Raw genomic sequence first — 144,179 nt, forward strand, 5'->3', positions numbered from 1 at the left:
CTAAGACTTTTCTCTCAATCACTTGCTGCTCAAAAAGTTGTGTTCTCAGCTGAGACTTGAGGGGTATTTATAGGCCTCAAGAGGATTCAAATTTGGGCTCCAAAAAATTTGAATTCTCTTATGTTCCCGATGCTGGCGGTGCCACCGCCCAACGCTCGGGTGCTGGTCGGTGCAACCGCCCAGCCCAGGAGGTGTCACCGCCCAGCTCTCGGGTGCTGGGCGGTGCTACCGCCGAGCCAGGCGGTGCCACCGCCTGGCTCTCCGATTCACTGGTTTGGCTTAATTTTAGCCCAAACCAAATCTGACTTTGGGCCCAGTTGGCCCCTAACCAGGATATAGGATTATCTCTTAATCCTAATCCTAATTACAAGTGAACTACATAACAAAAAAAATATCCTAAGCAAGTTTTCAACCGCGAACGTCGAGTCTTGTTCCGGCGAGCTTTCCGACGAACTTCTTCCGACGGACTCCCTGCAAGCTCCCGATCTTGTGATGACTTTAACGAGTAGCCGAGCCTTCTCGATGATCTCCGTGAACCTCCGACGATCTCTTCGGCGAACTTTCAAAAATTCCGATAGGTTCCCGATTTCTTCTCGGTTGGTTCCGGCAGCATCTCCGACGATTCTTCGGACTCTTAAACGTCCATCGATCTTGACTCCGGTATTCTTGCTTTGTGTTTTCTGGTTATCGTAGTTATTCCTGCACACTTAACTCAATAATATGGATTAGATCAATTAACCCATCAATTGATTTTATCATCAAAATCCGAGATTCAATAGAGTCCACATACATCACAATGTATGAGTTCCAACAGTTCAGTGGCTCTCTCTCCAGTTCCACTAAATGGAGAGTTGGTCAGTTTTCCACGAAGGCAAGGCTTGCAAGTGGCATATGACTTATAGTCGAATGGATCTAGATATCCATCATTTAGCAACTTTTGAATCTTTCCCTCATGGATGTGACCTAGCCTACAATGCCACAGGTATGCACTATTCACCTCATCTCGTTTCCTCTTAGACACATTTACATTCATGATATATGGAGTAGTATCTAGCATAAACAAACCATTATGCAATGTTCCTTTCGTGATGATCTCATCATCTAATAATATTGAACAACCATTGTTCTTAAAAACTAATTTATATCCACTGACTATCAAACATGAAATGAAGATAATGTTTTTGATAATAGAAGGAACAAAATAACATGCATCTAATGCAATAAAAGCTCCACCAGGCATATGTAGGGCGACCTCACCAACAGCTACTTTAGCGACTTTTGCTCCATTGCCCATCTTAAGGTCCATCTCGCCTCTCTCTAGTCTCTTAGGCCTTGCCAGAACCTGCAACGAATTGTATATATGATAACACTACCGGTATCCAATACCTATGTGTTATCATAAGAGTCTGACAAATGGAGACTGATCATGAATATACCTGAAGCTTCTCTAATCTTTTGTTCCGCCCTCTCTGCAAGGTACTCTTTATAGTTCCTCTTCCAATGCCCATCTTTGCCATAGTGGAAGCACTAGCCTTTGTCCTTTGTTGGGTCTTTCTTAGCAACTTTTGCTTTACCTGGTCTGCCCTTGCCCTTTCCCTTCTTAAGGGACTTTTTTACTTTCCTTTTCTTACTGATCTCACTAGTGTAGAGAACTGGCTTCTCTTTCTTAATAGTACTCTCTACCTCCCTCAACATATTGAGGAGCTCTGGGAGAGTTACCTCAAACTTGTTCATATTAAAATTCATTATGAACTGTGAAAAAGAATCTGGTAGGGACTAAAGCACAATATCCACACACAAGTTATCCTCTAGGACCATTCCTAGACCTGTGAGTTTCTTCATCCACTCAATCATCTTTAGGACATGGTTCTGAACCGGTGCCCCCTCAGTCATCCTAGCACGGAAGAGACTCTTGGATATCTTATATCACTGAGTCCTTCCCTGTTCCTCAAACAATTTACAGACATATAGGAGAATAGATCTGGCATCCATCTTTTCATGTTGTCTCTGTAACTCAGGAGTCATAGAGCCTAACATATAGCACTGAGCAAGAGTAGAGTCATCAATGTACTTCATGTAGCGAGCGATCTCATCCTCACTTGCCCCTTCCTCGGGCGTAGGCATTAATGTATCAAGAACGTACGTAATTTTCTTCGCCATGAGAATAATTCTCAAGTTGTAGAGCCAATCTGAATAATTTGGCCCAGTGAGGCATTTGACATCAAGGATGTCACGTAAGGGATTTAAAAGCGATATTTTTTGAAAATAAAGATGCAGCAAAAATGAATAACATGTAGATTTTGTAAGAAATAAACTATCAAGATATGAACTTCTATCTTAATATGATCCCACTATTTTACTAATGAGTCACGCGACACTCTCAGCACGTGAAACGGAAGTCTTTGGCAGACTTCTAGTGGGGATCAAGATCCAATCAGCGTCTTAGTGTAACCTCGAGGGACTCAACCAATCACACTAAGCCCAAAAGGTAGGCAAATCTTGTCAATCAACTCCTTGTGATTCCCATCCTGTTCGGCCTCCGAATCACTATGGTCTCGAGGGACTCGACCAACCATGATGTTCGGTTAAGTCAACACCTTCATTACAAGATGAGTCTGATTTGATGATATACCCTTGAGGGACTCGACCAAGCATACCATGTCCTCAGGTTACTGCTGACATCTCTATGTCATAAGTAAGATAACGAGTCGTGATATAGGTGAGCCTCGAGGGACTCGACCAACTCAACCTACACCGAGAATCGGTTCCTACCTATAACGATGGAAGGCCACATGGGTCAATCTAATTACCTCATGTTTACCGACTTAATATTATAAAGAGAGAGGTTTGTATGATTTGGTCTCCTAATATGACATGTCACATATATACATATTTAATAAATATCTACATCGCATGCAAAAAAAAAAAAAAAATATATATATATATATATATATATACATATCTAGTATGTGTATAAGCAATCACACCAAATGATCATGGACTGCAACCTAATATGATCAGACCCGAGCCAGTAGGCCTGATCACTCACATCAAGATCTATGTGAGCAACGGTGCATCTTTATACCCTGTGATCGTCCATCTCATCCTCGTCGGTTCCGTCGACATCTCGATGCATCTCCATGCATCACAATCGTCTGTCTCGTGGGTCCCGCTATCGCATCCATGCTCTCGCTACGCCTTCTCATATGATACTTAATCATAGGCACGTGGACCCAACAATAAATGAGAAATATAATGGAGGCTCGCAGATCCCAATAATAATAACAACAAGTACACACATCACACGGTCCATGATCATCCGTCCACACATCATACATCACATTTATAAATAATCATCATCATGTAGGACTACTAGATAATGATAAAAATAATAATCAACTAAACCTTTTAATTAATTAATATTTTTTAAAATCGGGGACATATAGGGAATTTTTGAATTCCTAGGGGTATTTTCATAATTTGGACAAAAGATAAACTGGAATTTCTCAAATTCACAGGGGTAAAACTATCTTTTTGCCCAAGTATGCCCTAATGACATACTCCCCTTTGCTACTGCCGTCGCCGCCCCTGCAGTTGGGCGCCCCCGTGGGTTGGTGCCCTTGCGGGTGGCGCTGCCCCCGCGAGCGTTGTGCCCGCGGGTGCAGTGCCCCACCAAGCGGCCACCCCTATAGGGGGGTTTGACCGCAAGAGCAGTGACCGCAGGCACCGTTGCCCTGCGGCGCCTCAGCCCGCGGGCACTACGACCGCAAGCGCCTTAGCCCGTGGGTCCAGCACCCGCAGGCGTCGCCCTTGTACGCGGGCACAATGCTCGCACGCAAGTGGCCGCCTTGCCTGTAGCCCTGCCTGCCAGCGTTGCTGCAGGCAGCAACCGCGGGTGGGGCACCCGTGGGTTGCAAGCCTGCTGCAAGCAGGCCGTCGGCCGGCTACTGTAGACGCAGCCCCTGTGCTGCCTACTTGCGGTTGCGCCACACGCACGCAGATCGAGGGCAGCAACTATTGATGTCCTTTCTCACTTGTGTGTCAACGATTTTGACCTCAAAAGTTTCTTCAAAATACAACACACGTAGTTCAAAACCAATCTATTGCACGAACAACCTGGCTCTAATACCACTATTGGGAAATCTGGGGGCGACATCACATGCACAATGGAAGAACAAGAAAACAAAATCTTCTATTCCCAAATAGATGTTCGTCGTCGTGCAAAGATTGGTGCGCAAAATCCGTGAAACTTAAAACTGTGTATAGAGTAGATTGTGTTACCTAGGGAGATCGTATATCCCTATTTTCTTGCAGATCTTTAGGAGAGGGTGAAGGAGGTCAAGCGTCCTCCTCTCTAGTGGTGATCCACACAGCAGGGCTGCGACGATGCTCCTCGTAACTCTAGGCCTGCTCTGAGGTGGAGAGGGGAAGGAGAATAGGAGACTCTGAATCCCTCCTATTTATAGAGGTCCCCTGTCAAAACCTAATGGATCCTCCTCTAGTGGGTATTGGATCTGCATCCAATTACCCAAGCCTTTTAGATTAGTGGATCTCTATCCAATAATCTCTCATGGGCTCTTATTGGATCTCATCCATGGGATCCAATAATTCAGGGGCTTATTGGATACCCAATAAGATAGAGACTCCAGCGGATATCTTATATCCGAACCTCTACTCATCGTAATGCCTACCATATTATGTGTGTGACCCTCTAAGCCCAATATTGAGCTAGCCGTGAGTCATATCTATTAGAACTCCTTCAAACTTAATGAATCATTATCTTTATAATAATTCACTCGACTCATCGACTACAGACGTACTAGGCCACTACGCCGTAGTCCCAAACGATACAGGGGAATCCAATCCATTGGACTTGTCTGTCCTCAGTTACCATGTACCTATAGTTCCTCATCCATTTAATATCCCAGAGATCGTATATCAAGCATGGTGCTGTCAAACCCATACGGTTTCTACTCGAGTCTCGCTCTAATCGGATTCTCCCGGAGAACTCTTTCTCTCTCAACCCGAATGACCCTGGCTAGGGATTTGTTTGAGCAAGAACATATGGGATATTCCTCTTATGACGACAAGAGTGGATGATCCTCTATCAACACTCAATAACCCTTGTAAGGTCGACTGCCACTCCCAATGACTAGTTGTACTAAATCTGGGACATCCAAACCTATAAGTCTGGTATCAAAGAGTGGAGCACTCATACAAGACATCCTTGGTGTCTCAAGTCTAAGGACCAGATGCACCACTAGGATTATGGAATTGTTGTCTAACAATAAGGCATCATCAACCATCTAACATTCCATAAGCGGATCAATCAGTGAACTCATTCTCTAATGAGAGCACCTGTACTGTATCCCTAGTGTCCCCACACATGCAACTATGAGACCAGCTGCATCAATCACATGGATGAGTATACAGCACACCAGTCTGTCTTGTTATCACGATGTCCCTCTCGAGTAACCTATGACCGGGATTATTTATGATCTGTGTTTAAAGGTGAATCGATCTTATTATCGTGATCTCATCACGATCTGATTCCCATTGCACAGATCCAAGGACATCACTATATATATATATATATATATATATATATGCAATAGTTAATATAAAGTGATAAATGTCAAAATATAATAAGCAAAAAAGATTTCGTGTAAGTCACACGTGTCAAGTTACACGTGTCATCACTCACGTGATTGGCTTGTTGGGCATCTATGACTAGCAGTTTACAGTTTAGATCATGCATCGGCAACAATCACACATGTAGAAATCAATGGAGCGATAGATCTAGTAACTAAGGCTTGAATAGCTTAGAGGATGAGATGATATTGACATAGTCATAGTTTGTGACCCGGATTTGGTACAGGACTGGGTTCTCCGGGGATGTTGATCAAAGCTGAAGGACAACTGAAGGAGCCATCAACGTAGCCGAGCAAGTCATATCCAAATAAGAGATTAGAAAATTATGCCCGCTAGGATGCATAATTGTCACCCTTTGATAACTTGAAAGGGATTAGCATAGCAGCATTGATGGAGATAAGCCCTGTAGGAGAAGTGCTAAGAGTCCCTACAGAAACGGTAATAGGAATTTCGAAAGAGGAAAATGAAGACATCCCAGACACTTTGTTTTGATTTTTTTTTTTTTTACTTAAGCATAATCTTTATAGAAGATAAAGGTGTAAAGATATAGGAGGGAGGGAGGAGGAGAATAGCATATCGCTTTTGCTGCAGAGGAAACTGTTGGGGGGCAGCGTTGGTGGTGCACCAGGAAGCTGCAACGATGCGTTGCAAAAGAGGCTGCAGCGAAGCTACAGCGATGCGTTGTAGAGGAGCTGCAGCGATACGATGCAGAGGAGCTGCAACGATGCGCTGTAGAGGAGGCTAGGAAGCTGTAGCGATGTGCTGCTGCAGCGATGCGCTGGAAATCTACAGCGATTAGCTTAAGAAATCTGCAGTGATTAGGATCGATCGCAGCCTGATGAAGATGATGCTACCGCCGTGGTAGGTGCGAGGACGCCGGCGGACAACCCGAGCCTAGGGCTGGTGCAGTATCGGTGAAGAAGAAGGCCGCATGGAGGAGAAGAGGGAACCACTACCGAGGGCAAGCAGCCGACCGTACCAAACAGACCCTCGTTGTCGTGGCCGTACCTGATGGCGATGTCGGGTGTGGTCATAGTAGTGGCTAGGGCAATAGCGACGGCGTCACGCGCCATACAATGAAGGAGAGAGGAGTCCAGCGGGGAAGCGAGTCCGACAGGAAAGAGTCCATCGAGAATGACAGGCTTCGATGGCCACAAAGCCTCGCTCGTCTCATCGCTCTGATACCATGTTGAAAGAGGATAGAGAGGATAGAGGATATAAGTTATGAAAGAAGTTTGATTGTATTCATATGTCCCTCAACATAGTAGAGAGATTTCCTCGTATAGTTTGAAAAAATCTTATCTACTGTCAGGTTGATGCTTAAGAGAGAAAAAAAAAAAAAACTATTATAAGAAAGAGGAGGGGATCGTCCTGAGAAGGAGGGGACCGATATGAGAAGTATCCAAATGCAACTTTGAGCCAAAATCCATCTACCGAGTGTGACATCTGAGTAGTCCAAATAATAAATTTATTTGCAGCGTATGGAAGCCAGTTGTATATAGGGGAGCCTTGTTAAAAGATCAAAAATTTATAAGGGGCCTAATTTAGCCGCAAGTGTAGCCTTTTTGGGCCCAAAATATGAACCTGATCAGATCAGAGAGACAATTGAGGCCGGCAGCCCAAATCTTGATGATGCAGCATGTGAGAAACGTGCCTCTTTGTTTGTTCAAGAAACATGAGATTTGGTCCACACATTAAGTTGGTGTAACTAATAATCTATTTTTTATCTTTTGTGTTTTCTCATTTTGAATCGCAGCCGTCGCCCTATTTTAAACAAAAGGAAATCTGAAATGCTAATTTGATCACATGAATCTGACGGTTGAGATCAAAAGGCTAACTGAGTAACGGATGGGAAGAGCGGCCACTGTCAACTCCTTGTCAGTGTTTTCACGCAAGGTTGCTCCGAGATGAGGAACAGATCCATGGAAGGCGCTGAGATTGCTGGGGAAGAGATGGGTACTTCTTGAGATGGCTATAAATGAGACATCACCTATGTGATGATCGTAGAGTAAAAGGGCGATCAAAATGCAAAGTGCTCCGCTGCTGTTCTCAGCCGCTAAAAGGTTCGTAATCTGTGAGCCATGTCCATGTGCTACGTTCGATCGAGTGCCGTCTTCCTCTCTCTTCCATGCATGTAGTTGTGTATTGTGGGTTGCAGGCTAGAAGGCAAGGTGGCCTTGATCACCGGCGCAGCTAGCGGCATCGGCGAGGCCACCGCCAAGCTCTTCGCCCGCCACGGCGCCAGGATCGTGATCGCTGACGTCCAAGACGACAAAGGCCACGCTCTCTACAGCGCCCTCGGCCCTTCCGTTGCCTCTTACGTCCACTGCGACGTCACCAACGAGTCCGACGTCCAGCAGGCCGTTGACGCCACCGTCTCCCACCACGGCAAGCTCGACGTCATGTTCAACAACGCCGGCATCATCGGCGAGCCGTGCCTGCGGCTCCTCGAGTCGGAGAAATCAGATTTCGAGCACGTGGTGGCCACCAATCTGGTAGGGAGCTACCTGGGGACGAAGCACGCGGCGCGGGCGATGCTGCCCGCACGCCGGGGCAGCATCGTGATCACCGCGAGCGTGGCGTCGGTGATCGCGAGCATAACGCCGGTGGCATACACCTGCTCCAAGCACGCCGTGCTGGGGCTCATGAAGAGCGCGGCGCTGGAGCTGGGCCAGTTCGGGATACGCGTCAACTGCGTGTCGCCCTACGCGCTGCCCACGCCGCTGGCGATGAAGGCGTTCGGCATGGGGGAGGAGGAGCTTTCGGACAACATGGAGGAGCACGCTACGCTCAAGGGGGTGAGGCTCAAGGCGGAGGACGTGGCGGAGGCGGTGGTGTACCTGGCCAGCGACGAGTCCCGATACGTGAATGGGCTCAACCTTCTTGTGGACGGGGGGTTCTCAACCGGAAACCCCTCACATGGCTTGTTTCGCTACTCCATTCCCGAGAACAAGTGAAGCCATGTGATTTCGTACTCCGTTCCCTCACACAGTAGCCATCTGTTATCGAAGCCATGTGATTTCCTGTTCTATTTTATGAATTATCTCAAAATTTTTAATATATATTATTGTCTGGATAGAAGCATATGGACAGATCTATATTTAAAAATTATTTATCTTTTAAATTTATGTTTTATCTCATGAATGATTGTTACATTTGGTCTTGATTAATTTCCTTGTTAGAATGACAAAAATTTCCTATTCTTCTGCAACCACATTATTCTGATAGTGCTTGGCGTGATCTTCTGATGCTATATATATATATATATAGAGAGAGAGAGAGAGAGAGAGAGAGAGAGAGACTGACTGAAGTCTTATACCATTGGAAAAAAAATAATTTATAGTGTAAAAATCATAAAACCTAATACATACCTTTCGAATTGGTCAACGACGATGTGTATCGGTGCCGGAATACCCAATAATTTGGTGCTAGATTCATCTCGTGATGATTGAAGAATAAGTTATGATAGACCCATATCATGTACAAAGAAAAGATAATAAGAAAAATAAAAAATTATTCAGAGGAATAAGAGAATTTAATTTTTTTTAAAAAAATAAATATTAATAAAATTATTCAGATGAACACAAGATTAATATGATTTAGCCAAAAATAAAATAAAATCATTTATACGATCAATTATAGAATTTTTTAATTATCTTTATTAAGACAAATCTTTTTATACATAACCTCAAAAGAAATTTAGAAGCACCTAAGGTTTTTATCGCATCTTATTCTTCTTCCATCAAAACTTGAGATAACGAGATATTTTCTTCCTAAGTAGTAAGATTTATTCTCCTATAATATTATCTCTAAAAATATCAATATATATAATTATAATTAATTCTTTCAATGTTAATTATATTAGTTAAGAAAATCAATGCCACCGTAGCGACCGAATATTTTTAGATCAGAGGGTAGGTGATCAATAGTGAAACATAATCATTACATGTGAAACTGAGAGAAAGACGAGACATCCTACAGTAGCCTACATGATTGATGGTACCCCTGTTTTTGATAAGAATGTGACAACTAACGCACATCATAAAAATGGAAAACGTGAAGTAAATTAACTCAATGTTGACAAGACAGACAAAATCTTATTTTTAATAATTAATAAGACTCAGACTTAATATTCTAATAATTAATAAGGAGTCTGAAACATAGATATATGTTATATCCCATCAAATGTCTTATTAGTCACACATCGATCGTAGATATTGATTTGATACTATTTTGGACACATATTTATCACAACACGTCGGCCAAGACTCTCTTGTCCCATTCAGACTAACTACAAAAACTACTCCCATAATAGAAAAATTTTGACACAATCAATCTCAGCAATATTGTATCAGAGCCAAGATTCGAAAAAAAAAAACAAAAAACAAAATTAAAAAATGAGATAAATGTTGGCCAAAGTCATGTGAATAAAAAAAGTCAAACCGCAGTGTGACTGGGGGAGACAATTGAGTTGACTGAGAGCCATCATCATTAATTAACAATATTTCAAAGATAGATATGTTAAAATTAAATTTAGAGAGAAATGTAAAATAATTAATCATGTAATTTTGCCCTAACGGTCAATGAAAATTTCCTTTTTTCTAAATTTTGCAACAGCAAAAAAAAAAAAAAAATCTATCGACTGATGTGATGACACAACCATTCCCAACTTGACCGAGATGAATAACATATACTTCATTAGTTCATTTTAATTTTTGAAAACTATTATTTCATGTCTTCACATAATTTATCAATAGTATTTTATTGTTTTTTCATCTCGTTTTATATATAAGCAAATGATGCCTGTCTTATCTCTCTCATGTCATTGGTTAGAAGTAAGAGTCTTAAGTAGGAGTCATATTAGGAGTTAGGGTTTAGAAGCCCTATAAATAGCCATGTATTCCTTCTCTTTTCTTAAGCAATAGATGAATCTTTTCTGCAGCCTTTGAGCAGCGACTTGGAGGGAGGAACCCCTATAGAGTTCCAAGGAGGCCGATCTCCTAAAGAGATCAACCTCAAGTTTAGAATCTGCAAGGGTTCTAACACCTGGTATCAGAGCAGCGTTCTTGACATCTCGCTGCCCTTCCACTGCCATCCATCAGCCCTCCACAACCGCCCAAAGCAATTCCCACAATTGCTTGAAAGATCATCGCCAAATTCCACCATCATCTCCACCACCACGGATCATCCTTTGATCTCCCCGTGAATTACAAACTGAAGGCAGCCATAACGACGACGTTGGTGCTAGCACTACCAGATTTCAACCGACCCTTCATCATTAAGGCCGATGCATCTGGAGACAGAATGGGAGACGTTCTCATGCAATATGGTCGACCACTCACATACATTAGCAAGACATTGTCTCCCCCCTATCAAAATATGTTAACATATGATAAGGAGATGCTCGCCATTGTGCACGCAGCAACGAGGTGGAGATCGTACTTAATCAGGCGATACTTTCAAATCAAGACCGACCATAAAAGCCTAAAATATCTCTTGGAGCAGAAGATATCTTCCCCCGAGCAAAAAAAATGGGTAACAAAACTTCTTGGATTTGATTATGAAATATCTTACAAAAGGTGGAAAGAGAATGTTGTTGCAGATGCGCTTTCGCAGCTACCTGAGCAAGCTAAATTTTCGGTCGTTTTACTTCCAACCAGTGACTTCCTTGAGGATATTAAGATGGAATGGTAGGAAGATTCGGAGACCAGTAAGATACAAAAAAAATTAGAGGAAGCACCAAGCTCCGTGGCTCATTACAATCGGGACTCAAAAGAATTATGCTATAAGGGACTCATTGTGCTTGTGACAAATTCTACTTGCATCTTCAAGAGCAGATTTTGGACAAAGTTATTCCATATGCAGGATACTAAATTGAAAAAGAGTACGACATATCACCTACAAACCAACAGCCAGACGAAAATTTTAAATAGGTACTTGGAGAGAACCCAAAGCCACCCACCAAATATGACTACCCAAAGAGAACTCCAGACCCAGCCAAGTGCCATTATTGATCGACGGATCGTGACTCAACGACGACGACCCACTAATGAAGTGCTAATACAATGGGCGAACCTACCAATAGAAGATGCCACTTGGGAGAACTATGATGACTTGAAGATCAAATTATCAGAATTCACGAATCATCAGCCTCGAGGACAAGGCTGATTTGAAAAGGGCAGGTCTGTTAGGACTTTAGCTTGGAGAGTCCTAATTGAGAGGGACATTCATGTAAAACTGTTAGGACTCTAGCTATGAGAGTCCTAATTGAGAGGGACATTCAGTTAGGACTCTAGCTAGGAGAGTCCTAATTGAGAGGGGCATTCATGTAGGAGGTTTTTTCTTAGAGAAGAATTAGGAGTTATAAGGGAATAGGAGTCTTAAGTGGGAGTCCTATTAGGAGTTGGTTAGAAGTAAGAGTCTTAAGTAGGAGTCCTATTAGGAGTTAGGGTTTAGAAGCCCTATAAATAGCCATGTATTCCTTCTCTTTTCTTAAGCAATAGATGAATCTTTTCTGCAGCCTTTGAGCAGCAACTTGGAGGGAGGAACCCCTATAGAGTTCCAAGGAGGCCGATCCCCTAAAGAGATCAACCTCAAGTTTAGAATCTACAAGGGTTCTAACAATCTGGTCCTTAGACTTGAGACACTAAGGATGTTATGTATTAGTACTTTATTCTTTGATACTGGACTTATAGGTCTGGAGGTTCCAGATCTAGCAAAACCGGTCATTAGGAGTGGTAACCAACCTTACGAGAATCTTTAAGTGTCAATAGAGGATCATCCACTTTCGGTGTCATGAGAGGAATATCCCATGTGTTCTTGCTCAAATAAATCCCTGGCCAGGGTCATTCGGATTGAGAGAGAAAGAGTTCTCCGGGAGAATCCGATTAGCGCGAGACTCAAGTAGAAACCATATGGGTCTGACAGCACCATGCCTAGTATACGGTCTCTAGGATATTATATGGATGAGGGACTATAGGTACATGATAAATGAGGACAGACAGGTCCAATGGATTGGATTCCCCTGTATCGTCTAGGGACGGCGACGTAGTGGGCCAATACGTCCGTAGTCGATGAGTTGAGTGAATTATTATGAAGAAAATAATTCATTGAGTCAGAAGAAGTTCTGACAAGTATGACTCACGGCCAACTCGATATTAGGCCTAGAGGGTCACACACATATGGTAGGAATACGATGGGTAGAGGTTCGGATATGAGATATCTGTTGAAGCCCCTATCTTATTAGATATCCAATAAGCCCCTGAATTATTGGATCCTATGGATGAGATCCAATAAGAGCCCATGAGAGATTGTTGGATAGAGATCCACTAATCTAAGAGGCTTGGGTAGTTGGATGGAGATCTAATACCCAATAGGGCAGGATCCATTAAGGTTAAGTTGACTAGACACCTCTATAAATAGGAGGAAATCAGTGGTTCATAAGCTAGAGTCTTTTTGGTTTGCCTCTCCTATTCTCCTCCCCTTCTCCTCCTCAGAGCAGGCCTGGAGTTTTTAGGAGTATCGTCGCAGCCCTGCTATGTGGATCACCGCTAGAGAGGAGGGCACTTAACCTCCTTCACCCTCTCCTAGAGATCTATAGAAGAGTGACCTTGCTCTGATACCAATTGTTAGAATCAAGGGCGGCACTAAGAGGGGGGGGGGGAGGGCGGTAAATTAGTATAGTGAAAAAAATTATCGGTTTTATAAAATATTCATTTGTTGAAAACCAATCTCAAAAAGTGCTTGACTTTAGAGTAAATGAACTACCAATTAACTTAGAAAGTAATGATAGTAATGACAAGCATAATGGAAATGAGTACACTAGAATTTATAGTAGTTCGGTCGTTGTGACCTATATCCACTTCTAATTCCTCCTCCGTCGAGGTCACCGGCGTCCACTAATGGTCTTCCTTCAATAGGCAAAGACCAACCACCTCTTTAAAGTGCTTTCTCCTTTTTATGGGTTTAGGAGATAACCCTTACCAACCTCACACTTCTCTTGAATGATCACAATACTAGAAGGGGAGAAGGAGAATTCTTTGCACTTTTACAACACTTTCACACCCCAAGACTTCAATATTTTGTTTACAATTTCATGCATTTTCATTTAGAAAAGGACGGAGTATTTATAGGCCTCAATGGCTTCAGAATTAGAGCTAAAAAGTGTCACATCCCCGAATTTTGAGGTACTGGTGATACCATCGCCATTATTGGGCGGTACTATTGCCTGCAGACTAACATTGGATAGTACCACCGTATAGTTTAAGCGGTACCACAGCTTGACAGAGCTCGAAGACCGAGCTCTAGTGGTACCACTGCCTAATAAGGTAGTACCTCAGCCTAACAGCATTAACTACTGACGATACCATCACCTAGAGCACCTGGGAGACTAAGTCCTAGGCGGTGCCACCACTGGCCTATTAGGAATGAGTCAGCACTAAGAGGGGGGGGGGGGGGGTTGTGAATTAGTACAGCGGATAAAAACGTCGTTTTTGTAAAATCTTTGTTCATAAAAAACCGATCTCGGAAAGTGTTTCACTTTAAAGCGTTTATAAGAATGTAATGAGCAAATAAAGTAAGTAAATCGGTTTACAATATGAGAATTAAAAGCAGAACAAGAATGTAAACCGATTTATAGTGGTTCGGTCGTCGTGACCTACATCCACTCCATTGATTCTTCTTCCGTCGAGGCCACCGGCATCCACTAATGATCTTCTTTCAATGGGCGAAGATCGACTATCCTTTTATAACCCTCTTCTCCTTTTCACAGGTTTAGGAGACAATCTTTAGGAGTTCACACAAGATTACAGTAGTGTTTTCTTTCTTTTTGACTCTCTATTCTTGTGTATGTTAACCAGGGATGAGAGGGGTATTTATAGGCCCCAAGTTGATTCAAACTTGGAGCCTAAAATGTCTCATCCCGGGTTTCCCGGGTATGGGTGGTATCACCACCTATGTTGGGCGGTACCACCGCCTACAACACTAACACTGGGCGATACCACCGCCTAGTCTAGCGGTACCATTGCTTGACAGTCAGTCTCTCAGAGACTGTGTCTAGGTAGTACTACTACCCAGACTGGCGGTACCACCGCCTGACATTGACACTGGGCGGTACGACCACCTAGTTTGACTATACCACCGCCTAACATAGTCTCGGAGACAGTACCACCTGTTGGTTCACTGTTTGGGCCTTTCACTTAGACCAACATAGTCCATACATGGGCCCAACTGGCCCATAATTTGGTTGGCCCAAATCCAACCCAATTATGTGCTAACTACGAATATTAAGACATTTACTAAGCTAAATAAGTCTGTAAGTCTAGGTTTCTTCTAGCGAGCTTCCAACGATCTTCCGGCGAACTTCCGACGATCTCTCGGCAATGTTCCAGCGGACTCCCGGCAAGCTCCTAGACTTCATGATAATCTTCTTAGCGAGTTCTAACAAGATTCTTTGGCAAGCTCCTGGACTTCTCAATCTATTCCGACAGAACATCCGACAAACATCCGGACTTCCGATGAACACTCGAACTCCCAACGAAATCTCGTTCTTGACTCCGGGACTTCATTTTGCTTTATGCCTTGCTATCACAGTTAATCCTGCACACTTAAAACCCACTTTGATCTCGAAAATTATTATAAAACTAATCAAGTGTTGTCTGGCATGTCATTGGTTTATCGATGCTTCATCCGATTATTCGGCGCATCGTCCTCTCTTGCAGCCTATTGCCCAATCGGCCAGTTGACCTTTGCATCTCCGATTTTCTTGACGCAATATCTACTCTTATTGGCCTGATACCTGAACCCATGGCCCGAAGCCTTCTATCGATGCGTCGACCGATCCTTCGGTGCGACGTCCAATCTTCTGACATGTTTTCTCTAGTCCAACATGATTCTTCTTGCTTTAATTATCTCTCCCTGGTCAAAGCTTCCTGTGTCACACAGATCAAATCATAAACACGATCAATTGGTTTCATCATCAAAATCTGAGATTCAACAATCTCCCCCTTTTTGTTGATGACAATCATTTGATGACGGAGTTAACTTTTAACTCCCTCTATCAATATGCCATATTGATAGAACTCTTGGATTCAAAAATCCAAGCAACATGTCATAATAAAATCATGCATAACATCATACTTCTCCCCCTTTGTCATCAATAAAAATGAGAAGTTCAACTATCAAGTGTTTAGACATATAAGTTTAAATCATTGCATAATCTCTAATTTTATCATCATGCAAGTTTTATGACATACAACTAGCAAATTTGTTCATCATCTTACAACATGCATAATCACCAAATCATCATTAATTTTAAAGATGTGCAAGATTATAAATTTTGTAAGTTTGCATTTTTGCTTCTTAAAATATGCAAGATAGCACTTCTTGGTGATGTTCAAGATAGCAAGTTCTACATCATGTAAGCTAGTGAATTTTACACATGAAAGTTGGCAAAGTTTTACATCTTTTGAGATAAGCAAGTTTTTTGCTTCTCTTTATGATGTGCAAACTAACAACTTTTCTCCTCCTTTGTCATTGTCAAAAAGAAGGGAAGAATACAATTTTATAATTCTTTTTCCTTTACATTAATTTCTAAATCATGACAAAGATAAAGTATCATTCTTAATTGCAATATCGTATCATTTCATAAAATGATAATTGTTGACTTTCACATCATAAAAAATCATAGTATTGCATGCATCATTCCAAATCAGAAATATTTTAAATCATGATGGTATCAAAATGTTAAATTACATTACATCCTACCATGCAAGATCATAACTTCTCATTTGTATATATCAACATAATATCATGAGTATTGCATGATTTCATATCATCACATGAAGGATAACAAGAAAATTTTGGTGATACGATATACAAATCATGAGGACAAATTGTGAATATCAAGAGGCATATTATGATTATTTTGGATAACTCAAATAGCGAAAAGAAAGAATCATAGTAGACTATCTTGATTTATAAAAAGAATTTTCAAGTTATAATTCCGAGAAATCAAGAGAAACCATGATTCATTTTAATAAATCTCCTTTTAAATAAATAACGAAAAGAATTCTTAGGAGATCATGATATAGATAAAATTCATTTAATCTTGTAGGAGAACAAGATCTCAATTCATGCATATAAAATCTCTCAATTTATTATGAATCATAAAAATTGTAATTCCGAAAATTCATGATTCATTTAGATAGTAGATAATAAAAAGAAACATCGAGGATAAGTCTCTTTTTTTAGTGAATAGCAAAAAGAAACAAGGAGAAAATGATCTTAATTCATAGAAAGATTTCAAGTATCAAATATCAAGAAATCAAGATCATGAATTGAATTATTTTTCTCTTTAGTAAATGGCAAAGAGAAACATAAGATATCAAATAAGAGATCTTGATTCATAAAAGATTTCATGTTATAAATCTTGAAGAATCAAGATAAAGCTCATTCAAATTCAAATCATCAAATCATCAAAATTGTTTTCAATAGATTCAAAAAGAAACATAGATAGATTCGTTAATCTCTCGTGTTTTTTGAAAAAAATCAATAAAGTAGAAAAAAATTTAAGGAGAAAGCTTTCCTCTTTTTAGTTGTTTCAATTCATGTGATTTATTTTAGAAGTAAGCCTTTTTCATTTATGCCAAATAAAAACATGCATCAACGTTTAAAACCGAAAAACAAATTTCATCATCAGGTCCAAAAACATGACACATGAAACATATGGCTTCTTTAAATAAGAGATTTGATTTATCATTTGAAGTCCAATAACAATACATTTTCTTTTTTATGTGTTTTATTTTATGTGATTGATTTCATTTAAATATGCTCAAGTTTTTCATATGAAAACCATCCATCTTGTTCAAAATCGAAAAAGCAACTTTCATTGTGACAAAGATCAATAAGCCATGAATAACAAAAATCATCATGCATAATTTTGAAAATATAAAACTATTAAACATGATTTCAAATCATCATTATGTATCATTAAATCATCAAGTATGATTTCATTAATCATAAAATATTTTTAAATGAAATCAAAAAGTAATACGAAAATCATTAAGATACACATTAATGCTTCTTAAAAACATACATAGGATTTATCTTAAGCATTCAATTTAAGTCTAATATCTTGTTCCTTTATCATAAAGCATGTAATTTTAATGATCATTTTCAAAATTACTAGAAGGATATCCATGATTCCTAAATTTGTTATTTTTATCATGCAATTTTTAAAAAATAATTTATATATAATTTTTCTAAACTAATTTAAGAATAACTCATGAAATGCATCATATAATTTCGAAATAAAGCAAAGGGGTTTTGGTTACCTCATCGTCAAAAGTCGTTAAGGCATAGTTTGCCACCTCGCCTTCATCGGTTTGCTCCTCATCATCGGATGAGCTCGATTCATCCCAAAGTGCTTCCCTCTTCTTGTGTTCATAGCAAGTAGTTACATTTTTTTTAAGTTTATTTTTATTCTTTAATTCTTGTTTCATGAACTTTTTAAATTTCGTAGTGAGGAGATCAAGTTCACTATCACTTGAGCTTTTGCTCAAGTGGTTTTTAATTGTTCTAAGTGTCAAATCCTTCCTATTCTTTGGAAGATTGTTCTCAAGTTCATCATATTCAATATATGCCATAAAGCTCATTTCATATGTCATTAAAGACCCAAAAAGTTCTTCGAGTGAAAAATGGTTCAAGTTCTTTGATTCTTATATTGCCATTATTTTTTAATCCCAATTTTTAGAAAGTGATCGTAAAACTTTATTAATAAGTTCAAAATTGAAAAACATTTGCCAAGTTCTTTAAAACCATTGACGACATCCGTAAAATGGGTGTGCATGTCAATAATAGTTTCGCTAAGCTTTATTCAAAATAGTTCAAAATCATACATTAAAAGATTAACTTTAGACTATTTAACTCTATTTGTGCCTTCGTGCGTGATTTCAAGAGTGCGCCAAATATCGAAAATTGTTTCGTAAGTAGAAATCCGATTGAATTCATTTTTGTCTAAGGTGCAAAATAAGACATTCATAGCCTTTGCATTTAAAGAGAAAGTCTTCTTCTCCAACTTATTCCAATCGTTCATTAGAAGAGAATACTTTTGAAAACCAAATTCGACTATATTCTATAAATCGAGATTCAACGAAAGCAAGAAAACTCTCATTCAAGTTTTCCAATATGTGTAGTCCATCCCAATAAACATGGGAGGATGAATGAGAGAGTGGCCCTCTTGAAAGCCGAAAAGAGCCATTTCTCTTGGGTATTAAACCAAATGAGAAATAACGAGGCTCTGATACCAACTATTAGGAATGAGTCAGCACTAAGAGTGGGGGGAGTGAATTAGTGTAGCGGATAAAAACATCAGTTTTGTAAAATCTTCGTTTGTCGAAAACCGATCTCGGAAAGTGATTAACTTTAAAGTGTTTGCAAGAATATAATGAGCAAATAAAGTAAGTAAATTAGTTTGCAATATAAGAATTAAAATCAGAACAAGAATGCAAACCAATTTATAGTGGTTCGGTCATCGTGACCTACATCCACTCCACTGATTCCTCTTCCGTCGAGGCTACCGGCATCCACTAACGATCTTCTTTCAACGAGCGAAAATCAACTACCCTTTTACAACCCTCTTCTCCTTTTCATGGGTTTAGGAGACAATCTTTACACCCCTTTCACTCTTCTCTAAAACTATACTAATACTTAGAGCTTTTAGAGAAGTTCACACAAGATTACAATAGCGTTTTCTTTCTTTTTCACTCTCTATTCTTGTGTATATTAACCAGGGATGAGAGGGGTATTTATAGGCCTTAAGTTGATTCAAACTTGGAGCCTAAAAATATCTCATCCCAAGTATCCCGGGTATGGGCGGTACCACCGCCTATGTTGGACGCTACCACTACCTGTAGCACTGACACTATGCGGTACTACCACCCAATCTAGCGGTACCACCACCTGACAGTCTCTCAGAGACTATGTCTAGGTCGTACCACTGCCCAGTCTGACGGTACCACCGCCTGACATAGTCTCAGAGACTGTGCCACGACGGTGCCACCTGTTGGGTCACTGTTTGTGCCTTTCACTTGGCCCAACATAGTCCATACATGGGCCCAACTGGCTCCTAATTGGGTTGGCCCAATTCCAACCTAATTATGTACTAACTGTGAATATTAAGACATTTACTAAGCTAAATAAGTATATAAGTCTAGGTTTCTTCCAGCGAGCTTCCGACGATCTTTCGGCGAACTTCCGATTGTCTCTCGGTAATGTTCCAGCGGACTTCCGGCAAGCTCTTGGACTTTATGACGATCTTCTTGGTAATTTTCGATGAGATTCTTTGGCAAGCTCTTGGACTTCTCAGCTAATTCTGATAGAACTTCCAACGAATATTCGGACTTCCGACGAACTCTCAAACTCCTAACGAAATCTCGTTCTTGACTCCGGGACTTCATTTTGTTTTATGTCTTGCTATCATAGTTAATCTTGCACACTTAAAACCCACTTCGATCTAAACAATTATTATAAAGCTAATCAAGTGTTGTCGGGTATGTCATTGGTTTATTGATGCTTCATCCGATTATTCGGCGCATTGTCCTCTCTTGCGGTCTATTGCCTAATCAATCAATTGACCTCCCCAATTCTGATTTCCTTGGTGCAATATCTGCTCTTCTTGGCCCGATGCCTGAACCCATGGCCCAAATCCTTCTGTCGATACGTCGACCGATCCTTCGATGCAACATCTAATCTTCTAACATGTTTTCTCTAGCCCTACATAATTCTTCCTGCTTTAATTATCTCTCCCTGATCAAAGCTTCTTATGTCACTCAAAACATAGATCAATTCATAAACACTATCAATTGGTTTCATCATCAAAATCTGAGATTCAATATGGCCGTGACTTTAGGTGCTGAATGGGCAATTCAATTGGCCCAATTCAGCCCTGTTAAGGGCCCAATTGGCCCCTAACTAAGTTAGTGGGATTATCTCCCAATCCTAACTCAACTTATGGTCTAACTATGATAATTAAGATATTTAAACAAGTAATATCTGTCTGGTATGTCAATTGTTCTCTCGATGAACTTCCAGCGAACTTCTCGGCAAACTTCCAGCGAACTCCCGACGAACTCTCAGTGAACTCCCGACGAACTCTCAACGAACTCCCGATGAACTCTCGACAAACTTCTGATGAACTCTCAGTGAGCTCCCGATGAACTCTTGGCGAGGTTCCGACAAACTTCCGGCACATCATCCAAATCTTCGACGTATCGTCCGATATTTGACTCTGGCCCAACAGATGCTTTATGCCTTACCGCTATCATAGTTAATCCTACACACTTATCTCAACATATAGATTAGATCAAATAATTTACCAATTAATTTCATCATCAAAATTCAAGATTCAACACTAAGAAGGGGGGGGGGGGTGAATTAGTGCTTATGATAAAAATTTCGTCGATTCGGAAAACTTCAATGATTTTGAAAAACTTGATTCGATGAAAGCCATATTGGAAATGATATCGAAAGTGTATTTCACTTGAAGTAAATATAATGAGCAATTAAAACAGAGAATAATAGTAATGAAGAGCAAAAGAATAGTGCACACCAAATTTATAGTGGTTCGGTCGTCGTGATCTACATCCACTCCCGATTCTTCCTCCATTGAGGCCATCGGTGTCCACTAACGGTCTTCCTTCAATGGGCGAACACCAACTACCCTCTTACAACTCTTTTTCCTTTTTATAGGTTTAGGAGACAACCTTTTACAAGCCCTACACATCTCTCAGATTGATCACAAAGCTAAAGAAGGAGGTGGGCACTTAGCACTTTTTCAACACTTATACAACCAAAATCTTAAGACTTTTGTTCACACTTTTCGTACTCTTTCATGTAGGAAAGAGTAGGGTATTTATAGGCTCCAATGGCTTTAAAAATGGAGCCAAAAAGTGTCTTATCCAGGATTTCTAGGTTATTAGCGGTACTACCATCTGCAAACTGACACTAGGCGGTACCACCACCCAGTCTGGGTGGTACAACTACCTGATAGAGCCTCGTAAACTGGGCTCCAATGGTACCACCACCTAACAGGGTGGTACCACCACTTGACTGCATTAACTGCCGACGGTACCACCACTTGGCAGCATTAACTGCCAACGGTACCATCACTTGATGTGGCTCCAAGTAGTTGAATGGGCCATCCAACCAGCCCAATTCAGCCCTGTTTCGGGCATAGTTCGCCCCTAATTGAGTTAGTAGGATTTTTCCTCAAACTAACTCAAATTAAAGTTCTAACTATGATATTTAAGGCTAAAACAATTATGATACAAGGAATTTAAATTGTTCGGCACATCAATTATTCAATTGAACTCTCAGTGAACTTCTGGCGAACTCCTGGCGATCTTCTGACGAGCTTTCGGTGAACTTCCGACAATCTTCCAATGAGCTTTCGGCGAACTCCCGATGAACTTTCGGTGAGCTTTTAGTGAACTCCCGGCGAGCTTTCACTACATCGTTTGATCCTTCGGTGTATCCCCTGATTCATCTAGCCCGATGCCCAATCATTGACTCTGACCCAACTTTGATTCTTCTTTAATCATTTTGCCTTTCTCACGATCGTAGTTAGTCCTGCATCACTTATCTCAACACATTGATGAGATTATTAATTCACTAATCGATTTCATCATCAAAATCCAAGATTCAATAGACGGGAGTAACAAGGAGTTGTGTCCCTTGAGGTTACGTTGAGACGCCGATTGGATCCCGATCCCCACTAGAGATCCGTCGAAGATCTCCGATTCACATATCGGAGGAAGTTATGTGTTTCGTGAGAAAATAGTGGGAGCATAATAAGATAGAAGACCATATCTTAGTTGTTTACCGTTTGTAAAGTTTGAATGTTATTTATTTCTACTACATGATTATTTTCAGAAAATATCGCTTTCAAATCCCTTATGTGGCATACTTAATGTCAACCGTCTCATTGGTCCAAACTACACGGATTGGCTCTGCAACCTGAGAATCATTCTCATATCCGTAAACTGTTTGAGGAACAGGGAAGGACTCAGCGATATGAGATATCCAAGAGCCTCTTTCGCACTAGGATGACTGAGGAGACATCGATTTAGAACCATGTCTGAAGGATGATTAAGTGGATAGAGAAACTCACAGGTCTATGAATGGTTCTAAAGGATAACCTATGTGTGGATCTTATGCTTCAGTCCCTACCATATTCCTTTTCACGGTTCATAATGAATTTTAATATAAATAAGCTTGAGGTGACTTTCCTTGAGCTCCTTAATATATTGAGGGAGGTAGAGAGCACTATCAAAAAAGAGAAGCCAGTTCTTTATACTAGTGAGACCAAAAATAAAATAAAGGTAGAAAAGTCCCTTAAGAAGGGTAAGGGCAAGGGCAAACCGGGTAAAGCAAAGATTGCTAAGAAAGAACCGACAAAGAACAAAGGCCAGTACTTCCACTGTGGCAAAGATGGGCACTAGAAGAGGAACTGTAAAGAGTACCTTGCAGAGAGGGTGAAACAAAAGCTTGGAGAAGCTTCAGGTACATTTATGATCAGTCTCCATTTGTCAAACTCTTTTGATAACACATGGGTATCGAAAACCAGTAGTGCTTATCACATCTGTAATTTGTTGCAGGTTCTGACAAAACCTAGGAGATTGGCGAGAGGCGAGATGGACCTCAAGATGGAAAGTGGAACAAAAGTTGCTACAGTAGCTATTGGTGAGGTTACCCTACATTTGCCTAGTGGAGCTATTATTGCATTGGATACATGTTATTTTGTTCCTTCTATTATCAAAAATATTATTTTCATTTCATGTTTGATAGTTAGTGGATATAAATTAGTTTTTTAGAATAATTGTTGTTCAATAATATTAGATGATGAGATCATCACGAGAGGAACATTGCATAATGGTTTGTTTATACTAGACACTACTCCACATATCATGAATGTAAGTGTGTCCAAGAGGAAACGAGATGAGGTGAACAATGCATACCTATGGCATTGTAGGCTAGGTCACATCCATGAGGGAAGGATTCAAAAGTTGCTAAATAATGGATATCTAGATCCATTCGACTATGAGTCATATGCAACTTGCGAGCCTTGTTTTTGTAGAAAACTGACCAACTCTCCATTTAGTGGAACTAGAGAGAGGGCCATTGAGCTGTTGGAACTCATACATAGTGATGTATGCAATCCCATATCAATTCATATCATAAGTGGTTACTCCTACTTCATTACCTTTACTGATGATCTCTCGGACATGTGTACTTAATGAAGGTCCGAGGCCTTAAGAAATTCAAAAATATAAGAATGAAGTAGAGAATTAGATTGAAAAGAGTATTAAGATTCTTTGATCAGATCGAGGAGGTGAGTACTTGAGTACAGAGTTCACCTAGTTCCTCAAAAGACCATAGGATTCTATCCCAATGGACACCTCCTTATACACTTCAACTCAATAGTGTATTTGAAAAGATGAATCATATAATGTTATATATGGTGCGGTCTATGATGAGCTTCACCGAACTACCCGTCTTATTTTGGGGATACGCCATAGAGACCGCAGCTTACCTTCTGAACAAAGTTCCAACTAAGTCGGTAGTATCTATATCATATGAGATATGGAAAGGGAAGAAGCCTCATCTTAAGATTGTTAAGATTTGGGATTGCCCTGCCCACATTAAATGATATAACCCCGATAAGCTGTAATCTAGGATGGAGCGGTACAAGTTCGTGGGATACCCCAAGGAAACTTATGGATATTATTTCTCTCACCCTGAGGACCAAAAAGTCTTTGTAGCCAAGAGAACGGTGTTCCTTCGGAAGGAACACATTCTTAGTGGAGATAGTGGGAGCATGATAGAGTTGAGCGAGATTGAAAAATCTAGTTCAAGCACCACTCCATAGCCTGAGTCTGTTCAGGTACCTAACACACAAGTTCCAACTATATATATGTCCGATAGAGTATCTTATCATCCTGAGAGATATATAGGACATATTAAATGAAAGGATGTTGAGGATATTGATCCTCAGACCTACGAGGAGGGGATTACGAGTATAGACTCCGGAAAGTGGTAAGAAGCCAAGAATTCTAAGATGGATTTCATATACTCTAACAAAGTTTGGAACCTAGTTAATGCACCCAAGGGTATTCTACCCATTGGTTATAAGTGGATCTTCAAGAAAAATATCAGAGTAGATAGAAAGGTAGAGACCTATAAAGCAAGGCTAGTGGTTAAAGGATATCGTCAAAGGTAAGGTGTTGACTATGACGAACCCTTCTCACTCGTAGTCATGCTAAAATCCATCTGAATTCTATTGGTTATTGCAGCACACTATGATTATGAGATCTGGTAGATGAATGTGAAAATTACATTCCTCAACGACAACCTCGAGGAGGAGGTGTATATGATATAGTCTGAGGGATTCATGTCCAAGGACAGCCCAGATAAAGTGTGTAGGTTGCTTAGGTCAATTTATGGACTGAAGCAAGTTTTCCAAAGTTGGAACATAAGATTTGATGAGACGATCAGATCTTATGACTTCGTTAAGAATGAAGATAAGCCTTGTGTATACATGAAGGTAAGTGAGAGTGCTATCACCTTCTTGGTGTTATATGTGGTTGACATCCTGATTATTGGGAATGAAGTAGGAATGCTATCCACAATAAAGGATTGGTTATCTAAACACTTCTCCATGAAGGACTTGGGGGAAGCATCCTATATCTTGGGGATTTGGATCTATAGAGATAGATCTGAGATAATACTTGACTTGTCCCAATCCAGGTACATAGACACCATTATCAAAAGGTTTGGCATAAAAAATTCTAAGAGATGTCTCGTCCTAAATAAAGAGTGAACATGGATAGGATACTCTATGCCTTAGTGATAGGGTCTATCATGTATATCATGCTATATACCAGGCCTGATATAGCGCATGCTCTGAGTGTAACGAGCAAGTTCAGGCGGATAAAAGCTTGGAGTACTAGAAAGCAGTAAAGTATATCCTTAAGTACTTAATAAGGATTGAGGATCTTTTACTAGTATATGGAGGTATTAACCTTAGGGTTGAAGGTTACACGGACTCAAGTTTCCAGTCCGATGTCGAAGATGACAAGTCGAATTCAGGGTATGTATACACCCTAAATGGATAAGCAGCATGCTGGAAGAGTTCCAAGTAGGATACTACTGCTAACTCGACCATAAAGGCGGAGTACATTGCTTCAGCAAAGGCAACAAAAGAGGGAGTTTGGATGAAGTTCATCACAAATCTAGGAGTCGTGCCGAGCAACAAGGAGCCTATTCCCTAATATTACTATAACAATAGGACGATTGCTCAAGCAAAGGAACCTAGGTCTCATCAGAAGCATAAGCACATTCTGATGAGGTTCCACCTAATTAGAGAGATCATGGCCCGAGGAAATATAGTAGTGGAAAGAGTTTTATCTGAAGATAACATCACAGATCCACTAATAAAGTCATTATATTATATTGTCTTTGAGCGTCATAGGGGGTTTGATGGGGATCAGACACATAGGTGATTAACTTTAGGTCAAGTGGGAGATTGCTAGTCATAGGTGCCCTGCAAGCCAATCACATGAGTGATGGCACGTGTGACATGACACGCACTCTTTTTGCTTATTATATTATTTAATATTTTATCATTTTATATTACTTGTTATATAAATATATATTGTGATGTCCATGGATCTACACAATGGGAATTGGATCATGATGAGATCACGATAATGAGATCGATTCTCCTTTAAACATATACCCTAAATAATTCTAATAATTCTAATCATAGATTATTCAAGAGGGACATCGAGATAACCGAACAAACTAGTATACTATATACTCATCCATATAATGGAGATAGCTAGTCTCATAGTTACTCGTATAGGGACACTAGGGATACAATGTAGGTGCTCATTGGAGAACGAGTTCATTGTTTGATCCGTTCACAGAATGCTAGATGGTTGATGATGCCTTATTATCAGACAGTGATTTCGTAGTCCTAGTGGTATTTCTAGACCTTAGACTTGAGATACCAAGGATGTCCTGTATAAGTACTCCACTCTTTGATATTGGACTTATAGACTTGGAAGTTCTAGATCTAGCACAACTAGTCATCGGGAGTGGTAACCAATCTTACGAGGGCTATTGAGTATTGATAGACGATCATCTGCTCTCGATGTCATAAAAAAAATATTCTTTGTGTTCTTGCTTAGACAAATCCTTGGCCATGGTCATTCAAATTGAGAGAAAAGGAGTTCTCCGGGAGAATCTGATTAGAGCGAGACTCAAGTAGAAATCGTATAGGCCTAACAGCACCATGCCTGGTATACGGTCTCTAGGATATTAGATAGATAAGGAACTATAGATATAAGATAGTTGAGGATAGACATATCTAGTGGATTGGATTCCCTTGTATCTTCTAGGGACTACGGCGTAGTGGCCTAATACGTCCGTAGTCAATGAGTCAAGTAAATTATTATAGAGATAATAATTCACTGAGTCGGAATGATTTCTAACAGGTATGACTCATGACCAACCTAATATTGAGCCTAAAGTGTTACACACATATTTTAGGTATTGCGATGAATAGATGTTCGGATATAAGATAATCATTGGAGCCCCTATCTTATTGGATATCCAATAAGCCCCTGAATTATTGGATCCTATGGATAAGATCCAAAAAGTACCAATGAGAGATTATTGGATAGAGACCCACTAATCTAAGAGGCTTGGGTAGTTGGATGGAGACCTAATACTCAATATGATAAGATCCATTAGGATTAAGTTGACAAAGGGCCTCTATAAATAGGAGTGAACCAAAGGGCCATGGGCTAGGTTCTTTTTGGATACCTTCTTCTATTATCCTCTCTCCCTCTCCTCCTCATATTACAGCCCCTATTTAGGGTGTGTGGACAGTAAGAAGGGGCAATCCCTTCTTGATTGCGTGGTGCATGCGAGGAAGAGTTTTGGGCAATGATTTGAGGAGCGTCTTTGTAGTCCCTGTCGTGTGGATCACCACTAGAGAGGAGGGCATTTAAACTCCTTTATATAATCCCATAGATTTGTAGGAATTCAGGGATATACGATCTCCCTAGGTAATTCTCTTACATGTAGTATTTCAATTTCGCGGGTTTTTGTGCACCAACTTTTGCACGATGATAAGAAACCTTTTTCTACAAAAATTTTAGAATTTTACTTTTTGTTCTTCTGCTATGCATGTGATATCACCTCAGATTTCCCAACACTTGATATAGGAGACAATGGAGGTGTAATCTCTTTATTTATCACTTTGTCTTTGTCTTCATCTTGCACTTCCTCCATATTTGTGCTTTCGTCTTCATGAATTTTACATCTCTACTCACATGCACTTTGTGTTTTTCTAGATCAAATAACTTGTAGGCTTTAGATGGGGTATTATAGCTAATGAAAATATATTTGGAGCTTTTGTCATCCAATTTTGTTCTTCTTTAATATGAAACATGAGCATAAGCAATGTATCAAAAAAATCCTTAAGTGAGAGATGTTATGCTTCGTACCACTCCAAGTTTGTTGTGGCGTTATGTCTTCCAAGCTACTATTGAACATCTATTGAGTAGGTAGACCACACATGCAACAACTTCACCCCAAAACTCCTTTAGTATATTTTTGCTTTGTAGTATGCTTCTAACAATATTAAGAATGATTCGATTCTTCTTCTCCTCTATACTATTTTGTTAAGGGGAATATAGTATTAGGAACGGGGTCGGCACTAAGAGGGGGGTGAATTAGTGCAGCGGTAAAATCATCTTCAAAAAACCTTTCGTTTCGATAAAACCGTTTACGTTAAATATCGATCTCGGAAAGTGTTTAACTTTAAAATGTTTGCAAGAATGTAATGAGCAAGTGAAGTAACTAAATCAGTTTGCAATGCGAGAATTAAAAGCAGAAAAAGAATGCAAATCGATTTATAGTGGTTCAGTTGTCGTGACCTACATCCACTCTGCCAATTCCTCTTCCGTCGAGGCCACCGGCATCCACTATCGATCTTCCTTTAATAGGCAAAGATCAACCTCCTTCTTACACCCCTCTTCTCATTTTCATGGGTTTAGGAGATAACCATTACAAGCACTCACTCCTCTCTTTCAGAATTCTAAACTTAGAGTAGATGAGAGAATTTCTAAAGATATTGCAGCAGCGTTTCTTCACTTTTAAACTCTCTGTGCTTATGTATCTTAACCAAGGATGAGAAGGGTATTTATAGGCCTCAAGTTGATTTAAACTTGGAGCCTAAAAATATCTCATCCTAGGTTTCCTGGGTCTGGGCGGTACCACCGCCTACAGCCTCTCGGAGGCTGTGTCTGGGCAGTACCACCGCCTGACACAGTCTCGGAGACTGTGCCATGATGGTGTCACCTCTTGGGGTACTGTTTGGGCCTTTTCATTGGGCCTAACACAGTTCTTACATAAGCCCAACTGGCCCATAATTATGTTGGCCCAATTTCAAACCTAATTACGTGCTAACTACAAAATCTAAGACATACTTAAGCTAAACAAGTCCATAAGTCTTGGTTTCTTCCGGCGAGCTTCCGGCGATCTTCCGGTGAACTTCCGACGATCTCTCGGCAATGTTCTAACGGACTCCCAACAAGCTCCTGGACTTCATAACAATCTTCTTGGTGAGATCCGAAGAGCTTCTCTGGCAAGCTCCGAGACTTCTCGGTTGGTTCCGACAGAACTTCCGATGAACATCCGGACTTCCGACGAACTCTCGAACTCCCAACGAAATTGCGTCCTTGACTCCGAGACTTCATTTTGCTTCATGCCTTGCTATCGTAGTTAATCCTGCACATGTAAAACACACTTCAATCTAGACAATTAATACTAAGCATTAATCATATTGTCCGGCATGTTATTGGTCCCTCGACGCTTCGTTCGATTCTTCGGCACATCATCCTCTCTTGCGGCCTATTGCCCAATCGGCTAGTTGACTCCTCAACTCCGACATCCTTACCGCAATATTCGCTCTTCTTGGCCTGATGCCCGAATCCATGGCCCGAAGCCTTCTGTCGATATGTCGACCGATCCTCCGGCCCGACGTTCAATCATTTGACATGTTTTCCGCTAGCCCAACATGATTCTTCGTGCTTTAATTGTCTCATCCTGATCGAAGCATCCTACGTCACTCAAAATACAGATTAAATCATAAACACTCATCAATTGGTTTCATCATCAAAATCTGAGATTCAACAATCTCCCCCTTTTTGATGATGACAACCAATTAATGATAAAGTTAACTAAACTCCCGGAGTTTAAACAAACTCCCCCTATCAATATGTCGTATTGATAGAACCTTGAATTCAAGCTGAATTTAAGTCATTGCAAATTTCATAATGAATATTTGTAACACGTCATCATGCATAACATGATTATACTTCCCCCCCTTTGTCATCAACAAAAAAGAGAAGTTCCAACTATCAAATGTTTGAGATATAAGTTCAAATCATTGCATGAAAAACATAATATCAAGTTTTATCATCATACAATTTGTAAACTAGAAAATTTAACAAGTGTTACATCATGCAAGCTATCAAGTTTTAGATATACTAGGTAATAAGATAGCAAGTTTACAACATACAAGCTAGCAAAAATTTTATAACATTTTAAAACATGCAAGCTAGCAATTTTGAGATGTTCAAGAAAGCAACTCTTCTTGAAATATAAGTTTTGCTAAATGTGCAAGTTAACTTTTTTTTTGCTTCTTGAGATAGGTAAGATAGCACTCGGTGATGTTCAAGATAGCAAGTTCTACATCATGCAAGCTAATGAATCTTACAACATTTTAGAACATGCATAATCACCAAATCATCATAAATTTTAATAATGTGCAAAATTACAAATTTTGCAAGTTTGCATTTGTGCATCTTGAGATTTGCAAGATAGCACTTCTTGCTTCTCTTTTTATATGAGCAAGCTAGCAAGTTTTCTTCTTTTGCAATGTGCAAGTTTCCAAATTTTGCATCTTGAGCTAGTAATATTTCTCTCCCTTTGTCATTGTCAAAAAGAAGGGAAGAATGCAGTTTTGTAGTTCTTTTTCCCTTTACAATAATTTTCAAATCATGACAAAGGATGAATAATCAAGTTATGAATATCAAAATAATTTTTCATCATGAATATTTTATCATTGCATGCATCATTATCATAAGTTGAAGTATTACATGCATAATATAAAATCATCACTCATAATTACATTAATATTTCAATCATTATTTTAGTATGTTTGTGCATCATTATGGTTTCAATTTACAACATGCACAATTTCAAAACTTTGCATATGGTATCCTTACTTCATGCATGACATAAATAAATCAATCACCATGGGCATATCATACATGATATTCACGCATTCATGATACATCATTTTGGCAACAAATCATAGCATTTCAAATCATGATGGTATCTAAATATCAAATTATATTACATCCTATCATGCATGATCATAACTTCTCATTTGTTTGTATAAATTCACGAGTATTTCATGTATAATTTCATATCATCATATGAAAAATATCAAGAGAATTTTGATGATGAGATACATAAATCATGAAGATAAATTGTGAATATCAAGAGACATATTATGATTCTTTTTTGATAGCACAAATAGCGAAAAGAAAGAATCATAGTAGACAATCTTGATTTATAAAAAGAATTTTCAAGTTATAATTCCGAGAAATCAAGAGAAACCATGATTCATTTTAACAAATCTCCTTTTAAATAAATAACAAAAAGAATTCTTAGGAGATCATGATATAGATAAAATTCATTCAATCTTGTAGGAGAACAAGATATAAATTCATGCATATAAAATCTCTTAATTCATTATGAATCATAAAATTATAATTCTGAAAAATCTTGATTCATCTAGAAAATTCTCCTCTTTAAATATTCAAAGAGAGATCTTAGGAGATCAAATAATAAAAGATATTCAAATGAAATTTGAAGTCATGAATTTTGAAAAAGATATTCTCTTTAGTAAATCGTAAAAGAAAACGTAGGAGAAAAAGATTTCAATTCATGCATAAGAACTCTTATGATTCATATTGAAAATTTTCTCAAAATGCAAGAGAATAAAGAGTAAGAAATCTTGATTCATTAAAGATTTCAAGTTATAAATCTTGAAAAATCAAGATCGTGATTTTGATAAAACCCATTAAATTCAAACCATCAAAATCAATTTCATGGTTCACAAAATTCATAACATAAATAGATTCATGATTTTAAATCCAATAATATATTTTTCTTTTTATGTGTTACATTTTAAGTGATTGATTTCATATAAGTATGTTAAAGGTTTTTTCATATGAAAACCATACATCATAGTTTAAAATCGAAAGAGAAAATATCATCATGGAAATCATTAAGATCAATAAACCATTAATTACCCAAAACTCATCATTACTTCAAATTATCATGCATAATTTTGAAAAATAAATTTATTAGGTATGATATCATCAAACATGATTTCATAAGACATTTTTAATCAAAATTATTTTGTTTATCATAAACATATTATTTTCATGATTATTTTTAAAATTACTAGAATGATAAGCATGATTCCTAATTTTTTGTATTTTCATTATTAAGCATATAATTTTTAAGAAAATTAATTCTAAACTAAATTATAAATAACTCATGAAAAATATTATGTAATTTTAAAATAAATTAAGGGCATTTTGATTACCTCGTCGTCGAAAACCGTTAAGGCGTAGTTTGTCACCTTGCCTTTGTTGATTTTCTCCTCGTCTTTGGATGAGCTTGATTCATCCAAAGTCACCTTCTTTTTCTTGTGTTCATAGCAAGTAGTTGTATTCTTTTTTGTTCTTTAATTTTTATTTCATGTACTTTTTCAATTTCTTAGCAAGGAGTTCAAGTTCCCCATCACTTGAGCATATGCTCAAGTGGTCTTCAATTGTTCTAAGCCCGAAATCCTTCCTGTTCTTTGGAAGGTTGTTCTCGAGTTCCCTTTTTACCACATTGTTCATTTCGTAGGTCATTAAAGACCCAATTAGTTCTTCGAGTATAAGGTTGTTTAGGTTTTTAGCCTCTTGTATGGCCGTTACTTTAGAGTCCCAAGTTTTAGAAAGTGATCGTAAAATCTTGTTTACAAGTTCAAAATCTGAAAAACTTCTACCAAGTGCTTTTAAACCATTGATGATATCCGTAAAACGGGTGTACATGTCAATAACGGTTTCACTTGGTTTTATATGAAACAATTCGAAATCATGTATTAAAAGATTAATCTTCGAAACTTTTAATCTACTAGTGCCTTCGTGTGTGGTTTTAAGAATTTAACAAATATCGAAAGTCGTTTCACACAAAGAAACCAGATTGAATTTGTTTTTGTCTAAGGCACAAAATAGAGCATTTATAGCTCTAGCATTTAGTGAAAACGTCTTCTTCTCCAAATCATTCCAATTGTTCATTGGAAGAGAAGACCTTTAAAATCTGTTTTCGACCATATTCTATAAATTTAAATCAATCGAAAGCAAGATAACTCTCATTCGAGTTTTCCAATAAGTGTAGTCCGTCCCATTGAAAAAGGGAGGACAAATGAGAGAAAGTCCCTCTTGAAAGCTGAAAAGAGTCATTTCTCTTGGGTGTTAAACCAAATGAGAAATCACGAGGCTCTGATACCAATTGTTAGGAATGGGGTCGGCACTAAAAGGGGGGGTGAATTAGTGCAGCGGTAAAATCGTCTTCAAAAAACCTTTCGTTTCGATAAAACTATTTATGTTGAAAACCGATTTTGGAAAGTGTTTAACTTTAAAACATTTGCAACAATATAATAAGCAAGTGAAGTAAGTAAATCAGTTTGCAATGTGAGAATTAAAAGCAGAACAAGAATGCAAACCAATTTATAGTTGTTCAATCATTGTGACCTACATCCACTCTGCCAATTCCTCTTTCGTCGAGGCCACCGGCATCCACTATCGATCTTCCTTTAATAGACAAAGATCAACCTCCTTCTTACACCCCTCTTCTCCTTTTCACGGGTTTAGAAGACAATCCTTACTAGCACTCACTCCTCTCTTACAAAATTTTAAACTTAGAGTGGAGGGAATTTCTAAAGGGATTGCAGTAGCGTTTCTTCACTTTTAAACTCTCTGTGCTTGTATATCTTAACCAGGGATGAGAGGGGTATTTATAGGCCTCAAGTTGATTCAAACTTGGAGCCTGAAAATATCTCATCCCGGGTTTCCTAGGTCCGGGCGGTACCACCGCCAATGTCAGTCCGACACTGATACTGCACTGGGCGGTACCACCACCCAGTCTGGCAGTACAACCACCTGACATTGGGTGGTACCACCATCCAGACTGGCGATACCACCACCTGCAGCCTCTCGGAGGCTGTGTTTGGGTGGTACCACCGCCTGACACAGTCTCGGAGACTATGCCATGACGGTGTCACCTCTTGGGGCACTGTTTGGGCCCAACACAATTCTTACATGGGCCCAATTGGCCCATAATTGGGTTGGCCGAATTCTAATCCAATTACGTGCTAACTACGAAATCTATGACATACTTAAGCTAAATAAGTTCGTAAGTCTTGGTTTTTTCCGGCGATCTTCCAACGAACTTCCGACGATCTCTCGGCAATGTTCCAGCAGACTCCCGGCAAGCTCTTGGACTTCACAACGATCTTCTTAGCAAGTTTTGACGAGCTTCTCTGGCAAGCTCTGAGACTTCTCGGCTGGTTCCGATAGAACTTCCGACGAATGTCCGGACTTCCGATGAACTCTCGAACTCCTAACGAAATCACGTCATTGACTTCGGGACTTCATTTTGCTTCATGCCTTGCTATCGTAGTTAATCCTGCAAATGTAAAACACACTTTGATCTAGACAATTAATATTAAGCATTAATCATGTTGTCCGGCATGTCATTGGTCCCTCGACGCTTCGTCCGATTCTTTGGTGCATCATCCTCTCTTACGACCTATTACCCAATCGGATAGTTGACTCTGCAACTTCGATATCCTTAGCGCAATATCCGCTCTTTTTGGCCTGATGCCCGAATCCATGGCCCGAAGCCTTTTGTCGATACGTCGACCGATCCTCCGGCTCGACATCCAATCATCTGACATGTTTTCCTCCGGCCCAACATGATTCTTCCTACTTTAATTATCTCATCCTGATCAAAGCATCCTATGTCACTCAAAACACAGATTAAATTATAAATACTCATCAATTGGTTTCATCATCAAAATCCAAGATTCAACATATAGTACCATCAATAGTAACTGAATACCACAAGCTTCACAAAAACCTTTGATTTCCTTTGATGTGAATTCTGCTCCATGATTCAATCGTAAAACTTTGATAGCATAGCTACTTTGGTTCTCCATTTATGCTTCGAACTTCTTGAATGATTCAAAATCCTCGAATTTCTCCTTTAGGAAATGAACCCATGTTTTTCTCCTAAAATTATCAATGAATGTTAGAAAATGATGATACTTCTTAAGAAGTTGACGATATTAATCCACATATATCGGGTGTGGATTAGCTCAAAGGCCTCTTTGTATAATTTGTTGATTCATTTGGAAAAATCTTCCTTAGTTATTTCCTAAGAATACATGCTTTATAAAATTGATTTAGAGAGTTAATGTGTGGTAGTCCTTCCACCATCCTTTTGTTTGAAAATAAGTTGAGTGCACCAAAGTTAAAATGTTCAAGCCTTAAGTATCATATCTAAGAGCTATCTTTTAAGCTAACATTTTAGCATTTATCGTCAACATGCTTTATGTTAAATAATATTTTTTAGTCATTTTCACTTGCACAATTGTCTTTGTTTTTTAATTTTTTAGTGTGAGAGTTATATTCTCCATGTGCGCATTATATCCTTCCTTCAAATGTTATCTTAAACTTAAAATGTTTATCTTCATGTAATAGACATTAGCAATAAAATGATGCTTCTATTTTTGGCTTACATAAGAATTTTATCTTTTTCCTTTATTTCCACACTTGAGAAGTCTCCAAAAAATACTTATCTATTGTCTTCTTCATCTAGCTCCATAAATATATACTTTTGCCCACACATATGATTGCTTGCTCTACTATCCAATTAGCAAAGGTCTTCCTTTTATACTAGTAATAAAATAAAATCATCCTCTTTTTTATCCTTCTTTACATAGCTAGTTTTCTCAACAACTTGGTTAGAATCATTATACCAATATTCTGATGAATTATGACCAATATTATCATAAGTATAATAATAAACTTTGGATTTGTTATACCTTCTTCCTCTTGAAGAACCATCTCTTTCACCTTTTTTCTTAAGGTATTCTTTATCATCATTGTTGTGTTGTGCTTATTCTTGGCCTCTACCATGCCTAGGATCATGATCATTATGTCTTTATGTTCTTTCTCCTTTAATATCTTCATTCTTATCTTTAAGAAAAAGATTTCTTTGAAGAACTTGTTCTATTTATTCTTGCTTTTTTTGAATTATTTGTTTATGAGCTTATAAGGAGCTCATAAGCTCATCAGTGGTCATGACTTCAAGATCCTTTGATTCTTCCATGGCCATCATAACATAGTCAAACTTTGTATCTAATGATCTTAGGAATTTCCCCACTACTCGATTATCTAGTAATATCTCATCATTTTTTCTTAGTTAGTTAACAATGACCAAGATTATTACGAAGTAGTCGAAATGGACTCCATCTCCTTCATCTTCAATGCTTTAAACTTACCCCTTAGATTTTGGAATCGTACTTTCTTCACCTTTTCTATTCTTATATAGGAATTTTAAAAGATTTCTTATGTTTGCTTGAAGTTGGCAGTGATGACCATCTTTTCAAATGCTCCGCCATTGATAGATCAAGAAAAGAGTTTTCTTTTATCTCTTTCTCATGTCTCTTGAGGAATCTTTTTGACTCGTCATAAGTATAGCTTTATCTTGGGGCTCAATGTATCATTTTTCTATTTCTCCCACACATCTTGTGATCCAAGTAAGGTTTTCAATTGATGCTCTAATTTTCATAATTGTTAGTGGGACAGAAGATAGTGAATGATATGTTGGTAGTCATCTTGACTTTGATACTACTTTGTTAGAAATTGTATAGAGTTGTGAAGAAGAGTGGTTGAGGAAGAAGATACAAGTCTAACTTTGTTGGGTTCAAATATTTAAGCTTATGGTCATAATGACATTCTCTTATCAATTTATAAGAGATGAGAGTATAAGACTATATTCATAAAAAATAAAAAAGTAAGGATACCCTAACTTTCAAGATGATATCTTTTCTCTTTATAAGACATTGACAACTCCTTAGATATATGAACTCATGAGGGATTATAATATCTTCCAAGAGGATTTTACCTTCTTCTAAAATATCTAAGATATTCTTCAAACTTTTAAAAAGATTCATGCCTTTTTTAAGATTTCAAAATCTTTTTTCATCCAAGATGATCAAGTAAAACAATCTTTGAATAAATTAAGTTTAATCTCAACATATGCTTCCCACGTCACTAGTGATGAAGGCATTCAACATGGGGAGGAGGAGCTGGCCAACCAGCATGGAGGAGCACATGATATTCAAGGGGTGAGGCTCAAGGTGGACGATGTGGTGAAGGTGATGATGTACCTGGCCAATGATGAGTCTCGATATGTGAGTGGGCACAACTTTGTCATGGACAGGCAATTCTTGACTAGAAACCCCTTGTCGAGCTTGGCTTGCTACTCCATCTCCAAGCATGAGTAATGTTAAGTGACATGCTACTACTGTGTTTGATTTCTTTATGCATGATTGCTTCCCCCTGCAATAATATATAAGGTTCTATATTCACCAACAAAATAAGTTTCTTGATTTGGGTTATAACAAACAGTAGATTCTATCTATTATCCTTTCTATGGTAGACGATATGTGAAAATTTTAAAAAAGATAAGAAAAAAAAGATATTCTTCCATTATCATACTTGTGACAAGTTCGAATATTAGCTCGGATGTTAGACATAGGCTAACACCGAACCCCTGACAGCTTTACATGTCAAATAATAGTGAATATATCAAAAAATTCTATGATGTGATTCATAAATTTTTCTTCTAAAACATAAACTTTTATCATAAACCTTGTCTCTTCTTCTTCTCTATATTTTGGTAGTGATGGGTTCATATAACATATGAGTGAGGAGAGGCATCGAGGACCTTCGTATAATACTTAGGAATGACTTATCATCAGCGTAGGAACAATCTTCCTTTCAAAATCTCCATCAAAGGTCCTTTATTTTGTCCTTGATGTTACAAAATTCATGAACCTAATTAAATCTTAATACTCAATGGAATATTATAAATCTATAGTCAAAATTTCATTATCTTCATATGCAATATGGGCATTACCAATTATCATGTTTATCATGATCATGTGTTTAAGAAGCATTCATAGGGATGAAAAATATGTTGTCAAAAAGCCCTATTCCAAAATTTTACATTTTGGGGCATGTAATAATTTCTGTGAAGTCATGTAATAATTGTTCAATTTGCATTAAGGATTTGTGCTATAGGACATATTTTTTAATCTGATCTTGACTGATGAACGGTTAATGATTGCAAATACATTTTTTTCTCGTTTGTTTAGTAGCAGCAATAAATCCCATTTAAAATGAATTTATAATGGAAATTTTTTATACATATTTATTATTGCAAATTTGAAAATAGCATATTCATCATATAAACTTCAATAAAGCTTATGTGTGTGTGCACTATTGTCCACATCCATAAGGTATAGGTTTGTCACTCCTAACTACAACTTATATTACTTTGCTAGAGCTCAAAAAAAAATTAAAATACCTAAAATACTTCTTTTTTTTAGCATCCTAGTTAGTTATCAAATGATATTATTTTCAATTAGAGTTTTAAATAATAATAAATCTACAGTAATTAATAGAGATTAACCACAATAACTTATGCACAAAATTTTTAAGTCTTCAAAGAATGTATATATATATATATATATATATATATATATATAGAGAGAGAGAGAGAGAGAGAGAGAGAGAGAGAGATTTCCCTTTATGATAAAGAAACATATCTTTTCTTAAAGTTTAGCAATGAGCAATCTCATTTGGACTGATTTGATGGCACAACCATCTCAAACCTAGCTATGGAAATAAATTAAAATTTATTTTATTTTTTGTTTGATTTAGTTCTTAAAAATTATTATGATTTTTTTTATAAATATAAATGGTTGAGACGAGATTCATTCATAACACCTTGCTATTAATAGTCAAAGAATTTTATCATATTAATTTGTCGGTAGTACATAATTGCTTGTTGATATCTCATTGTAAAAGCTAATTTATAATGGACAAACTTCCAATAATATGATATTATTTCTCAGGTCCAAATTTAATCCATGGGACGTGGATTATTAATGATATGTTAGGTTTTTATTAGAAAATTAACGGGATGTTGCACATTGTATTTGTAGAAACTTCTAAGGCACCAAATTGTTGTTTTCCCATGGGCAAAAAAGTAAAATTAAAAATATTTTTTAATTAACGGATTTTTCCGATTCACTGGAAATTCAACATAATAAGATATTTTTTTGTCACAAATGTGTAGGATGCAAACCTTAGGAGTGTATTAATGTATCCTCTTCATAGATCGGAGGAAGGCAAACAAGCGACACTAGTGATTAGACCTTGTGTTCTATTGGAAATTACTTCTCAAGATTTAGTGTATTTATGTATTCATATCATAATGATGTCACATATTCGTATTTCTAAGAAGAAAATCAAATAAATTGTTAATAAAAAAATTTTATAAGGGAAATCTTATCTATCAATAATAACTCGACACATGACGAGACACAATACTATCAGCAGTGAAGAAATAGAATCTGCCCAATGATCGAGCCACGTGGATGATTAAGAAACAAAGGCAGCCGTTCCTTTGGTGACTCGTACGCCATTTGTTCCACATCTGCAATTCAACAAACGCCTTCCCGTGCATCTCTGATACACGGTTTGTGGACCTCCGTCTCAATATTCAATATAACGGCGATATGGCCTCCGTCGAGGTCTCACAGTCGTCCATCAGAAGATGCTTCCGTAGTTTCAGCCGTCCATCAGACGAATCATAGAAAGAATGCGCAATCCAACAGCTCTCCTATCCTTCCACCGTTTCCAGACGCAGCAGCAGGAAAAGGAATGGCCCTGCGACAGCGTGGCTGGAGCTGGAGCTCCGCCCTGGTGGGCGCCGCCTCGGCTGCGGCGGCCACCGTCGTCGTCCTCGGTCGGCCAAGAGACCCCACCTTCCACCTCATCTCCATCACCCTCTCCTCCTTCCGCCTCAACCTCCCCCTCCTCGACGTCGACCTCACCCTCACCGTCCACGTCACCAACCCCAACCTCGTCCCCATCCACTACGCTTCCGCCATCATCTCCATATTTTACGCCGGCTCCCACCTCGGCTCCGCCCTCCTCGACGCCGGCTCCCAACCCGCCATGTCCTGCCAGCTCCTCCACCTCCCGGCCCGCCTTTACGGCCTCGAGCTCGCCCACCACATCCCGAGACTCCTCGCCGACGCCGCCCGCCGTCAGATGACCCTCGACGCCTCCGTTGACATCTCCGGCACCGCCCAAGTCCTCTGGTGGGCGCACCGCTTCAGTGTCCACGTCGACAGCCATGTCGTCGTCGACCCCATCTTCCTCGACGTCATCGACCAGGAGAACCACTCCGAAACCCATCTACACCTCTCCTAATCGTACATATCTCATCGACGCTGTATGGTGTTGCAAATGGACGACGGATGTCAAACTGTTCGACATCATTAGTCGATTAGCTTCCGTAGTCTGAGCTTTCTATTTGACTTGGCTCGTTTCCACTGGGTGTTCTCTGCAGAACTGTATGTGTTCCTCCAGCCTACGGCTAATTGGGCAAACAGGATATCAACTGAAGGCTATTATTTGAAGTCATTCGCAGCATGAGGTGCAAGAATTCTCTACACACCCGAATACACGATCAAGATTGTGGGCAATTAATCGAAAGCCAATCTTTAGATAGATCATTATCAACCAACCACACAGGCTAGCGGAAGAGGACCTCCAGTGGCAATGATTGCTCCACAGCGTTGCATGAAATCATCATGGAACACAATTTGGTATGCTGTTCCCAACAGCTTCGTCAGCCAAAAATACAAAAAGAAGAAACAGATAACTACTCTGATGCTCAATCTTGGAACATGTTTCACGTTGTCCTTTTCGTTTCGGCGTATCGAAGTTTAAATAAAAGCCGACGAGACGAACAAATCCTTTGTTGTTTATCATGATGCATAATATAAAGATTATGCACACCAAACACTAACCACGTAATTCAAACTATAAATCGCACACATGATGCTTTAACCATCCGGCTAGATGTAATTGTGTTTGGATGGTGTGATACATGTCAACAAGAAATAACATCCTTTCCGAAAACAATAGCTAAACTTGGAAGATAGAAATAACATCCTTTCACAAATTGGCAACTGTTCGTTGAGGAACGACGCGGTCACCAGAGCTATCAGTTGGAATCATGCCTCCTCTTCCCCTTCTCTCTGTGGCGATGCTGATGCTGATGCTGATGCTTCTGCTTCTCACTTGGATCATGAAACCGTTTTTTCTCGTGCTTCTCCCGTCTCCTCTTCTCATCTCTCCTCTCTTCACACATCTTCACCTCGTCTCTCCTCTCTTCGTGCCGTCTCTTCTTCCTGCGGTCTCCCTCGGAGAGTTCTGCATCGCTTGCTACAGTGGATGCATCATCATCCTTGCCAGGTGCAATCTCCTTCAAGTGGTCTGGTTGTGAGCTTGACTCTGGGTGGTTTAGAGGCAACCTGCAGCAACATGTGGAATTTTTATTCAACAAGATGGCAAATACATGTTTTGTTGGACATCATTAATACAATCTTCAAATCATTTTCTAAAGCAACTTGATACAGATAACTCAGGTTCAAAGGCTTTATTTAAGTTGATGAGCTATAGGAACATCAGGAGGAGCCAACAAAATGATTGCCAAGCTTAAAGCAATTGTAACAAGAATCTTACTTGTATAAGCCAAGGCCTTGGACTTGTGCTGCCTCAGCATGGCCAGCGCCCAAATCCTCTGCAGTGGATCCTCTCTTTATAAGTTCTGCATACTCATGCTTATCTAGCCGGTTGCCTTGAGACCGGCTAGCACGCTTGGGTGCCAAACCAAGAGCCTCACGCATCGCCTGTTCTTCTTCTTCCTTGACCCTTCTTATTTCCTCTTTGATTGCATCTGATTCTGCTCCATCAGATTTCTTGTCTCTGGCGTACCAGAATAGATCCTTCCCTGATGGAAGATGATAAAAAGAATATCTAACATCTATTGATCTGAAAAACAATGATCATAACTCCGAAGGCAAGGTTCAGAGCAGATAATTCAGCAATACATATAATATTTGCACATCTTGTAAAGAATTGCTTTGAAATAACCACAACATTTCCAAATGCAGCTAATCAAAGTAGATGAAGTTGGGTTGGATGCAGCAATATTTGATGTTTATAGGTGACTTGGTTCTAGGCTTCTAGCAACACCTATGAAGACAGGTGCAAGGTGATCCAATGCCAACCAAAATAGGCACAGCAAAGAAAAACATAATGTTGCATCCAACCCTAAACCAGATCAAGGCTCCAGCTAATATTTTGAATAAAGAAGAGAAAGGAGAAATAAATTACATCAGTTTTGAAACTTAGAGAAACATGCTTATGAGGTAAAAGAATCACAGACCTATGTAGCTTAATTTTTTCTTAAAGTTGAATTTTTGGACTTGCATATACACTGCATGTAAGAAATTACCCACGAAGTAGTCATTGATTTTAGACTGGGAAAATATCTTGATATAAATGAACTTTCAGAAACTAGGTTTATATTCATGTCCAAACTAATAATACTAAGAACCTCTTGGTAAGGTAAGAAGAGCAGATGCCAGATCCAAAGGGCGTAGTCCTAATTCTAGGAAGGAAATGAATATGGTCCATCATCCCAACTAAAATAATAGATTCACAGGATAACCAAACATATTCAGCAGTGTCACCGATTACAAATTCTTAATATCTTCATGAAAAAGATGGGTACGATCTCAGTCAATCTTTTATTGTATCAAATTATGATCCCCATAATTCTGTCAGTTAAACCATGTTGCAGCATGTTTAAATCTAAAGGAACCATAAACTGAGCATCACATTTGAAAAGACAAGTGTCAATTAAAAGGAGTTATCAGAACTCAATATTATGTCACTGATGGTTACTTAAGAGAACTTTGAGTTAGTGACAATGAATTACTGCTGGAGCATGTGATGCAAAACAAAGTTGACTATAGTGGAAAATAGTTGAAGTGTGCAAACGGTAGTAACAAAAAGCCAACAGATTTGTAGCATTTGCAACTGACAGATGCAAAGATTACAAGCCATTGCAATAATATATACAAGCAACAGCCTAAGTTATAACAAATCCATACAGATCAACTAATGCATTACCTTTTTGCCATCTACCGACAGGAGCCTTGATACTATGACCAAGATAGTTCTCACGATGCTTATCAACCTTCACATCATCCCACTTGAATTCTGTGATAAAATATCAATATATGAAATAAAACTCTCCAAATTAGGGTCGATTTTGATGGAATATAAAAAAAATAGCAAGGAACTGTCCATTTGAAGGCATAGAGTTATTTGAAATTAAAAAGAAGAAAAAACTTCCTCAGGCAGTATTATAAAAAATTTAACGCATAGGCCGCACAAAGTATCAACAAAAGGAAATAGTCACATATAACTGTAGCACATGTAAAGAAAAACAACCAGAACATCATTTTTATTTATGTAGTTGGTAGATAGAATTCATGATAGGCATATTAGATCAAATATAAATTTCAGAAAAAACCCAAATATTTTTGTAACATGGCAATATTTGAGAATTCAAAAACTTGACCAAACTTGAAAGCCTTATGAGTGTGTTTATTCAACTGGGAGGCATGATAAAGCTTAAGATAACAATAAATAGACACATAATCAGATATATTTATACACCATTACAAAGATTATGATTATGCTTATGTGATTTAGATCCAAAAGTTCACAAATAGAATAACACTGGACACTTACAAGTCACAATTCTCACACAAGAAATGAATAATAGAGATGAACAACAGAAATGAAAGCTAAAAGGGCCTAAAACTAAATACCCAACAATCATCACATCACATATAGATTTTAGGACAACGCGTTCAGTCTCACTGAAATGAATACATATGGAACAAACAGCTGCAAACTCACAAAAGCTGTAAGCTTAATTTTTTCACATTTTACATATAAATTTTATAACAAAGCATTTAGCCTCACTGAACTAAAGGCATTTAGTCTCACTGAGATAAATATATATGGATCAAGGAACTGTAAACTCACAAAAGCTGTATGCTTAATTTTTTCACATTTTACATTTGTAACAAAATATTTCCAATCTTGAAGATCCACAAGCTTATGTATATTATAAAAAGCGATGTAGAAGCAAATGAAATATCCTATCCTCTTCACATCTCTCATGTATTCATATGTTAGTCCATGTGGCATAAAATAAAAACAGAAGATTTTTCCTTGCCCAATTTCAACCCTGATTTACCACTTACTATAGCAACCCTGATTTACCACTTGCTGAATGATAACAAAGAGCAATAGACAAGATGATAATTGCCAGGTGTAACACAATGTTGCAAATTCAATTGGCACAAAATATAGACAAACCTATCTAGTTAAAAAAATACTTCTACCCACAGTTAAGTTGTTTTTTGCAATGTCATGCTAGTTAGTTGTAGGATATAGCAATGAAGTTCAGTGTTTCTATCAGCTTTAATTAGAATCTCCGAAAATGACACAATCTGTTTCAACCCCTTCCTAAACGTTTTAACCACTGAAACAAGAAAGGGGTGAAGAAAAAAGGAGAGATGCGGCCTCAGCTGACACTGAGAAAAGTGGACCAGGGAGTTCATGGAAGAGCACAGCAATGACATAGCGATAAGTGCTGGTGGTGCTTTTTCTTCAAAATTTGAGAGCTACAAGGGAATATGGGAGACAGGAACATGGTTGTAAAAGAGAGGGAAGTGATCGCTGCGGCCAGGGATACAGGAAGACAATGGCCATGTAGCAAAACAAGGAACTAAAGTGAGTGTGGACACATAGTAGAGCTTTTGGAGGGAGCATGGCTGAGAAGGCACTTGAGAGCATGGTGGATCATTGTAGATATATGTAGACAGGAAACAATGAGTAAACAAAGAAGCTCAAAATATCAAAAGAGTCCATTTGCAGCAATATTTTGTCATTTGAGAATGTTTTCTTTTTTCCTCATATCATAACTCTTATTTAATAGCTTAACCCACATACTATACTTTCTAAAATTCTGTGGTTTCAACAAATTGGTTATGAAGTTCCTTCAATGTGAGACAACCAGAGCTCTTAGGTCCCAATTTCACACCCTCAACAATATGAAAAGTATGCCATTCAACTCAATTGACATCATAGAAAAAAACAATTCAACACAGTTATACAATGTAAAGACGATGATAACACAACAACAGAAAAACTTTCTTCACTTCCAAGCAAGATGCATTTTCTAAGTCTGGCGTGTTTCAAAAAACTAGAAAACATACTGTAGCATAATTGGAGTATGATAATTTCTGTTAGATGGTTACTGATTTCTAGCATATTCCTTCTTTCTAAACGAAATGCAATGCTGTCATACGACATTTGCTGCTAAATGTGGAAGATTGCTAGCATCATATCACAATCTTCCAACAAATATGTTTGCCAAGCACATTGGCAACAGACAAATAAAGTTTTAATTAATGCACATAATAAATGATGTTAAATCCTCTATTCAAATAAGATTTTAGACAAAGGCTTGTAAGAAATATAGGGTTGTAATTGAAATTTACTGAATCTAGACTCATGCAACAAAAGGAGAATCTCTATAAAATTTCAATAGACATGAAAGAACCATAACAAGGATGAAATAGTGGACACCCAGAATAAAGAATTTACAACAACAAATCTCTTATGCTGGAAAAATGACAGTTTTTCATTAGCTACTGACTAAAAATCCATAATGTGTCTTAATACTCCTTTGGTTGATAAAACCAAGTTTTTAAGTTGAAGGAAATTGACAGAATTGTGCTCTTAACAAAGGATTACAATGACTAAAGTACCACAATACATCATGACGAAATCACAATCCAAATTGGTCCTAAGAGGACGATGCATGATACCTGACATGCGATGCTAACCCATGACATGCCAGAGTTTAGCACATGCATGATTTAATTCAAATACTTGATAATGATGTATACTTAATCAACTATAAGAATAATGATTCCTGCCACACTATATATATATATATATATATATATATATATATATATGTTTCATCAAATGCCTTTTGACGTCAAACCTTTGAAAGCTAACAGAGGCCCACATTATATCTTATAATATATGGCCACCAAAACGTAAGCTTTGCCCCAAAACAATTTGAGGCATCATTAGTAAAGCTTTATAAGATAAGGAGAGGTAGGTGCTATGTGTTCTATAAAGTCATGTAAGATGTTTCAAAGAACTTACCAAAAAAAAAAGATGTTTCAAAGAAAAGATGGTCAAAGCACAGAGGGGGGAAAGTGTCACAACATGGTTTGTTTTTGAAAGAGCATCCTGGGAGGTGAATGTAAAGGAAGCCCCATTGCTTCCACTGAAAACGAGAACAGCTTGGTGATGGTTCAAAAAAGTGGGCATGGCAGGGATGCTGTAGGCATCTTTATGGAACAGATTAAGATTTGAATGTGGATGCGAATTTTAAAAGAACTCTAATTACCACAACTTCCACCTCAAAGATCTGATGAAGATTAAACTGTAATACTTAAAATTACTTCTAAAACAATTGCATGTCTAGGGTAAAGTATGTGATTAGTAATCCCCAACCTGCACTCAGAAAGCATGATTAATAAAAAATCCCGTGCTTGAGAAAATAATTCGACTTTAATGAACCTGCAACCATTAGTAACATTTCCAATCTCAATTAAACCGCAAAACCAATTAATTTTTTCGAAGAAATCAGACATCAAAACCTCCAAATAGAAAGCCGCACGGCAAATCCTCCCCATTACTTCCATTCCAGTGGACTATACAAATATTAATCTCGAATCAAAATCCACATGATATCAGGTAAAGAAAGACACCAATTGATCATCGAGCAACTGGACATGGAAGTAACAGATAAAAAGGAAAAATCAAGAATTTCCTGAGGAATCAATCTCTGCAGGTCACCTCCGTGAAAGTCAGACCACGCAAACAGGATAAAAATCACTACAACACCCGATCCTAGAAGGATAAGCACAACAGTCGACCTAATAACCGAAAGAACAGAAGAATCAATAGGTAGAGAGAGCGAGCTTACGATCGCGACCACCACGGACGCCTCCTCTCGAAGGATGGTACATGGCCTTCCCTCTGCCTCGTCTCCTTTCGGATGGAGGAAAGCACGGTATAGATCGGTGCGCCCTCTTTTATCTGTTCAGCCGCCGGCTGCGAAGGATGGTGACAGGATTTATGTTTCTTCGTCACCCGAGTCAGTGTGCCCTTCAGCCCTACCTGCCGTTTTATTGGAGAATTTGTGGAGCCCACCGAGCCTGGGTTCGAGACCAGAACAGTCCCCGAGCCGGATACCGAGTGAGCGCCGCGTTCCGGTCCGGTCGGGTTCGGACCCAATGTGAAGCGTAATCAATCAAAATGGCTCTCAATTTTCACCACATAAGTTTGTCTTATGACAATGAACCTGAATTCATTTGAAGTCACATGTTCCAAGTTAACAAAACAAGCCGAGACTTCAGAGACGATCTAAATCGAAGTAGAACTAACACATCAAGATTTTGAAGTCAGACAAGTCTTAATGCACCCAAGATGGCAGATAAAGCTCATGAATAAATATGATTACTGCTAATCATAAAGAAAAGAGCATTCACCAATTAGGGACCAGAATCTCTGGTTGATCAATTACATAGATTAAAGGTCTTTAAACTAGATTCGCATGTAGAGAAATCCCAAACATCCAGTGAAAGGTAAGGATAAATTTAGGACTATGTAATGATGCTTGATGTACATCATATATGGACATGAATTAGCCTTTTGGTTATGTTTTGGTAGGCATATGTGTACATGCAGCTATAGATACTGCTTGATTTCCCATCTATGATAGGACAGGAATGATTGGGTATAAAGGAGCTTCTACAATGTTCTGCTGCTACCATATTTGCCTTCAGAAGATAAAAGATGCATGACAAGGAACATTATACTGGTAGAAGACTTCTTTGCAAGAGGTAAAGAAAGCTTTATGGTGCCATGTGAAAACATGATCTACACCAGAGGTGGTGTTGAAGTTTCAGTAACTGGATACTAAGTGATGGATGACCAAATGCCATCAACAAGGCACAACTACACAACAGTAGCAAATTGAAATCAACAAACAGAGAAAAGAGAATGACAACAATGGACATATTTGAGCAAGCAAGACAGACACCAGTGTCTGTGCTTCACTAACAAGAGAGAGAGAGAGAGAGAGAGAGAGAGAGTTCTACAATGCTCATCCCCTACAATTTGGACAAGCCTTAGTTGGTTTCAGATCCATCTTTGTCACAATAATTATGCCCATAATTTTCAGAAAACAAATTTTCAACTCATATTCTAAAAGTCTAAGACTTTCCTGGTTAGGAATTAGATCATCATCCAAATGCAAACATTTTTTAGAATCATCCCTAAAGCAAAAGGACAAAAAGAAAAACTGAAACCATATTTCTGACAATAACATCATCATTCTAGTACCATCACAGCTATATCATCCGATAAGCTTTTTCTCGTACCATTCCCACTTCTACTTTCAATTTCATATTTCCCACTGTTATTAAGCTTTTGGATCAATTATTTATAAAGGATAAAAATATTATTCATAGAATAAAAATATGATGATCAAAATAACAAGAAAGGTTAAGACTTTTGAGTGACCATTGAGTATTTTTAAGATTAAAAAGATTTTATAAGAAACCATCATAGTTATATTTCTGATAAATTAAAAATAATATTTTTGATAATAATATGATCATTCTAGTATGCCACCATAGTTATATCATTCATTAAGTTTCAGCTTGTACCATTTGTAACGCCCTCAGTCCAGCCGGAGGCCAGTATAATAATTTAACTTGTAGATTTTGCAATAGGAATGTAAGACTAAAACTTGGATAAATAATTTACCTTCATAGAATATTCATCATATTTTAAAATCATACACAATTCAATATGGATATTCATTACGTCTTCAATAATTTCAACAACTCATAACCATACGAAATCCTACAGAAATTTCATGATCAAAACTTGAACAAACGATATATCCTTATACAATCTAATAAGTTATATACCATAATACAATCATCGAAAACTTTATAGCATATCCACACTAGTCCAAGAATAGACATATGAGCAAACAATAACCTAATAAGCACTATGACTCGTATACCAATCAAAACTTATTGCAAATGTGTATAAATAAATAATTATAATTTTTTTTTACAATCAATTTTTATTTTTAAAGCAAAGCGTATAAAATGTCAAATCATTTTTATTATTTCTATCAAATATCATATAAAAGTTTTATATTCATTTAGAGTAAACAAAGTCATAATTATAGCTAAATGATATATCAGAATAAATACCACATTCATGCAAATGAATATGATCAATTATTCATAATTTAAATAAATATCGCTAAAGATGTATATCTAAATTTCATAATATATATAATTATAACAAAAGTTACATGTCAAAAATAATAGTCACAGTATTATTAACGGCTACAATCATATTATATCGCGTGATAACATTTAAAACCATATTTAACGCTCATGATATAGGTAATATATATCTCCTTTTATTAAGGTCCCAAGAAAACTAGTTACTAAATATCTTCCAATGTATAACCCCTATTAATAGGGTTTAGATTATAACCATATTAGTCATACAATTTTAGATATTAAATATATTTAAAAAATAAATATTTGAATAAATTCTTTTTTTATCTTTCATTTCAAATCTAACAATTTATATAATATGTAAAACTAGTAAGAATAAATCATTTTCAATTCTTAATAATTAAAATATCGAATCAATACTTTCAAAGTCGATATATATTTTATTTAATAAGTATAAATCATACAATTCTATAAGTTTCAAACATATACATTAAGCATACATATTACTTGGAAAATAGGCTAGACAAAGTTATTTGATACATGTTGGGACTCAATCCATAACTCAATAATCTTCTCCTAATTATAAACAAAATATTATTCACTGATCATCTATAAATCATAACCAAACATCATATGCAAATTATTTTGATTGTACTCTCTTTTCTTCTTTATTTTTGACTGTTACTATCTCTAATTATTCTGAAATTTTATCAATTCCTAAATACACTGTAAGCACATTTACTGCTTGTTAATACATGCTTTATCTTTTTTTCTTTTTCCTACATTACCACTTGTCCTCTTTTTATTTAATCAGAATCATTGTTTCTAACATTAAGCTAATGCTATTTAAAAGTTAATATCATTAAGGATCTTATTAACTTAGAAAGCTTAAATTAGATAATTAATAATCATATTTAGTAATCTAAGTAACAGAAAAGCTTAACAATTTAAAACCATACCTAAATTAATTTTCTGATCTCTAATCAGAATTCTGTAATGCCAAAAACGAAGCCTTTCTTCTCTTTTCCCCCTTCACCGTTTCGTTTCTTCCTCCTCTGTTTCTTTCCTTTCTTGCGCTGTGTCGTTCCTTTCCTTTTTTGTTTTTTCTTCTTTCCCTTAAAATTTCTATTCTTTTATAATTTATTCCTTCTCAAAATTTCTATTTACAATTAGGCTCTTAAAACAATATAACTATTACACCATTCCCTTCTTCTACGAAGCTTTTGGATCAATTATTTAGGAAGATGAAAGAATTAAAAAAAATATTTATAAAATAAAAACATAATGATTAAGACGATAAAGAGCATCAAGAGTTGATCATCGAATATCTTTGATACTAAAATAAAAATATAAGATTTTTATTGGACTAGCATTTATGGATTTAAATGTGAATAATAAAAAATAACATATATAAAATATTTATGGCTGAGATAAAAATAACGAGGTGAATATATAGAGTGATTAGAATAGATAAGAAAAAAAATATTTTTATTTATAAATAATTAGGTATGGAGATAAAATGAGATAGAATCATTTAAAATGATATAAACATATATATTTAGTAGAAGTGAAATAATTATGGTTAATTTCATAACAGCTTTCCACTTCTCCATGCAGCCTTCATCAAGAATCTTATGTATCTATCCGCTTAGGGCTCCAATGAGATTCCAGATTGCTTCCTCGATCCACATTTTACTTGCCATTCTAAAAGGTTAGGATGTTGAATTAGAAATTGGTCTCCTGGAAATTAATATACTCCCCCGTCCTACAATTGTGACTATGATCGACCATGAGGACCAGGACCCAATGATCCAAGAACAAGCAGAGCAGGGAACAGGTTACAGAAGAAACGCCTCAACCACATCACTCCTCGACCGTCATCATCATCGAAATAAAGATCAGAAGAATGAGCATCTAACAACAGAATCACTTGCAGGAACGCCAACAAACTTGAAAGGATCCAATAAGCGAACGAAAGCACAAATCGATCGACGATTCCGACCAATTAGAGACCAAGAAATGAGGAAGAGAAGAAGAGTACCTTGTCCTTCTTCACCTGGCCGTGATGATCCAAATCCGAGGGCTTGTGGAGCTCGATCCGAGAAGGAAAAACGGTCGTAATGCCGCTTCCTCTCACAGACACCTCGAAGATAAGTATATTACTATTTACAAATTCCTATTTATTATTTTTATTTTTATTTTTATTTTTTTAATATTTTAATATTATCTTTCGATATAAATATTCTATCTTTTTTCACTTTTTTATTTTTATTTTCTTTTATCTCTTTCTTTCTCCTCCTCCTCCCTCGATTTTTCTTTTTTTTGGTGCAGTGTACCGAAACTACCCTTGCTGACCTTTCTTAACGACCGTAGGATCATCAAAGATCAAAGGCTGGGATCTTCCAATGTGATAGTGTCGGTCAGAATTAACGGTCCAGATCTCTTCATCTCTCGGCCAGCTCACCCCGATGAAGCCCTATCTTTCGAAGCACCCATTTATCCGACGGATTCCTAACGCTCCTGGGGAGGCGGCGACGGACGGTGGTGTTGTTGCTCCCTTCTTCGATAGAAAGGATCCTTGGACTTCTACAGCGGGATGGTAGTTAGGATCTCTGTTCTTTGATGGTAACTCTATTGTTCCTCCAATCACTGTTAGCTCGATGTCTTCTCGATTCTGTAGGCGCCGAAGAAGGACAAAGCTCCGCCACCGTCTTCGAAACCGGCCAAGTCTGGCGGAGGAAAGCAGAAGAAGAAGGTAATCGGACGAAACCAGGATTATCATAAGGGTTTTGTTCCGATTTCTGTCTATTTGACGATTTCTCTTTCGTAGAAAGAGTTAAATGATGTTTTCATCTTGCTTTGCTTCAAAGCTAGTTTTTTTTCTTGAGTTGATGGATCGGATTGATATATTAGGGTTTTGGATGCAGAAATGGAGCAAGGGAAAGCAGAAGGAGAAGGTGAACAACGCGGTTCTCTTTGATCAGGCGAACTATGATAAGATGCTCTCCGAAGTCCCCAAGTATAAGCAGATTACTCCCTCGGTGCTGTCTGAGAGATTGAGGGTATGAATTCCGATTTACTTCTCCATCTATTGCTTATATATTTTTGTAGCTTAATTGTTATAATTTATGTAAAACATAGTAACATAATAACTTTGTCGAATTAGGTGAGATATGTATATCTTGCTTAGTGTATAATTTTCACAAAAGCAGATCTCAGGCTTATATAATCTTTGTAGCTTATTGTTATGATTTATGTAAGATGTAGTAACATTATAACTTTATAGAATTAGGTGAGATATACATCTTTCTTAGCGTATAATTTTCACAAAAGCAGACCTGTGATAGCTTATGTTTGGTCTGCTTGAGGGATGAGTCTTTTGGTTGTAATATGAGTCTGATGATTGATACCCAAACGTATTTTGTTGTTGTCTACTGTCTTTGCTGTATATCGTATTTGTATATCCTTTTAGTGTAGTGTTTCATGGATCTATTGAGTGGTTGGAGACACATCTTTGTGAGACAGACATCTAGAGAAATCACCTTAAAAATAACACAGTTTTTGTGTGTTTATCAAATGTACATGCAGTATACATTGACCTTGTACAAGAAAGTTTTTGGAAAATGCTTTTTACGATATTAGATGAAAGATACTAATATAAACATGGCTAAACTGAAATCTAAATATTAATTATAAAGATTTAGTGAATGGGAGGAGTAAAATTTTCTTTTTGAAAAAGAGGACTTTGCCAAGCAATTTATTTGCATTATTCTTGTTTGTTGCACTGTTATGTGGGACAACTATTTTTTATACTTTGTTAGTCAAAATGATAGCCTTCTCTTATTATCTTTCTATAACAACTAACTAATTGCTGAAGAGAAAAAGTGAGCTGTAGGGTTTAGATGGCTTACAATTAAGGGGTAACTTCTGGGTGTAAGATCATCTAGGCACTTATTGGTCGCTTGGCACCTAGAGATAGCTTGAAAGCATAGGAGCCTTAGTGGGCACTGACATATCTTTAGGTTGTTATATCTGTAAAGAAGGCTAGATTTTTTTTTTCCCTGGTTCAAAAATGCTTCCAACTGACTCTTCCATGCATTTACTTTTTTGTATGCTGGCCTGCATGGCTTCGTTCGTTGAAGTATTTGATATTTTGGTGCACATCTGCTGTTACTTCAGATTTGCTAGACTAGATGTTGGATGTTGGTGTACCATCCATGGGCTTGCATTTTGGTTTTGTAGTTTATAAACCAAGTTATTTTATTTATGAATTTGGAATACTCTTTACTTTCTGAATTCTTATTTGTCATAGCAAAAAGGATAATCTTGTGTTATCTAATATCCAATATTATCGTCTTTCCTGCCCAGTACATTAATGAATTCTACATTAATCTTGTGAACTTTGTAGTACTGTGATGTCTCACTGCCTGTCAAATAATTGTGCCGATGATTTACGTTTTTTTTAATATAGCCCGATGTATGCTACATCAAGCATTAGGGAAATAGTGGTAATTCTACCTTTGATTTCTTTGACACAAATAATTTGTTCTGGCTATTCTATTCTCACCAATAATAGTTTATAATTGATGTGAATGTATTGGAGTCAGATTAATGGGTCGCTTGCGCGAAGAGCGATCAAAGATTTAATGGCAAGGGGTGCCATCAGGATGGTGTCTGCGCATGCTAGCCAGCAGATTTACACAAGAGCCACTAATGCCTAGATATGTCTCATTTTGATATGACCCTAAGCACAGGATAGCTTCCTTGGCGTGGGGGCATTGCTGAATTCATCCTTTCTTTAGGAAACGTTGGAGTTTATTTTGTGAAAACACTGCAGTACCTTTTTAAATTTGGATATTCAGATTTTGTGATGATTCAAGTTTTTTCTTTTGTGGTTCTTTAAAGCTTTACATTACGGAATCCACGTTGGATACTATTTGGTATTTTCAGTTCTCTTTTAGCTCGCATCAGCCACGTGCATGAGATGCATTGACGCACAGTTCAAATTAACAGAGACTCTTAAGAACTCACGAAATACCGAAGGCGATACTTTCTGGCGCTCGTTGGGGCTTTGTACTCGGCATGCTTTGGTATGAAAGAGTCGTACATTTCAAGAAGACTTACTAAAAGCCTCATCCTCACATCAGTCAAAACAGCACTGTACACAAAAGAACAGATGGAACTCTATTCCTCAGAGGCAACTGTTTCCCTCGCTACTTTCCTCACCAGCATCTTAGCTGTCCTCGCTGCTCTGCTCGTCTTCTTGTTTCTGGCACTCATCTGTTGTTGCTATCTCTTCAGACGTCTCTCCTGCATTTTCTTCTTTAAACGCTGTAAAACCAATAGAATGAATTCAGAGGGGTCATTTGCCGGATCTTCCCAAGTGAACACGTCAGTGCAACTAACACGCATCAAACAGTATTCCACAAATAAAGCTTCAGATGCTGAAAACATAAAAGTAATATATCTCCCCTTACCTACTACACCTTTGACATTTAAGCAAGGCTGAGTGGTACACACACATATATCATCAACTATTCAATCTCAAGAAACCTTTCTGAAACTATTAAGTTACAAGTCATTTACTCCGACAAGCAATAAATAGGGATTGGAAGGTGGTAACTCTCCACCATCAACCGCTGAGCATGCAAGAAGTCCGAGATGAACCGCATATAAGAAGACAACTAGAAAGAGGGAGAACCCAACACGATGTGGATGAATCTTGCATCAAAAGAAAAAGGACTAACCCTCCAGAGCGGCTTCAAGGTCTCGAACGAATTGGGGGAAGTTGATATCCTTGAGGGCGTCGAGAACGTGATCAGCATCCACCGTCTCCTTCCCACTTTGCTTGCAAAGATCCCTTGCCCTACACGAAACCGTAATGCACGTGTGTAAGATAACCGATCAAGATTTCGAAACAGCCTGTGATCATTACCAAACCCCATGAAGAACCTAACGAATCAATCGTGCCAGGAGAAGAGAAGCAGAGAGGAAACAGAGACACTCACCTGGCGCATAGATGGTCGATGAAGGCACAAGTGCTCTCGGTGAATGCGAGGAGCACATCGTCCTCCACCACGACCTCCTCTTTGTCCCCCATCTCGTCGGACAGACGAGCGAGCATATCCTTCACCATCTGCAACACGACCTCCTTCGGCAACACATCCACCTGTGTCTCCGAGCCCTTCGCCCGCCTCGCCGATCCCGATCCGCCCTCTCCGTCACTTCCTCCCGCCTTCTTCTTCATATATCTCTCTCTCTCTCTCTCTCTCTCTCTCTTCCCGTCTCTCGCCTTCCCGCTTCGAAGTTATATAGCAGAGCTGTAACCGCCTTCTTTAAAAGGCGGTATTACAATTGCAAGAACAGGACAAAGCGGGCGGAATAACGGAACGGTCGTTGGTTACCATTGCCATTTCCAAAGTGATATAACAAATTATTCGATTTTTTTTATTGATTTATTTGGGGAGTGGTTAATTTAATTTATTTATTTTAATTTTTTTTATGTTTGGGTTTTGGGCTTGCACAGACCGCAATGAATCTAATTTGTTATGCACCCATAACTCATTTATTGGTACTATTTGACGATATGTTGTGTTCCTCGTATATCTTTTATCCAATTATTAGTGACAAAGAGTATATAGATTAATTTGAGTATAATTTAGATTAATACTTTATTGACTGAGTGGGCAGTTCTCCCACCGATAATTAGTTGTACACGAATCTAATTCTTCTACAAATAAAAGCGAATTATAGGTAGAATGGGGTCTGCTGTTCTAATCCATCCTGCCCGCTAAGACCCAATCAGTGGATCATCCGATCCGAAATCCGTTTTCATTTTAGAGTCATTCAAATCTTAATAGTATGAAGATCCAACCTGACCTGGTTATCCTTCCAGTATTCAAAAAATTATTATTATTTTTATCAAACTAATTTTTTTTTCAAAGGATAAATGACGAAAGTGACATTCAAGTTTAGTATCTTCCAATAACCTGTCAAAATTTCTACCAACTAAGTTAGTTTGCACATTCAATTTCGTTCTTATTTAGAGAACCGACTCGTGCAATCATCCATATAATATTGGGGCACAAGCAAATGGCCAAAGCCAGAGATTTGATTTGGGTTAACTTGAACCAACTCTGATCACTGGTATTTCGTCAAAAAGTAGTGCTCCTGTGGCAATAAACTGCACTCGAAATATTGAATGAGGTTAAAACAATTAATCTCTGATACTAAATAACAAGCAAGCTTTCAAAAGACAACCTTCCCATTTTCCTGGCTGCTGCTAAAACTGCACATAATAGGTAGAAATATCAGCAACATCAGCATTGCATCTTCCTGGCTTCATCAGAATTCTCTTGATTTGATGCACTGCAGTGAACACTGAGACAAAGACCAGCACGATCCATCGTCAAACTCATGCTTGTTCATCAACTTATGAACAACTATTTCTTGTGCCTGTAATCTAATCAGATGTCCAAACATGAGTTAGTTGCCACTGTCAGAAAAATGCTGGATGCCCATTTTAATACATTAGAGGGGTTATAGAAGAGGAGAGGAGGAATTACATGATCAATTTCCCAGATATAGGAGAAAAAGGATAGACGAGCATAGTAAGCGCACTCCTCATATGATGCAGAACGATAAAAAAGCTGGAAAAGAAAAACAGGGCATGTTAGAAAATGGAAATTATTTTGGATGGATAGAGCTTCATGGGCAGGAGATTCATACAAGAATATAAAACAAAACTTTGAAAGGAAGATTTTGTGGATGTTAACATTTATCCGAGGCCTTTTTATGCAACAATCATTTGCCAAACAAATAATTTTACTCTAATGTCAAACACACACGCACACACATACAGAGACAGAAAAAATAAAAAAAGAAAGCAACGGGAATCGACATGAGCCATTAAGGGTGTTTGGAAGGTCAAGTCACGTCATGCTTGACCTGAAGGTGACCAGACCACTTGCAAGGTCAAGCTTTCTTGGCAGAAAACCAACCTGTACTGTCAGTCGATCAGGTTGAACAGGCTATAAGTCATTGAGCAAATAAGTTGAAGTGGATTTGACTCTTAGTTCAACATGTCACTTGCTTTTAAAGCACTATTGTTCATTTCTCTTCCATTAATTCAAAACACATCTTCCTTCCAATTTTCACAATACTAATTACAGTGAAAAAAAAGATTTGCATGCAAATAATTTATTGGAAGAATAATGCACAAGTTTTGATTCTCTAGCCACCAAATCACAAGCATGCAACTGCCTACGTATTAAAAGGAAAATAAACAAAGTTTTCTAAATGCCTCTAATGCCTTCTTCACCATGATAATATCAATGCAAATTCAAAAAAGCTACCGATATGTCATTTAGTTGAAGGTAAGTTTATCTAATCAGTAGTCATGCTTCACAAAGATTTATGATATCAGTCTCATGTCCATGGTTGATCCATAAACTTTGTCTAGAGACAGATGAAAGCTTGCAATAAAAAAAAAAGTAAAGGTGAGAGGCCACTAAACTTAAGAGATCATAAAATGATTTGCACCCGTTCTTTGGGAATAAAGCATCCAATTGGCATATCCAGGACAACATTGAGCAATCAAATTAACATGAAAATTACCAGCTGATCAACTGATTTCAAAGCTGAAGCTGAAGTATATGAGGCAAAGACTAGTAACATTGAGAACAATGCTCAATAAACTGTACTGACCTAAAATTGCCAACGCAATCAGTACTGCTGATGCCAACTGAACTGGTCGTTGATGGTAAACAATAAAATACAAAGATCTTTGAAGTCTCCTCCAAGTAGAACCTATTAAACCATGAAGATGCAAAGCGCTTATCATTCCCTCATGTTTTGGTACCTGTAACCACCCCATCAAGTCATTTACAAAGTTTATTTCAAAATTTTAATTAAGAAAAAACCTCCACTGAAATAAACAATGGTGAAATTGACTCAAACTTTGTTTGTGCAAATGCATGCTCTTTTATATTATAAAATAAAAAACAGGATGTGTGACGTATTACATCACTAATTGGATAAAATGCTAGTTCCTATTAGGGTAGATTGGCTGTTTGAGATAGAAGCTAACTCAGATCCAATCTAATTTTTCTTCGAACCGGTCCCAAGGTGGAACTCACTAAGTCGGACATCCCAATACCGCAAAACTAAGTCGGGGGCATTCCCGACCATGCCTCTCCGATGCTTAAGCCAGTAATTCAGTTGGTCAACTAAGACAAGTTGGACTCAATTTGTTCAGTGTGTCTTGGGCATACCTGTGCAACCTCTTTTACAATGGGTGTTTGGGTGGTATTACGCAATCCGTTTAGCGAGAACTAATCATAACTACCCTTGCTGATCCCGGGCTATTGTATCAATTTGTTACACTGGGGAACTACTATTGATTGATCTTGGGTTGTTCCGCTTGTTTAGCTCAGCCACGTGTCAACCAATAGTTTGGACACATGGCGAGGACCCTTGCTGAGCAAACGACGATAATGATGGTTTAGAGTGCTCACGGACCAGCCATGGAGGAGTACCACAAATAACTGGTCGAAAAGTATAGTTTGGTTGATACATGTTGTTTGTGTAAGAGACAATAAAATATCTAACTCGAGCTATCCGACTCGGTATGTCCGACTTGGCACATCCAACTTAGTAGTACTAGTGTAGCATGCTAGCGACGTACTCCAACTCGGTATGTTCCTGACTTGGCATGGTGGTGTATGGGGATGATACAACCAGGTGTGGTGGCATGGTAAGACAGCACGACTAGGTATGGTAGTACAGTGTAAATGCACAATGGATCAATGAGGCCAAGGGTGGTGGCACACAAAGGGCTAGTGAAGCCGAGCACGATGGTGCACAAAGGGCTAAGAGGCTGGGTGCAGTGGCGCTAGGGGCCAAAGTGGCCAAGCACGGCGGCACATAAAGGGTCGATAGAGTTACATACTGTGGCATCAAGGGCCAAAGAGGCCAGGCATGACGACACACAAAGGATCAACATGGCCGCATGCGATGGCGCTAGGGGTCAGAAAGGCCAGGCTCGACAACGCATAGAGGGCCAATAGGGCCACATGCAATGATGCGAGGAGCCAGAGAGGCTAAGCGTGGCGATGTACATAGGGCCAACATGAGTGTGTGTGGTGGTGCTAGGGGCTGAAGAGGCCAGGCGTGACGACACACAAAGGGTCAACAAGGCCACGTGTGGTGATGTGAGGGGCCGAAGAGGCCAAGTGCGACGATGCACAATGGGCCAAAAGGGTTGCGTGCGGTGGCGCTAAGGGCTGGAGAGGCCAAGCGTGACTGTCACAAACAAAACTATAAATAGGTTGTTTGATGTAATGTTCATGTATGTCCGTGTCTTTCGATTTTGTTCATGCTTTGCACAACATGTAAAAGGCTTGCAATAGATTTGGTAGCCCAATTTTGGTTGGTTTTTGTAGCCGTTTCAAGCTTGTAAATGCAGGTTGTGTGTAGTCGTCACGCAAAGGCAAAATTGCCTAGAAACAGGCCATATAGGCAACCATTTTGGGGTTTTTTTAGCTTTGTAGAGTGGTACGGAGTGTCAGCTAACACAGTACCTAGGAGCTACTCGGGTGGCATATAGCTGGATGGGCCTTTGAGGTAATGCCTAGGGCTAGTTCGCTGCCTTATTCCACAACAATGCCATGTGGGGACTTATGAAGACTTTTGGTCGCAGCAAACCACCTTGGACCCTTTGTCGTGCGATCATTCAGAGCTTACAAAGTCTATGTTTGTAATTTTCATTGCCTATCAAATGTTTGCTGAAATGACTGCTCGTGAGATCTCGAGTTAAACGCTTCCTCTAACTTTCTTTCTCTTTTGCAAGTCCTTAAACGACCATAAAAGGTTTCAAATAAGCTAACCCTTTGCGGACGGACACACGCAAGAGCACACGACTTGAGAAAAACTAGCTAAGTCTGTAACAAATTGTATCAAAGTGGGATAACCACACTTAGAAACACTTGACATATAAACGTGGGGGACCTAGCTGTCACGAACGGTCGTCGCACACTCGCAACAACTTCGTTTAACGAACCGTTCATTGCTTTTGCATGCTTGTACAGAGACATGGCAACCTGTTTTGCCTTGGTTTTGTGTGTTTTTGCTTGTAAAAATGCATGTTCAAACAGGTTGCAACGCTGTAGTGAGACTGCTCGTCGCGCCGAGCCAAAATGCCCCAAAATGGCTCTGTTTTCTCTTGTCTTCTGTAAGCCGCAGCTACACACCAAAATGTCCACTATCTCAACACCCTGGAACCCCCCGGGTGGCACAGGGCTAGATGGGGCTTCGGTATATTGTCGGGCGTCTTCACAAGTTCGCACGTTAACTTGACAGGAACTTGCCTTCGCGCCCGACACCCGGTGAGTGGTTGTTTGTGGACTTACAACTGTTCGTTCCACCTTCTAAAGTCCTTGTTTTCCTCCTTTCCCTCTTTTCTCTTATGCATGCAAGATGCTCGCTGAATTGCTTGTAAAACTTCCCTTTCCGCGAGACGTCGGGACTTGTCCGTCACTCGTTTTCGAACTAATCAACTTTTTCTTTTACAAGTCCTTCGGGACCTGAGTGAGGTTGCAAATTGGCTGACCCTTTGCGGACGCATATCGTAAAGGAGCGCCACGACTTAGGCAATCACAACTAAGTCCAAGAAGTTGGCGCGAGGGTGCTTCGCGACTTAGGCAACTTAAGCTAAGTTCGCGTCTTTGCCGCAAGGGTGCCTCACAGCTTAGGCAATTCTAGCTAAGTCCGTGACATTATGGTATCAGAGCGGGCAAACAATTTAAGTAAGCAGCGAAGGAACTTCGCAATCTCGCCATGGCAAAGCATCGTAGCGAATCAAACAAGACGGGGTAAGATAGACCCTTGCCCCAAGTAGCTGCAGGTGGGCTGCAAGTGCATACTCACTCTTATGCTGTTGGAGCCACTCAGGAGGAGCGCGATAGCGAACATGATGAGCAAGAAATTAGCTACTCTTCACGAGTGGAGGAGACACAACCTGGAGCGCCAACCGAGAAAAAGAGCCATTAGGAGAGAGACTCACAACAGCGGAAACCCGCTTGAATGTTCTTGAAGCGAGCTTGAAGGAACTCTACCATGGCCAACGAAGGATTCTTGGGGTAGAGAGCTCGTAAGAGGAAGCTGAATCCCGGATCGACAAGGTTGAGGCCCTAGTCGACCGACTATTAGACGACACCAAAAACTCCGTACAACATCTGCACGAAGTCGTAGTGGAACTCACTTCCAGGGTGACCATGCTCACAAGGGCACTGAATGCGAGATGAAGCAACACCCGCATTACGCCGCCATAAAACTTGAGAGCACCCGAGCCGCATTGTTATGGAGGTGCCAGAGATGCTAAAGAGCTCGAGAATTTTCTGTTCGACATGGAACAATACTTTCGAGCTACGAGGCCTGATTTTGAAGAACTAAAGTTTCGATAACAACCATGTATTTAAATGAGGATGCAAAACTTTGGTGACGAACCCATTGGGAGGAGATCCAATAAGGTCGGTGTCGGGTGGACACATTGGAGGACATAAAGCGAGAGTTGAGAACTCAGTTTCTACCTGAGAACACAGAATTCGTCGTAAGGAGGAAACTAAGACAACTCCGCCAAAGCACTTTCATTCGAGACTACGTGAAGCAATTTTCCATACTAATGTTGGACATATAGAATATGTCCGAGAAGGATAAGTTGTTCAACTTCCTCGATGGTTTGAAGCCATGGGCTCAACAAGAACTGCATTGAAGGAATGTCACCGATATGATTGGGGCAATTGCTGCCGCAGAAAGGCTCACCGACTTTGTTTCCTCTAAGGACCCAGGAAAAAAGAAACAATCTTCAGGAAATCGCCCTCCAAAATATTATCGAGGGAATGAGCCCGAGGGCGAACAAAGGAAGAAGAGTTCCTACAAAGAGCCAAGCTCAAAGGGCAAGGCTCCAAAACCTGGTGGATGCTTCTTGTGTGGAGGGCCGCACATGGTGAGAGAGTGCCCATAGAAACAAATACTCAATGCCTTAACAACTTCTATCCATCCCCCCAAATCGAACAAGGACAAGATTGTCGCTCTTAGTTTGAGTAGTTCAGAATCCAGCAACGATGATGAGGAGTCGCAAGGACCCCGGATGGGAGCAATGCGTTTGTTGAACGCTATGCAGGGTCAAGTGGTGGAGAACATAAGGCAATGCCACATAAAGCAGGAAGCAGCGAGCTGATGTACGTAGACATTAAACTCAGTGGCCAAACGACCCGTGCAATGGTGGACACGGGCGCTACCCACAACTTTATTACCGACCGAGAAGCAAAGCGACTTGGGCTGATCTTGGAGAAGAACCAAAGTCGAATGAAGGCGGTGAACTCGGAGGTCTAGCGAATCTCCGAGTTGGCAAAGGGAGTTCCCATCAAGATCGGAACATGGAGCAGGAGCACAAACATAATGGCGGTGCCACTGGATGACTTCCAAGTGATTCTTGGAATGGAGTTCATGCACGCAGCGAAGTTGGTGCAAATACCGTTCCCAAACTCCCTATGTATGATGGGAGGTGACGACCCCTGTGTGGCTCCCGTCTCTCGGAGAGGAACCAGGGAACCCCAACAGATATCGGCATTACAATTGAAGAAAGGGGTACGAAAAGACGAATTAACATTCGTGGCTGCTATGAAGCTAGAGCCACTCGACAAGGAGGCCATTCATGAACCTGTTATGATGGCTAACGTTCTAAAGGAGTTCATAGACGTTATGCCACTCGAGTTGCTGAAGACTCTACCGCCACGCAGAGGCATTGATCATCATATTGAGCTGGAGCTAGGAGTGAAGCCTCCAGCTAGACCACCATACCGTATGCCCCCTCCAAAGTTGGCAGAGCTCAGAAAGCAGTTAGATGAACTACTAAGCAGTGGTCTCATTCGTAGTTCCAAAGCACCATTCGGAGTTCCAGTTCTCTTCCAAAAGAAACAAGATGGGAGCCTCCGACTATGCGTCGATTATCGAGCCCTCAACAAAGTGACGGTGAAGAACAAGTATCCCATTTCGCTCATCGCGAACTTGTTCGACCAATTGGGTAAAGCCAAGTATTTCTCCAAACTTGACCTCCGGTCAGGGTACTAGCAGGTGCGTATTGCTGAAGGCGACAAAGCGAAGACTACCTGCGTGACTAGGTATGAAGTGTTTGAGTTCTTGGTGATGCCTTTCGGCTTAACCAATGCTCCGGCCACGTTCTACACTCTTATGAACCAACTATTCAAAGAGTATTTGGATAAGTTTGTGGTCGTCTACTTGGACGATATCGTCGTCTACAACCAAATGCTCGAGGAGCATGTCGAGCATCTTCGGACAATTTTCAAGGTTCTCAGGGAGAACACTTTGTTCGTGAAAAGGGAGAAGTGCTATTTTGCGCAAACGGAGATCTTATTCTTAGGGCATCGAATCGGTGATGGCTCCATTCGGATGGACAAATCAAAGTGCAAGCTGTTGCGGAATGGCAAACTCCAAAGAAGGTACCAGAGCTGAGATCCTTCCTTGGTTTTGTTAACTACTATCAGCGCTTCATAGCGGGGTATTCGAAGCATGCAACTCCACTGACGGAGTTGCTGAAGAAGGAGCAGCCTTAAAGGTAGTTTGATAAATGTGAAACTGCATTCCAAGATCTGAAAGATGTTGTATTGGAAGAACCGATGCTCAAATTGCCGAACTATAGGAAGCCCTTCGAAGTCCATACAGATGCTTCAGACTTAGCTATTTGAGGAGTACTCATGCAGGAGGGTCACTCGGTTCTTGGGACGATTCTGGACCGAGCTATTCAAATTGTTGGGGTCTAAGTTATACTTCCCCACAAGCCTCCACCCCCAGACGGATGGCCAAACTGAAAGGATAAACTCGCTCCTTGAGCAATATCTTCGGCACTACGTGAGTGCCAACCAACGAGATTGGGTGAAGCTGTTAGACATAACCCAATTCTCCTACAACTTGCAGCAGAACTTTGCGTCCAACAAGAGCCCCTTCGAGATCATTACAAGACAACAACCGTCAACTCCTCACACCTTAACTATTGGATATACTGGGAGTAGTCCGTCAGCATATCACTTTACAAAAGAATAGCACGAAATGCAGATATCGCACGGGCTTACTTGGAGAAGGCAGCCAAAAAGATGAAGAAGCAGGCAGACTTGGGAAGGCGACCGCAGGAGTTCAAAGTCGGCGATTTGGTATTGGTAAAGCTTCAACCAGCATCACTCCAATTCTTTAGGAACAAAGTACATAAGGATTGGTGTGCAAGTATGAAGGGCCCTTCCCAATTATCAGTAGGGTGGGCAACATCTCCTACAAGTTGCAGCTGCCGACATGGCTCAAAATTCACAATGTTTTTCATGCCAGCAACTTGAAAGCCTACCATTCAGATCCGCAAGATGTTTCCCGAAGTGTTCCAACTCGGTTACCCCCCCCACCAGAGCCTCCTATGAAAAGCGGGTTGAAACCATTTTAGCGGATTGCAAGATAAAGCTACCCAATGGAGCTGAGCAGACCGAGTACTTAGTGAAGTGGCGAAAGCTTCCCCGAACCGAAGCCAGTTGGGAGCCCGAAGACACCCTACGACAAGAAGCAGTCATCAACAACTACCAACAAGCGTCGATGAGGGCGTCGACAGTTTAAGTGGGGGAGAATATCACGAACGGTTGTCGCGCACTCGCAACAACTTCGTTCAACGAATCATTCGTCGCTTTTGCATGCTTGTACAGAGACATGGCAGCCTGTTTTGCCTTGGTTTTGTGTGTTTTTGCTTGTAAAAATGCATGTTCGAATAGGTTGCAACGCTGCAATGCGACCGCTCGCCACGCCGAGCCGAAATGCCCCAAAATGGCTCCGTTTTTGCGTGTCATGGCTTGTTTTCTGCAAGCCGTAGCTACACACTAAAACGTCAGCCATCTCAGCACCTTGGAACCCCCCCGGGTGGCATAGGGCTGGATGGGGCTTCGGTATATTGTCGGCATTGAAAAATCTTCACAAATTCGCACGTTAACTTGATGGGAACTTGCCTTCGCGCCCGACACCAAGTGAGCAGTTGTTTGTGGACTTGCAACTGTTCATTCTACCTTCTAAAGTCCTTGTTTTCCTCCTTCCCCTCTTTTCTCTTATGCACGCAAGGTGCTCGCTGAATTGCTTGTAAAGCATCCCTTTCCGCGAGACGTCGGGACTTGTCCGTGGCTCGTTTTCGAACTAATCAACTTTCTCTTTTACCGATCCTTGGGACCTGAGTGAGGTTGCAAATTGGCTGACCCTTTGCGGACGCATATCGTAAGGGCGCGCCACGACTTAGGCAATCCTAGCTAAGTCCGAGAAGTTGGTGCGAGGGTGCTTCGCGACTTAGGCAACTCAAGCTAAGTTTGTGTCTTTACCGCAAGGGTGCCTCACTGCTTAGGCAATTCTAGTAAGTCTGTGACATAGTGGGGCTCCGTTGATGGCAGCCAGCATGCGCAACCATTTGAGGGAAACAAGCATTGAGACATAGGGAAAGGAGTTGCTTAGAGGAGCGAGCATCTGAGATTAGCATTCAGAGGAATGACCAACCCTTCGCGCCAGAGGCACCACGAGGACAAGCGAACTAGGAAGAACATATAGTGTACAGAGGTTGGGATGGCTGAGTTCGAGCTACAGCTCGACGTTGGCAACTAAACTTGACAATGCTCAAGACAAGCGAGGCACTTGGCAAAGGATGAGTCCACGCAAGGAGGGATGGGTTGCTCGATGACCGAAAGAGTTGTGTAAAGCTCATAGAGGGGAGGGGAATTACTAACTCGAATTCGATACTCATGCAAGTGCTTGTATGCGAACGATGTACTCTCTGTGGCCATCCCAAGGCGACCAAACCTCGACGCTATAGAGCATTTCTCCTCGACATGGGAAGGATACGTCTATAGGAGGCTGAAGTGTGCAGCTAATTCAACATGTTGCTAGGCCTTGAGGGGTGCAGCAGGATTATATTAGCGAAGAGTCGTAATCTATCAAGTGCATTCGCGGGCCAGAACAATGCATAGTTTGTTCAACAAGGCGGAGTAGTCTAAGGGGATGGTGGTCTCCAAAACTTCCAAATAGAAGGATAAGAAGAGAAAAGTTGTTTCAACGGGACATATCTAGGATAGATAAGTCTCGGTTCTCTCCAGAGAAAATCATGTGCAATGGATCGCACATGTTGAGAAGAGATACCTCGAGACAACAACTCCACAATGGACCGAGTGAGCGGCGAGGAGTCATCACATGATCTTGCATGAGGTAATGCATTAGTGGACGCATTACGAGATCAAGTGGGGGAGTGACCCCAGGTAGCACCAAATGAAGGCATTGGGAGCTCCACTTCAATGGACAACACGATGGGGGAGGTAGGGTCGAGAGCTATTGGAAGCTCCATTTCGGTGAATAACACGACGACAAGAAAAGCTATTGATTCAAGGAGTAAATGTCAAGGCACCATTGAGGCGGGTCTTCCGTGTGTGCATCGAATTTTACATCGAATAAAAGCCTTGGTTATCAGCATATGGGGGTTGTGTACCATTAAGGGGGAATTCTGAGCGCAAGTACTAATGAGTTCTATAGGGAAGACTTGATTTTACAGAGGTATGATCGGAGCGACTAGAGAATTAGACTGCTCCAAAGCTCATATTCGCTTAAGAGAACCCGACAAGTCAAAAAACTAGGTCGAGTAAACGAATGTTGTTACCAAGGACGCAAAAAAGAATGGAATTGATGTGAGCCCTGTAATATGATGGTAGAGGCCATGCATGAGAGTTGCAGTCTATCTTTCCATTGACTAAGAGGAACTGTTCGGAGAACACAGAGGTGTTGAAGCAGGTGGTCGAAAGGGGTGAGAAAGCGATGAGTCTAAGAGGAACTTAGCTACCCAAAACCAAGCGTCGATTAGAATAGAGGTGACTCGGAAGAGTGCCACAATGTCGCAGAAGCAGATCTACCAATCGCAAAGAAAAGGACATAAATGCGAGGTGACAGATAGTAGGGCCACGGGTATGATAGCGATATGGTACCACAGAGGCGAGACTTCCATGAAGTCATCGATTCCTTGCTCTCATTAGAGGGAGAGCGCTTGGTCGTGAAAAGGGTCGAGGAGGTGAATAATACAGAGGAAAACTCCAAGTACCAAGATAAGGTTGAAGGGCAGAGGCCAGAGAACTTCGTAAGACTAGTGTCAACGGGCTTATCATCAAAATAATCAAAAGTGGGGGCACTTTGGGTTGATGCAGGAGTGCTCGACCAGGGAACGAAGTATACAATACACGGTGTTGTACCTTTTCTACTTAAAGGAGTAGGCGACAAAAATGATGAAGAAGATGATACAATCCCAAAGGCGACCAAAATTATTAAAGACTTGCTTCAAGTCAAGGTAAAATTTTGCCCTTTTCAAGCAAAGCTTCTTGCATTCCAGAAGTTTAATGGCAATGAGGAAGCGAATCACAGTAACTAACTCAAGGCAAGGAGTACAAAAACTTCGGGTGCTTCAGAAAAGCAGGCGAAGGCTAGTAATCAGCTCGATGTATGGAGTACAACTTTTGAGGAGGTAGGCGAAGTTAAGTAACCTTTGCCTTCTCAACTCTTTAAGAGAATGGGCGAAACCAAGTACCCCAGTTTCCACATTTATCCAGTAGAGGAGCTATATAAAGGTTCAAAGACCCTTTGAAAAAACTTAATGGAAGATAACAGTTGTCAAATCCTCACCAATGGTGATCGATTCTACCAAGAGTAGATTGTTTGCTTTATTTCTCAATAAAATGTCAATCGAAAGCAAAAGTGATACAAACCTACTTGGAGGCGACAACTAAGTAGAAAAGGAATTGATGGGCAAATTTTGCGAAAGAAAGGCCTTAAAAATTTTAAAGTCTATGAGGCGATGCTCGTTAAAACTCCAACAGACATCCAACCAACTTAAGCGGCGCGAGATGTTGGAGAGACTAACGTACAACAAGGAAGGTTTTTCCTTAATATAAAGGATCTGTAAGAACCAACAAAGATCAGCACAACACGACCAACCCCACACTAGAGCTAAAGTCATTGGCGAGTTAAAGCAACGTAGCGGATCAAAGTTTAACTACTCAACAACAGCGTCGGAGAGTAGCTAAGAGCTAAGAGGCATATTTCAACTGGAGCAAAAGATTGAAGATTTAGCAAAGGTGAGAAGATGCAGCATCCGCAAAGGCTTTGATGAGGACATTGAAGGAATAAGTGGAGGAGAATATCACAAACAAAGCTATAAACAAGGTGTTTGACGTAATGTTCATGAATGTCCGTGTCTTTCGATTTTGTTCATACTTTACACACAATTTAGTTGGCCTTTATAGTCGTTTCAGGCTTATAAACGTAAGTTGTGTGCAATCATCATGCAAAAGCAAAACTGCCCAGAAATAGGTCATCCAGGTAGGCATTTTGGAGGTTTACTAGCTCCACAGAGTGGTGTGGAGTGTCAACCAGCATAGCACCCAAGAACTACCAGGGTAGCATATGGCTGGATAAGCCTTTGGGGTAATGTCTAGGGCTAGTTTATTGCCTTGTTCCACAACAGTGTCATGTGAGCACTTGTGGGGGCTTTTGGCCACGACGAACCATCTTGGACCCTTAGTCGCACGACCGTTTAGAGCTTGCAAAGTCTATGTTTGTAATTTGTATTGTCTATCAAGTGTTTCCTGAAATGACTGCTTGTGGGATTCTGAGTTTCTTCTAACCTCTTTTGCAAGTCCTTAAGGGACTATAAGAGGTTTCGAGGAGGTTGACCTTTTGCGAACGGATAGCAAGGATACCGCATGACTTAGGCAAAAGTAGCTAAGTCTGTAACATGACGAAGCATAGAGGATCAATAGGGGCACGTGCTACATGTGCTCCTTCCTTTGGCAAGCAAGAGAATCCAAATGGATCAAGAAAGGTCTAATAATCGATCGTATGCTGAGCCCATTCCTTTAGAACGCTCGCCACCACAGCAGGCTCATGAATGGCCTTCTCGTTGAGTGGCTCTAGCTTCACAGTAGCCACGAAGGTTAATTCCCCTTTTCGTACCCCTTTCTTCAACTGTAATGTCGATATCTATTAGGGTTCCTTGGTTCCTCTCCGAGAGACGGGAACCACGCAGGGGTCGTCGCCTCCTATTAAACATAGGGAGTTTAGGAACAACATTGGCACCAACTTCGCTGCGTGCATGAACTTCATTCCGAGAATCACTTGGAAGTCGTATAGTGGCACCGCCATCATGTTTGTGCACTCACTCTATGTTCCAATCTTGATGGGGATTCCCTTTGCTAGCCCGGAGATTTGCTTGGCCTCCAAGTTCACCGCCTTCATCCGACTTGGATTCTTCTCCAAGATCAGCCTAAGTCGCTTTGCTTCTCGATCGACAATAAAGTTGTGAGTAGCGCCCGTGTCCACCATTGCACGGGTTGTTTGGCCATTGAGCTTGATGTCCACGTACATTAGCTCGCTATTCCCTGCTTTCTGTGGCTTTGACTTCATGTTCTCCCTCACTTGACCCCCGCAATGCATTCAACAAACGCATTGCTTCAATTTGAGATCCTTGCGACTCCTCGTCGTCGCTGCTGGATTTTGAACTACTCGAACTAAGAGCGACGGTCTTGCCCTTGTCCGATTTGGGGGGGTGGATTGAAGCTGTTAAGGCATTAAGTGCTTGTTTCTATAAGCACTCCCTCACCATGTGCATCCACCAGGTTTTGGGGCCTTGTCTTTTGAGCTTGGCCCTTTGTGGGAATTCTTCTTTCTTTGTCCGCCCCCGAACTCCTTCCCTCGAGAATATTTCGGTGGGCAATTTCCTGAAGATTATTTCTTTTTCCCCGAGTCCTCCGACGAAACAAAGTCAGTGAGCCTTTCCGTGGCCGCCATTGCCCCGATCAAATCGGTGACATTCCTTCGATGCAATTCCTGTTGTACCCACAGCTTCAGGCCATCGAGGAAGCTAAACAGCTTATCCTTTTCAGCAAGGTTTGTCGTACTGTACCGTACCGGCGTTTCGACCCGGGCTCGGTACGGTACCGATGAACTGGGCGGTACATCAGGGCGTATCGAGCGGTACACCCTGGTGTACCGAACAATTTTATACCTTTTCATACTATAGCAGTGCTACAGTATAGTACTGTAGCACTGTAGCGGTACCGGACGGTCCACGTACCGGTAACCTGTCGGACCGGTACATACCGCCCGGTACGGGCGGTATGCTTCGGTATGGCATACCTTGCTTTTCAGACATGTCCTGTATGTCCAACATCAGTGCGGAAAATTGCTTCACGTAGTCCCGAATGAAAGTACTTTAGCGGAGTTGTCTCAGCTTCCTCCTTGTGACGAACTCTGTGTTCTCGGGTAGGAACTGAGTTTTCAACCCCCGCTTCAAGTCCTCCCATGTGTCCACTCGACACCACCTTGTTGGATCTCCTCCCAATGGGTTCGCCACCAAAGTTTTGCATCCTCATTCAGATACATGGTTGCTATTGAAACTTTGGTATCTTCATAATCAAAAGTACTATTCCATGTCAAAAAAAAAATTCTTGAACTCCTTTGTGTTCCTAGCACCTCCATAGCAATGAGGCTCAGGTAACCTCAAGTTTTGTGGCGGTGCAACACGGGTGTTGCTCCCTCTCGCATTTAGTGCCCTTATGAGCGCTCACTCTGAAAGTGAGTTCCGCCATGACTTCGTGCAGATGTTGCACAGAGTCTTTGGTGTCTTCCGTCAATCGATTGACTAGGGACTCGACCTTGTCAATTCGAGATTCTACTTCTTCTTGCGAGCTCTCTACCCCAAGAAGACTTCTTTGGCCTTAGTAGAGTTCCTCCAAGCTCACTTTAAGAACATCTAGGCGGGTTTCCGCCGTTGTGAGTCTCTTCTTGTGACTATTTTTCCCGGTTGGCACCAGATTGCGCCTCCTCCGCTCGCGGAGAGTAGCCAACTTCTCGCTCGTCATATTCGTTGCCACGTTTCTCCTAAGAGCGAGTTTGCACTTGCAACTCACCTGCGACTGCTTGGGGCAATGGTCCGGCTTGCCCCATCTTGCTCGATTTGCCATGATGCTTTGCCATTGCGAGATTGCGAAATTTCTTCGCTGCTTGCTCGAATTGCTTGCCCGTTCTCATACCACAATGTCACGAACTTAGCTAGAATTATCTAAATCATATGACACCCTTACGACAAAGTCACTGACTTAACTGGAGTTTCCTAAGTCGTGAAACACCCTTACGCCAACTCCTCAGACTTAGCTGGGATTGCCTAAGTCATGAGGCGCCCTTACAACATATACGTTCGCAAAGGGTCAACCTAGTTGCAACCTCGTACAAGTCCCGAAGGACCTGTAAAACAGAAAGTTGATTAGTTTGAAAACGAGCGACGGACAAGTCCCGACATCTCGCGAAGAGAGAAGATTTACAAGCAATTCAACGGGCACCTTGAGTGTAAGAGAGAAAAGAGAGGAAGGAGAAAGCAAGGACTTTAGAATGTTGAACGAATGGTTGCAAGTCCACAAACAACTACTAACCGGATGTCGGGCGCAAAGACAAGTTCCCGTCAAGTTAACGTGCGAACTTACGAAGATTGTTCAACGCCCGACACTACCCCGAAGCCCCATCCCCCATGGTGCCACTCGGGAGGTTCCAGGGTACTGAGATGGCTAACGTTTCGTGTGAGGCTGCGATCTGCAAAAAACAGGCCGTAGCACGCGAAAACGAAGCCATTTTGGGGAAGTTTGGCCCGACGCGGCGAGTGGTCGCACTGCAACGCTGCGAACTATCGTTGCTTACATTTTTCAAGTAAAAACACACAAAACCAAGGCAAAACATGCTGCCATGTATCTGTACAAGCATGCAAAAGCGACGAACGGTTCGTTGAACGAAGTTGTTGTGGGTGCGCGATGACCGTTAATGACAGGTCGAACTCAATTTGTTCAGCATGTCTTGGGCATACCTATGTGACCTCTTTTATGATGGGTGCTTACGGAGGGGAAGGGGGTGGGGAGGGGGTTGGTGTTACACAATCCATTTAGTAAGAACTGATCATAACCACCCTTGCTAATCCCAGGCTACTGTATTTGTTTGTTACACCGATTAGACCCGTCATTGCTTGTTATCGTGTTATTTTGTCTGTTTAGCTCGACTACATGTCGACCAATAGTTTGGCCACATGGCGACGAGGCCCTTGCTAAGCAAACAACAATAATGATGGCATAGAGTATTGGCGGGTCAACCACATAAGGTGCCGACGGGCTAGCCACGTCACTTTTACCATAATAGTTCCCATGATAGCAAAAGGGAAAAACCACGTGCTGCAATGATACATTTAGGGCTATTTAAAAGGCATAACAAAATGGATACATTAACATAATACTACAGCCTGTGGTTGTAGTGAGTCTATGACCAGATAGTAGAACAGAAAAATGCAACTTTGTTTTTGTACAAAAAACAAATACATTTCAAGCAAAACAATTTTTAGAAATAAAGATATCTTCCTTTGTATTGTGTATTTTGTTTATTTCTAACATAAAATTGGTATCAGGAAAAAAATCACAAAAGTGGTATTTTCAAGCCTATTTCTCATATTATTCTCTGAGAAGGTTTGAATTGATTATATTAAGAAGCCTTTGTTATCACAATACTAAGAAAAAAGACCTTAATCCAAATTTGTGCAATCTAAATGTTCTAAATTTATGCAACACCTCGCATGATAAGGTACAAACTGCATTACAGATGCAGAAAAATTGCTTCTGCCAGAATATTGATTTTGGAAAGAGAAAAAGAGAACCAAATGTGGAGGAGAAAAATGGTACGATAAGGAGATTAAGAAACTAAGGTCACATTTAAATGTGGAACAAAGCAGAGGATGAGGACTATGAGCAATTCAGAAACTAGAAGATTTTTCTAATGGATATATGAATAAGCGATACCCAACAAATTGAGAATATTCCACGAACATATTCTATTCATAAATGGAAGTAAGAGTGTGTTTTAGTTGATCAGATCTGGAAATTATGGATCAAAATGTAATTTTCGATAAAACAAGGTGTTTTTGTCATATTATGATAATGAACAGTTCAATATGTTATTTTCTCTTCTCTTTCCTTCTCAATGTAGGTGGAGATGGTACTCCATCTGTTGAAATTATCCAACCAAAGGGAAACGCGAACCATGAAATTAGTTCCTTCATAGAACTTCTTTAATGCAATATAAGGCAAAATTATGATCAAGCAGAACCATGTTTCTGATTTGTCATTCGAATGTTTTTTTATTTCTACCAAAGAGAGATAAGTATGGAAGTGATTAGTTGTCTTTTGGGTCAAGAAAATTAAAAGGAAAAAAGCAAATCCAGTATACGAGGCTCCTACCAGTTTGAGGTTTATTTTCTCAATCTGTATACAAAACTGAAAGTAGAATTAATGTTGTCTGATATTATTTTTGGGTGCAAAGCACCACTAACAAGGAGGAACAACGGCATAAAAAAATTCAACAGTTAAAACTTATTTCTGATAGATACTGCAAAATTATTTATAGTTTTCACAAGATTACCATAAGTTCCAATCTAATTTTCATACAATGGGTAAAACTAACTAATCTTAGCATAGCTCGATTAGAAAAAGATCAAACCATAATATTATCATATGAATTAGAAATGAGTGAACCCAGTGCATGAGGCTCCATTAGTGTGGTGTCTAGCGAGCATCAATGTATACAACTCTTATTGTCAAGCTCACAAGCAATAAATGGTCAAATTATCCAAAACTCAAACAAAAGTGGAATTTATTGCTAAAGCAATTAATATTTGCAGTCACCAAACTCAGAAATTAAATATTTAAAAAAGCATCACCTATAAGCATTTCATTAAAATGTTTGTATACATACTTCAAAATCTGTAAACAAATATGCTAAAAATTCAAGTTCTAGAAAAAAAGGACATATGCTGAAATGACTGTCAATAATGGTAATTGTTATTATATTGCTATGACATGAGATATGAAGATATATTTTATGCAGTTTAGGCAGTCCATGATCATCATATGTAACTTAAATAATCATAATAACCATTAACATAATTAACTGTCACTCACAAAAACTTTTAATCACATACAAAATGAAACAACAGGAGGTATTCAATTTCACACTAAGTGAAAATTCCAAATTGCAAGTATTGATATTTCTAGATGCCAAATCTCTAGATAATAACAGAATGTCATGCATATACCATAGATTAGCAAAAATAAGTGTAGATGATATATTAACCCTAATATGTCTTGAAATATCTGCAATAGTGCAATGTACCAAGAAGCTGCTGAAGTGTCCACTTTGACACAAACATGGCAAGTGTAAGTGTCAGCACCCTTTCATAGTTCAAAATGCACTATTTTTAAAGATGGATTAGTGTATACCTGTCCAGATGGAGGTACGTCAATGACAGAGTGTGGAATATTTCTTTCAGTATCCACTATTAAGTCATCTGGATCCTCTCCATCCTTCCTTCTCTTTGTGAAACTCATTCGATTCTTATTTGGAGGCCAAAAATTCCTCAAGAGCATCCATAAGGATCCCCTTGTCCTATTAATTCCATAAGAATTTGCTGCAAAATCACCAAATTTCATATTGAAAGACCCAAAGGCGGTGCATGCTTCTTGACATCCTTTGTCCCCAAAAGAGTCCTCAAGAATAGCTGGTGCTTCTGTAACTCTGCTGGAATGATGTGGCCCAGCTTTCTCATAGCCATGATCTGGGTATTTCAGACCATTCGTTGGCAAGACTTCTTCAGTTTTTAGTTCAACAATTTCAACACCATTTGTTGTGGAATTAAGGAACCTTTTCATAATGCTACCACTAGAATCATAATATAACTGATTTTCCCTAAGATCACCGCCTGAAAGAAATAATGCTAACCCATCTCTATCATGCTCATTTAAGTTCATAGATGGAGATGTCCCGTTGAAATCTTCCATTGCAGAATCTTTTACAGTTTTTTCGACCTGACTAATTTGTTCCCTTATTGCTCTTATAAATTGTCTGAATTTGGAAATTGCATTTTCCCTTGAATTTGATGTATCAGATAATGCAGCTAAAGTGACTGCCCTCTCAAAGTCCTCCAACTGGGGATTAAAAAGAGAAAACAATCCATTTAACCATACTGGAGTCTGAAAGAAATTCAATGCACTACATATGAGCTTGAATTATCCTTACCTGCCATCTGGCTGTTTCAAGACAAGTAACAAGATCCCTCTTATGATACTCGATTGAACTAAGAAGTTTAGCATCCAAGGAATCCCCTTGAGCAGATTTCTGTTCATGCGATAGTATTCGGAATACCGATTCCATCCTGCATATTTATGATAAAGTATCCTTAACTCACCTAAAATATTGAGAATTACATGTGTGATTACACGTAGACAAAGATCAATGATCCTTTTTATGTGTGTAGCTGCAAGTAGGAGAGAACTATGAAGTAAATGGTGACTCAAGAACCACAATCTTATTATTTGAGGGAAAAGCAGAACAATAGCAACTAAAATTCATGTAACATTCCGCTATCATATTTCGGTTATAGTGTAACTTTTTCGCTAAGCAAGAAATTTGTTTTGAATATTCGGACAAACAGAGATTTTATTACTGGAATTTTATTTTTAGTGCCAAGGTGATGTGAAAGAGGCTTAAATGTCTTGTATTAATAGGCTACTAGTCCCATAATCTAACAGTATCTCTGACTCAACTCAAACTAGGATTAGCTCCTTATTACAGAATGGTATGTGTTCATGTAGATAGGTACTGCTGCAGTACAATGAAGCTGCATGCATACCGCTTGTGCATTAACTACAATAAAAGTAGAAAAATTGTTTCCATGATACAACAAATGTAGTATGAGTCCCTAATTTCTGAAAATTTAGCTACATTCATAATTGGATATAATTTAATATAATCTTCAAAAACACAAACTACAATAGAAGATAATGAACTTCTTTAAACTATCAGAGGAAATATATATATGCTAGTTTGCAAAATCCATTTTTCACAGAAATACATCATTCTCAGCTCAAGGGTGTCTAACAATACACAAAGAAATGTAGCAGAGCGATCAGATATGTGTCTGTAAGAACATAAGTATTCAGATATGCAAATCAGGTATTAATTATATGCAAATAAATGGGAATAAAGGATTTAGTACAATGAGGTAGTCCTAAGGCTTGTTGATCACCCAGGCGCTACCCCATGAGTTAAGCAACCATCAGTAACAACGATAACCATAACACAGAGGGAAGGGAAGTGAGAATCGGTGCATAAGAAGAATCAATCTTGGTCTATAATTATACTTGTGTCGTGTTTGGAAGAATTTAGAGAGGAAAATTACCAGAAAGTATTTTCAACCTTCAACCCTCATCCTAATGGTCGGGAGAGCATAGATCACTAAAAGGAACAATATTTTCTCCATTAAATCACAGAAAACAGGACAAAGTATTAGAATTCTAAAAAAGAATCGTCATTGACGATACGATCATTCTCGGATATTCAGAACCGAAAGCAAATTTTATAGGGACTAATCAAAACTAGAAAGCAGCAATTTCTTTCGAAATAGAGCAAATTCTCCAAAGCCTAACAAGAATGACCGCATAATTGAGCTTAAAATGAGAGAAAAAACCTATCGGCCGAATCTTGCACCACTTCGGCAGCAGAAAACAAGGGATCTGACTCCCATCTCCCGAAACTCTCCGCCATCATGCGCTTAAACCAAAACTGATGGTTCAATACAACAATCTAAGAAATTAGAATAGGATACCACTCCAGAAAAGAAATTTGGATATCATACACAAAATCAAATAACCGATCGCAGGAGCGGAAGAAGAAAAAGGTGTAGGGGGTGGGGGAGAGGACGGATCGCGTGGGTCGTGGTAGGGGGGCCGGAACGATTTCCTCAGATTTACTCTGGAGATCTATCCGCCGTCCATTTAACATCTGACGGACGGCACCGTTCGGTTTATAGTAAAAGCTCACCACAATTTGTTGTTTCTCTTGGGCCGGTTATCCTCGCGGTTCTTGAAGGCTGAACCGATAGACCGGTTCATAAAGACTTGGACTGCTTTGGGAACCGATCCATGTCCATAGCAAACTACCGTCTCATACTGTCGTTTGTCTTCACTCGAAACGTTCTTCATGGCCGGTTTCAGTTTTAATTCTAATTCCCATTCTTCCCTTTTTTTTTATTTTAATAATCCCTCGGTACTTGCTATAATTCTTGATGATAAGACACGTGTAAGATCACTAGTGGAATGGAGCTCCTTCCAGCAGCCTGAGGAGCAGCAGGAAGTCCAGGGAACACCTTCCATGCAGGGATGGAGAACCCACTGCTACCGGGCATCTGCGAGATTGCCTGTGTAGTAGAACTGCACCCACACGTAGTCGGAACTGTGGATCTGCGCTCAGGTAGACCTTCGATGTCGAAGTGGACACCATTCAGGAGAAGAACCTCACAAGACTGCGTCGCCGAGGAGCCGAGAAGAAGATTAACCTCCCAAGAAACTGTTCCAGAGGTGTGTCCTGATCACGGGAGTATGGCGTCACCAAACATGGCAAGGAAGACAATGTTGACGAACTTGTAATTGCAGGTAGCACAAGCTTCTCTCGTCGCCATTTCGGCACCAGTAGACAGCAATCCAGCAATCATGGATTCGTCTTTTGTGTGGAAGAGGATTTATATCTTTTGCTTAAACAATTGGGAAAGTTAAGAGTTATATATTTGTCGAAAGAAAAAAAAAAGAGGATATTTTTAGTTATATATTTATTTTATCTTTTTCAAATTTGGAAGGGGCAGCAAATATACTGTTTTCGAACATGGAAAATATGGATACGTAAAACCACCCCCTTATTATATTATTGAAAAGACCACATACAAGCGAAACACCATACGTAGCACGCACGGATACGATGGGGGACCCATGATAAGATGTTGGAGAACCGACGCGCTGGACACACGTGGGACTTGACTTGAGAACTGTAGCCGGAGTTTCTGTCGTGGTATCTAGTCCACAGCATGATTCCTGCGTACTTGTCGGAATCCTTTAGGATCGGAAGAACTTGAGATATGAGCTCATGGGGTGGAATGTAGCCACCACTTGGAGCAGCCTCAGGAGCAGCAGGAAGCCCAAGGAACAGCTTTTGCGCAGGGATGGACATGACCCAATTGTCGAACGCATTTGCAAGATTGATAGCGTTCTGGGAGAAATGGCACGAAGGGTTGTTGAAGAACTGCACCCACACGAAGTCGAAGAGATCTGTTCTGAGTGCGTTGCCAAGCCAGTAATCCGGGAAAGGACACTGCGGAGCAGCACTCAAGTGAACTTTCTTCGTTCCGGCCTCCTGCTCGTTGTAGGCCTTGAGGAAAGCGGCAAGTTCATCATAGTGTTCTGTGCTCCCTCCGGCGATGTTGAAGTCTATGCCATCCAGAACCGCATCCCCGAGGGGTCGAGAGTAGCGAGCAGCAGAACCACCCAAGAAACTGTGCCAGAGGTATGACGCCACGTCCTTGGCGTCTTCGGTGGAACTCAGGCCATAAGACCCGCCACCTCCGATGGAGAGCATCACCTTGACTCCACGCTCCTGGCAGGACTGGATTTCGCTGCTTAAGCGCGCGCAGCCGTTGTTCCGAGGGTCACAGTGGCCGGCGAGGTTGATCTCTGGAGTTTGGCCCATGCCAAACTTGAAAAGGGTGGCGATGTTCACGTATTCGTAGTTGCCTGTGGCACAAGCATCTGCTAAGCTTCCCTCGTCTGTGTTTTGTCCCCAGTAGACGCCAATGCATGAGCTGCGCCGGGCCTGCAGTCTTCCTGTGAGCGCAAGCATCAGAAACGCAAATAACAGCAGCGAAGCTGGCGATCGGATCGCCATAGTGAATGAGGAGGCTATCGGTCTGTCTCTCTCTCTCTCTCTGTTAGGCACAACCAAAGGCAAGCTTGTGGTGGTCTGTCATCAACAAAGCCATGCGACATGGTTATGTAGGAAAAAGTGGGTGATGAAGCTGACGACGTCTGTGGATGCGCGAATTAATGCTTTCCAGAGACTAGCATGTCACAGTGTCTCACCGTGTTATTTTGTATCTGTTTTGATTTGAATTCTTTCAAAAGTAATAAAAAAAGAGACGGGTAGGCTAGAAGAGTTGAGAAGACTGGATTTGGATAAGGGATACGTGTTCGGCCAATAAGTGACACGACCTGGATCATGACTCGCTAACTTCACGTACGGATCACAGTAGATAGTCACGTAACTATAGCCTGATGGGTTATTGAGTACGGATGTTTGTTGAATGTCGAATTTTGATGATGAAATCAATTGATGGGTTAATTAATCTAATCCATATTATTGAGTTAAGTATGTAGGATTAACTATGATAGCCTGAAAATATAAAGCAAGCCTACCGGAGTCAAGTTCGATGGACATTCAAGAGTCCGAAGTTTCGTTAGAGATGCTGTCGGAACCAACCGAGAAGAAATCGGGGACTTGTCGAAGTTTTCGAAAGTCTGCCGAAGAGATCATCGGCGGTTTGCGGAGATCACCGAGAAGGTTCGGCTACTCGCTAAACTCGCCACAAGATCGGGACCCTACTAGGAGTCCGCTAGAAGAAATCCAAAGGTATATCAGAAGTCTGCCGAAAGATCGCCGGAAGAAGACTCGACGTTTGCCGGTTAAAAACTTGCTTAGGACTATATTTTCAGTTGCGTAGTTTGCATATAATTAGGGTTAGGATTAAGGGTTAATCCTATAATCCGGTTACGGGTCAATTGGACCCGAGTTCGGACTGGTTTGGGTCAAGTTTGGAATCCAACCAGTGAGCTGAAAAAGTCTAGGCGGTGGCACCGCCCAACACCCGAGAGGTCCGGCGGTGGCACCGCTAGTACACTGTCAGTGTCAAACACTGACAGGCGGTGGCACCGGCAACCTCGGGAACCCAAGAGAATTCGAAATTTGGAGCCCAAATTTAAATCCTCTTGGGGTCTATAAATACCCCTCAATTCTCAGCAGAGAATACAACTTTTGAGAAGCAATAGATTGAGAAAAAAAGCCTTAGCAAAGTCTTTAGCAAGTCTTGTTTTCAATTGCTTGCATGTTCACCTCCTTCTTTCTCGTTGAAAATTTGTAAGAGTATGAACCATTGTAAAAGGTTGTAAGAGAGGTATTTGTCCTTCCCCTTCAAAGTGATTTGCTAGTGGAAGTTGGGAGCCTCTTCGAAGAAGGCTTCACAAGTGGATGTAGGTCATTTTGACCGAACCACTTTAAATTGGTATGTTCCTTGAATGTGTGAGTTCTTACTTTCCCGAAATTGTTATTTACACTACTGTTAACTTTTGGTTTTCATCTACTCAAGTTACTATTAAAACGAAATCTTCTCGTATTTACGAATTCATTTTTAAACTTATAAGTTTTAATCCACTGCACTAATTCACTCCCCCCCCTCTCTTAGTGCCACTCTGATCCTAACAATTGGTATCAGAGCAAGGCTCACTCTCATATTTGGTTTAATACCCAAGAGAGATAGCGCATGAGGGTCATTTCATTACACATCCACCTATGTTTAATGAGTCGAATTACATGTATTGGAAAACTCATATGAGGATCTTCCTCATTTCCATGGATTTCGAGCTTTGGTCTATTGTCGAAAATGGATTTCAAAAATTTTCTCTTCCGATGAGCGAATGGGATGAATCGGAGAAGAATGTTTTTGCTTTAAACACAAAGGCTATGAATGCCCTGTTTTGTGCATTAGACAAAAATGAATTCAATCACATTTCAATTTGTGATTCGGCTTTTGATATTTGGAGGACTCTTGAGGTCACTCATGAAGGCACCAACCGAGTGAAAGAATCCAAAATCAATATTCTTATGCACTCTTTCGAACTTTTCCGAATGAAACCAAGTGAGTCCATCGGAGACATGTACACCCGTTTCACGGATGTCATCAATGGACTCAAAGCTCTTGGTAAAGATTTTTCTAACTTTGAACTTATAACTAAAATTTTAAGATCCATTCCTAAAAGTTGGGATCCAAAAGTTATGGTCATTTAAGAGGTCAAGAACCTTAAAACATTTCCTCTTGAAGAACTTAATTGGTCTCTAATGACCTACGAAATGACGTGTCATGCTCATGAAGAGCTCGAGAACCCCCTTCCAAAGAACATAAAGGATATGACACTCACATCACAAGAAGACCACTTAAAAGGAACATCAAGTGATGAGGACAGTGACAATGACATTGCACTTTATCTCAAAAATTTAAAAAATTTATAAGAAAGAACAAATTTAAAAATAACACCAAAAACAGACTTGAACCTAAAAAGGACCAAATGATATGCTACGAATGCAAGAAGCCGGGGCACTTCAAAAATGAATGCCCTCAAGCCAAGAAGAAGTAACCAAAGAAGAAGAAAGCTCTAAAAGCAACTTGGGACGATTCAAGTGATTCCGAAAGTGAAGAAGCTAGCAACAAAGAAGAGGCAAACTTCGCGCTAATGGCTTTAGGAGAAGAGGTATGTGATTTAATTAATGAAGATTTATCTTTCGATGAACTTTCTATCGCGTTTTTCATGAATTATTTGATGAGTGTAGAACTATTAGTAAGAAGTTTAATATCTTAAAGAAAGAGCATGTCTTACTACAAAATAAGCTTGATAGTCTTCAAACTCCTCCATGCTCTAAGTGTGAACATGTAGAAGTACTAAAAAATAAAAATTTTCTACTTAAAGAGACCTTAAACAAGTTTAAGGTCGGTAGCAATGGATTGGATTGATCCTTGCAAACAAGGGTCACATTGCAAATAGAAGTGGAATTGGTTTTGTGAGAAGATCTCACCAAAATCCTACCACTTTTATTAAAGGACCCACATTACATGTTTCACCTTATTTGAAATGTAATTTTTATTGTAAATATGGACATGTTGCTTACAAATGTCCATTTAGGAAAATTAGTCCACATAAATTAATATAGGTTCCTAAAGGAACTATAAATGGTTCAATAAGGAATAACAAAATTGGTAGATTAATTTTTGAGGCACCCAAAATCAAATGGGTACCTAAAAACAATCCTCTTTTGTAGACAAACCCACAAGCTAGAGCAAGAGATGGTATCTCGATAGTGGATGCTCAAGACACATGACTGGAGATCCATCTCATTTCTCTATGCTCACTAGCATAGAAGAAGGGTACGTCACCTTTGGAGATAACAACAAAGACAAAATCATTAGCAAGGGAACCATAGGTAATAAATTAAGTTTTTTTATTGATGATGTATTACTAGTTGATGGATTAAAACATAATCTCTTAAGTATTAGTCAATTATGCGATAAAGGTTTTATCATTAGATTTGAATCTAATGTGTGCATTATTGAAAAACCAAATAATAACATGTCAATGATTACTTTGAAACAAAATAATGTCTACACCATCAACCTTAATAAACTAAGTAATGAAATGTGCTTCTCCGCTTTAAATGATGATGCTTGGCTTTGGCATAGGAGATTAGGCCATGCAAGTATGAATCTAATATCTAAGATCTCATCTAGAGAATTAGTACGAGGGATTCCCAATATGAAGTTTGTTAAGAACAAAGTATGTGATGCGTGTCAATTAGGTAAACAAATAAAAACTAGTTTCAAACCAAAAAATCAAATTAGCACCACTAGACCATTACAATTGATCCATTTGGACTTATTTGGACCAATTGACATGACAAGTCTAGGAGGAAGCAAATATGCTTTGTAATCGTAGGTGACTATACTAGATACACTTAGACCTATTTCTTGGCTCACAAAAGTGATTGTTTCAAATGTTTCTCTAAATTTTGTAAGCTCACTCAAAACGAAAAAGACTTCATGATTTCATCAATTCGGAGTAATCACGGTGGTGAATTTCAAAACCGTGACTTCCAAAGTTTTTGTGAAGTTAATGGATATAACCACAACTTCTCCACTCCAAGAAATCCTCAACAAAATAGGGTAGTTGAAAGAAAAGATAGAAACCTACAAGAAATGACAAGAACTATGTTGAATGAACATAGTTGGCCGAAGCCGTGAATACGACTTGCTACATCATGAATAGGGTTCTAATAAGACCGTCTCTATCAAAAACTTCATATGAATTATGGAATAAAAAAAAACCAAATGTTTCTTATTTTAATATTTTCAGTTGCAAATGCTTTATTTTGAATGAAAATGATGCTTTAGAAAAATTTGATGCCAAATCTGATGAAGGCATCTTTCTTAGTTACTCTTCCGTTTCTAAGGCTTTTCATGTTTTTAACAAAAGAACCTTAGTTATAGAAGAGTCTATTCATGTAGTTTTCAATGAAATTTTCTAGTTAAATAAAAATAATTTAGATGATGATATTGGTTTTGAAAACTTGAATTTAAATGAACCCCCTCCTCAAAATAGCAACTTGAATGCATTTTCTTCCTTACCTAAGGAATGAAAGTATGTGGATGCTCATCCAAAGGAGCTAATTCTTGGAGATATATCAAAAGAGGTTTAAACTCGTTCTTCCTTCAAGAATTTTTGTGCTAATGCCGCATTCCTTTCTCAAATCGAACCTAAATGCATTGATGAGGCCTTGAAAGATGATTCTTGGGTCATTGCAATGCAAGAGGAATTGAACCAATTTGAGATGAATGAGGTATGGAAGATTGTTCCTAGACCTAGTGACCATTTAGTCATTAGTACTAAATGGGTCTTTAGAAACAAACAAGATGAATGCGGTATCTTGGTTAAAAACAAGGCTAGATTAGTGGTCAAAGGTTTTCAATCAAGAAGAATGTATCAATTACGAAGAAACCTTCGCTCCTGTGGCACGATTAGAAGCCATCAGGATGCTCCTTGCCTATGCTAGTACTAATAATTTTAAACTATTTCAAATGGATATCAAAAGTGCCTTCTTGAATGGTTTTATTTCCGAAGAAGTATATGTCGAACAACCTCCCAGATTTAAAAATTCTCTTCTTCCTAATCATGTATTCAAATTGACTAAGGCTCTCTATGGCTTGAAACAAGCTCTTAGAGCTTGGTATGAAAGGCTTAGTTCCTTTCTTATTTTAAATAATTTTACCAAAGACAAGGTTAATACTGTTGGGAAATCTTGGGGGCAACATCACATGCGCAGCGGAAGAACAAGAAAACAAAATCCCCGATTCCCAAAAAGATGTTCGTCATCGTGCGAAGATTGGTGCGCAAAAATCCGCAAAACATGAAACTGCGTATAGAGTAGATTGTGTTACCTAGGGAGATCGTATATCCCTGTTTCCTTGCAGATCCTTAGGAGAGGGTGAAGGAGGTCAAGCGTCCTCCTCTCTAGCGGTGATCCACACAGCAGGGTTGCGACGACGCTCCTCAAAAACTTCAGGCCTGCTCTGAGGTGGAGAGGGAGAGGAGAATAGGAAAGGCAAGCAAAGGCTCTAGCCTATGAGGCTCTAAATCCCTCCTATTTATAGAGGTCCCCTGTCAAACCCTAATGGGTCCTCCCCTAGTGGGTATTGGATCTGCATCTAATAAGACAAGGGCTCCATCGGATATCTCATATCCGAACCTCTACTCATCGCAATCCATACCATATGTGTGTGACCCTCTAGGCCCAATATCGAGCTGGCCGTGAGTCATACCTATCAGAACTCCTTCTAACTCAGTGAATTATTATCTCTGTAATAATTCACTCGACTCATCGACTACGGACGTACTAGGCCACTACGCCGTAGTCCCTAGACGATACAGGGGAATCCAATCCATTGGACCTGTCTGTCCTCAGTTACCGTGTACCTATAGTCCCTCATCCATCTAATATCCCAGAGACCGTATATCGAGCATGGTGCTGTCAGACCCATACGGTTTCTACTCGAGTCTCGCTCTAATCGGATTCTCCCGGAGAACTCTTTCTCTCTCAACCCAAATGACCCTAGCTAGGGATTTGTCTAAGCAAGAACACATGGGATATTCCTCTCATGACGCCGAGAGTGGATGATCCTCTATCGACACTCAATAGCCCTCGTAAGGTCGACTACCACTCCCAATGACCAGCTGTACTAGATCTGGGACAGTCAAACCTATAAGTCTGGTATCAAAGAGTGGAGCACTCATACAGGACATCCTTGATGTCTCAAGTCTAAGGACCAGATACACCACTAGGACTACGGAATCGCTGTCTGACACTAAGGCATCATCAACCATTTAGCATTCCGTAAGCGGATCAATCAGTGAACTCATTCTCCAATGAGCACATGTACTGTATCCCTAGTGTCCCTACACGAGCAGCTATGAGACCAGCTGCATCCATCATATGGACGGGTATACAGCACACCAGTCTATCCGGTTATCACGATATCCCTCTCGAGTAACCTATGACCGGGATTATTTAGGATATGTGTTTAAAGGTGAATCGATCTCATTATCGTGATCTCATCACGATCCGATTCCCATTGCACAAATCCAAGGACATCACAATATATATATGCACATATGCAATATTTGTAAAGTGATATACGCCAAAATATAATAAGCAAAAAGATTCTGTATCAAGTCACACGTGCCATCACTCACGTGATTGGCTTGCTGGGCACCTATGACTAGCAATCTCCCACTTGACCTAAAGCCAATCACCTATGTGTCTGATCCCCATCAGACCCCTGTGACGCTCAAAGACAATCTGAGATAACGGCTTTGTCAGTGGATCTGCAATGTTATCTTCGGATGGAACTCTTTACACTGCTACATCTCCTCGGGTTACGATCTCTCTGATAAGTTGGAACCTCCTCAGAACATTTCTGATGAGACCCGGGTTCCCTTATTTGAGTAATCGCCCCGTTGTTGTCGCAATATAAGGAGATCGACTCCTCGCTACCCGGCACGACTCCCAAATCTGTAATGAACTTCTTCACCCAGACTCCCTCCTTTGCTGCATCTAATGCAGCAATGTACTCTGCCTCTGTGGTCGAGTCAGTAGTGGTATCTTGCTTGGAACTCTTCCAGCACACTGCTCCTCCATTCAAGGTGTACACATACCTTGAATTCGACTTGCTATCATCGACATCAGACTGAAAACTTGAGTCAGTGTAGCCTTCAACCTTAAGGCTATTACCTCCATATACTAGTAAAAGATCCTTAGTCCTTCTCAAGTACTTAAGGATACACTTTACTGCTTTCCAGTGCTCCAAGCCTGGATCCGCCTGATACTTGCTCGTGACACTCAGAGCATGCGCTATATCAGGCCTAGTACATAGCATGGCATACATGATAGACCCTATTGCTGAGGCATAAGGTATCATATCCATGTTCGCCCTTTCTTGGAATTTTTCATGCCAAAACTTTTGACAATGGTTTCTATGTACTTGGACTGGGACAAGCCAAGCATCCTCTTGGATCTATCTCTATAGATTCTAATCCCCAAGATATAGGATGCTTCCCCTAAGTCCTTTATGGAGAAGTGTCTAGATAACCAAGTCTTTACTATGTATAGCATTCCTATGTCATTCCCAATGATGAGGATGTCATCCACATATAACACCAAAAAGGTGATAGCGCTCCCACTTACCTTTCTGTATACACAAGGCTCATCTTCGTTCTTAACGAAGTCATAAGATCTGATTGCCTCATCAAATCTTATGTTCCAACTTCGGGAAGCTTGCTTTAGTCCATAAATGGATCTAAGCAACCTACACACATTATCTGGGCAGTTCTTGGACACGAATCCCTCAGGTTGCATCATATGCACCTCCTCCTCGAGGTTCCCGTTGAGGAATGTGGTTTTCACATCCATCTGCCAGATCTCATAATCATAGTGTGCTACAATAGCCAATAGAATTCTGATGGATTTTAGCATTGTTACGGGTGAGAAGGTTTCGTCGTAGTCAACACCTTGCCTTTGACGATACCCCTTAGCCACTAGCCTTGCTTTATAGGTCTCTACCTTTCCATCTACTCTGATCTTTTTCTTAAAGATCCACTTGCAACCAATGGGTACAATACCTTCGGGCGCATCAACTAGGTTCCAAACCTTATTGGAGTACATAGAATCCATCTCAGAATTCATAGCTTCTTGCCACTTCCCGGAGTCTATACTCATAATAGCCTCCTCGTAGGTCTGAGGATCAATATCCTCAACATCCTCTCCTCTAATATGTCCCACATATCTCTCAGGAGAATGTGATATCAGACCTGCGTAAAGTTGAAACTTGTGTATTAGGTACCTGAACAGACTTGGGCTATAGAGTGGTGCTTGAGCTTGGTTCTCCAACCTCGCTCAATTCTATCATTCTCCCATTGTCTCCGCCAAAAATGTGTTCCTTCTCAAGGAACACTACTCTCTTAGCTATAAAGACCTTTTGGTCCTCGAGATGATAGAAATAATACCCACAAGTTTCCTTGGGGTATCCCACAAATTTGCATCGCTCTGTCCTTGATTCTAACTTATCGGGGTTGTATCTTTTAACGTGGGCAGGGTAGCCCCAAATCTTAACAACCTTAAGATCAGGCTTCTTCCCTTTCCATATCTCATATGGTGTAGACACTACCGACTTAGTTGGAACTCTGTTCAGAAGGTAAGCTACGGTTTCTAGGGCATATCCCCAGAATAAGATGGGTAGGTCAGCGAAACTCATCATGGACCGTACCATATCTAATAACGTATGATTTCTCCTTTCAGAGACACCATTGAGCTGAGGTGTGTAAGGAGGTGTCCATTGGGATAATATCCCATGGTCCTTGAGGAACTGAGTAAACTCTATACTTAAGTACTCACCTCCTCGATTTGATCGAAGAGTTTTGATACTCTTTCCAGTTTGGTTCTCCACCTCATTTCGTTTCCTGTTAGACACATTTACATTCATGATATGTGGAGTAGTGTCTAACATAAAGAAACCATTATGCAATGTTCCTTTCGTGATGATCTTATCATCTAATAATATCGAACAACCATTGTTCTCAAAAACAAATTTATATCCACTAACTGTTAAACATGAAATGGAGATAATGTTTTTGATAATAGAAGGAACAAAATAACATGCATCTAATGCAATAAAAGCTCCACTAGGCAGATGTAAGGAGACCTCGCCAACAGCTAATACAGCAACTTTTGCTCCATTACCCATCTTGAGGTCCATCTCGCCTCTCTCTAGTCTCCTAGGCCTTGCCAGAACCTGCAATGAATTGCATATATGATAAGCACTACCGATATCCAATACCCATGTGTTATCATAAGAGTCTGACAAATGGAGACTGATCATGAATGTACCTGAAGCTTCATCAAGCTCTTGTTTCGCCCTTTCTGCAAGGTACTCTTTGCAGTTCCTCTTCCAGTGCCTATCTTTACCACAGTGGAAGCATTGGCCTTTGTCCTTTACTTGGTCTTTCTTAGCAACCTTTGCTTTACCTGGTCTGCCCTTGCCCTTTCCCTTCTTAAGGGACCTTTCTGCTTTCCTTTTCTTTCTGGTCTCACCAGTGTAGAGAATTGGCTTCTCTTTCTTAATAGTACTCTCTGCCTCCCTCAACATATTGAGGAGCTCTGGGAGAGTCACCTCAAGCTTATTCATATTAAAATTCATTATGAACTGTGAAAAGGAATCGGGTAGGGACTGAAGTACAATGTCCACACACAAGTTATCCTCTAGGACCATTCCTAGACCTGTGAGTTTCTCTATCCACTCAATCATCTTTAGGACATGGTTCTGAACCGGTGTCCCCTCAGTTATCCTAGCACGGAAAAGGCTCTTGGATATCTCATATCGTTGAGTCCTTCCTTGTTCCTCAAACAATTTGCGGACATGCTGGAGAATGGATCTGGCATCCATCTTTTCATATTGTCTCTGTAACTTAGGAGTCATAGAGCCCAACATATAGCACTGAGCAAGAGTGGAGTCATCAATGTACTTCACGTAGCGAGCGATCTTATCCTCGTTTGCCCCTTCTTCGGGCGTAGGTATCAATGTATCAAGGACGTACACGATTTTCTCTACTGTGAGAACAATTCTCAAGTTACGGAGCCAATCCGTATAATTTGGACCAGTGAGGCGGTTGACATCAAGTATGCCACGTAAGGGATTTGAAATCGACATTTTCTGAAAATAAAGATGCAGTAGAAATGAATAACATGCAGATTTTGCAAGAAATAAACTATCGAGATATGGACTTCTATCTTAATATGCTCCCACTATTTTACTAACGAGTCACGCGACACCCTCAGCACGTGAAACGGAAGTCTCCGGCAGACTTCTAGTGGGGATCAGGATCCAATCAGCGTCTTAATGTAACCTCGAGGGACTCGACCAATCACACTAAGCCTAAAAGGTAGGCAACTCTTACCAATCACAACTCCTTGTGATTCCCGTCCTGTTCGGCCTCCGAATCACCATGGCCTCGAGGGACTCGACCAACCATGATGCTCGGTTAAGTCAACACCTTCGTTACAAGATGAGTCTGATTTGATGATATACCCTCGAGGGACTCGACCAAGTATACCATGCCCTCAGGTCACCGGTGACATCTCTATGTCGTAAGCAAGATAGCGAATCGCGATATAGGTGAGTCTCGAGGGACTCGACCAACTCAACCTACACCGGGAATCGGTTCCTACTTATAACGATGGAAGGCCACGTGGGTCAATCTAATTGCCTCACGTTTACCGACTTAATATTATCGAGAGATGTTTCTAAGATTTTGTCTCCTAATATGACATGTCACACATATACATATTTAATATATATCTACATCGCATGCAAATATATATACTTATCTAGTATGTGTATAATCAATTACACCAAATGATCATGGACCACAACCTAATGTGATTTGGCCCGAGCCAGTAGGCCTAATCACTCACATCAAGATCTATGTGTGCAACGGTGCATCTCCATGCCCTGTTATCGTCCATCTCGTCCTCGTCGGTTCCGTCGACATCTTGATGCATCTTCATGCATCGCGATCGTCCGTCTTGTGGGTTCCGCTATCGCATCCACGCTCCCACTGCACCTTCTCATGTGATTACAACTTAATCATAGGCACGCAGGCCCGACAATAAACGAGAAATATAATGGAGGCTCGCAGACCTCAATAATAATAATCACAAGTAAACACATCACACGGTCCATGATCATCCATCCACACATCATACATCACATGTATAAATAATCATCATCATGTAGGACTACTAGATAATAATAAAAATAATAATCAACTAAACCTTTTAATTAATTAATATTTTCTGAAATCAGGGACATGTAGGGAATTTCTGAATGTATAGGGGTATTTTCGTAATTTAGACAAAAGACAGAAACTGGAATTTCTCAAATTTCGAGGGGCAAAACTGTCTTTTGCCCAGAAAACCCTAATGCCCTTCTCCCCTTCGCTGCTGCCGCCGCCGCCACCCTGCCGGCGGCGGCCTGTGCGGCGAATGAGGGCACTGCCCTCGCCTGCAGGCGGCACGCCCGCTGGCGGCGCAGCCGCTGCGGGTGGGCGACCCCCTTCGGGCGCCGCTGCCTCCGCAGTGGGTGCTGTCCCGCCGGGCGGCCGCCCCTGTGGGGGGGTTTCGCCCGCGGGAGCAGCGGCGGCAGGCGCCGCTGCCCTGCGGCGGCAGGCGTTGCTTCCTTGCGGTGGCTCGCGCCGCTGCCCTGCGGCGCCTCTGCCCGTGGGCTGCCAGCCCCGCCGGCAGCAAGCCTGCTGCAAGCAGGCCGTCGGCCGGCTGCTGCAGACGCAGCCCCTGTGCTGCCCACCTTCGGCTGCGCTTCACGGCAGCAACTGTTGCTGCCCTTTCTCGCTTTTGCGTCAACGATTTTGATGTCAATATTCTTCCTAAACACAACACACGCAGTTCAAAACCAATCATTCGCACGAACAACCTAGCTCTGATACCAATGTTGGGAAATCTTGGGGGCAACATTACATGCGCAGCGGAAGACAAGAAAACAAAATCCCCGATTCCCAAAAAGATGTTCGTCGTCATGCGAAGATTAGTGCGCAAAAATCCGCGAAACATGAAACTGTTGAATCTCGTATTTTGATGATGAAACCACTTGATATGTGTTTATGATTTAAACTGCATTTTGAGCGATGCAGGTCTACTCGATCAGGTTTAGACAGTTGACGCAGGAGGAATTGACGTTGCGCCGGAAGAGATCACGTCAGGATATTGGATGGCTGAATGCTTCGAACGTCGGGCATCGGGCCAAGGAGAGCGAAATTGCGCCAAGGATATCGGGGTTGCGGAGGTCAACCGCCGATTGGGCAACAAGCCGCAAGAGAGGACGATGCACCGAAGAATCGGACGAAGCGCCAACCAATGACGTGTCGGGCAACAGAATGTCAATTCGCGTTGTAATAATTGTCTAGATCGGAGTTGAGTTTTGGTTTGTGTGTGCAGGATTAACTACGATAACGATGAAGACATAAAGCGAAACAAAGTGCTGGAGTCAAACGCGAAGGATTTGTTGCGAGTTCGAGAGTTCGACGGAAGTCCGAAGGTTCGTCGGGAATGCTGTCGGAACTAGCCGAGAATGAGTAGGGAGCTTGCCGAAGGGTTTTTCGGAAGCTCGCCGGAAGGTTCGTTGGAAGTTTGCGGAGCTCACCGAGAAAGATCGGAGCTTGCCGAAGAAGCTCGTTGGAACTCGCCAAGATCAAATCGTGAAGTCTAGGAGCTTGCCGGGAGTCCGCAGAATGGTTTTCGAGAGTTTATCGGAAGACCGTCGGAAGTTCGCCGGAAGCTCGCCGGAAGAAGTCTTGACTTACGGACTTTGTAATAGCTTAGAAAATGTCTTTAAATTCGTAGTTAGCATGTTAATTAGGGTTAAGATTAGGTGTTAATCGTATAACCCAAGTAGGGGCCAATTGGGCCCGAGTTCGGACTGGTTTGGGCCAAGTTTGGAGCCCAACCAATGAGCTGATTTGGCCTAGGCGGTGGCACCGCCCAGCACCCGAGAGCTGGGCGGTGACACCTCCTGGGCTGGGCAGTTGCACCGTCCAGCACCCGAGTGCTGGGCGGTGGCACCGCCAGCATCGGGAACCCAAAGAGAATTCAAATTTTGGAGCCCAAAATTTGAATCCTCTTGAGGCTTATAAATACCCCTCAAATCTCAGCTGAGATAACAACTTTTGTGCAGCAAGTGATTGAGAGAAAAGTCTTAGAAGAGTCTTTGCCTTTCTTGTTTTCAATTTGCTAGAGTTCTCCTCATTCTTTCTTGCTGAAAATTTGTAAGAGGTTGAACTGCTTGTAAAAGGTTGTAAGAGGGGTATTTGCCCTTCCATTTCAAGAGATTTGCTAGTGGAAGGTGGGAGCCTCATCGAAGAGGGGCCTCGCAAGTGGATGTAAGTCATTTGACCGAACCACTGTAAAATCGGCGTAATCTCTGGTTTGCATTTACTTATTGTCATTTATATTACTGCAAACCATTTGCACTTTAATGCTATACTGCTTTGTCTCTGTCTTACTTATCTATTCAAGTTAAAACGCAATCGAAACGGTTTTAAACGAAAACATTGCTTTTATCGTACGAAGTTTACGAAAAGTGTTTAAATCGTGAAAAGTTTATCGCACTTTACTGCTGCACTAATTCACCCCCCCCTCTTAGTACTGCTCCGATCATAACAATTGGTATCAGAGCCCGGTATTTCTCATTTCGGATTTACACCCGAGAGAAATGGCTCTTTATGGCTTTCAAGAGGGCTTATCGGTTTTTCGTCCACCGTTGTTTAACGGATTGGACTACACTTATTGAAAAACTCGAATGAGAGTTTTCTTGATTTCTATGAATTTGGATTTATGGAATATCGTTGAAAATGGTTTTCATCTTTCCTCTAAACCGTTGAACGAATGGTCGGATTTGGAGAAGAAGTATTTTTCTTTAAACGCAAAAGCTATGAATGCCTTATTTTGCGCTTTAGACAAAAATGAGTTCAATCGGATTTCTACGTGTGAAACGGCTTTTGATATTTGGCGAACACTTGAAATCACGCACGAGGGAACTAGTAGAGTCAAAGACTCGAAAGTTAACATTTTATTGCATGATTTTGAGCTTTTTCAAATGCAACCAAGCGAGACTATAGGCGATATGTACACCCGTTTCACGGATGTCGTCAATAATCTAAGAGTTCTTGGTAAATCTTTTTCGAATTTTGATCTCGTAAGCAAGATCTTAAGATCCCTTCCAAAAAGGTGGGATTCTAAAATAACCGCAATACAAGAAACAAAAGATTTAAATATTTTTCCACTTGAAGAACTAATTGTTTTGTTGATGACATATGAAATGGTGCACAATGCACATGATGAACAAAATCACCTTCCAAAGAACAGGAAGGATTTGGAACTCCGGACAAATGGATACCACTTGAGCAATGACTCAAGTGATGAGGACAATGATGAACTTGAATTTCGAACACTAAATCTTAATAAGTTTATTAAACAAAAATCTAAAATAAACAATGAACTTGAACGGAGGAAGAGGCCAAAGAAGAGGAAGGCAACCAAGGATGAATCAAGAACTTCCAAAGGTGAAACGACGAATTGAGCTTTGACGGGCTTCGACTACAAGGTAAGTAACTCAACTCTCTTGAATTATTTTGAAATTACTTGATGTTTTCCATGATGCATTTTCTCTTTTCTTTTGAATAATTATTTTTCTTGAAAATTATATGTTTTATGTTAATAGAATAAAATGTTAGATTTAAATAATCATATATATGTGCTTGAGAAGCAAGAATGTGTATTTTGATGATTTCCATATTAACCTTCAATGATGATGCATGGTTTTTATATGGAAGGCTTGATTTTTTTTTAAACCTTGTCTTTGGTTTTCAAACATGATGTATGTTTTTGACATAAGAACAAAACTTGAGCATGCTAATATAAAGTCAATCACATAAATTAAAACTAAAGAAGTTTTAGTTATCTATAAGAATCATTCAAAATTATGTTCAATGAAACCATTGCATAATGATGTAATGAAAATATTAAACATTTTGAAATCATGTTTTAGTGTCATGCATAATGATCATGCTTAATAAATTTCGAAATTATGCATATGAATCTTGTGATTTATGGATTATTGATTTTTACCATAATGAAAGTGTCTTATTAATCTTTGTTGTAATAAATCTTACACTTTCGGTTTTAAACATTATACATGTTTTTATTTGGTATAAGTGAAATAAAATCATATGAATTGAAAAACTAAAAAGAGGAAAATATTTTTTCCTTGAAAATTTATTTTTCTCTATCCTATTGATCTTGATGTTTATCATGATAAATCTATGTATACCATTTTGAATCTCTTGAAAGTAATGTTAATATTTTGATGATTTTGATGATTTAAATTTGAAATGAGTTTTATCAAAATCATGATATTGATTTCTTGGAATAACATGAGATTACCTTTGATGATCATTTTGATTCATGGAATTTTGGATTCATGACTTGGTCTTACATTTGTTTATGAGATGGTTGAAATCTTTGTACGTTTGAATTCTTCCCTTCTCCTTTCAATTTATGCATGTTATATGTTAAAGATTTAAAACCATGTTTTGGTATCATGCATATCTAAGAAATATTGATGTGACAAATTGAATAAGTTGAAAATGAATGATGATTTTTCTCTTGAATATAACTTGTGATATTTTTTATATAAATCATCATTTTGATTTCTCGACATTCGATACATGAGATTTTATTATAAATCAAAATTTCTCATTAATCGATCTTCTACGATTTTACTTGATATTCTCTTGAGAGGAGATTTTCTAAATGAATCATGATTTTCCCTTGTGAGTTCTTGGAGTTATTACTTGATTTTTCTTTTAAAACAAGATCTCTTCTCTGTACTCCTATGATTTTTCTTGATATTTTATTTAAAGAAGATATTTACTATATGAATCATGTCTTTTGGTATTCAAATGATTTTATCCTTCATGATATGATTTCTTTGTATTTATGGCTTGCATGGCTTGAAATGTTTTGGTATAATGCATGCAATGATGAAATATTCATAAAGTTAAAATGATGTATGCAATACTTATGATAATGATGTACATGATGTATTTATTGCATATGATATGTATCATGAATGCTTTAAATGATGAATGTTTGGTATCATGATCAACATGTTGATAAATGCTTAAAAATTTTAATGTTTGAGTATCACGTATGATATGCTTATTAATGATGATTGATTTATTTTTCGGTATCGTACATGAAAAATAAGGTTATTGAAATTGTGTATGTTTTAATTTGAATATATAATGATGCACAAATAAGAATGATACTTACCTTTGTCATAATATGAAAATTGATATAAGGGTCTTCCCTTCTTTTTGACAATGACAAAGGGGGAGCAAGAATTTAAAGGGGGAGCAAGAATTTCTAGCGTGGACATCATGAAAAGAGGCAAACTAACTAGCTTGCACAATTCAAGATGAAAGCAAAAATTGCACTTCTCAAAAGAGAAGATGCAAATGTAACATTTGCCAAATTGTTTGCTTGCCTCATGTAAAACATTATCTCTTGCTAGTTTGGCATTTTTGCTAGCTTGTATGTTGCAAAACTTGATCACTTTTTCAAACATTTTGCTACCTTACACTTTGCAAAGAAAGCAAAAATGACACTTCTAGAAGAAAGAGCTTGTTATTTTGAACATCACAAGCTTGCCTATCTTAAGAAACAAAAATTACAAAAGTGCTATCTTGCCTATCTCAAGAAGCAAAACTTGCAACTTGCACATTGCAATAGGAAGCAAGAATTATGAGCTTACACAAAAAGCTATCTTGCATTTGCTTTCAAAATTTTTGCTAGCTTGTATATTGTGAAACTTACATATCGTAAAAATTGCTAGCTTGTAGTTTAAAGAGAAGCAAAAAGTTGCTATCTCAAAAGAAGCAAATGTGCTATCTTGCCTATCTTAAGAGGCAAAAATGCTAACTTGCACATCTAGCAAAACTTGACAAATTTGCATATTTCAAGAAGCAAGAGTTGCTTTCTTGAACATCTCAATATTGCTAGCTTGCATGATGTAGAACTTGCTATATTGAACATTACCAAAAGTGCTATCTTGTATGCTGTAAAACTTACATATCTAAAACTTGATAGCTTGAATGTCCTAAGCATGATGCATTACTTGCTAAATTTTCTAGCTTCAAAACTGCATGATGATAAAACTTAATATTATGTTTTTCATGCAATGAGTTGAACTTATATTACAAACACAAAGAATAGTTGTACTTCTCCTTTTTGTTGATGACAAAGGGGGAGAAGTATGTTGATGACATGATATGCATAAGTCTATGCATGAGTTCATAATGACGTGTTGCAAGTATTCATGATGAATATTGCAATGACTTGAATTCAGTTTGAATTCAAGGTTCTATCAATATGGCATATTGATAGGGGGAGTTTGTTTAAACTCTGGGAGTTAAGGTTAACTCCGTCATCAAAAAGGGGGAGATTGTTGAATCTCGTATTTTGATGATGAAACCACTTGATATGTGTTTATGATTTAAACTGCATTTTGAGCGATGCAGGTCTACCCGATCAGGTTTAGACAGTTGACGCAGGAGGAATTGACGTTGCGCCGGAAGAGATCACGTCAGGATATTGGATGGCTGAATGCTTCGAACGTCGGGCATCGGGCCAAGGAGAGTGAAATTGCGCCAAGGATATCGGGGTTGCGGAGGTCAACCGCCGATTGGGCAACAAGCCGCAAGAGAGGACGATGCACCGAAGAATCGGACGAAGCGCCAACCAATGACGTGCCGGGCAATAGAATGTCAATTCGCATTGTAATAATTGTCTAGATCGGAGTTGAGTTTTGGTTTGTGTGTGCAAGATTAACTACGATAACGATGAAGACATAAAGCAAAACAAAGTGCTGGAGTCAAGCGCGAAGGATTTGTTGCGAGTTCGAGAGTTCGACGGAAGTCCGAAGGTTCGTCGGGAATGCTGTCGGAACTAGCCGAGAATGAGTAGGGAGCTTGCCGAAGGGTTTTTCGGAAGCTCGCCGGAAGGTTCGTTGGAAGTTTGCGGAGCTCACCGAGAAAGATCGGAGCTTGCCGAAGATGCTTGTTGGAACTCGCCAAGATCAAATCGTGAAGTCTAGGAGCTTGCCGGGAGTCCGCAGAATGGTTTTCGAGAGTTTATCGGAAGACCGTCGGAAGTTCGCCGGAAGCTCGCCGAAAGAAGTCTTGACTTACAGACTTTGTAATAGCTTAGAAAATGTCTTTAAATTCGTAGTTAGCATGTTAATTAGGGTTAGGATTAGGTGTTAATCGTATAACCCAAGTAGGGGCCAATTGGGCCCGAGTTCGGACTGGTTTGGGCCAAGTTTGGAGCCCAACCAATGAGCTGATTTGGCCTAGGCGGTGGCACCGCCCAGCACCCGAGAGCTGGGCGGTGACACCTCCTGGGCTGGGCGGTTGCACCGTCCAGCACCCGAGCGCTGGCCGGTGGCACCGCTTGGCTGGGCGGTGGCACCGCCAGCATCGGGAAACCAAAGAGAATTCAAATTTTGGAGCCCAAAATTTGAATCCTCTTGAGGCTTATAAATACCCCTCAAATCTCAGCTGAGATAACAACTTTTGTGCAGCAAGTGATTGAGAGAAAAGTCTTAGAAGAGCCTTTGCCTTTCTTGTTTTCAATTTGCTAGAGTTCTCCTCATTCTTTCTTGCTGAAAATTTGTAAGAGGTTGAACTGCTTGTAAAAGGTTGTAAGAGGGGTATTTGCCCTTCCATTTCAAGAGATTTGCTAGTGGAAGGTGGGAGCCTCATCGAAGAGGGGCCTCGCAAGTGGATGTAGGTCATTTGACCGAACCACTGTAAAATCGGCGTAATCTCTGGTTTGCATTTACTTATTGTCATTTATATTACTGTAAACCATTTGCACTTTAATGCTATACAGCTTTGTCTCTATCTTACTTATCTCTTCAAGTTAAAACGCAATCGAAACGGTTTTAAACGAAAACGTTGCTTTTATCGTACGAAGTTTACGAAAAGTGTTTAAATCGTGAAAAGTTTATCGCACTTCACTACTGCACTAATTCACCCCCCCCTCTTAGTGCCGCTCCGATCCTAATAGAAACTACGTATAGAGTAGATTGTGTTACCTAGGGAGATCGTATATCCCTGTTTCCTTGCAGATCCTTAGGAGAGGGTGAAGGAGGTCAAGCGTCCTCCTCTCTAGCGGTGATCTCCAGGCCTGCTCTGAGGTGGAGAGGGAGAGGAGAATAGGAAAGGCAAGCAAAGGCTCTGGCCTATGAGGCTCTAAATCCCTCCTATTTATAGAGGTCCCCTGTCAAACCCTAATGGGTCCTCCCCTAGTGGGTATTGGATCTGCATCCAATAAGACAAGGGCTCCGTCGGATATCTCATATCCGAACCTCTACTCATCGCAATCCCTACCATATGTGTGTGACCCTCTAGGCCCAATATCGAGCTGGCCGTGAGTCATACCTGTCAGAACTCCTTCTAACTCAGTGAATTATTATCTTTGTAATAATTCACTCAACTCATCGACTACGGACGTACTAGGCCACTACGCCGTAGTCCCTAGACGATACAGGGGAATCCAATCCATTGGACCTGTCTGTCCTCAGTTACCGTGTACCTATAGTCCCTCATCCATCTAATATCCCAGAGACCGTATATCGAGCATGGTGCTGTCAAACCCATACGGTTTCTACTCGAGTCTCGCTCTAATTGGATTCTCCCGGAGAACTCTTTCTCTCTCAACCCGAATGACCCTAGCTAGGGATTTGTCTGAGCAAGAACACATGGGATATTCCTTTCATGACGCCGAGAGTGGATGATCCTCTATCGACACTCAATAGCCCTCGTAAGGACCACTACCACTCCCAATGACCAGCTGTACTAGATCTGGGACAGCCAAACCTATAAGTCTGGTATCAAAGAGTGGAGCACTCATACAGGACATCCTTGGTGTCTCAAGTCTAAGGACCAGATACACCACTAGGACTACGGAATCACTGTCTGACAATAAGGCATCATCAACCATTCAGCATTCCGTAAGCGGATCAATCAGTGAACTCATTCTCCAATGAGCACCTGTACTGTATCCCTAGTGTCCCTACACGAGCAGCTATGAGACCAGCTGCATCCATCATATGGACGGGTATACAGCACACCAGTCTATCCGGTTATCACGATGTCCCTCTCGAGTAACCTATGACCGGGATTATTTAGGATATGTGTTTAAAGGTGAATCGATCTCATTATCGTGATCTCATCACGATCCGATTCCCATTGCACAAATCCAAGGACATCACAATATATATATGCACATATGCAATAGTTATAAAGTGATATACGCCAAAATATAATAAGCAAAAAGATTCTGTATCAAGTCACACGTGCCATCACTCACGTGATTGGCTTGCTGAGCACCTATGACTAGCAGATACTATATTGTTTATCAAACACTTTGAAAATAATTTTTTTATTATGCAAATTTATATTGACGATATTATTTTTGGTTCTTCGGATGAATCACTATGTGAATCATTTGCCAAGTGTATGAGTCATGAATTTGAAATGAGACTAATGGGTGAATTAACCTTCTTTTTAGGATTACAAATTAAACAACTTAGTGATGGTATATTTCTTAATCAATCTAAATATATATTAGAATTGTTAAAACGATTTAACATGGATGGTTCAAAAGCGATAAACACTCCTATGAGTACTTCTACGAAGTTAGATATGGATGAAAATGATGAGAATTTCGTTCAAAAAACGTATAGGGGAATGATAGGTAGTATACTTTATCTCATTGCGACTAGATCGGATATCATGTTTAGTGTAAGACTTTGCACTAGGTTTCAATCTAATCCTAAATTATCTCATCTTAAGAGTGTTAAAAGAATATTTAGATATCTTAAAGGAACTCCCAATTTAGGATTGTGGTATCCAAAATCCGATAAATTCGATTTAATAGCTTATGCAGATGCCGATTTTGGCGGATGCAGGATAGATAGAAAAAGTACATCCGGAACATGCCAATTTTTAGGACATGCACTTGTTTCTTGGACTTCTAAGAAACAAAACTCAGTTGCACTATCTACGGTAGAAGCCGAATATATTGCTGCAAGTGCATGCTGTGCCCAAGTTGTTTGGATGAAGAATACATTAGAAGACTATGGAATTCACTTGAAAAACATTCCCATAAAATGTGATAATACAAGTATCATATGTCTTACCAAAAATCCAATTCAACACTCTAGAACTAAGTATATTGACGTTAGGCATTATTTCATACGCGATCATGTCCTTAACAATAATGTCGTTCTAGAGTTTATTGACACAAAGCATCAATTAGCAGACATCTTTACAAAAGCATTAAATGAAGACCAATTTGAAATCATTAGAAGAGAACTAGGCATGTTAAATTGTCCCCGAGAATAAGCTTGTTTGAATGTATTTTTCGAAAAGTTTTTTCATCCTCTTTTCGTTCTTTCGTAGATTTGATTTCTTCCTTCTCTTTCGATTCCAAATTACATATTAAAGTGCAACCCAAGATCCTATCCTATCTTGAGCCAAACACCTCTGAAAAACAAAAAGGGGGAGGAAAGAATTTTTTTCTTTCTCTTCCTTGGCATGCCAGTGGTGGCACCGCCAGAACCGGCGGTGGCACCACTAGAACCGACAGTGGCACCCCCCGAGATCTCCCTTATAAGTAAAGGGGTTAGGGCCAGCGGTGGAACCACCCCCTGTTAGGATCAAGAGCACTAAGAGGGGGGGGAGGGGTGAATTAGTGCAGTGGAAAACTTTCGACGATTTAAAATAACGTTCGTACGATAAAAACGATTTCGGTAAGAAAGCCGATTCGGAAATCACTTTAACTTGTGATCAAGCGAGATGTAGTTAAAGTAAAGATATAGAGGCAGTTTCGAGTTAAGATAGAGAACATGATGTAATTGCAAATCAAAATATGACGTTCGTACGATAAAAGCGATTTCGGTATGAAAGCCGATTCAGAAGTTGCTTTAACTTAGATTAGGCAAAGTGCAGTTAAAGTAATAAGGAAGTAAAGCACATATGGAGGTTTGCAGTAAGGTAAGCAGTAAGAAGAAATGCAAACCAGAGAGCACCGTAATTTTAGAGTGGTTCGGTCAATCTTTTACATCCACTTTTGGCTTCCTCCTCCGACGAGGTCACCGACGTCCACTAGAGGCCTTCCTTCAATAGGCGAAGGCCAATCACCCTTTTATAGTTTTACTCCTTTTGACGGGCTTAGGAGACAATCCTTACAAACTTTTCTCTCCTCTCTTGAAAGATCAAAACTTGGAAGAAAAGAGGGGGGAGAACTTCTAGCCTTTACAACACTTTTGAGCTCTAAAAATTACATAGTAAGATTGGATTTTCGGTGCTCTTTCATGCAGGAAAGGGTGGGGTATATATAGGCCCCAAACTAGTTTGAATTTGGAGCTCAAAAATATCATTTCCCGGATTTCCGGGGTCCTGGCAGTACTACCTCATGACTGGGGCGGTACAACCACCTGGCAGCTCGGAGACTGAGTCTCTGGGCAGTGCCACCGCCTGATAGGGGTGGTTGCATCGCCTAGTCTCGCTCGGAGACTGAGCCCAAGCGGTGCCACCGCCTGATTGGGGCGATTGCATCGCTTGGCAAAGCTCGGAGACCAATCTCAAGCGGTTCCACCGCCTATCAAGGGCGGTTGCACCGCCCAGTCTCGCTTGGAGACTGAGCCTTGGGCGGTGCCACCACTGGCCCAAGCGGTGCCACCGTTGGCTAAGAAATCTGGGTCCGAATGGGCTGATCCATTTGGCCCAATTTAGGTCTGTCAAGGGCCCAATTGTCCCAAGATTAAGTTAATGGGATCACCTCCCATTTCTAACTTAATCATTATGCTAACTATGATTTTTCTTAAGACATTTACTACAACTTGCTCCGGTGTGTCAATCGCTTCTTCTTGTGAGCTTCCGGTGAACTTTCGTCGATCATCCGATGAACCCTCGGTGATGCTCCTGTGGACTTTCGGCAAACTCCTGGACTTGCGACGATCCACTTGGCAAGTTCCGACGAGCTTCTTTTGGCAAGCTCCTGGACTTCTCGGATTTGTTCTTGCAGAACCTTCGATGACCGTCCAGACTTCCGTCGAACTCTCGAACCCCCAACGTGATCATGGTCTTGACTCCGGCACAACTTCTGCTGCATGTCTTACTTCCATCGTAGTTAATCCTGTACACTTATCTCAACATATGGATTAGATAACAAATGACAATTGACTTCATCATCAAAATTTGAGATTCAACAATCTCCCCCTTTTTTATGATGACAATCAATTGATAAAGGAGTTAACCTTAACTCCCCCTATCTATATGTCATACTTGAGATAAGTCATTCTTGAATTCAAAGCCTTTGAATTCAAGAGACATATTGATAAGTTAAAATCATTTAACCTTATCAATACTCCCATCATGATGAATTTATCTGAAAATGATGTCAATGCTTGACATCCATTTTTAAATTTCAAATGTGAATGATGGTAATGGTAGCAATTCATCATATGGTAAGATATCAACATGTAAAATTTCGAAGTAAGATTTTGATATCTTAACATGATGCACACATTTCAAGTGTTTTAGCAATCATAGCATTTCATCACATGGTAAGATATTAACACGTAAAATTATGATGCAAGTTCTTGATATCTTAACATGATGCAAACATGACATAATGCAAATATGGCAATCATAGTTATCATTAATTCATATATTTTCGATGATGCAAGCTTGGCATAATCATAGCATCAATACTCATAGTATCAATTCATATATCTCTTCCCTTGTGTCATCAACAAAAAGGAGAATGATATAAGTAAATTTTAAGCATAAGTGCAGTAATTATTCATGTCATAACTAGGTTCATGTCATTTTCCAACAGCGAGTGATAGGATACCAATTATGCAAACATCTCAAGGAAAATATGACATGAAGATAACTTTGAATACTTCTTCCTTTTTATTTGTTATTATCTTTTTGCATGAAGGAGGAAGGCTATTTGTGATACCAACTATTTGTGAGTTTACTTTGACTAAAGTTAAAATCAATGAGAGATTAAATCATACTTTATTTTTACAAGGATTAATATATGTATGTGAAACAAATCCTTACAAGTAAAAATACTATCATCCATATTTCAAGAAGGAATTTACAAGCAGGAATCATTTCATCAGATCCATTTCTCAAAAAAATATTTTTCACATGATAAGTGTATGAGAGATGTATTTGCTAGTTGATTCCATATGTCAAAAATCAATGATGAGAATCAAACTCGATATGATATATGCTTATTAAGTTCCGAAGAGGATAATGTATCAAGAACATCCGATTGTTAGGATACCACTAGTTAAGAGAATCCGAAAATGAAATTAACACTTTCATGCATTCGGACAAGACTATAGATTTTCAAATACAATCATGAAGACAAAATGTGCTCATTGTTATGGAAATTTTTATATTAATTTCCAACATGTTATTTTAGGCATGTAATGGCAATCAAATGATTTAATCATTCAATCAATAAAGTCCGAAAAATAATTTTAACAAGTTTATGCATTCGGACACATCAACATTCCTAATTCTCTTCTTATGAAATTAAATTGTTCTTCACTTAGAGGTTTTATAAAAATATCAGCTAGTTGATGCTTAGTATCTATGAACTCTATGATTACATCAAGATTAGTGACATGATCTCGTATAAAGTAATGTCTAGTATCAATATGTTTTGTTCTTGAGTGTTGAACGAGATTCTTTGTTAAACATATTGCACTTGTGTTATCACATTTAATGGGAATGTTTTTAAGATGGATTTTATAATCTTCTAAGGTGTTTTTCATCCACACAACTTGTGCACAGCATGCACTAGCTGCAATATACTCAGCTTCGGTTGTTGATAGTGCAACCGAGTTTTGTTTCTTGGAAGTCCAAGAAACAAGTGCATGTCCTAAAAATTGACATGTTCCTGATATGCTTTTTCTATCTAGTCTACACCCAGCAAAATCCGCATAAGCATAAGCAATTAACTCAAAATTTTTGGATTTTGGATACCATAATCCTAGATTTGTGGTACCTTTAAAATATCTAAATATTCTTTTAACCGCTTTGAGATGAGATATCTTAGGGTTCGATTGAAACCTAGCACAATGTCCTACACTAAACTGTTAGGATCAGAGCGGCACTAAGAGGGGGGGGGGTGAATTAGTGCAGCGGATTAAAACTTATAAGTTTGAAAACGATTTCATAAATACGTAGAGATTTCGGTTTGATAGTAACTTAAGTAAAATGAGAAAATGAGATCCGAAAGCTAGCAGTAGTGTAAATGACAATTTCAGGAAGGTAAATGCTCACACATTCAAGGAACGCACCAATTTAAAGTAGTTCGGTCAAAATGACCTACATCTACTTGTGAAGCCTTCTTCAATGAGGCTCCCAACTTCTACTAGCAAATCACTTTGAAGGGGAAGGACAAATATCCCTCTTACAACCTTTTACAAGTGGTTCACACTCTTACAATTTTTAAAGAGGAAGACGGAGGTGAACACTCAAGCAATTTAAGACAAGACTTGCTAAAGACTTTTCTAAGACCTTTATCTCAATCTATTGCTTTCACAAAAGTTGTAATCTCAGCTGAGAATAGAGGGGTATTTATAGGCATCAAGAGGATTCAAATTTGGGCTCCAAATTTTGAATTCTCTTGAGTTTCCAAGGCTGGCGGTGCCACCGCCTGTCAGTGTCTAACACTGACAGTGTACTGGCGGTGCCACCGCCGGACCTCTCGGGTACTGGGTGGTGCCACCGCTTAGTCCAACGGTGCCACCGCTCGGTTCTCGGGTTTTGGGCGGTGCCACCGCCTACACTATTTTAGGTCACTGGTTGGGCTCCAAACTTGGCCCAAACCAGTCCGAACTCGGGCCCAATTGGCCCCTACTTGGGTTATAGGATTAACACCTAATTCTAACCCTAATTAATGTGCTAACTACAAATTTAAAGACATTTCCTAAGCTATTACAAAGTCCGCAAGTCAAGACTTCTTCCGGCGAGCTTCCGACGAACTTTCGACGGTCTTCCGGCGAACTCTCGGAAACCATTCTACGGACTCCCGACAAGCTCCTAGACTTCACGATTTGATCTTGGCGAGTTCCGACGAGCTTCTTCGGCAAGCTCCGATCTTTCTCAGTGAGCTCCGCAAACTTCCAACGAACCTTCCGGCGATCTTCCGAAAAACCCTTCGGCAAGCTCCCTACTCATTCTCGGCTAGTTCCAGCAACATTCCCGATGAACCTTCGGACTTCCGTCGAACTCTCGAACTCGCAACGAATCCTTCGCGCTTAACTCCGGCACTTTGTTTCGCTTTATGTCTTCATCGTTATCGTAATTAATCCTGTACACATAAGCCAAAACTCTATTCCGATCTAGACAATTATTACAATGCAAATTGACATTCTATTGCCCGGCACGTCATTGGTTGGCGCTTCGTCCGATTCTTTAGCGCATCGTCCTCTCTTGTGGCTTGTTGCCCAATCGGTGGTTGACCTCCGCAACCCCGATATCCTTGGCGCAATTCTGCTCTCCTTGGCCCGATGCCCGACGTCCGAAGCCTTCTGCCGTCCAATATCCTGACGTGATCTCCTCCGGCGCAACGTCAATTCCTCCTGGGTCAACTATCTAATCCTGATCGAGTAGACCTACATCACTCAAAATGCAGTTAAACATCTAAACACAATAAATTAGTTTCATCATCAAAATATGAGATTCAATAATCTCCTCCTTTTTTATGATGACAACTAATTGATGACTAACGGAGTTAACCTTAACTCCTCGGAATTTAACCAAACTCTCCCTATCAATATGCCACTGATAGAACACTTGGATTATCCCAAATCCAACATCCATCATATGTTATGAAAAATATTTAAACCATCATGCAAATATATAAAATATTCAATTCAATGCATGAAGTCATCAATATACTTCTCCCCCTATGTCATCAACAAAAAGGAGAAGTAGCTCTAGCTATTTTAAAAGATATGCAAGTTTACATGAAGCTAGATTTTCATCACAACATATAAGCATAAAAGCATAGCAAGATTCTTAAGTTCAATCATGGCAATTCAACACTTGAATTTTTGTGCAAGTTTGCTTTTCTTTGCATGTTCTAACTAACAAAAGCTTTCTCCCCTTTGTTTTTGTCGAAAAGAAGGGAAGAGTACAAGCTAGCCAGCACTTGCCTTGAGCTAGCAATCTTTCTCCCCCTATGTCATTGCCGAAAAGTGTTGAATCTCGAATTTTGATGATAAAATCAATTGATGGGTTAATTAATCTAATCCATATTATTGAGTTAAGTGTGCAGGATTAACTACGATAACCAAAAAACACAAAGCAAGAATACCAGAGTCAAGTTCGATGGACGTTTAAGAGTCCGAAGAATCGTCGGAGATGCTGCCGGAACCAACCGAGAAGAAATCGGGAACCTATCGGAATTTTCGAAAGTTCGCCGAAGAGATCGTCGGAGGTTCACGGAGATCACCGAGAAGGCTCGGCTACTCATTAAAGTCATCACAAGTTCGGGAGCTTGCAGGGAGCCCGTCGGAAGAAGTTCGTCGGAAAGCTCGCTGGAACAAGACTCGACGTTCGCGGTTGAAAACTTGCTTAGGATGTGTTTTGTCATGTATTCACTTGTAATTAGGATTAGGATTAAGAGATAATTCTATATCCTGGTTAGGGGCCAACTGGGCCCAAAATTAGACTTGGTTTGGGCTAAATTTGAAGCCCAACAAGTGAACCGAAGGGTCTGGCGGTGGCACCGCCCAGCATTGTCAGTGTCTGATACTGACAGGCGGTGGCACCGCCACTGACAGGCGGTGGCACCACCAGCATCGGGAACCCAAAGAGAATTCAAATTTTGGAGCCCAAATTTGAATCCTCTTGAGGCCTATAAATACCCCTCAAATCTCAGCTGAGATTACAACTTTTTGAGCAACAATTGTTTGAGAGAAAGGCCTTAGAAAAGTCTTAGCTAGTCTTGTTTTCAATTTGCTAGTGTTCACCTCCTTCTTTCTTGCTGAAAATCTGTAAAAGAGTGAACCGCTTATAAAAAGTTGTAAGAGGGGTATTCACCCTTCCCTTTCAAGAGATTTGCTAGTGGAAGGTGGGAGCCTCGTCGAAGAGGGGCCTCGCAAGTGGATGTAGGTCACTTGACCGAACCACTTTAAAAACGGCATAATCTCTGGTTTGCATTTCATTACTGATATTTACATTACTGCAAACCTTCTTACTTGCTTTATTTCCTCATTACCTTTGCTGCACAACTTTGCGAATACGCTTTCAAGTTAAGCACTTCCGATTCCGATTTTTATCGTACGAAAGATTTGTCGAAACCAACATTTTAATCCGCTGCACTAATTTACCCCCCCCTCTTAGTGCCGCTCTGATCCTAACAATTGGTATCAGAGCTAGGCTCACTCTCATATTTGGTTTAATACCCAAGAGAGATGGCTTACTCCGGCATGCATGAGGGTCATTCTATCACACGTCCACCCTTGTTTAATGGGTCGGATTATACTTATTAGAAGACTCGGATGAGGATCTTCCTCATTTCTATGGATTTCGAGCTTTAGACTATTGTTGAAAACGGATTTCAAAAATCTTCTCTTCCGATGAGCGAATGGAATGAATCGGAGAAGAAGGTTTTTGCTTTAAATGCAAAGGCTCTGAATGCCTTGTTTTGTGCACTAGACAAAAATGAATTTAATCGTGTTTCAATTTGTGATTCGGCTTTTGATATTTGGAGAACTCTTGAGGTCACTCATGAAAGCACTAGCCGAGTGAAAGAGTCCAAAATCAACATCCTTGTGTACTCTTACGAACTTTTCCGAATGAAACCAAGTGAGTCCATCGGAGACATGTACACCCGGTTTACGGATGTCATCAATGGACTCAAAGCTCTTGGTAAAGATTTTACTAACTTTAAACTAGTAACTAAAATCTTAAGATCCCTCCCTAAAAGTTGGGATCCAAAAGTTACGACAATTCAAGAGGCCAAAGACCTTAAAATATTCCCTCTTGAAGAACTCATTGGGTCTCTAATGACCTACGAAATGACATGTCAAGCTCATGACGAGCTCGAGAACCCCCTTCCAAAGAACAGGAAGGATATGACACTCAAATCACAAGAAGACCACTTAAAAGGAACATCAAGTGATGAGGACAGTGACAATGACATTGCACTTTTGACTCAAAAATTTAAAAAATATTTAAGAAAGAATAAATTTAAAAATAATACAAAAAATAAATTCGAACAAAAGAAGGACCAAGTGATTTGCTATGAATGCAAAAAACCGGGACACTACAAGAACGATTGTCCTCAAGCCAAAAAGAGAACATCAAAGAAGAAGGCGCTCAAAGCAACGTGGGATGATTCAAGCGCGTCCGAAGAAGAGGAGTCCAACACCGAGCAAGTTGCTCATTACGCTCTAATGGCCATCGGAGAAGAGGTAACAGATTTAATTGATGCAGATTTACCTTATCATGAATTATTAAATGCTTTCCATGAGTTATTTGATGAATGTAAGACAATTAGTAGAAAATATAAATTGCTAAAAAAGGAGCATGATAGTCTCACTTGTGATATCGATAAATTAAAAACTGAATATCATGATAGTTTAGCTCCATGTATAAAATGCCATGATCTAGAATCTCTCCAAAAGGAGAACTTGCTACTTAAGGACACATTGAAGAAATTCGAGGTTGGTAGCAAATCTTTGAACATGATCCTTACAAATAAGGGTCACGTTCCTAAAAGAAGTGGAATCGGATTTGTGGGAAGTCCTCACCAAAATCCAACCACCTTCATTAAAGGCCCCGTCTTACATGTTCGGCACCAAAGCAATTGCAACATTTGTTGCAAATATGGACATAAAACTTATAAATGTCCATTCAAGAAAATTAGTCCGAACAAACTAATTTGGGTTCCTAAAGGAACCATGATCAATTCTATGCAATATGATGAACAAGTTTTTAAGGCACCCAAAAGAAAATGGGTACCTAAAAATAATCCCTTCTTGTAGAAATATACACCATCACAAGCTAGGAGCAAGAGATGGTATCTAGATAGTGGATGCTCAAGACATATGACTGGAGATCCATCTCATTTCTCTATGCTCACTAGCAAAGAAGAAGGGTACGTCACCTTCGGAGACAACAACCAAGGCAAAATCATTGGCAAGGGAACCATAGGTAACAAATTAAAATTTTCTATTGATGATGTCTTACTAGTTGATGGATTGAAACATAATCTCTTGAGTGTTAGTCAATTATGCGATAAAGGTTATATCGTTAGATTTGAATCAAATGTGTGTATTATTGAAAAACCAAACCATAACATAACTATGATTGCATTAAAACAAAATAATGTCTACACCATCAACCTTGATGAACTAAGTAATGAAATGTGCTTCTTAGCTTTAAATGATGATGCTTGGCTTTGGCATAGGAGACTAGGCCATGCAAGCATGAAACTAATATCTAAGATCTCATCTAGAGAATTAGTACAAGGAATTCCAAATATAAAGTTTATTAATGACAAAGTATGTGATGCATGTCAACTAGGTAAACAAATAAAAACTAGTTTCAAACCAAAAACTCAAATTAGCACCACTAGACCATTACAATTGATTCATTTGGACTTATTTGGACCAATTGACACAACAAGTCTAGGGGGAAGCAAATATGCGTTTGTAATTGTGGATGACTATACTAGATACACTTGGACCTATTTCTTAGCTCACAAAAGTGATTGCTTCAAATGTTTCTCTAAATTTTGTAAACTTACTCAAAACGAAAAAGGTTTCATGATTTCATCAATTCGGAGTGATCACGGTGGCGAATTTCAAAACCGTAACTTTCAAAATTTTTGTGAAGTTAATGGATACAATCACAACTTCTCCACTCCGAGGAATCCCCAACAAAATGGAGTAGTTGAAAGAAAAAATAGAAACATACAAGAAATGGCAAGAACTATGTTAAATGAACATAGTTTACCTAAGTGTTTTTGAGCCGAAGCCGTAAATACGGCTTGCTACATCATGAATAGAGTCCTAATAAGACCATCCTTATCAAAAACTCCCTATGAATTATGGAATAACAAAAAACCAAATATTTCCTATTTTAAAGTTTTCGGTTGTAAATGCTTTATTTTGAATGAAAGGGATGCCTTAGGAAAATTTGATGCTAAATCCGATGAAGACATCTTTCTTGGTTACTCTTCCATTTCTAAGGCTTTTTGGGTTTTTAACAAAAGAACCTTAGTAATAGAAGAGTTTATTCATGTAGTTTTTAATGAAATTTCTAATTTAAAGAAAAATGATTTTGATGATGATCTTGGTTTTGATAATTTGAATTTAAATGAACCCCCTCCTCAAAATAGCAACTTGGATGCACCTTCTTCCGAAATTTCCTTACCTAAGGAATGGAAGTATATAGATGCTCATCCAAATGAGCTAATTATAGGAGATACATCAAAAGGGGTTCAAACTCGTTCCTCTTTCAAGAATTTTTGTGCTAACGCCGCCTTCCTTTCTCAAATCGAACCTAAATGCATTGACGAAGCCATAAAAGATGATTTTTGGGTTATCACAATGCAAGAGGAATTGAATCAATTTGAGAGGAATAAGGTATGGAAGCTTGTCCCTAGACCTAGTGACCATTTAGTCATTGGTACTAAATGAGTCTTTAGAAATAAGCAAGACGAAAATGGTATCGTGGTTAGAAATAAAAAGAAGGTATTGATTACGAAGAAACCTTCGCTCCCGTGGCTCGATTAGAAGCCATAAGGATGCTCCTTGCCTATGCTAGTAGTAATAATTTTAAACTATTTCAAATGGATGTCAAAAGTGCCTTCTTGAATGGTTTTATTTCCGAAGAAGTATATGTCGAACAACCTCCCGGATTTGAAAATTCTCTTCTTCCTAATCATGTATTCAAATTGACTAAGGCTCTCTATGGCTTGAAACAAGCTCCTAGAGCTTGGTATGAAAGACTTAGTTCCTTTCTTATTTTAAATAATTTTACCAAAGGCAAGGTTGATACTACATTGTTTATTAAACATTTTGAAAATAATTTTCTTATTGTGCAAATTTATGTTGACGATATTATTTTTGGCTCTTCGGATGAATCACTATGTGAATCATTTGCCAAATGTATGAGCCATGAATTTGAAATGAGTTTAATGGGTGAATTAACTTTCTTTTTAGGATTACAAATCAAACAACTTAGTGATGGTATATTTCTTAACCAATCTAAATATACATTAGAATTGTTAAAACGATTTAACATGGATAATTCAAAAGCAATAAATACCCCTATGAGTACTTCGACGGAGCCCTTGTCTTATTGAATATCCAATAAGCCCCTGAATTATTGGATCCCATGGACGAGATCCAATAAGAGCCCATGAGAGATTATTGGATAGAGATCCACTAATCTAAAAGGCTTGGGTTATTGGATGCAGATCCAATACCCACTAGGCGAGAATCCATTAGAGTTTGATAGGGGACCTCTATAAATAGGAGGGATTCAAAGCCTCATAGGCTAAAGCATTTACTTGCCTCTCCTATTCTCCTCCCCCTCTCTACCTCAAAGCAGGCCTGGAGTTTTGAGGAGCGTCATCGTAGCCCTGTTGTGTGGATCACCGCTAGAGAGGAGGACGCTTGACCTCCTTCATCCTCTCCTAAAGATTTGCAAGGAAACAGTGATATACAATCTCCCTAGGTAACACAATCTACTCTATACGTAGTTTTAAGTTTCATGGATTTTACGCACCAATCTTCGCACGATGACGAACATCTCTTTGGGAATCGGGGATTTTGTTTTCTTGTTCTTCCACTGCGCATGTGATGTCGCCCCCGAGATTTCCCAACAGCGGGGGGGTTTCGCCCGCGGGACATCATATACGCAGCGGAAGAACAAGAAAACAAAATCCCCAATTCCCAAAAAGATGTTCGTCGTCGTGCGAAGATTGGTGCGCAAAATCCACGAAACTTAAAACTGCGTATAGAGTAGATTGTGTTACCTAGGGAGATCGTATATCCCTGTTTCCTTATAGATCCTTAGGAGAGGGTGAAGGAGGTCAAGCATCCTCCTCTCTAGCGGTGATCGACATAGCAGGGTTGCGATGACGCTCCTCAAAACTCCAGGCCTACTCTGAGGTGGAGAGGAAGAGGAGAATAGGAAAGGCAAGCAAAGGCTCTAGCCTATGAGGCTCTGAATCCCTCCTATTTATAGAGGTCCCCTGTCAAACCCTAATGGGTCCTCCCCTAGTGGGTATTGGATCTGCATCCAATAAGACAAGGGCTCCGTCGGATATCTCATATCCGAACCTCTACTCATCGCAATGCCTAACATATGTGTGTGACCCTCTAGGCCCAATATCGAGCTGGCCGTGAGTCATACCCATCAGAACTCCTTCTAACTCAGTGAATTATTATCTCTGTAATAATTCACTCGACTCATCGACTACGGACGTACTAGGCCACTACGCCGTAGTCCCCAGACGATACAGGGGAATCCAATCCATTGGACCTGTCTGTCCTCAGTTACCGTGTACCTATAGTCCCTCATCCATCTAATATCCCAGAGACCGTATATCGAGCATGGTGCTGTCAGACCCATACGGTTTCTACTCAAGTCTCGCTCTAATCGGATTCTCCCGGAGAACTCTTTCTCTCTCAACCCGAATGACCCTGGCCAGGGATTTGTCTGAGCAAGAACACATGGGATATTTCTCTCATGATGTCGAGAGTGGATGATCCTCTATTGACACTCAATAGCCCTCGTAAGGTTGACTACCACTCCCAATGACCAGTTGTACTAGATTTGGGACAGCCAAACCTATAAGTCTGGTATCAAAGAGTGGAGCACTCATACAGGACATCCTTGGTGTCTCAAGTCTAAGGACCAGATATACCACTAGGACTACGGAATCGTTGTTTGATAATAAGGCATCATCAACCATCCAGCATTCCGTAAGCGGATCAATCAGTGAACTCATTCTCCAATGAGCACCTGTACTGTATCCCTAGTGTCCCTACACGAGCAGCTATGAGACCAGCTGCATCCATCATATGGACGGGTATACAGCACACCAGTCTGTCCGGTTATCACGATGTCCCTCTCGAGTAACCTATGACCGGGATTATTTAGGATATGTGTTTAAAGGTGAATCGATCTCATTATCGTGATCTCATCACGATCCGATTCCCATTGCACAAATCCAAGGACATCACAATATATATATGCACATATGCAATAGTTATAAAGTGATATACGTCAAAATATAATAAGCAAAAAGATTCTGTATCAAGTCACACGTGCCATCACTCATGTGATTGGCTTGCTGGGCACCTATGACTAGCAATCTCCCACTTGACCTAAAACCAATCACCTATGTGTCTGATCCCCATCAGACCCCTGTGACGCTCAAAGACAATCTGAGACAACCGCTTGCCGGGGCTGGCAGCCCGCGGGCACAGGCCGCCGCCAGCAAGATGGCGGCGGCGGTGGCGGTAGCAGGGGAGTAGGGCATTAGGGCTTTTTTTAGGCAAAAAGTTAGTTTTACCCTTGTGAATTTCAAAATTTTAATTTCTATCCTTTTTATCCAAATTATGAAAATACCCCTATGAATTCTAAAATTCCCTATATATCCCTGATTTCATAAAATACTAATTAATTAAAATGTTTAGTTGATTATTATATTTATCATTATTTAGTAGTCCTACATGATGATGATTGTTTATACATGTGATGTATGATGTGTGGACGGATGATCATGGACCGTGTGATGTGTATACTTGTGATTATTATTATTGGGGTCTGCAAGCCTCCATTATATTTCTCGTTTATTGTCGGGCCTACGTTAATCACATGAGGAGGCGCAGTGGGAGCGTCGATGCGATAGCGGGACCCACGAGACGGACGATTGCGATGCATGAAGATGCTTCGAGATGTTGACGGAACCGATGAGAACAAGATGGACGATCACAGGGCATGCAGATGTACCGTTGCACACATAGATCTTGATGTGAGTGATTAGGCCTACTGGCTCGGGCCTAATCACATTAGGTTGTGGTCCATGATCATTTAGTGTGATTGCTTATACACATACTAGATATATATATATATTTGCATGCGATGTAGATATATATTAAATATGTATATGTGTGATATGTCATATTATGAGACCAAATCATAGAACCATCTCTCTCGATAATATTAAGTCGGTAAACGTGAGGCAATTAGATTGACCCACGTGGCCTTCCATCGTTATAAGTAGGAACCGATTCCCGGTGTAAGTTGAGTTAGTCGAGTCCCTCGAGACTCACCTATATCGCGATTCGCTATCTTGCTTACGACATAGAGATGTCACCGGTGACCTGAGGACATGGTATGCTTGGTCAAGTCCCTCGAGGGTATATCATCAAATCAGACTCATCTTGTAACGAAAGTGTTGACTTAATCGAGCATCATGGTTGGTCGAGTCCCTCGAGACCATGGTGATTCGGAGGCCGAACAGGACGGGAATCATAAGGAGTTGTGATCGGCAAGAGTTGCCTACCTTTTAGGCTTAGTGTGTTTGGTCGAGTCCCCCAATGTTACACTAAGACGCTGATTGGATCCTAATCCCCACTAGAAGTCTACCGGAGACTTCTGTTTCACGTGCTGAGGGTGTCGCGTGACTCGTTAGTAAAATAGTGGGAGCATATTAAGATAGAAGTCCATATCTTGATAGTTTATTTCTTGCAAAATCTGCATGTTATTCATTTCTGTTGCATCTTTATTTTCAGAAAATGTCGCTTTCAAATCCCTTACGTGACATACTTAATGTCAACCGTCTCACTGGTCCAAATTATACAAATTGGCTCCGTAACTTGAGAATTATTCTCACGACGGAGAAAATCGTGTACGTCCTTGATACAGTGATGCCTGTGCCCGAAGAAGGGGCAAGCGAGGATGAGATCGCTTGCTATGTGAAGTACATTGATGACTCCACTCTTGCTCAGTGCTATATGTTGGGCTCTATGACTCCTGAGTTATAGAGACAACATGAAAAGATGGATGTCAGATCCATTCTCCTATATGTCCGCAAATTGTTTGAGGAACAGGGAAGGACTCAGCGATATGAGATATCCAAGAGCCTCTTCCGCGCTATGATGACTGAGGGGACACCGGTTCAGAACCATGTCCTAAAGATGATTGAGTGGATAGAGAAACTCATAGGTCCAAGAATGGTCCTAGAGGATAACTTGTGTGTGGACATTGTGCTTCAGTCCCTACCAGATTCCTTTTCACAGTTCATAATGAATTTTAATATGAACAAGCTTGAGGTGACTCTCCTAGAGCTCCACAATATATTGAGGGAGGCAGAGAGTACTATTAAGAAAGAGAAGCTAGTTCTCTACACTGGTGAGACCAGAAAGAAAAGGAAAGCAGAAAGGTCCCTTAAGAAGGGAAAGGGCAAGGGCAGACCAGGTAAAGCAAAGGTTGCGAAGAAAGACCCAACAAAGGACAAAGGCCAGTGCTTCCACTGTGGTAAAGATGGGCACTAGAAGAGGAACTGCAAAGAGTACCTTGCAAAGAGGGCGAAATAGAAGCTTGGAGAAGCTTCAGGTACATTCATGATCAATCTCCAATTGTCAGATTTTTTTGATAGTGCATTGGTATTGGATACCAGTATTGCTTATCACATCTATAATTTATTGTAAATTCTAGCAAAGCCGAGGGGAGATTGCTAGAGGAATATTGCATAAAGGTTTGTTTATGCTAGACACTACTCCACATATCATGAATGTAAGTGTGTCTAAGAGGAAACGAGATGAGGTGAACAGTGCATACCTATGGCATTGTAGGCTAGGTCACATCTATGAGGGAATGATTCAAAAGTTGCTAAATAATTGATATCTAGATCCATTCGACTATGAGTCATATGTAACTTGCGAGCCTTGCCTTCGTGAAAAACTGACCAACTCTCCATTCAGTGGAACTGGAGAGAGAGCCACTGAGCTGTTGGAACTCATACATAGTGATGTTTGTGGACCCATGTCAACTCATGTCATTGGTGGTTACTCCTACTTCATTACCTTTACTGATGATTTCTCAAGGTATGGATATGTATACTTAATGAAGTACAAGTCGAGGCTTTTGAGAAATTCAGAGAGTATAAGAATGAGATAGAGAACCAGACTGGAAAGAGTATCAAAACTCTTCGATCAGATTGAGAAGGTGAGTACTTAAGTACAGAGTTTACTCAGTTCCTCAAGGACCATGGGATATTATCCCAATGGACACCTCCTTATACACCTCAGCTCAATGGTGTCTCTGGAAGGAGGAATCGTATGCTGTTAGATATGATATGGTCCATAATGAGTTTTGTTGACCTACCCATCTTATTCTAGGGATATGCCCTAGAGACCGCAGCTTACCTTCCGAACAGAGTTCCAACTAAGTCGGTAGTGTCTACACCATATAAGATATGGAAAGGGAAGAAGCCTGATCTTAAGGTTGCTAAGATTTGGGGCTGCCTTGCCTACGTTAAAAGACACAATCCCGATAAGTTAGAATCAAGGACAGAGCGATGCAAATTTGTGGGATACCCCAAGGAAACTTGTGGGTATTATTTTTATCATCTCGAGGACCAAAAGGTCTTTGTAGCTAAGAAAGCAGTGTTCTTTGAGAAGGAACACATTCTTGGCAGAGATAGTGGGAGAATGATAGAATTGAGCGAGGTTGGAGAACCAAGCTCAAGCACCACTCTACAGCCCGAGTCTGTTCAGGTACCTAATACACAAGTTTCAACTTTATGTATGTTTGATAGAGTATCCCATCCTCCTGAGAGATATGTGGGACATATTAGAGGAGAGGATGTTGAGGATATTGATCCTCAAACCTATGAGGAGGCTATTATGAGTATAGACTCTGAGAAGTGGCAAGAAGCCATGAATTCTGAGATGGATTCTATGTACTCCAACAAGGTTTAGAACCTAGTTGATGCGCCCGAAGGTATTATACCCATTGGTTGCAAGTGGATCTTTAAGAAAAAGATTAGAGTAGATGGAAAGGTAGAGACCTATAAAGCAAGGCTAGTGGCTAAGGGGTATCGTCAAAGGCAAGGTGTTCACTACGACGAAACCTTCTCACCCGTAGCAATGCTAAAATCCATCAGAATTCTATTGGCTATTGTACCACACTATGATTATGAGATCTGGCAGATGGATGTGAAAAATGCATTCCTCAATGGGAACCTCGAGGAGGAGGTGTATATGATGCAACCTGAGGGATTCGTGTCCAAGAACTGCCTAGATAAGGTGTGTAGGTTGCTTAGATCCATTTATGGACTAAAGCAAGCTTCCTGAAGTTGAAACATAAGATTTGATGAGGCAATCAGATCTTATGACTTCGTTAAGAACGAAGATGAGCCTTGTGTGTACAGGAAGGTAAGTGGGAGCGCTATCACCTTATTGGTATTATATGTGGATGACATCCTGATCATTGGGAATGACGTAGGAATGCTATCCACAGTAAAGGCTTGGTTATCTAGACACTTCTCCATGAAGGACTTAGGGGAAGCATCCTATATCTTGAGGATTAGAATCTATAGAGATAGATCCAAGAGGATGCTTGGCTTGTCCCAGTCTAGGTACATAGAAACCAATGTCAAAAGGTTTGGCATGGAAAATTCCAAGAGAGGTCTCATACCGATGAGACATGGGATATCGCTTTCTACGAGTATGTCCCCAAAGACTCCAAAAGAAAGGGCGAACATGGATATGATACCTTATGCCTCAACAATAGGGTCTATCATGTATGTCATGCTATGTACTAGGCTTGATATAGCACATGCTCTAAGTGTCACGAGCAGGTATCAGGTGGATCCAAGCTTGGAGCACTGGAAAGTAGTAAAGTGTATCCTTAAGTACTTGAGAAGGACTAAGGATCTTTTACTAGTATATGGAGGTAGTTGCCTTAAGGTTGAAGGCTACACAGACTTAAGTTTTCAGTCTGATGTCGATAATAGCAAGTCGAATTTTGGGTACGTGTACACCTTGAATGAAGGAGCAGTGTGTTGGAAGAGTTCCAAGTAAAATACTACTACTGACTCCACCACAGAGGCGGAGTACATTGCTGCATCATATGCAGCAAAGGAGGGAGTCTGGGTGAAGAAGTTCATCATAGATTTGGGAGTCATGCCGGGTAGCAAGAAGCCGACTTCCTTATATTGTGACAACTATGGGGCGATTACTCAAATAAGGGAACCGGGGTCTCATCAGAAGTGTTTTGAGGAGGTTTTAGCTTATCAAAGAGATCGTAATCCAAGGAGATGTAGTAGTGGAAAGAGTTTCATCCGAAGATAACATTGCAGATCCACTGACAAAGCCGTTGTCACAAATTATCTTTGAGCGTCACAGGGGTCTGATGGGGATCAGACACATAGGTGATTGGCTTTAGGTCAAGTGGGAGATTACTAGTCATAGGTGCCCAGCAAACCAATCACGTTAGTGATGGCACATGTGACTTGATATAGAATCTTTTTGCTTATTATATTTTGGCATATATCACTTTATAACTATTGCATATATGCATATATATTGTGATGTCCTTGGATTTGTGCAATGGGAATCGGATCGTGATGAGATCACGATAATGAGATCGATTCACCTTTAAACACAGATCCTAAATAATCCCGGTCATAGGTTACTCGAGAGGGACATCGTGATAACCAAACAGATTGGTGTGCTGTATACCCATCCATATAATGGATGCAGTTGGTCTAATAGCTGCTCATGTAGGGACACTAGGGATATAGTACAGGTGCTCATTGGAGAATGAGTTCACTGATTGATCCGCTTACGGAATGCTGGATGGTTGATGATGCCTTATTGTCAGACAGCGATTTCGTAGTCCTAGTGGTGTATCTGGTCCTTAGACTTGAGACACCAAGGATGTCTTGTATGAGTGCTCCACTCTTTGATACCAGACTTATAGGTTTGACTGTCCCAGATCTAGTACAGTTGGTCATTGGGAGTGGTAGTCGACCTTACGAGGGTGATTGAGTGTCGATAGAGGATCATCCACTCTTGACATCGTAAGAGGAATATCCCATGTATTCTTGCTCAGACAAATTGCTGGCCAGGGTCATTCGGGTTGAGAGAGAAAGAGTTCTCCGGGAGAATCTGATTAAAGCGAGACTCGAGTAGAAACCATATGGGTCTGACAGCATCATGCTCGATATATGGTCTCTGGGATATTAGATGCATGAGGGACTATAGGTACATGGTAACTGATGACAGACAGGTCCAATGGATTGGATTACCCTGTATCGCCTTGTCACGGCCTTAGCTAGAATTGCCTAAGGCGTGAGGCACCCTTGCGGCCAAGACGCGAACTTAGCTTGCGTTGCCTAAGTCGCGCTTCGCCATTACGATATTGCTCCACAAAGATCAGCCCACTTGTAACCTCTTGCAGGTCCTGAAGGACCTGTAAAAGAGAAAGTTGATTAGTCCGAAAGAACAAGCGACGGACAAGTCCCGATGTCTCGCGAAAAGAGGGGAAGCTTTACAAGCAATTCAGCGAGCACCTTACGTGCACAAGAGAAAAGAGGGAGAGGGGGAAAACAAGGGCTTTGGAAGGTTGAACGAACAGCTGCAAGCCCACAAACAGCTACTCATCGAGTCCTGGGCACGACAACAAGTTCACGTCAAGGCAACGTGCGAACTTACGAATGAGTGTTCAATGTCTGGTACTATACCAAAGCCTCATCCAGCCCTGTGCCACCTGGGGGGTTCAAAGGGGCTGAGATAGCTGACGTTTTGGTGAGCGGAGGCAGATTCTAGAAATCAGCCCGCGGCACACGAAAACAGAGCTGTTTTGGGCTGTTTTGGGACTGTTTTGCTCGGTTCGGTGAGCGATCGCTTTGTAACACTGCAGCGTGTTCGAACTTACACTTTTACAAGCAAAATGACTCAAAACCAGGGCAAAATAGGCTACCAAGTGACTATACATGTAGATGAGAGCGACGAACGGTTCGTTGAACGGAGTTGTTTCGGGTGCGCGACGACCATTCATGACATTCTCTCCTATCTAAACTGTCGACGCTTGTTGGTAGTTGTTGATGATCTCTTCTTCATGTCGCAAGGCGTCTTCAGGTTCCCAACTGGTTTCAGTTCGGGGAATCTTTCGCCACTTCACCAAGTACTCTGTCTGCTCAGCTCTATTGGGTAGCTTTATCTTGCGGTCCGCCAGAATGGTTTCAACTCGCTTCTCGTAGGAGGCTGTGATGGGAGGTAGCCGAGTTGGAACACTTCGGAAAGAATCTTGCGGATCCGAGTGGTAGGCTTTTAGGTTGCTGGCGTGAAGAACATTGTGAATTTTGAACCACGCCGGCAACTGCAACTTGTAAGAGACGTTGCCTACCCTAGTGATAATTGGGAAGGGCCCTTCATACTTGCGCACCAATCCTTTGTGGACTTTGTTCCTAAAGAATTGGAGTGATGCTGGTTGGAACTTTACCAACACCAAATCGCCAACTTTGAACTCTTGCGATCACCTTCAAGTCTGCCCACTTCTTCATCCTTTTTGTCGCCTTCTCCAAGTAAGCCCATGTAATATCTGCATTTCGATGCCACTCCTTTACGAAATGGTAGGCTGACGGACTACTCCCAGTATACCCAATGGCCATGGTGTGCGGAGTCGATGGTTGTTGTCCAGTAATGATCTCGAAGGGGCTCTTGTTGGATGTAAAGCTCCGCTGCAAGTTGTAGGAGAATTGGGCAATGTCCAACAGCTTCACCCAATCTCGTTGGTTGACACTCACGTAGTGCCGAAGATATTGCCCCAGGAGCGAGTTTATCCTTTCAGTCTGGCCATCCGGTGGAGGCTTGTAGAGAAGTATAACTTTGACCCCAACAATTTGAATAGCTCGGTCCAGAATCGTCCCAGGAACCGAGCATCTCAATCACTAATGATATTGTGCGGGACTCCCCAATACTTCACCACATCCTTCATCATCAACTTGGTCGCCTCCTCTGCTGAACAGTGTAGGGGAGCAGTAATGAAAGTTGCATACTTTAAAAACCGATCGACCACCACGAGTATCGATCTGAGTCTCCCTACAAGTGGCAAGCTTGATATAAAGTCCAAGGAAATGCTCTCCCATAGCCTTTTTGGTACGGGCAACGACTCCAAAAGTCCCACCAGCTTCCGCTGCTCCACCTTGTCTTGTTGGCAAGTAAGGCATGTTCGAACATATTCCTCCACATCAGTCCCCATCTTCAGCCAATAGAAGGCCCTCTCCACGAGAGCCAACGTTCTATGAATGCCTGGGTGTCCAGCCCAAAGGGAATCGTGACACTCTTTTAAGAGTTCACGCCTCAAATTGTCTACTCGGGGAACATAAACCCTATTCCCTTTTGTGTAAACGAGTCCCTCCTGGACCCAAAATCGTCGTGTCTTGCCTTCTTTGATGAGCTGCATCAGGATAACTACCTGGGGGTCACTATACAGTCCATCCCTGATCCTGGAAAGGAAGTTGGAGTGCAACTGACTTGCTTGGCCTCTGCCCTCCAATTGTGCGGCATTCACATGCTCCACTTTCCGACTCAATGCATCGGCCACGACATTTGCCTTCCCAGGCTTATACTCCATTGTCATATCAAATTCAATCAAGAAGTTCTGCCAACGCGCCTGCTTTGGAGAGAGCTTCTTCTGAGTTTGGAAATAGCTCAGAGCGATGTTGTCCGTCCTCAGCACAAATCGCGATCCGAGGAGATAGTGTCGCCAAACTCGTAGATAGTGGATCACCGCTGTCATCTCCTTCTCATGCACTGGATACCGCCGCTCGGTCTCGTTGAGTTTGCAGCTCTCGTAGGCCATCCGATGACCCTGCTGCATGAGTTCTCCCCCAATAGCGAAATCCGAAGCATATGTATGGACTTCAAAAGACTCCCTAGAGTCTGGCAATTTGAGCACTAGTTCTTCCAGAACAGCAGCCTTCAGATCTTAGAATGCTATTTCACATTTGTCAAACCACTTCCAAGGTTGCTCTTTCTTCAGCAACTCCGTCAGTGGGGTTGCACGCTTCGAATATCCCGCTATGAAGCATCGATAATAGTTGACGAAACCAAGGAAGGATCTCAACTCTGGCACCTTCTTTGGAGTTCGCCATTCCGCAACCGCTTGCACCTTCGACTTATCCATCCGAATGGAGCCATCACCAATTCGATGTCCTAAGAATAAGATCTCAGTTTGAGCAAAGTAGCATTTCTCCCTTTTCACGAACAAAGTGTTCTCCCTGAGAACCTTGAAAATTGTCTGAAGGTGTTTGACGTGCTCCTCGAGCATTTGACTGTAGACAATGATATCGTCCAAGTAGACGACCACGAACTTATCCAAATACTCCTTGAATAGCTAGTTCATGAGAGTGCAGAACGTGGCCGGTGTTGAATCTCGGATTTTGATGATGAAACTAATTGATTGTGTTTAAATGTTTGACTACATTTTGAGTGATACAGGTCTACTCGATCAGGATTAGACAATTAACGCAGGAGGAATTGACGTTGCGTCGGAGGAGATCACGTCAGGATATTGGATGGCAGAAGGCTTCGGGCGTCGGGCATCGGGCCAAGGAGAGCGAAATTGCGCCAAGGATATCGGGGTTGCGGAGGTCAACCGCCGATTGGGCAACAAGCTGCAAGAGAGGACGATGCACCGAAGAATCGGATGAAGCGCCAACCAATGACGTGCCGGGCAACAGAATGTCAATTTGCGTTATAATAATTGTCTAGATCGGAGTAGAGTGTTTGCTTGTGTGTGCAGGATTAACTACGATAACCAAAAAACACAAAGCGAGAATACCGGAGTCAAGTTCGATGGACGTTTAAGAGTCCGAAGAATCGTCGGAGATGCTGCCAGAACCAACCGAGAAGAAATCGGGAACCTGTCGAAATTTTCGGAAGTTCGCCGAAGAGATCGTCGGAGGTTCACGGAGATCACCGAGAAGGCTCGGCTACTCATTAAAGTCATCACAAGTTCGGGAGCTTGCAGGGAGTCCGTCGGAAGAAGTTCGTCGGAAAGCTCGCCAGAACAAGACTCGACGTTCGCGGTTGAAAATTTGCTTAGGATGTGTTTTGGTTATGTAGTCCACTTGTAATTAGGATTAGGATTAAGAGATAATCCTATATCCTGGTTAGGGGCCAACTGGGCCCAAAGTCAGAGTTGGTTTAGGCTAAACCAGCGAACTAGAGAGCCAAGATTGAAGCCCAACTAGTGGCTGAAAACACTGTAGTCGGGCTGAAAACACTGTAGTCGGGCTGAAAACACTGTAGGCGGTGGCACCGCCTAGCTGGGCGGTGGCACCGCCCACCACCCGAGAGCTGGGCGGTGACACCTCCTGGCTGGGCGGTGGCACCGCCCAGCACCCGAGCCCTGGGCGGTGGCACCGCTTGGCTGGGCGGTGGCACCTCCAACAGCGGGAACCCAAAGAGAATTCAAATTTTGAAGCCCAAATTTGAATCCTCTTGAGGCCTATAAATACCCCTCAAATCTCAGCTGAGAGAACAACTTTTTGAGCAGCAAGTGTTTGAGAGAAAAGCCTTAGAAAAGTGTTAGCTTGTCTTGTTTTCAATTTGCTAGTGTTCACCTCCTTCTTTCTTGTTGAAAATCTGTAAGAGAGTGAACCGCTTGTAAAAGTTGTAAGAGGGGTATTTACCCTTCCATTTCAAGAGACTTGCTAGTGGAAGGTGGGAGCCTCATCGAAGAGGGGCCTCGCAAGTGGAGTAGGTCATTTGACCGAACCACTCTAAAATCGGCGTGATTCTTGGTTTGCATTTCATTATTGCTATTTACATTATTGCAAACCTTCTTATATGCTTTAAGTTCCTTATTACTTTTGCTGCACATATTTAAGAATACGTTTTCAAGATTAAAGCTTTTCAAGTTCCGTTCTTATTATACGAAAGATTTTACTAAAACCGAAGTTTTAATCCGCTGCACTAATTCACCCCCCCCTCTTAGTGCCACTCCGATCCTAACAATTGGTATCAGAGCCACGGTTTTCTACTTTGGTTTAACACCCAAATAGAAATGGCTCTTTATGGCTTTCAAGAGGGTCACTCTCTCATTCGTCCTCCCTTTTTCAATGGGACGGACTACACTTGTTGGAAAACTCGAATGAGAGTTTTCTTACTTTCTTTGGATTTGAATTTATGGGACATAGTCGAAAATGGATTTGAAATGTCTTCTCTCCCAATGAACCATTGGAATGATTTGGAGAAGAAGATGTTTTCTTTAAATGCAAAGGCTATGAATGCCTTATATTGTGCACTTGACAAAAGTGAATTTAATCGCGTTTCGATGTGTGACTCGGCTTTTGATATTTGGAGAACTCTAGAGGTCACTCATGAAGGCACTAGCCGAGTGAAAGAGTCCAAAATCAATATTCTTGTGCATTCTTATGAACTTTTCCGGATGAAACCAAGTGAGTCCATCGGAGACATGTACACCCGGTTCACGGATGTCATCAATGGACTCAAAGCTCTTGGTAAAAGTTTTTCTAATTTTGAACTAGTCACTAAAATCTTAAGATCCCTTCCAAAAAGTTGGGATCCAAAAGTTACGGCCATTCAAGAGGCCAAGGACCTTAAAACATTCCCTCTCGAAGAACTTATTGGGTCTCTAATGACCTACGAAATGAACAATGTGGCAAAAAAGAAACTCGAGAACAACCTTCCAAATGATAGGAAGGATTTGGGACATAGAACACATGAATACCACTCGAGCATAAGCTCAAGTGATGGTGAACTTAAACTACAAATGAAACAAAAATTAAAAAGCAAAAAGAATGGAACTACTTGCTTTGAACGCAAGAAGAACAAAAGTTGGGATGAATTGAGCTCTTCCGAAGACGAGGAGAAAATCAAGAAAGGCGAGGTGGCAAACTATGCCTCACCCTCTTTCAACAATGAGGTAATCAAAATCCCACTAATTCATTTCGAAATTACATAATACTTTCTTGAGTTATTTTTAATTTAGTTTAGGATTAATTTTCTTGAAAATTGCTTGTGTTATGTTAATGCAATAAAATGTTAGATATAAATATAATGCTTATACACCTAGTAAGATTAATCTTATATATGTGCTTGAGAAGCAAGAATTTGTACTTTGACGATTTCCATATTGATTTTCAATGTCGATGCATGACTTTTGAATGGAAGGTTTTATGATTTTTTTTTGAACCTTATCTTTGGTTTTCAAACATGATGTATAGTTTTGACATAAGAACAAAAATTTGAAGCATGCTAATATAAAGTCAATCATATAAAGTAAAACTAAAGAAATTTTAAATATCTATAAGAATCATTCAAAATTATGTTCAATAAAACCTTACTTGATGTTGTAATGAAACTATTGAAAGTTTTGATGCTATGATTTTATGCATGAGATTGTAAAGTTATACATGATGATTTTTTGGTCTTGATGGTTTTTATGACAAAATTCATTTTTCGATCCTAAATGTTGATGCACATTTTTATCTAGCATAAATGACATGAATTTAAATAACTAAAAAGAGAAAAGCATTGTTCTTGAAAATTATTTTTCTCTATCTTGTTGATTTATATGAATCCCTTGAAAATGATTTTGGTTTGATGATTTGAATTACAAATGAGTTATATCAAAATCATGATATTGATTTGACTTGAAGTAATGAGTTGAAATCATTTTTTTTTGAATTATGTGTTGCACTTTTTTATCTTGATGATCTTTGATTTTTTTTGTTTTAAAACGATGATGCATGGATTTGAAAGAAAAGGAGATGCATGCATGGAATCAATCAATAAGTTGAAACAAAAGGAGGAAAGATTTTTTATTGAAAATTTTCTTTTTCTCTATCTTATTGATTTATACCTAAGAGACCAATAAAATTATTTATGTCATTTTGAATCTCTTGAAAGAAATGTTGAGATTTTGATGATTTAGACGATTTGAATTTGAATGAGTTTTATCTAAAATCATGATCTTGATTCCGTGATATTTACAAATTAAGATTTATTATGAATCAAGATTTTTCATTAATCGATCTCCTAAGATTTTCTTTTGATTATTAATGAGTAGGTTTTTCAAAAAGAAATCATGTCTTCTGGTATTCACATGTTCTAATCCTTCATGATAAAATTTTTATGTAATTCCTTATATTCAGGAAATGTTTATCTCATCACCAATTATTTTCTTCTTGATATTCCTTTTTTGGTGATATAAAATCATGCATGAAATACTCTTGAGATTATTTTGATGCATACAAATGAAAAGTTATGATCATGCATGGTAGGATGCAATTTGACAAATTAATACCATTATGATTTGAAATATTTATAATTTGGAATGATGCATGCAATACTTATGCCTTTTATTATGATAATATATGTGATGTATTGCATATGATGTGAATCATGAATGCTTTAAATGATAAATGTCTTGATATCATGATTGATGATTTTGTTCTATGCATAAGATTTTTAAAATTATGCATAATGAATCTTGTAATTTACAGATTATCGATTTTCTTTTTACCATAATGAAAGTGCCTTATTGATCCTTGTCATAATAAATCTAGCACTTTCGGTTTTAAACATGATACATGTTTTTATTTGACATAAAAAAAAGGGAGGCATGCTTGAATGAAATAAATTACATGAATTGAAGCAACTAAAAGAGAAGAACATTTTTCTTCTTGAAAATTATTTTTTCTATATTATTGATTTTGATGAATCTATTTGTATTATTTTTATGAATCTCATAGATTATGAAAATGATTTGAATTTAATGGATTTTATTGAAATCATGATCTTGATTTCTCACAATTTTCTATTGAATGAATCAAGTTTGTTTTCTATTTAAAAGGATATTTATCAAAATTTTCATGGTCTTTTAGTATTCATGATATTGATAATTATATTTTGAAACTCTATGTAAATCAAGATTCTTCATCATGATTCTCTCGTTTTATAAAAGAGGAGATGTTCTATGTGAATCATAAGATTTTATATGCATGAATTGAGATTCTTTTTGCTATTAACTAGCAAGAAACTTGTTTTTGTAAACCATGACATGCTACTTGACATCTTGATAATTTATAACTTGAGTTTTCTTTTTGAATCAAGATTGTTTCCTATCATGTTTTCTATCTACAAAAGAAGAAATTTGTCAAAAATGTTATATGTCTTTTGACATTCATTTTTCATCTTTATTATTTACCCTTATCATGATTTGAATATTATAGTAAAGAGAAATGAATTACATGATTGTATTGTTATTCCCTTCTATTTGACACTGACAAAGGGGGAGCAAAACTTGCTAGATAGCAAATTTGCTAGCTTGCACAATTTGAAAAGAGGCAAAATAGTCCATCTTGCACATCTCAAAAGATGTAAAATTTTGCTAACTTTTTATGTGCAAAAGTTGATAGCTTGTATACTATAAATTTGCATACCAAAAATACAATCTTGTTTATCTCAAGATGCAAAACATACTAACTTGCACTTTGCAACGGAAGCAAAATTGCTAGCTCAAACATTGCAAAGGAAGCAAAAATTTGCTAGCTTACAATTTGCATATTTCAAGAAGCAAGAGTTGCTTTCTTGAACATCTCAATATTGCTAGCTTGCATGATGTAGAACTTGCTATCTTGAACATTACCAAAAGTGTTATCTTATATGCTGTAAAACTTGTATATCTAAAACTTGATAGCTTGAATGTCCCAAGCATGATGCATTACTTGCTAAATTTTCTATCTTCAAAATTGCATGATGATAAAAATTTAATATTATGTTTTTCATGCAATGGTTTGAACCCATATAATAAACACATAAGAGTAGCTACTTCTCCTTTTTGTTGATGACATAGGGGGAGAAGTATATTGATGACTTCATGCATTGAATTAAATATTTTATATATTTGCATGATAGTTTAAATGTTTTTCATAACATGTGATGAATGTTACTTGGATTTGGGATAATCCAAGTGTTCTATCAATGGCATATTGATAGGGGGAGTTTAGTTAAACTCCGGGGAGTTAAGGTTAACTCCGTTAGTTATCAATTAGTTGTCATCATCAAAAAGGGGGAGATTGTTGAATCTCGGATTTTGATGATGAAACTAATTGATTGTGTTTAAATGTTTGACTACATTTTGAGTGATACAGGTCTACTCGATCAGGATTAGACAATTAACGCAGGAGGAATTGACGTTGCGTCGGAGGAGATCACGTCAGGATATTGGATGGCAGAAGGCTTCGGGCGTCGGGCATCGGGCCAAGGAGAGCGAAATTGCGCCAAGGATATCGGGGTTGCGGAGGTCAACCGCCGATTGGGCAACAAGCTGCAAGAGAGGACGATGCACCGAAGAATCGGATGAAGCGCCAACCAATGACGTGCCGGGCAACAGAATGTCAATTTGCGTTATAATAATTGTCTAGATCGGAGTAGAGTGTTTGCTTGTGTGTGCAGGATTAACTACGATAACCAAAAAACACAAAGCGAGAATACCGGAGTCAAGTTCGATGGACGTTTAAGAGTCCGAAGAATCGTCGGAGATGCTGCCAGAACCAACCGAGAAGAAATCGGGAACCTGTCGGAATTTTCGGAAGTTCGCCGAAGAGATCGTCGGAGGTTCACGGAGATCACCGAGAAGGCTCGGCTACTCATTAAAGTCATCACAAGTTCGGGAGCTTGCAGGGAGTCCGTCGGAAGAAGTTCGTCGGAAAGCTCGCCAGAACAAGACTCGACGTTCGCGGTTGAAAATTTGCTTAGGATGTGTTTTGGTTATGTAGTCCACTTGTAATTAGGATTAGGATTAAGAGATAATCCTATATCCTGGTTAGGGGCCAACTGGGCCCAAAGTCAGAGTTGGTTTAGGCTAAACCAGCGAACTAGAGAGCCAAGATTGAAGCCCAACTAGTGGCTGAAAACACTGTAGTCGGGCTGAAAACACTGTAGGCGGTGGCACCGCCTAGCTGGGCGGTGGCACCGCCCACCACCCGAGAGCTGGGCGGTGACACCTCCTGGCTGGGCGGTGGCACCGCCCAGCACCCGAGCCCTGGGCGGTGGCACCGCTTGGCTGGGCGGTGGCACCTCCAACAGCGGGAACCCAAAGAGAATTCAAATTTTGAAGCCCAAATTTGAATCCTCTTGAGGCCTATAAATACCCCTCAAATCTCAGCTGAGAGAACAACTTTTTGAGCAGCAAGTGTTTGAGAGAAAAGCCTTAGAAAAGTGTTAGCTTGTCTTGTTTTCAATTTGCTAGTGTTCACCTCCTTCTTTCTTGTTGAAAATCTGTAAGAGAGTGAACCGCTTGTAAAAGTTGTAAGAGGGGTATTTACCCTTCCATTTCAAAAGACTTGCTAGTGGAAGGTGGGAGCCTCATCGAAGAGGGGCCTCGCAAGTGGAGTAGGTCATTTGACCGAACCACTCTAAAATCGGCGTGATTCTTGGTTTGCATTTCATTATTGCTATTTACATTATTGCAAACCTTCTTATATGCTTTAAGTTCCTTATTACTTTTGCTGCACATATTTAAGAATACGTTTTCAAGATTAAAGCTTTTCAAGTTCCGTTCTTATTATACGAAAGATTTTACTAAAACCGAAGTTTTAATCCGCTGCACTAATTCACCCCCCCCTCTTAGTGCCACTCCGATCCTAACAGCCGGAGCGTTGGTTAAGCCAAAAGGCATCACCAAGAACTCAAACGCTCCATACCTGGTCACACAGGTAGTCTTCGCTTCATCGCCTTCAGCAATGCACACCTGCCAATACCCCGACCGAAGGTCGAGTTTTGAGAAATACTTAGCATTGCTCAATTGGTCGAATAAGTCCACAATGAGCGGGATGGGATACTTGTTCTTCACTATCACTTTGTTGAGGGCTCAGTAGTCGACGCATAATCGGAGGCTCCCATCTTGTTTCTTCTGGAAGAGAACTGGAGCTCCGAAAGGTGCTTTAGAGCTGCGGATGAGACCACCACTTAGCAGTTCACCTAACTGCTTCCTGAGTTCTACCAACTCTGGCGAGGGCATGCGGTAGGGTGGTCTCGCTGGAGGCTTCACTCCTGGCTCCAGCTCGATGTTGTGATCCACGCCCCTGCGTGGTGGAAGAGTCTTCGGCAACTCGGGTGGCATAACGTCATTGAACTCTTTCAGGACGTTCGCCACCATAGTAGGTTCTTGAATGACCTTCTCGTCAAGTGGCTCTAGCTTCATTGCAGCCACGAATGTTAATTCACCTTTTCGAACCCCTTTCTTTGGTTGCAACGCCGATATATGTTGTGGTTCCTTGGTTCCTCTCTGAGAGACAGGAACCACGCAGGGATCGTCATCTCCCATCATATATAGGGAGTTCAAGAATGGCATTGGCACCAACTTCGCCACGTGCATAAACTCCATTCCAAGAATCACTTGGAAGTCATCCAATGGCACTGCCATCATGTTGGTGTTCCCGCTCCATGTCTCAATTTTGATGGGGACTCCCTTCGCCAACCCGGAGATTCGTCTGGCCTCCGAGTTCACCGCCTTCATTCGACTTGGGCTCTTCTCCAAGATCAACCCAAGTCGCTTTGCTTCTCGATCGGCTATAAAGTTGTGGGTAGCGCCCGTGTCCACCATTGCACGAGTTGTTTGGCCATTGAGCTTGATGTCAACATACATTAGCTCGCCACTTCCTATTTTTTGTTGCCTTGTCTTCGGGTTCTCCCCCACTTGACCTCGCATGGTATTCAACAAATGCATGGCTCCCATCCGGGGTCCTTGCGACTCCTCATCGTCGCTGCTGGCTTCAGAACTACTCGAACTAAGGGCGACAGCCTTGCCCTTGTCCGATTTGGGAGGGTGGATGGAAGTTGTTAGCGCATTGAGTGCCTGTTTTTGTGGGCACTCCCTCACCATGTGTAGCCCTCTACACAAGAAGCATTCGCCAGGTTTCGGGGCCTTGACTTTCGGGCTTGGCCCTTTGTGGGAACTCTTCTTCTTTTGTTCACCCCCGAGCTCCTTCCCTCGAGAATGTTTTGGAGGGCGATTGCCTGAAGATTGTTTCCTTCTCCCTGGGTCTTCGGAGGAAACAAAGTCGGTGAGCCTTTCTGCAGCAGCAATTTCCCCGACCACATCGATGACATTCCTTCGATTTAGTTCCTGTTGAGCCCATGGCTTCAAACCATCGAGGAAGCTGAACAACTTGTCCTTCTCGGACATGTCCTGTATGTCTAGCATTAGTGCAGAAATTGTTTCACATAGTCTCGAATGGTGGAACTCTGGCGGAGTTGTCTCAACTTCCTTCTTGCGACGAACTCTATGTTCTCAGGTAGGAACTGAGTTCTCAACTCCTGCTTCAAGTCTTCCCATGTGTCAACCTGACACCGACCTTGTTGGATCTCCTCCCAATGGGTTCGTCACCAAAGTTTTGCATCTCCGTTCAGATACATTGTTGCTATAGAAACTTTGGTATCTTTAGAATCGGGCCTCGTAGCTCGAAAGTATTATTCCATGTCGAACAGAAAATTCTCGAGCTCTTTGGCATCTCTGGCCCCTCCATAACCATGAGGCTCGGGTGCCCTCAAGTTTTGTGATGGTGCAACGCGGGTGTTGCTTCCTCCCACATTTAGTGCTCTTGTGAGCATGACCACCTTTGAAGTGAGTTTCGCCACAACATCTTGTAAGTGTTGCACGGAGTCTTTGGTGTCATCAGACAGTCGGTCGACTAGGGCCTCGACCTTGTCGATCCTGGACTCCACTTCCTCTTGCGAGCTCTCTACCCCAACAAGCCTTTGTTGGCCATGGTAGAGTTCCTCCACACTCGCTTCAAGAACATCCAGGTGGGTTTCCGCCATTGTGAGTCTCTCCTTGTGACTCTTTTTCCCAGTTGGCGCTCCAGATTGTGCCTCCTCTGCTCGCGGAGAGTAGCCAACTTCTTGCTCATCATGTTCGCTACCGCGCTCCTCTTGAGCGGCTCCAACAGCATGAGAGCGAGTGTGCACATGCAGCCCACCTACGGCTGGTTGGGGCAAGTGTCCGGCTTGCCCCGTCTTGCTGGATTCGCCACGATGCTTTGCCATGGCGAAGTTGCGAAGTTCCTTCGCTGCTCGCTCGAAGTGCTTGCCCACTCTGATACCACAATGTCATGGCCTTAGCTGGAATTGCCTAAGGCGTGAGGCACCCTTGCGGCCAAGACGCGAACTTAGCTTGCGTTGCCTAAGTCATGCTTCGCCCTTGCGATATTGCACTGCAAAGATCAGCCCACTTGTAACCTCTCGCAGGTCCCGAAGGACCTGTAAAAGAGAAAGTTGATTAGTTCGAAAGAACGAGCGACGAACAAGTCCCGACGTCTCGCGAAAAGAGGGGAAGCTTTACAAGCAATTCAGCGAGCACCTTGTGTGCACAAGAGAAAAGAGGGAGTGAGGGAAAACAAGGGCTTTGGAAGGTTGAACGAACAGTTGTAAGCCCACAAACAGCTGCTCACCGAGTCCCGGGCGCGACAACAAGTTCCCGTCAAGGCAACGTGCGAACTTGCGAATGAGTGTTCAACGCCCGATACTATACTGAAGCCCCATCCAGCCCTGTGCCACCCTGACACGGACTTAGCTGGTTTTGCCTAAGTCGTGCGGCACCCTTGCGCGTCCGTCCGCAAAGGTCAGCCTCCCCGAAGCCTCCCATTGTCCCTTAGGACCAACAAAAGAGAGAACGGGTTAAAGAGAACGCCTCAAACGGGATCCACAAGCAAACATGTCCGAAAAACACTTCATAGACAAAGCAAATTACAAACAGACTTTACAAGCTCTGAACAGTGGCACAACAAAGGGTAAAATGGTCCATTACAGATCGAAAAGCTCTCGCACGTGTCTACATGACACAACCTTTATTTACAAGCCTAAAGAGGCCACCAACCCAACTAAAATGGGACTATTAAGCCTTCGGCCGCCCCTTTACATGTTGTACAAGGCATGAACATGCCAATAGACACGGACAGATATAAGAATTACATCAAACACCTTGTTTAGAAGTTTGTCCATGACATTCTCCCCCACTTATCCCTTCGACGTCCTCGTCGAAGCCTTTGTGAACACTGCAACTCTTCGCCTTTGCTGAGTCTTCAATCTTCTGCTCCAGCTGCAATGCGCCTCCTGGTTCCCAGCTGCTCTCCGCTGCTGTTTCTGAGTAGTCGAACCTTTGATCCGCCATGCTGCTTCAACTCGCCAATGACTCTGACTCTGGTGTGGGGTTGGCTGAGTTGTGTTGATCATTGTTGATTCTTACGGATCCCCCAAATGAAGGAAAAAGACCATCCTTACTGCGCTAGTCTCTCAAAATTTCCACATGCTGCTTGAACTGGGTGGATGCTTGTTGGAGCTTTAACGAGCATCGCCTCGCAAACTTCTGAAGTTTTGGGTCCTTCCTCCACAAAATCTGCTCATTGACTCTTCTTTCAGTTAGTTGTCACATCCAAGTAGGTTCGCATCACTTCCGCTTTCGATTGGTATTTCGTTGGGAAATGAGGCGGACAATCTACTCTCAGTAGCACTGATCACCGTTGGTGAGGATTTGAGAACTATTGTCTTCCATTATCTTCGAAGGGTCTTTGAACTTGTGCAGAGCTCCTCTGCTAGATAGATAAGAGAACTGGGGTACTCGGTTTCGCCCATTCTCTTAAGAGTTGAGAAGGCAAAGGTTACTTGACTTCGCCCGCCTCCTCGAGGTTGTACTTCATGCATCGAGCTGGTTACTAGTCTTCGCCTGCTCTTTGCTCACACTTCTGAAGCACTTGAAGTGTTTGCACTCCTTGCGTTGAGTTAGCTACTGTGATTCACCTTCTCAATGCCATTGAACTTCTGGAATGCAGGAAGTTTTCACCCCAACTTGGAGTAATTCTCTGATAGATGAGGTCGCCTCTGGGATTGTACCGTCTTCTCCATCAACCCTGCCGCCTACTACACTGAGTAGCAAAGGTACAGCACCACGTACTGCTTGCTTCGTTCCTTGGTCGTGCACTCTTGCATGACCCGAAGTCCTTCACTTATGGCTATCTTGATGAGAAACTTGTTGACACCGGTCTTATGAAGTTTCTTGGCCTCTGCCCTTTAGCCTTGTCTCGGTACTTGGAGATTGCCTCTGCATGCTCCACCTCCTCGGCCCCTTTCACGACCAAGCGCTCTCCCTCCGTGAGAGCAAGGGATCAATGACTTTCACGAAAGTCCCGCCTCTGTGGTACCATGGCGCTGCCATGCCCATGGCGCTACTATCCGTCGCCTCGCCTCTGAATCCCTTTTCTTCACAATCAGTAGATATGTCTCTGTGACACTCCTCTGAGTCCACCTCCATTCTAACTGATGCTTGATTTTGGGTAGCTAAGTCCCTCTGGACTCGTCGTCGCTTCCTCGCCCCTTTCGACCCCCTGCTTCAACACCTCTGTGTTTTCCAAGCAGTCCGTTTTGTCGATGGAAAGACAGACTGCAACTCCCATGCATGGCCTCTGCCATCACGTTGTAGAGTTTGCACCGATTCTGTTCTCCTTAGCTTCCTTGGTAGCAACGTTCGCTTACTCGACCTTGTCCTCTGACTTGTCGGGCTCCCTTAAGCGAATATGAGCTCTGGAGCAGTCCAACTCTCCAGCTGCTTCGATCATACCTCTGCATGATCAAGTCCCTCCCATGGAACTCACTGGTACTTGCATTCGAACTTTTCCCTTAGTGGAACACAGCCCCCATATGCTGATGACCAAGGTTTTCGTCCGATGCAAAATTCGATGCACGCACGGAAGACCCGCCTCTGCGGTACCATGGCCTTCACTCCTTGAATCCATAGCCCTTCTTGCCGTCGTGTTGTTCACCGAAGTGGAGCTCCCAGTAGCTCCCGATCATACCTCCATATGATCTAGTCCCTCCCGGGACTCTGTCGTGTGTATCGCATTGCCACGAACTGTCCCACCACGATCCGCTGCACCATGTCGCCTCCTGGTGACATCTCCATTGCATTCTGATCCTTGTGGAATAAACTCGAATTGTGAACCCTCCATGTGTGGCCTCTGCCAATACATCGCAGGGTCTCCTCCACCTTCGATTTTGTTCGCTCCTTTGGCAATCGACCTTCATCCACCCACTCTTGGGTCACACCTAGATGAAGCACCGCTCTAGGACAGTCCGTCGCCTAGTAGCTCCCGAAGTCCACCGACTTCACTGTAATTTGTGCACCATTGTCTGGATCCTGGGCCTCTGCCCCTACCAGCACAATCTCCGCTGCGCACCGCTTCCTTCATGGCAACTTTGAATGGCAACATTGTGGCATATTCTTCAAGAGTACCCACCTCTGCGTCCTCTTGCCCCGTGCTAAGGCCTTCTGAACCCAACTTCGCCTTCGCAAATTGAGTCGCCTTAGTTCCTCCATCAAATGCTCCTCCGAGATAAGGTGCATGTGCCTAGAAGCTCCCTTCGTCTTTGGCACCATGCAAGATGAGTCCGCTCCGTCAGAATGAAGGACCCATGGAACAACATGATCCTACTCTTGCCTCTGCAAGAGTTCATGTCTTTGACCTCTGTCTAAGGAAAGCACTGTGCTTCTGCTCCATGTTCCAACTTCTCTGCTGGCTCCCTTCATGCGGCTTGGGTACTTCACCAAGTTACGCCCAAGTTGCTCCGCTCCTCGTTTTCGCATTGAGTCGATGGTGGCCCTCGTGCCCACCATTCCACAGGTCAGCCCTCCCTTGAGTCCGATCTCCACATCGACTCCAAGTGTGCCTTCATTTAAGTTGCTTCAGGTCGCTCCCCTACTTGATCTCGCAATGCATCCACCAATGCATTCTCTCGAGCGAGATCATGCGACAACTCCTCGCCGCTTGCTCAGTCCATCGAGCTTCGTGGAGTTGTTGTTTGTGAGGTACTCCTCCTCAACATGTGAGGTCCGTCTCACATGATTCTCCCTCTGGAGAGCCGGGACTTATCCCTCCTGGATAACTATCCCGTTGGAGCAACATCTCTCTTCATTTCGGAGACCACCATCCCCTTGGACTACTCCGATCTGCTGAACAAACTGTGCATTGTTCTGCCTCCTGCAAACGCACTTGCTAGATTGCGACTCCACGTCAATACAGCCCCCACTGCACCCCTCAAGGCCTAGCAACATGCTGAACTCATTGCACACTTCAGCCTCCTACGGACGTATCCTACACTTGCCAAAGAGAAAGTTTCAATGTTCCATGGCGCCGAGTCTCGGTCGCCTTGGGATGGCCACGAACATTCCGTCGTCCGCATACAAGCCCATGCATGAGTACCAAATTCTTCGAGTTAGCAATTCCCCTCACCTCTGTGAGCTTTGCATAACTCTTTTGGTCGTTGCGCAACTCATTCCACCTTGCATGGTCTCATTCTTGCCAAGCGCCTCGCTTGCCTAGAGCACCATCAAGTATAGTTGTCAACGTTGAGCCGTAGCTCAAACTCAGCCATCCCAACCTTTGTGCGCTCCAAATTCTTCCAAGCTTGCCTGTTCTCGTGGTGCCTCTTGCGCGAAGGGTTGGCCATTCCTCTGAATGCCAATTTCAGATGCCCGCTCCTCTGAGCGACTCTTTTCCCTACATCTCCATGCCCGTTTTCCCTCAAACGGTCGCGCGTTGCTGACTGCCCTCAACGCAGCCCCGCTAGGTCCCCCACGTTTGCATGTCAAGTGTTTCTATGAGTGCTTGTCCCGCTCTGATACCATATGACACGGACTTAGCTGGTTTTGCCTAAGTCGTGTGGCACCTTTGCGCGTCCGTCCGCAAAGGTCAGCCTCCCCGAAGCCTCTCATTGTCCCTTAGGACCAACAAAAGAGAGAACGGGTTAAAGAGAACGCCTCAAACGGGATCCACAAGCAAACATGTCCGAAAAACACTTCATAGACAAAGCAAATTACAAACAGACTTTACAAGCTCTGAACAGTGGCACAACAAAGGGTAAAATGGTCCATTACAGACCGAAAAGCTCTCGCACATGTCTACATGACACAACCTTTATTTACAAGCCTAAAGAGGCCACCAACCCAACTAAAATGGGACTATTAAGCCTTCGGCCGCCCCTTTACATGTTGTACAAGGCATGAACATGCCAATAGACACGGACAGATATAAGCATTACATCAAACACCTTGTTTAGAAGTTTGTCCGTGACAACCCGGGGGGTTCAAAGGGGCTGAGATGGCTGACGTTTTGGTGAGTGGAGGCAGATTCCAAAAATCAGCCTGCGGCACACAAAAGAGGAGCTGTTTTGGGCTATTTTGGGGTTGTTTTGGTCGGTTCGATGAGCGGTCGCTTTATAACGCTGTAGCGTGTTCGAACATACATTTTTACAAGCAAAATGACTCAAAACCAAGGCAAAACAGGCTGCCAAGTAACTGTATATGTAGATGAGAGCGACGAACGGTTCATTGAACGAAGTTGTTGCGGGTGCGCGACGACCGTTCGTGACAGTCTGGGGACTACGACGTAGTGGCCTAGTACGTCCGTAGTCGATGAATCAAGTGAATTATTACAGAGATAATAATTCACTTAGTTAGAAGGAGTTCTGACAGGTATGACTCACGGCCAGCTTGATATTGGGCCTAGAGGGTCACACACATATAGTAGGCATTACGATGAGTAGAGGTTCTGATATGAGATATCCGACGGAGCCCTTGTCTTAATGGATATCCAATAGCCCCTGAATTATTGGATCCCATGGACGAGATCCAATAAAAGCCCATGAGAGATTATTGGATAGAGATCCACTAATCTAAAAAGCTTGGGTTATTGGATGCAGATCCAATACCCACTAGGCGAGGATCCATTAGGGTTTGACAGGGGACCTCTATAAATAGGAGGGATTCAGAACCTCATAGGCTAGAGCCTTTGCTTGTCTCTTCTATTCTCCTCCCCCTCTCCACCTCAGAGCAGGCCTGGAGGTTTGAGGAGCGTCATCGTAGCCCTACTGTGTGGATCACCGCTAGAGAGGAGGATGCTTGACCTCCTTCACCCTCTCCTAAAGATCTGCAAGGAAACAGGGATATACGATCTCCCTAGGTAACACAATCTACTCTATACGCAGTTTTAAGTTTCGCGGATTTTGCGCACCAATCTTCGCACGACGACGAACATCTCTTTGGGAATCAGGAATTTTGTTTTCTTGTTCTTCCACTGCGCATGTGATGTCGCCCCCGAGATTTCCCAACAGCAGTTTGTAGTTAAGATAGAGAACAGAATATAATTGCAAATCGAAATACGACGTTCGTACGATAAAAGTGATTTCGGTATGAAAGCCGATTCAGAAGTTACTTTAACTTAGATTAGGCGAAGTGCAGTTAAAGTAATAAGGAAGTAAAGTACATATGGAGGTTTGCAGTAAGGTAAGCAGCAAGAAGAAATGCAAACCAGAGAGCACTGCAATTTTAGAGTGGTTCGGTCAATCTTGACCTACATCCACTTTTGGCTTCCTCCTCCGACGAGGTCACCGACGTCCACTAGAGGCCTTCCTTCAATAGGCGAAGGCCAATCACCCTTTTACAGTTTCACTCCTTTTGACAGGCTTAGAGACAACCCTTACAAACTTTTCTCTCCTCTCTTGAAAGATCAAAACTTGAAAGAAAAGAGGGAGGAGAACTTCTAGCCTTTACAACACTTTTTGTTAGGATCGGAGCGACACTAAGAGGGGGGGGGTGAATTAGTGCAGCGGATTAAAACTTCAGTTTTGATAAATCTTTCATATGATGAAAAGCAATATCAATGGAAACCGATTTTAGAAGCTTGATAACTTAGAAACGTATGGAAGCGTAGTAACTAAGTAGAGAAGTTTGCAGTATGTAAATGGCAAGAGTAGGATGCAAACTAGATAACGCAGCAGTTTTTAAAGTGGTTCAGTCAAAATGACCTACATCCACTTGCGAAGCCTTCTTCGAAGAGGCTTCCAACTTCCACTAGCAAATTTCTTGTAGGGGAAGGACTAATACCCCTCTTACAACCTTTATAAGTGGTTCACACTCTTACAATTCTTTTCAACAAGATGGGAGTAGGTGAACACTTAAGCAATATGAAAAACAAGGCTTGCAAAGACTATTCTAAGGCTCTTAACTCAAACTATTGCTTTTCAAAAGGTTGTAATCTCAGCTGAGATTTGAGGGGTATTTATAGGCCTCAAGAGGATTCAAATTTGGGCTCCAAAATTTGAATTCTCTTTGGTTCCCGATGCTGGCGGTGCCACCGCCCAGCCCAAATGGTGCCACCTTCTGGCTCTCGGGTGCTAGGCGGTGTCACCGCCAAATCTGGCGGTGCCACCACCTACACTATTTCAGCTCATTGGTTGGGCTCCAAAATTGGCCCAAACCAGTCCGAACTAGAGCCCAATTGGCCCCTACTTGGTTTATAGGATTAACACCTAATCCTAACCCTAAGTAACGTGCTAACTACGAATTTAAAGACATTTTCTAAGCTATTACAAAGTCCGTGAGTCAAGACTTCTTCCAGCGAGCTTCCGACGAACTTCTGACGGTTTTCTGATAAACTCTCGGAAACCATTCTGCGGACTCCCGGCAAGATCCTATACTTCACGATTTGATCTTGACGAGTTCCAACGAGCTTTTTCGGCAAGCTCTGATCTTTCTCGGCGAGCTCCGCGAACTTCCAACGAACCTTCCGGCGAGCTTCCGAAAAACCCTTCGGCAAGCTCCCTACTCATTCTTGGCTAGTTCCAGTAGCATTCCCGACGAACCTTCGGACTTCCGTCGAACTCTCGAACTCGCAATGAATCCTTCGCGCTTGACTCCGACACTTTGTTTCGCTTTATGTCTTCATCATTATCGTAGTTAATCCTGCACACACAAGCCAAAACTCTACTCCGATCTAGACAATTATTACAACGCGAATTGACATTCTGTTGCCCGGCAGGTCATTGGTTGGCGCTTCGTCCGATTCTTCGGCGCATCGTCCTCTCTTGCGGCTTATTGCCCAATCGGCGGTTGACCTCCGCAACCCCAATATCCTTGGCGCAATTCCGCTCTTGGCCCGATACCCGACGTCCGAAGCCTTCTGTCATCCAATACCCTGACGTGATCTCCTCCTGCGCAACGTCAATTCCTCCTGCGTCAACTGTCTAATCCTGATCGAGTAGACCTGCATCACTCAAAATGCAGTTTAAATTATAAACACATATCAAGTGGTTTCATCATCAAAATACGAGATTCAACAATCTCCCCCTTTTTGATGATGACAACCACTTGATGACGGAGTTAACCTTAACTCCCGGAGTTTAAACAAACTTCCCCTATCAATATGTCATATTGATAGAACCTTGAATTCAAACTGAATTCAAGTTATTGCAATATTCATCATGAACATATGCATAAACTTATGCATCACATGTCATGTCATCAACATACTTCTCCCCCTTTGTCATCAACAAAAAGGAGAAGTACCACAATCAAGTGTTTGTTATATGGGTTTAACTCATTGCATGAAAAACATAATATTAATTTTTTATCATCATGCAATCTAGCAATTTTACAACATTTTAGAACTTGCAAGCTAGCAATTTAGAGATGTTCAAGAAAGCAACTCTTGCTTCTTGAAATATGCAAGTTTTATAAGCTAGCAAATTCAAATATATGCAAGTTGGTATATTTGCTTTTCTTGAGATAGGCACGATAGCACATTTTTGCATTTTCTTGATGTTTCAAGCTAGCAATTATCGGTGATGTTCAAGATAGCAATTTCTTCTCTTTTGAGAAGTGCAATTTTTGCTTTCTTCTTGAATTGTGTAAGCTAGCTATCTCCCCTTTGTCATTGTCAAAAAAGAAGGGAAAAACCCTTTACATCAATTTCTAAATCATGACAAAGGTAAGTAATCATTCTTATTTGTGCATCATTATAGTTTCAATGCACAAATTCATTAACATTACATTTCATTTTTTTATGCATGATACCGAAAAATCAATCATCATTATGAGCATATCAAACATGATATTCAAGCATTCATGATATATCATTTTGGCAACATAATCATAGCTATTCAAATGATGGTATCTAAATGTCAAAATTCATTACATCCTATCATGCATGATCATTAACTTCTCATTTATATTTCATGCATTATTTCATTTCATCTCATAAGGAATATCAAGAAGAGTTATTGGGTGATGAGATAAATATTTTATGAATACACGGAATTGTATAAAAATCATATCATAAGTGTTTCATGTATTCATATTATCACATGAAACATGCAACAATGCAAAGAAATCATGTCATGAAGAATATTAATATGAAAATTCAGCAAAGATCACATGATACAATCGCAAAGCATGATATAATTATGCGATATATCATGAGATGATAATTTATCATATCAATGAAAGATATCAATTGTTAAACATGATATGATAATAGTCTCAAAATTTTTAATTTGTGATACATGTGATACATTGCGATACACTAAAAACTTTAATGCGATGCTTTTAAGGATATCAACCTATTTTTTATACAAAGCATGGCAAGAGCAATTATATTGCAAGTTTTCTACGTTTTGCATTTTTTTTTTTTGCTTCTTTCAAAATAGCAATTCTTTGCTTCTCTTTTTATTGCAAGATTTGTAATTCATTGGTAGTGTTTATGATAGCAAGTTCTTTCAATGAAATGATCGAGCTAGCAAATTTTTCTTCCTTTGAAATATGTAGGCTAGTAAACTAACTCCCCCTTTATCATTATCGAAAAGAAGGGAGAACTCAATGGCTAAAAATTTCAACCATTCAACAAGCCAAATGTGCAAAGAATTCATGAAAGATATCAATAAGGATCAATTCGTGAATACCAAAGATATGATTCATAGTTCATTAAAATTCTTCTTAATAAGTTCACGATCAAGATTCATATAATTCATAATAAAGTAAATTGATGTACAATTATCACACAAGACATATAAGGCAAAGAAATCTTGTTATTTCTATATTATGAAATATATGATATCAAGGCTCATGATTCATTTGAAAAGATATAGCACAAAGAGCAAATTGAAACATTCTTATCAAGATCACATTTTACAAGAAATTTCAAGAATCAAATATCAAGTAATCATCATGTTTCTTCAAAATTCTTAAGTCAAGAAGTCAAGGGAAAGTTCATGATTCGGTTAAAACAAAATTTCATTCAAGTTAATTAAAAAAAAATCATAATCAAATCATCATTTTTTAGATTCATAACATGAATAACATTATTACTATTTCATCAAACTCAATTTCGAGATTCACACAATATCATGAAATCATTAATCTCGATAAGATGGGAAAAGCATTTTCTTTTTAAGTGATTCTTTTAACACATCATAAAAAAAAACTTATTTATAATTCAAGTGATTTACAAGATATCATAAATGAATTTATCACTTGTATTTCATCAAAATTAAGAACTCTAGAGATAGAAAATGATTGAAGCATTTAACATGATTGAAGCATGATTCATATTTAAAATGTATCTTATGTCGTAAATACGAATCAAGCATTTGTCAAATCTGAAATCATCCTCAAAATTACATTCAATAAATTCATATATGACAAGCATAGATTTATTGAAAAATCAATAAGATAGAGGATTACATTTCATTTTTATAAATTTCTATTCATGTGATTTGCTTCTTATGAGCATGCCTTTGCTTTAAAAAAAAATGTCAACATTCAAGATAGAAAGGTAAATTTCGTAAAATAAATTATCAAGCATGATTCCATGATAACATCCTTTTAATATCTTGATATTCATTATCAAGTATGATTTCAAAAAGTATGTTCAAGAGAAATCATTAAGACCAAATGCATGATACATTCATTTATTTTCAAAATATTCATCATGTTTATTTTCATGAGATTCACAAGATTGGTAAAATAAATTCATTAATCTCAATAGGATATAAAATTCATTTCCATTTCATACAATTGATTTCATGTGAGGGTGTTCAAGTCTTTTTGTGAAAACATGTATCATCATTTAAAATCAAAACATAAGTTTTGTCATAAATCCGTCAAGATCAAACACATCAAAAATAAAACAACATGATATCACATCTATCATCAAAAGACTATCAAGAAATTCATACATATATGTACATGCACTATGTCATCTTAATATGTCATGAGAATGTCATCTTAATTCGTCATAAAACTGATTAAACCAAAAACATATTAATCCAAAATGAGAGTATCAAATCAACATTTACTTCAAAAACTCATGCATGACATAAAATCATCAAAATAGACATGCATGGATTAATCCTAAGCATTATCACATATCATATAACTATCATCCATAATGTTGCATACATCTTTCAACATTTCAAAATATAACATGCATGAAACCTTAGCAATATACTTTTCATGATCAAATTTTTAATTTTTTCAAAGATGCTAAAAAGAAAAACATGATATAATTTTTGAAAAATAATTTTTTATTTTCTATTCCTACTATCTAAATTAAGAACTCATGAAAAACTTCAAGTAATTTCAAAATAATTCAAGAGAGTTGAGTTACTTACCTTGTAGTTGAAGCCCGTCAAAGCCCAATTCGCCGTTTC

General features: G+C 40.4%; 7 protein-coding genes across 11 annotated transcripts; 3 read left to right on the top strand and 4 right to left on the bottom strand.

Moving 5' to 3' along the window:
* Positions 1–7,542: 7,542 nt before the first annotated feature.
* Positions 7,543–8,792, top strand: LOC103974958 (momilactone A synthase-like). The gene is made up of 2 exons (XM_009389864.3): positions 7,543–7,715; positions 7,811–8,792. Exons 1-2 carry the CDS (start codon positions 7,678–7,680, stop codon positions 8,607–8,609), a joined length of 837 nt encoding a protein of 278 aa, XP_009388139.2. The 5' UTR covers positions 7,543–7,677; the 3' UTR covers positions 8,610–8,792.
* A 30,912-nt stretch (positions 8,793–39,704) lies between these two features.
* Positions 39,705–40,633, top strand: LOC135676619 (uncharacterized). The gene is made up of 2 exons (XM_065187996.1): positions 39,705–40,426; positions 40,564–40,633. The coding sequence occupies exon 1, from the start codon at positions 39,870–39,872 to the stop codon at positions 40,422–40,424; it is 555 nt and encodes a 184-aa protein (XP_065044068.1). The 5' UTR covers positions 39,705–39,869; the 3' UTR covers positions 40,425–40,426; positions 40,564–40,633.
* A 397-nt stretch (positions 40,634–41,030) lies between these two features.
* LOC135676614 (uncharacterized) lies at positions 41,031–51,648 on the bottom strand. The gene is made up of 5 exons (XM_065187986.1): positions 51,543–51,648; positions 47,158–47,535; positions 43,200–43,289; positions 41,745–42,012; positions 41,031–41,533 (listed from the first exon to the last, which is right to left on the bottom strand). Exons 2-5 carry the CDS (start codon positions 47,198–47,200, stop codon positions 41,224–41,226), a joined length of 711 nt encoding a protein of 236 aa, XP_065044058.1. The 5' UTR covers positions 47,201–47,535; positions 51,543–51,648; the 3' UTR covers positions 41,031–41,223.
* Positions 51,649–51,951: 303 nt separating this feature from the next.
* On the top strand, positions 51,952–54,372 carry LOC135676625 (small ribosomal subunit protein eS25-like). The gene is made up of 4 exons (XM_065188009.1): positions 51,952–52,100; positions 52,182–52,256; positions 52,429–52,563; positions 54,109–54,372. Exons 1-4 carry the CDS (start codon positions 52,098–52,100, stop codon positions 54,220–54,222), a joined length of 327 nt encoding a protein of 108 aa, XP_065044081.1. The 5' UTR covers positions 51,952–52,097; the 3' UTR covers positions 54,223–54,372.
* Positions 54,373–54,545: 173 nt separating this feature from the next.
* LOC103973820 (DNA polymerase II subunit B4-like) lies at positions 54,546–55,748 on the bottom strand. Its single transcript, XM_009388481.3, has 3 exons — positions 55,510–55,748; positions 55,249–55,367; positions 54,546–54,832 (listed from the first exon to the last, which is right to left on the bottom strand). Exons 1-3 carry the CDS (start codon positions 55,746–55,748, stop codon positions 54,735–54,737), a joined length of 456 nt encoding a protein of 151 aa, XP_009386756.2. The 3' UTR covers positions 54,546–54,734.
* Positions 55,749–56,610: 862 nt separating this feature from the next.
* On the bottom strand, positions 56,611–77,684 carry LOC135582601 (uncharacterized). Of its 5 annotated transcripts, none has more exons than XM_065188021.1 (7): positions 77,172–77,657; positions 75,722–75,857; positions 74,926–75,630; positions 58,208–58,361; positions 57,067–57,150; positions 56,762–56,963; positions 56,611–56,684 (listed from the first exon to the last, which is right to left on the bottom strand). In XM_065188021.1, the coding sequence occupies exons 1-5, from the start codon at positions 77,249–77,251 to the stop codon at positions 57,125–57,127; spliced, it is 1,101 nt and encodes a 366-aa protein (XP_065044093.1). In that variant the 5' UTR covers positions 77,252–77,657; the 3' UTR covers positions 56,611–56,684; positions 56,762–56,963; positions 57,067–57,124. The 5 variants fall into 5 exon arrangements, with proteins under 5 accessions (XP_065044093.1, XP_065044122.1, XP_065044113.1 ...); XM_065188050.1 differs by adding an exon at positions 76,884–76,939 and having other exon boundaries at positions 56,611–56,963; XM_065188041.1 differs by having other exon boundaries at positions 56,611–56,963; positions 77,172–77,684.
* Positions 77,685–78,375: 691 nt separating this feature from the next.
* Positions 78,376–79,502, bottom strand: LOC103973814 (acidic endochitinase). Its single transcript, XM_018821583.2, has one exon. The coding sequence runs from the start codon at positions 79,412–79,414 to the stop codon at positions 78,401–78,403; it is 1,014 nt and encodes a 337-aa protein (XP_018677128.2). The 5' UTR covers positions 79,415–79,502; the 3' UTR covers positions 78,376–78,400.
* Positions 79,503–144,179: the final 64,677 nt, after the last annotated feature.

The sequence above is a fragment of the Musa acuminata genome, chromosome BXJ1-1 (assembly GCF_036884655.1).
Source record: "Musa acuminata AAA Group cultivar baxijiao chromosome BXJ1-1, Cavendish_Baxijiao_AAA, whole genome shotgun sequence".
NCBI lineage: Eukaryota > Viridiplantae > Streptophyta > Magnoliopsida > Zingiberales > Musaceae > Musa > Musa acuminata.

What these genes read in the sequence shown, in the direction of transcription:
- LOC103974958 (XM_009389864.3), top strand. Translation starts at nt 7,678, where the DNA reads ATGCAAAGTGCTCCGCTGCTGTTCTCAGCCGCTAAAAG. An exon ending in CTGTTCTCAGCCGCTAAAAG is followed by an intron (nt 7,716 to 7,810) that starts GTTCGTAATCTG and finishes TGTGGGTTGCAG; the next exon opens with GCTAGAAGGCAAGGTGGCCT.
- LOC135676619 (XM_065187996.1), top strand. Translation starts at nt 39,870, where the DNA reads ATGGCCCTGCGACAGCGTGGCTGGAGCTGGAGCTCCGCCCTGGTGGGC.
- LOC135676614 (XM_065187986.1), bottom strand. Translation starts at nt 47,200, where the DNA reads ATGTACCATCCTTCGAGAGGAGGCGTCCGTGGTGGTCGCGATC. An exon ending in TGTCGGTAGATGGCAAAAAG is followed by an intron (nt 42,013 to 43,199) that starts GTAATGCATTAG and finishes ATCTTCCATCAG; the next exon opens with GGAAGGATCTATTCTGGTAC. An exon ending in CAAGGCCTTGGCTTATACAA is followed by an intron (nt 41,534 to 41,744) that starts GTAAGATTCTTG and finishes ATGTTGCTGCAG; the next exon opens with GTTGCCTCTAAACCACCCAG.
- LOC135676625 (XM_065188009.1), top strand. An exon ending in GAGGAAAGCAGAAGAAGAAG is followed by an intron (nt 52,257 to 52,428) that starts GTAATCGGACGA and finishes TTTTGGATGCAG; the next exon opens with AAATGGAGCAAGGGAAAGCA. An exon ending in TGCTGTCTGAGAGATTGAGG is followed by an intron (nt 52,564 to 54,108) that starts GTATGAATTCCG and finishes TATTGGAGTCAG; the next exon opens with ATTAATGGGTCGCTTGCGCG.
- LOC103973820 (XM_009388481.3), bottom strand. Translation starts at nt 55,748, where the DNA reads ATGAAGAAGAAGGCGGGAGGAAGTGACGGAGAGGGCGGATCGGGATCG. An exon ending in ATCGACCATCTATGCGCCAG is followed by an intron (nt 55,368 to 55,509) that starts GTGAGTGTCTCT and finishes GGTTTCGTGTAG; the next exon opens with GGCAAGGGATCTTTGCAAGC. An exon ending in CCTTGAAGCCGCTCTGGAGG is followed by an intron (nt 54,833 to 55,248) that starts GTTAGTCCTTTT and finishes TTGGTTTTACAG; the next exon opens with CGTTTAAAGAAGAAAATGCA.
- LOC135582601 (XM_065188041.1), bottom strand. Translation starts at nt 77,251, where the DNA reads ATGATGGCGGAGAGTTTCGGGAGATGGGAGTCAGATCCCTTGTTTTCT. An exon ending in GTGCAAGATTCGGCCGATAG is followed by an intron (nt 75,858 to 77,171) that starts GTTTTTTCTCTC and finishes ATAAATATGCAG; the next exon opens with GATGGAATCGGTATTCCGAA. An exon ending in ACGTACCTCCATCTGGACAG is followed by an intron (nt 58,362 to 74,925) that starts GTATACACTAAT and finishes GGGTGGTTACAG; the next exon opens with GTACCAAAACATGAGGGAAT.
- LOC103973814 (XM_018821583.2), bottom strand. Translation starts at nt 79,414, where the DNA reads ATGGCGATCCGATCGCCAGCTTCGCTGCTGTTATTTGCGTTTCTGATG.